The 128,675-nt window shown below is 40.9% G+C and overlaps 1 protein-coding gene across 1 annotated transcript; it reads right to left on the reverse strand.

Moving 5' to 3' along the window:
• Positions 1–19,566: 19,566 nt before the first annotated feature.
• Positions 19,567–73,983, reverse strand: LOC121193105 (vertebrate ancient opsin-like). The gene is made up of 4 exons (XM_041055239.1): positions 73,611–73,983; positions 65,349–65,677; positions 34,643–34,876; positions 19,567–21,615 (listed from the first exon to the last, which is right to left on the reverse strand). Exons 1-4 carry the CDS (start codon positions 73,981–73,983, stop codon positions 21,334–21,336), a joined length of 1,218 nt encoding a protein of 405 aa, XP_040911173.1. The 3' UTR covers positions 19,567–21,333.
• Positions 73,984–128,675: the final 54,692 nt, after the last annotated feature.

Here is a 128,675-nt window from a genome sequence, read left to right on the forward strand (position 1 = left end):
TGTGGAGGATTCCCCAGGCGAGGCAGCGCTTCCTTATCAGGGCACATGATACTTTTCCCATTCCCTGGAACCTGCACAGAGGAGACCTGTTAACACTGCGACTCCCAGAACCCGAGCATGCAGTGCATCCTTTCTAGCTGCAAGACAGCTTTGATGCATGACCTGTGTGGATGGTGCCATGATTGGGTTTTGCGTAAGCTAGCAGAAATCGTGGAGGTATTCACGCTGGAAGCAGCCTCGGCCAGCCGGGCTACATCAGGCAAGGTTTGAGGCTCACAGCAACAGCACGAGGGTGTGGTCTCTCCTGCCTCTCCTGTGTATTGAGTTGTAGGTCACCCGTGGAAGCACTCAGAGCCCAACACACAGTCGCTGTAGTGACCGTAGTGATCGTACTATAAAGTAGGTCATATTATGTGATCTTATCACAAACCTGTACTTGCTGTACCCAAGTTACACACAGTCAGATTTATCCTGATAGATTCTGTCAAATGCAGTAATAATTGCCAGTTTGAGAATTTTGTGAAGTTTGATTGTCGTCCATCGTGCTGCGGTTTATGCTGTAAAATACAGGACACACGGAGAATAGATGATAGGGTTAGACACTGAACAAGCTGTCTTTCTCTGACAGAAATCTCACTAACTGTAGGGAATTGGTTTGATTCCCTCAGCAGACAAGACAAAATTACAGCTCTATCTTCACTCACAACAGCTGATGACTCTTTTTTTTCCCCTCCCTCTGTAAATGAGCCTGACTTGAGTGCCTGCAATCACAGCACTGAATACTTGGCAGGTCAGTCTGAACTCAAGACTTCAACAGTCACTGTAGCCTGTAGTGAAAAGGACAGAATTTATCATGGAACATTAAAAAAAAAAAAAGTTGACGAATGAGTTTAGGTGTCATTTTTTTTTACATTTTACATTTTTTAAAACATTTTTTAGGGGCAGAAATGATTCCCGACTTCATCATCAAGCTACTCATTTTGTATTTTTATAAAAAAAAAATCTGTCTCAGAGGGTGGGTGCTTCTCTGCTTGGGAATGTGCCACTTTCACTTCGAGAGTCTATTCAGGAGGCCAAATTGTTATCTAATGGTCTGACACCTGTTTACGGCCGTCTGACACAAACGTCTGAGGACTAAAGTGAACAGACAGATGACTGCGTAACTCTGAGAAAGCACTCTAGCAAACAAGCGAACACACTCAAACACACATTCACACCGTGGCCAAGTGCCCGGCTTAGATGCACTAAAGGTTTACGTTTCTTGAGCGTTTCTTTCTGAAAAGCTAGTGGGAAAAAAAATGTATTTGGACTAAAATAATAGATATTTACAGGAAGCTGTAAAACTGTAACATTACCATAAATGAGATAATTTTTTGATTTGTTAGTTATTTGAAAGATCTTAAAACAACAGGGCAGATCAAAAAGTTAGTTTCAGCATCTGTATTAGGAGGGTTTCTTAGTTTTTTATGTTTTATAATATTTAATGTTGGGTTTTTAACTGTTGCTTGGACAAAGACAACTATTTCAAGACATAGCTTTGGTATCAGAAACTTTGTGATGTGGACTTTTCACAGTTTTCCGATTGTTTATCACCTAAAACATGAAATGGCTTCATCTGAAACATATAAAAACATGAATTAATAAATGGAAATAACTGCTAGATGCAGCTGTACTTGCAGCTGTACACAAATGGAAATTCACATGCGCGTGCACATACACACTTGTTTCTCAGTTTAAACAAATTTAATTTATTTGTAATTAATCTGCCATCCTGTGACATTTTGATCTTTTCACACTTAAATCAAAATGGCACATTCATCAAGAAAATATTAAAAATAACTTTCCACAGCTGTTCATCAGCATATCTCAATTTCAGGGGTAAACAGACCATATAATTAACCATTTGTTTTCTTAATTAACTCACATCGACCCCAGAGAAGACCTCGGAATAATGGCACATCGCATGCCTCCATCATCAGTTGTCAGGTTGGAGAGGACATGTCCGTGTGTAATTGATACAATACGGGATCATTACGAAATCTGTGACCCCGTGTTCTCAGCTCCCGTCTTCTGCTGTGTGGCATTTTGTGCTTGAAGGAAACCTTCTTTCCCTCATACGCGGTTCGATCAAGTGTAACGTACCATGTAAAGTGACAACAGAAGACATGTGAACATGTATGGTTTCTTGACACACTTGCTTACCAAATGAAGGACTAAAGAAGAAAATCAGCAGGCAGACATGATGTACCTTTAAACTGGCTCAATCCAAACAATGTGGTGAGGCAAAATGAAGCTTTTGGTGGAAGAACTGGCACATCTCATCTGCACAGCATTGACTTGAATAGACCATATTCCGTTTCCATTTTTGTATATGGTTCATTTATTGATAAATTATGCTTAAAGGAGCATTTATCAATTTAGCACTTGAAGCTCCATTGAGTACTTTAGTATTATTCAGCTTTGTGAAAGCAATATCTTCTGTGGCTATAGAGGAACTTTCCAAAATGTAACAGATTTACTCGTCAAACAAAGAAATCAATCTGTTTGAAGACTTAACAGAGACCAAAACACGACATGGAGGCTGATGAGGGTGAGGCAGGATTTTACGATGATTTCATCTTTTGTTACAACGATTGCAAGGTAAACAGGGAAAAATTCTCCATTCATGTTACAAAATAATCAATAATAAGTTGAGCTGAGTTTAGCTTTTCTGCTGAATTACCATGCGCCGTTTTGAAGTGTCAGCCCTTTCCAGTTGCAGCCCTGAAGTGCACCAAGTTTGTCAGTGGACAAACTATGTATCAGCGACACTGTGCCGTGATTGTCTTCAGCATGTCAGCATTGAATTTCTGTATGGGTATTTCTTTATACTATAATACTGTAATGCTGATACATTACTTCTGTGATAAGCTAAAATCTTTAGTATCTGCCTGGTGAGGTTTTACGTTGCATCTTTCTGAGAAGCTGAAACATAATCCTGGCTTTCTCTGTTAATAGAAACTGTATTTAAAGTGCTGCCGGTAATATTTGTTGATCTGATACACAGTGGTTGTAGTTTGTGGCAGTGCAGCACTAAAACATATCATCACAACTGTCATCATCAGCAGTACCATGACCATCACAACTGCACCTGGGTCAAGCATGTTCTTGGGTCTATTCAAGAGTAATGATCTCTGAATGATGAAGGAGCTCTGGCTCGGGGGTCTCCCAAAAGCCCTGACTTAATCCATCAAAGAGCTGGCACTTGTGTATGCTGGAGATCTGTGCATCTTCGCTACACATGACGGTCAAAAGGGAGATGAAACAGAGAGGGAGACACCAGGGAAGACGAGTCAGATTGAAGTCAGACTGAGTATCTGGATCAGTTTGGTCGTAAAGTTTTCCATGTGCAATTTGAACATAGCATATGTTTTTTTTTTTTCTTTTTGGATATGACAGGGACTCTGCTAGGGATTACAGTTGCTCAAAGTAAAAAAAAAAAAAAAAATTCCAGCATATTTTTATGTAAATTTGAATACTATAAGTGTCCATTTTTACCACCTGATATTTGATAGTGGCTTGTGAAATTTGTTTAAGAGAGAATGTGGTAAATACAAACTCAGCAGAGCTCAGGAAATCGTCCTTGTAACTTACAAGACAGGAAAAAAATGATGCCAGACATCAAAAACATTAATTACACCAACCAAGGAAACTGTTCTCCATTTAAGTGGATACAGTACAGTACTTGTACAGTAAAATCAGAGATGGTGCATGGTGCTGTCCTCACTCACTGACTGGAGTGGACTGTGATAGGTGGTATGACTGTCCTGGATCGATGCCAGGACAGATAGTCACAAGTGTAATGAAATTACTGGATTGCTCATCTGCAGTGTGAAACAAAGACAAAGACATGAGCAGATTTAGAGTTGAGGTACTTGCTCATTCATTTATACTTGTTATACTTGTTTTTTTCCCATTTTTGCTGTAGCCTGATTGGATCACAGGCACTACAGAGATGAATCTCTGATTCATCTGCTGACAAAATCTAATAGTTGATAGTTGGTAATACTGGACGGTGCCTTACCTGTGAATTTCATCAACAGTAACATCAATAGAAGTTACAAAACTGTAATACCAGTTGCCATTTGGGAGCAGAGAAACTCCACATAGTGGGCCTGGAGTGGACAGGGTGTTGTCACTGACGGTAATGTGAAGACAGGCAATGACAGAGTGGGCGTGGGAGGGAACAAAGAAAATGGAGAGAAGTGGGGGCTGAGGTACGACTGATGAAGACAGAGGAAGGTGTATAAAAGAAGAAGAGCAAGGGGGAAAAAAAAGAGAAAGGAGGCTGATGTAGACCGAATCAGGGTCTCTGCCTTTCCAATTTAGTCTAGCTGTCATCCTGGCTGGTGATTAATGAAGTATGGAATGCCATCTGTTTTCCCTGGGAATTTCTCTTCTCTGGCCTCAGAGACCTCTTTGATACTCCCGCTGAGTCTGTGTTTCTCCCACTCCCAGTGTGCCTAACCAGGGAGCTACAATAATTTGGGATAGCCTACTTTAACCACTGATTCCAGAGTACACCTGTGGTGGTTAATGAGAAATTGGAGGCAGTTGGCAGATGGAGAGGAAAAAAAGCGGATGGATGCAGGACAGGAGCGGAGAAGGTGTCGAGGAAAAGAGGGACAGTTGATAAAGTGTTATCACACAGGGTTGAGGGCCACGGGGCACAAGGGAGAAGCTGGGAAGATTGCTATCTGTTGTAAACATAACTGCCATAGCCATCCACAGGGATCACTGGAGCAATGACCTGTGATGAACAATATGAAAACAGTCTTTTTTTTTTTCCTCTGTAAAGACAATTTGGAGAATATATCTTGTGGTTTGGAGAGCAAAAGGATTTTATTTCTTCTTCTTAGAGAAGATAACTACAAAAACAAACAATATTCATGGCTGCAGACAGAATCAGAAAGGACACAACACTTCATCCACCTCCTGAACTTTTACTGTAAAATGTGACGTGTCCATTCTGACCTGCTGCATTAGCACTAGAGATCTTCATGGGTTCAAAGGGTTTGCCACAGAGCCTATGAGTACAGGCACCATATCTACGCAGTAGTGAATTTGTGCCTCCTCAGATATGTAAGTGAATGTCAGGGCAATGGACCTACCACACAGACATAACAAGAGCCGTGATTAGTCAGCATGTGCTGCTCGTGTCCTCTCCTACAAGTGTCTGACGATAGGGATTGTCCACGGTGAAGACAACATTGAGAAAGTTTTTTAAAAAGGGCTCTGCTATCTTTTTCTTTTCACTGACACACAACTAGCAAAGCCACTTCCACTGCCCTCTGCTCAACACGATTACATCTATCAGTGAGTGAAAGAACATAACTACAGTGTTTTCACAGAAAAGCTTCCAGTTCAGTAATGAGACAAGACAAAACTTACCTCTTTCACTAGAATCACAAAGTGGACAAAAGACTGTGAACACAGTTACTGTGGGGCAATAAAATTAAAACGTAAAGTCTCCTGTTCAGGTAAAAGAAGCCAATCTAGTGCTGCGGAGTTGCTATCAGCGGGTGACATCAGAAACTGAACTGTAGCTCAAAACCTGTGTCCACCTGTGTAGGTACCTACAGCAGGACTCCCTCAGAACCTTGTGTCAATTATTGCTGCTGAATATTATCTCTGTTTGGCAAATTACATGAATTAGAATTGCGTCCTGGGCAGCATTTCCCACCAGAAGGTAATTGCTTGTGTAGAATACTTTCCTGTATTCATCAATACAGTGTTATTCATTGTATTGGACAGTGGGCCCATTTATTTGGTGGTGGTGGGTGGGTGGGAGGGTTCTAATGCCCACCCTGCCTCCCACGCCTTACTACCTTGTTAGTGGTTCCATCAGAGCTCCAACAAAATGAACAGTATGAGGAGCAACCATGCAGAGCCAGTCCCACATAAATGATTTGGAATGGTATAGTTTTTTCAGCCTTGACGCTTCTTTCACCTCATGTAGAGCCACCATGCATTGATCTGCACAGACAATAGATGTGTGTGTGTTTGTGTGTGTTGGCAATAAGCATGAAAAGCATTAGCCTTGTCAGTAGTCAAGGTTGCCATCAGTATCTTTTCATCCAAACAAAATACATTCCATGAACCAAATGTCCTTCTCATGTCCTTTTTTTTTTTCCCATCTCATGTCATTAAATGATGTTGGAGAGAAGCTCTCCTTGATTTTGATAGGTCCTCACTTACTGCAGCGACAGCGTTTAGATATATTCAAACTCCCACAGCACAGGGGTGCAGAGGAAAATTTGCGAAACCTGTCTCCTATAAATGGAACACAGGTTGATGCAGTTACCATGCAATCTGGACCATCTATGAGAGCAAGGATTGTATTAACGAGCTCAGTTCATGCCCTCACCTGAAACACATTATATGCTTGGTATTGTGTGAAAGGCCTCATTTCTTTTAAGTGTCCCACTGTAGATATTCTAACATTCCTGAAGGATTTAATTGCTTGACCAGCGCAAGGCTTATTCAGCCCTGGAGGTAAATTATTTCTGCTTTTTCATTTTACCTCATAGGCTATCATGTCATCACAGTTGGGGGCTGATAATGTGGCATTACCTCTACCAGTCTATTCCATCACGTTCAATCTTGGGACATGTTACCATTGCTGGAGGCACTGTGTGATGTTCTGCTACAGCCACCACAATGGAGATAGAACTACTGCTCAATTGCTTGCTCTCATATCAGATGAGCGTGTCAGCCGAACTAAACTTTCAGTCCATCCCTCCTGTATATACTTAGGTAAAGCCTTTACTGCTATTTTATTGCCCCCTGAGGTTTCCCGGGATGATAGCTGTTTGGCCTTTCAGCTCTCCGCCTTTCATCCTCCTTCCCTTCGTTTTTCACAGAGCAGCAATGGGCTTAAAACTCCAGCGAGTCCAGCGAGGACATTGCACATTTATAAGGAGAGAAGAGACAGAAACCCCCACTGTCAAAGCGACCTGCTGTTTGTGTGCTTTGCAAACCCAGCGAGCGGTTTAAACAGCATCCTTCTTACTTGTTTGTAGGAGCATTGCATGGCCTGTGGCAGTGAGGGCAGGGACCACCATCTGGTGTACAGACTCATTCCTCTGGAGGTGTGGCCGCGCAACAGGCAAGGTATGGCAATTAAGAAAAGGCAGGGCAACCTTTTATTTATATAACACATTTCATGCACAAGGGAAAACTAGGCAGCCTCTAGTTTGATGGCAGTAAACTAGCACAAGAAACAGATCAGATAAGTTATAGTGATATACTTTACACTGGGGCTCCTGACGCAGATGTAATGAATATTGAATGAATATATGTATATACGAAATGAATATTCCACCAACAGTGTCCAACTTTTGCTCGGGGATTTAGTCTAGGAATCTGGTTTTGTTTAGAAAACTCTAATAAAAAAAAAGAAAGAAAAACAATCTTGTAACACTGCTTGAATGTTTGCAGAAGTTCAGTCCTGGTTATTTGGTGACTCCTGCGATTAAACAGCAAGCGACCATTGTTTTGTAGATGTAGTTTTGATGAGCTGCAATGACAAACACATCGAAAGGAACCAGTCGAACCAGTAACAACTTTTTTTCACACTTCTGACTGGCCAACATGGCTTCATGGTTTGGCGTGCTTTGGAAACCGCTTGATAGCATATTTTCATGTGGACGCAGATTTTTTCAAAACTGTGCTTGTGTGCATGGTATTTAGGCCAAACTTTTTCATAAAACTCCTACAGTAGCTGAGTGTAGATGCATGAAAGACAATAGATGGTTTACCTTATAACCTTGAGCTGTATCACTGTGAAAGAAAAACTGCCAGCACTGAATATTAAAGCTCCTGAGAGGGGGGCTCCCAAAGGAGCTAGCCAATCCTTTCTGCTTAATAGGCGTGTAAAATTAATTCAAGGCAGTTGTGTCAGAGAATTAGCTGTGTAATGCTGTTTAACGTGTGGCTTATACTCACAGGCAGCTACGATGTCCTGTCCCGTAACTTTGTGTGTTTCACCTCAGCTTACGAGATGCTCAAGTTTCTTCACCAGCAGCTAGTTAACTTCTGCTCTGTGTTTGGTGTTGTCCAAGCTTGTTTGCTAAAACAGTTAAATGGAGGAGTTGGTGATGGCGGTGAGTTTATTTGTGGATCTGAAAAACGGAAACAGATAAAAATGGATAAGCTCCAGAGTTGGTCTTGATTCTCAATGGGTTTGGCTTTATTAGTAACCCTTTCACATTAACTAGGGTGCATCCTAGTTCCCTTATTTGACTGTTCCCCACTCCTTGGTCAACCCAGAAATCCCCCCGGTCCTCCATCTTGAAGGCTGTCCCAAAAGCTCTTTTGCTGTGAGGAGCAAGAAATGAGAGGCAAAGAGGTCTGAGGACCCGTTAGTGATTGGATACTGCAGCTAATAGGACAGATTTCAAACTGCATCACAAACTCACTGCTATTTTATACTTCAGTGGACAGACAAATAATAGATTCAGTTGATTCAAAGGTATTACTCTATCTGTAGGATTGATGAATAAAATAACCATGAAAAACGTATTCATTTTTCACTGCATGATCTGTTATTTCACCTGTCTTTAAAAATCCGTATCATGGGTAATATATTCTGAGGGAGCAGGACAGTTAGGGACTTGTACTTGTCTGTTGTCATTTCCAGAAACTGCAGTTTAATGTGAGATATATTTGTGTAATTTGCACTTTCCCTACAACATTTGGGCTAATAGTTAATTTCTAGAAATTATAAGACATTCTCATCACACCATCTAACCCTTTCCTTTCATCTCTCCTCGCGTCTTGAGTGGGAGGAACTAAGATGTTAGGAAAAGACTCAAGTGAGGGAAACGTGGAACAATTATGAGACTTGTGAAGGACACATGGATCATTTCACTCAGTATTAATATCAAGCATAGATTGTCTGAAAGCAGTTATTACAGTGAATGCTGTGAATGGCAGATGATGGTGCGGTTGGGTTTAAGAGAAAATGAAAAGCCATTTTCTCCTGCCATTTTCATGCAAACATAACAATCTGGAACCTTTTCTGTCTTTCTACCAGCTCATTAAAGATTTCAAGGACTTTCCCATCAACCTACCTGTCTGGTGTATTTAGAGTAATGTGATATATGGCTTGAATCTGACCCTTTGCCTTTTATAGAAGAAAAATTTAATTTATATTGACCTTTTTCCTGTTCCTGTTCGGTGCTTGAAAGTAAATGTATGAAATGTGGGACGGACTCCAAAGCTTGATACTTTTGCAATCACAGTTCTAAATGGTTCTCATGAACAATCTCTAGTAATATGGTAGAGGAAAATTAATTATATAAAGTTTTACGTGTTGTCAGATAGCCCAACTGTAAAGTTTGAAATTGAATTTCATGAACCTTGAAATTGTTTGGGCTCCGATTGTTGAAGTTTGTCGATGTTTGGGTGTATGCGTGTGGCCTCAGAAGAAATTTAAATAGAAATGATGAGTGCATTGACTATAGGCTTGTATCTCAACTGTCATCTCAAACCATCAAGACTAATACAGAACATTGCCTTTTTCAACACACAAACCACAGGCCATGCACTCACAACCACATAGTCATGTTTAGTGTTCAAAGATATAATATTTTAAGCCACCAAGGATCATTAAGCAATCCCTTTAGCAACAGTATGCAGTGAAATGCAAATTTGAATTTGAGCACGAGTAACAGGCATTTAGAAAGATCAGTTCAAAGAACTGCTAAGGTACTGTGAGGTTTCCCTCTCAGGTCAGGTTCATTAAATCTTGAGAGGAACTTGTGTGGAAATAAACCCCAAAATGTTTTCTTAGTGGGTGAATTATCTTTCGTGCTTTTCTGTTTTCACTGTCTTCACTCTCAGTTCAGTGCCTTAGCCTGTTCCTCTTACAGAGAGCTCTAACACATAATTGTAGTACCTGGACTATGGAAGATGTCCCCATTTAACCCGTCCATTCACATCCGCCCACCTGCTCACCTGCTTGCCATTTATTCATCCACCATGCACTCATCGACTCCGTCAGGGGAAGGTGGATAGTTTGGAGGGAGGAAGTCATATTTCCACTGAGTTTAATTGGAGTTTAATTTCCCTCCTTAGTGCTGGATTTACTCGTGGATTTCTATAATACCAGATGGGACAATTAACATGGCCGGGCGTAATAACCTTCCATTTTTGTCACTTTCCCTCAGTTAATCCCCATCAGCCGCTGTCTGAGTAATTAAATTCTATAACCGCGCTCGGCCTAACCGAGCTGTGCTTGTGGATGATTACAGAGACAGTGCAACCTCAACATAAATCACTGTGACACTTGCACAAAAGAAGCTGACTCATTTATTTTTCCGTTTACATTTTAAATGGATTTTGTTTTCAACATTCCCTTTGACTTCAAATGTTAGACCTATTCTTGTACCAGACAAGCTCAGTGCGTTGTTAAAAATAGCACTAAATTTGAATGCTATTCTAATGTGAATTGTTGTGCTAGTGTTCGTTCTTTGATACGTGTTTAATTGAATCGACAGAAACGGTCTTTATTAGTTTTGATGGAGGGCATTTGCATTTTATCATCTATAAATGGAAAGATTACCACAGATGATATGAAGATTGATTCGGAGAGCTTCCTGTCACACAGACCACAGACTGGGATCTATTTGCAGACAGTCCTTGACTTCACAGGGAAGATGACCTGATACTGTCCACTTGGCCTCGTTACCGAATCCCATGGCTCCAATTAAAGCCATATGATTGGGCTTAAGTGTGCCGCGAGCTTATCAGACTAACTACAGCACACGGTGGCACTTCAGTGACAGATGATTTGTCAGAAGTCAGGTGTGGGCTAAAAGGTACAGAATGAACTCTGTCATTTCAATAGTGTGCACTTCTGCAGTAAATGGGTCTTTGCAGTCAGTTAATGTGATCAAAGCAGAAACAGTAATGGTTCTATGTTTATCATTAATAATGACGCTAAAGGTTAAAGCTTAGAAACAAAAGAGGATTTTCTTGGTTCTTTTGACAAAGTCCTGCAGTATCTTTACTTCAGTGAATGTTCAAGAAGTCGCACATCGGCTATTTCCTGCTAATCTGCAATCTAATTTTGTTTTCACTTCAGTTAATTGTTTGTCTGCACTGGTTTTATGCTGCAGCTGTGAGCCAAGGCTTTTCCTGCATGTTAAAGAACAAAGCAACAGTTGGTTATAATCCTTTGGATGATTTCAGTCATGCTGAAAGACTTGTTTGTTCCAAATCTTGACTGATGGAAACTCAGAGTTTATGAGTGAAGCTGGTTCCTTCAGGTCAAGCTCACACATTTCCCTGTACCTTCCCAGCATCTCCCAGAACCAGCCTATTGGCAACCACTGAAGATGCTCTCTCCAGTCTGCAGTCATTGAATTTGCTTGTGGTGGTCTGTGGCACGACATATTCTTTTCCGTAGCTTCAATTTACAGATGTCCCCTAAACACTCCACATGCAGGCTATTGGTATATGCATGGGAAATACAGCGTTATAACTCACCCTATCATCATCTTTCTCTGTGAAGTGAAGCCATGCTTTGGACTGTTTCTTCCTCTCAGCCATGACTCACTCTTATTGCAAGTTTCTAGCAGCGAAGACACGAATGTGACATTACTTTTTTTGACATTACTGTTTTGCAATGTGCAACGATAAGAAAAACATTCTGGCATCGATAAAAGAAATTAATAAGCCCAGATGCATAGAATTTTGCTGATTCAAGCAATTTGGAATTGGTTCTCAGTTCCCAACCCTACTCTGGTCACCAGCCGATTTTATTACAATTTTAAGGATTAAAATTTTAAGCAGGATTAAAAATTTAAATGCCATTTTGCAGTTTGAAACAAGGAAAGTCGTTGCAGTAAAAATCACTATTAAATGTCCTGAACTGTTCTGTGTCGTTACACCAAAGGATAGCAAGGGGAAGAGAGGCTTAATATCTAATGTGGTGACTTCAGCTTTTTCTTGGTCGAGTGCCCACTTGCTCCTGTTCAGCAGACAGATTGTATTTCAAAGTTCAGCTCATTACTTTCTGTGGACATAAGAGCGTACGCAGTGTACCCAAAAACTAGAATTTAATTTGGGCAAAGAGTGCATCTGTGGCATGTCACAAACTTTAGGCCTGGAGCGTCGCCCCGTTTGTTATGGTCTGATAAAACGGGTGTCTCTTTTCATAAACACACCACACGGAGAATTCAATAAATATAAAATGATGATGGTTGCTCATGGCCTCCAGACAGGTGCCTTGAGACACAGAGAGGCACCAAAAAGCTTTAATGTTAATGTGTCTGAATGAAGCTTTTGGCAGCAAGGGAAAGTTCATGTGACAGTTTGAAAAGGCATCTGTGGCAAGGGAATAGGTTCTTATCAATGGTAGCAGTAACCAAGACTGGCTCCGGCAACGCCCACAAGCTACAGAAAGACATGAGAGAAAAATTATCCCTTCAGTGTGCAAGAGATGTGGTGGAAAACTCTCACAAAGATAAATGACCCAGCAACAGACTTTGGCATTGCAATAACAGCATGTTAGAAGTCAGGGGAATAATGGAAAGAGGGAAACCAGATGTGCTTGTGTGGCTAGCAGAATAAGGTATTAACCATGGATAACCATCAATGTATCATCAGAGGAATCCTTGTTGTTGCCTTTTGGTGACACCTTTAATGTGTTGCAGTTTTTGCAGAGGTGTTTCTCAGTGCACACTGCAGTAACAGTAATGCCAGGATTTAACCATCATTCACCTGCAGTAACTTCAGCTCCCAAACCAGCGCAGCCTCTTCCATCAAATCCAGCAGTGCAGCTCCTGCCAGCATTTCCTGCAGCAGCTGATCTCTTGGTGGGCTGCAGCTGTGGGCTGCCTTGGCAGAGAAATTCCCACTCAGTTAATATTTTATTATATAATGAATCTCATTTGGCCCAAACTGTCACCTGAGTTTCAAAGTTGGATAGAGTAATTAACCTTGACAATGCCAGGTCAGAAAGTGTCACCAGGCAGAGTGTACGGGTAGATCAAAAATAATGTCTTTATTCCACAAAGTAACAAATGATAATCACCCGATAGGGGAAAAAGGCAAAGAAACAAAGTATCAAAAAGAACACAAAATCACTCTTACGAGGAAACTCAAAATCACTCGGCTGAGGAGCAAACAACTAACTCAAATCAGAGGCAAGGCAATAATAAGAATGATCAAAGTACAAAAGAACACTAACAACCTGACATGGAGATGGATGACACGACATAAGCGCTGGTTCATTTGACATCAGACAAGACGAACTGGCACGGAACAGGGAGAGACGCAGACAAGGACAGTGATTTCAAAATAAAACAGGAAACCACGACCACGACAACGTAGACATGAGACAAAGTCATAACTTAACATAATTTCACAAGGTATAACAGAGTGGAGCATCCATCTTTTAAATGGAATGTCATATCACAACACGATCACATAAATAATCATTTTAAACATTTTTATTGTTAATATTTTTAATTACAAGCAAAAATGGGACGGGAGGCTTTTTTGTCATTACTGTAAAGGTTAGATTTGTATATGTAGTCTTTGGAGTCTGGAGACTGTATCTCCATCAGTTTCATTAATAGTATTTGTAACTGAAGGGAGGAAAATACAGTGTCTAATCTAAAAATCTTGAATTGCTTTAAAAAAAAAAAGGAAATATGAGGTTATTGATAGAATGAGTGCTAGAAACTTCCTTTGATTAGTCCTACATGAAAAATCAGTTGGTCAAAACCCTGTCACTAAAAGAACAGGCTTCTGAATGGCAGAGAAGTCAGGTACCACAAGGAAAAGATGAGCAGACTTAAAATGGACTGGGCCTCGGGCCAGTGACAGAAATTAATAGAGAACCTTTTAGAAAGAACTGTGGAGGTTCAGAGTGGCACTTTGCTGGAGAGGAACTTTAAAATAGGAGGTGTGAGATGATTATTTATAGAAAGTATATGATTTTTTTTTTTTTTTGGTTTGTTTTGGCCATCTCCTTGCAACCTCACTCTGTGACTTGTTGATCACTCGACCTGTGCAGTGTCCAAAAGGAGCAGGGCTTGGGCAGATCCTTGCAGAATATAAAGTTGGTATCCCAAGGACAATACACTCTGTAGCATAACCAAGTGGAAGGCAGCAGCCACTGAGAATATATTTCAATATATCCATTTTTAGGATGAGATTTTTTTTTTTTTTATTGATGCACATAAAGTTGAACAATTCAAGTGAACATTTACGGGGCTAAGTGAGGATACAGACATCCAATGACGATGATAGCAGTGTATTTGCTTTGTAGTGCTTACTGTACTATTAGAAGACCTTATAGGAAAGCAAGTAAGTGAGGAAGAACTGAGTACCAATGCAGGAAAAAAAGGCTATGACATGGAAGTCAGCAAAAAAGTGCATCTTCATAATAAATTACCATAGGAGCAGTTGTTGCACATGATGCAAACTTTTGTTAAATTTAGAAATTGATTGCTCTTTTTTGTGGACTATATCTTGTATACTTGTTATTTACCTGTAGACTAAAAGTTAAAGATCATTTTGGGGAGCAAGTAGTAGAATAGAATACAGTAATCAATCAATCAATCTTTCAATCAAGACTTTATTTGTATAGAAATTGTATAACACAAATACATACTTTACACCCCCACCCACCATGTGTACACACACGTATACACACACGTGCACACACCCCAAATCCATCAATAATGACAGTATAAAAGAAAAATAAGGGACTCAATAAAGACAGGAACTGAGGAAAGGCTGCAGTTAACAAGTATTTTCAATATATTTTCTTTACGGAGTCACTTCTTGATAATTCATTTTATTATTTAATTAATTTAGTCTGTGAAATGTCATGAAAATACTGAAAATGTCAATCACAGTATCCCAAAAACCAAGGTGGCATTTTAAAATTTTGTCTGACCAGCAGCCTGAAGCACAAAATGTGTAATTTACAATGATATAAAGAAAAGTAAATTTAGAGGCGTTTTAAACAACTAATTGATTCTCAGAATTGTATGTTTGCTATGAAATCTCCAGAGGATCAGCCCTCATGGTTTTGGTGTCACCCTGATCTTTTTCTGTGGACCAGTGTAAGTTTCAGAATTTATATTGCCATGAAATTTACCAAGGACATTTATGATTTATAGAAAATGAACCCTTTCCATTTGGAAAATTACGATGTAATCAAAATCATCTGTTGGCAAATGGTAATTTAAATATACTAAAAAAAATTTAATGCTGTTAGCAAGAGGTCTGGGTCTGTCCTGCTGGCCACATAAAGAGGTGAAAGGTATAAATTGAAAAGCCTGTGAGAAAATGATGATGGGCAGTTTCAGGTGGCAGTGGACTGTATTAATCAATTAACTGTGGAATCCCCTGTGCTGTCTGGACTCATTTACACTGTGTTTTATCATCAGAGTGCTGGCTGGCCCCACTGGTCACAGGGCAGCCTGCCAGATATTACAATTGCTTTAGTCTGGCCTGTTTGGCAGGACTCAAAGACAAACACTACACCACCTGAGCTGCAGAACCCATGACAGTTCGTATCAGTGCGACAGATTTCTGTAGTAATTCACTGCTTAGGGAAAGGGAAGCAAAAGATTTGTCCAATTTGTTGGGTGTGTATATTGTTATGACCCTTGGCCATGTTTGGTGTTTTGATATGGCAGATGTCTCTCTTCCCTCAGTGTGTGTGTGTTTGTGTGTGCGTGTGTGTGTGTTGCTGATGAAACAGGTGGGGTTCTGTGACTGGTTCCTTTCAAAGTGATGGCTGCCTCTGTATTGTCATGAGTTTTCTGTTAGTAGAGTAACCACAGACCACCCTCTTGGACAGTTAGTAAAGTTTTGTGTGCATATTTTATCTGACAGCGTGGTTTAACTCAAAGTGCTGTTAGTACATTGTTATTTGTAAATATGAAGCGCCTTGTGGCAGTTTGGTTGGAGTGAGATGCTGTTTTTATTTGTTATTTTACACCTCTTGTCTTGTTTTTGATTTAGGAGCTCAGGTTACAGATGTCGTTTTTTTTACATTCTGTTTTTTTTTTGCTGGGGAAGTTCAGGGCTAATTAGTGAACTTGTTGTTTAGAGAATTGCTCTGCCCTGAAGGTAATAAACTGCTACTCTGAACTTCAACTCATACTGAGAGGCTGGCCTTTTCTTAGGAGTGGGAAGAGTGAGGAGTCAGACAGCATGTTATGTCTAGGTTTCCTGTAGACGAGGCATAGAACAATATGGACATAACGCCAGTAGCAAAATGGCTAGAATGGTAAGAAAAACGTTACCGTGTGCTTCCTTACAGTCTTTCTATCATCTTTCTCCAGGTCGGAATCCTCTCGTCTCTTTTAAGGTGTGAACACGCTTTAAGATCTATGAACAGATTGATTATAATTTTTATTACCTACAGATTATACAGATTATAGCATACAGTATGACATAACCTGCAGATTATAAATTACAGTACGGTAACAAACTTTCAAGAGGGTGGAAAAAATAGAGCAGGTCACCAAGGAGAGCTGGCAGACAGTATCATGTAGTGTGAAGGGTAAGGCATATTTTCATGTAGCATACCTCAAATATTACATTTTGCTGCCTTTTTGATGTTTTATAGTCCACTGTAACTTAGTTGCTGCCCGTGTACAGTTGTTTTGATGGCCAAAGTTAAATCCTGGATTGCTTCATTTTCAGGTAAACTTTAGGCTTCTCCATAATAAGCTAATGTCACTGCAAATCATGAGGACAAGAGCGAACAACATCATGTTCTAGTTGTTCCTAGTCAGGGTGCAGTGCTGTTAGCAATACAAGCACAAACTCTGTTGTGAGAGAAAAACAGAATAAAGACAGAATAATGCCAGTGCTGCAGGTGGCACGGGACAGACAGGAAATGAAGGATTAACCTGTTTCAAGTCTACAGATTAATGCATGTTGGGAGGTCTAACATGTTTCTGAAGTGCCTGTCAGATGGAGACTTTACAGAAAGTGTAAAGCTATAGTTAAAATGATTATGTGCCTAAACAGGTAAACCACATATTTCTGAAAGTATATCAGTGTAGTTTCCACTACATTATAAAAGGTTAAATCTTTTGTTTAGCCAAAGCTCAACTTTTCATCCCACTCCATGTGTTTTCACTCTGCTGACTGAATAAAGAAGCACTTGACATTTTCTAAAGACACACACACACACAGAGGTGTTGAAAGTTGAGAGGGAAATCAATGTTGACGCAGGCCCTTAGTGGGCAACTGTTTATCGAGACAGCTGACTGGCTCTTACTTTTGACAAAAGCTGAAAGGGTTGCTCACAAAAGGTCATTTGGATTCTGCTCATCCCAGCTCCAATCCGCTCTTGAGGCTAACTGGTTAATCAGACATTATGCCGGGAGCCTCTGGTAAATGGAGTCCATCATCACAATGCCGTCTTACGGCCGTGTTGATTATTGGGATGTCTCTTATCTCTGCTCACCAGGGGGCTTTATAGTTAACAGAGGAGAAGTACCAAGCATTACAAAAAAACAATTAGCAGAACATCCCTAAAGGTGCAGTGAAGTCTGAAAAAAAAAGATTTCAGATCTGCACTGAGGACAGATTTGTTAAACCAAATTTGTCCCACTACTAATTTAAGTTCAGTCTCCAGTGGACAGGGTCATGGACTAGCTTGTGCAGTTCTTGTAAATCTTTTTTTTTTTGTGTTATTCACTAACACAAAGGTTACTTAAGGGCAACTTCTGTAGTGTAACATTGACTGCTTGTAATATAATAGAACAGTTATATAACAGATGTAATTAAGCTGATAGTGTATCCATTAATAAATCATAACTGGGTCAATCCCATTGATTTGTAATGTCCACAACTGGCTGCCAAAACCCCAGTTCCTTTATTAGTTTAACTTCATGTCACATCTGTTATAGTAAGACTTAATTATTTCACTTTAATGACAATTATTTAATTATATATTCAAGCAAATTACTATCTTTAATGATGCTCACATAAATTAATTTAAAGACATCCATCATACATGATTGAATTATATATAATTCTGTAACTACTTCTTCTCAGTTTCCTTTCATTTACTTTATCTCCAGCTGCTCCAGAGAGTTTACTCAGTGGTTTAAAAACTGTATGTGTGCTTGGCTGCTCTCGTCTCTCTGTAACCTGCGTTATGTGAAAACTTCTCTAATCCTGGCTGCATCCAGATTAAATATGTGTTTTATAACTGAATGTACTTCAGGTAACCAAGGCTAAAAGATTTAGGAAAAGAGACTAAAGATAAAAACAAGTCTTCCTGACTTTGGAAAATTGGCACAGTTGTATTGGACAGTTTTGGCAATTAGATAGTCATAGGACTCCTGCTTTGATTCACTGTGTGAATTTAAAATGTTGGGTGGCTAAAGTCCTTGGAAGTAGTTCCAGCTCAACAGAGGATCTTCAGTAAAGTGGAAAAACAGTCTTGTGACCAGGTCGGACGTAGCCTGAAATTTAATATTCCCCTTTGAAAATCAGTGTTTATTACATTATCACCAGTAACTTCATTTGCAGTTTGCTAGGTTCACCACAGGTAACATTTATATGACGATTGTTTATCTTGCTATTGGAAATGTTCACTGTTTACAGTTTTTAAACATCCAACTGCATCCTGCATACACATTCCCAAATATTGTTTCTCTGCCTGTCAAGCTTGTCAGCTTCCTTTCTCACGTCACACATGATGCAGTTTATATTTCTGGTGGCAGATTTAGCACCCACACTTCCCTTTAAGTCAGTTTTGAAACGGTGAGCCCATCATTTCAGATAGAGAAAGACGGAAGCAGGTTGAAATGAAGCCAGCTAATTAAGCTAATGTTAGCTCTGTGAATCGGTTGAAAACATCATCTACTGCTGACTTGTAATGTTTCCAGCTGACTCGTTTTAAAACAAGAACCCCGTAAAAGGTTTTTAAATATGCACTCGACGTCTCTATGAGGCTAAAATCAGTCTTATGTCAAACTAACATAACTCTCTGTGGCTTCTTAGCTTTGATCGGACAAGCACGACAGAAGTTAGATTTATGTTTTATTGTTGATCAGTCAATTTTACTTTCCATGTTACAGGAGAAATAACTTTAAGGATGACGGCTAACTGCTGTGTTTGGCCAAAAAAAAAAAGAGAAAAAAAAGCGCTATCTCAGTATTGGGTTTGGCCAGTGTTGCTGGAGTGTTACCAAAATCTAATGAAGGACAAAGCCAAGACGGGCTAATGCTTAAACTCAGAGAAAATACTACATAGTGGATGTGTTGTTTTGTTGTAAATGCTCCTTGGTCCTGGATATAGGTTACAAATGTAGATAATAAGCTAGTCTGCTGGACATGCTCTTGTTTTTAGCTCGAATTAGAGAAACAAACACAGTTTAACACATTCATCAACTTTTGTCTTTTTAGTTTTGGAATGGTTATAAAAAAAAAGACACCACCCTACTTTTCAAACAAGCCTTCGCCAAAGAAAGCATCGCACACCAATTGAGATTAAAAAACAAACAAACACACCTTTATTTATTAACAGCACCTCTCATAAAATATTAAAATTTCTTGAGCTTTGGTATCGACCTGTGTACATTAATCTATACAAGATCTTGACAGCACAACGAAAACAGCTTGTGTGCTAAAAATGAATTACAAAAACACTGCACACGCTGTGATCGTATGCAGTAGCGAAACGTACCACACCACTTACAGCTTAGACATTCATTGACAACACAGCACCGATGCACTGCTTTCAGAAACTCCAGTTATCTTCGTGTTGCAAGAGGGAAAAAAGTGTCAGATCATTTATCTAAAAATTGAACAAGATGCAGACAAGCACATTGCAAACAATATATACAGAACAAACTTATTTCAGATTTTGTTGCCGTAGATAAAATCCTGTGTTATGGGAAACTGTAAAAGAATTTTCTTTTGGTTGGTGGTGCTTTTGCATTTTCTGAGATGATGCCAAATATTCAAAGACTGTTAAACACGTTAGACTTTGACACATTGACTTGTGAAAGCAAGTAGTTTGAATATTATGACTAGAGGCTGACACCTGTCCATGTGTAATGCTGACTTTGTGCCCATGAGCAAGGAACTGAACTGCTGATATTTTCAAGGTTTGAAGATCACTCCGTCACTATTAAAAGGCCTGTGACCTTTTCAAAAAATACATGGGACACCCTGAACTTTGGGTTTGACCAAATCCAGCACAGCAAAAAAAAAAAAAACAAAGCACTTAACAGCTGTATATACATGTGGAAATGTGTACTTGAAAATCATGTAGAAGTCAGCCCAGAGGGGCACCCATTTTCAGGGCTTTTGCCTATACTGTACCTGTGTCAGTGCTATCCACTGAACACTACCAGATTTTCTCCGACTTCATTTGCATAATTTTTAACTGCAACAGTGCACATGCACAGTTTTTATTGAAGGAACTACACAGTAACTCTTCAACATGCATCTATTTCTTAAACAGGACCTACAGACCTTTAAGTAGTTACTATCCCTGAAATATATGTGAACGCCGCTAGCATGCTAGCAGTGCTACATGTACAACAAACCACTTATTAAACCACTTAATTAAAAACCACTTACGCATTTCAAAGAGATTAATTAAATGAAATTTCCTGGCAGGGAATAAAAGTGAAAACAACTGATAATTTATAATCCTTACCAGTATCTTCTCTGCCTCTTCTCTTCCTCTCCATTTTTTTTAATGTTCTGGAATGCTCTGTGAAACACTTCAGAATGCATGGGATAATAAACAGCTTCTGTTCTTCAACCTCGCTTTGCAACCACAGTCAGAAACCAATCAATACATCTTATTCTTCCTCCAGAACTGCGAACACATTTCAGTTATGACATTTCATTAGAGTGAATACCTTACTAAATATTAGATATTGCGCAACATAAATGATCTCTACCATTCCTCTTCTATTACCATAACAGTCTGACAGTGCTTTCTCCAAACATCGGGACAAGAACATCCTTCAGATGCTCATTAATTGCAAGACAGATGTATACTTTTTTTTTTGTTTCTCTGCAGAGAAACACAGACTCCCAGCTTCTGCAGGTTTTACCGCCTCTGATTTCTGCTCATGTTGTCCAGAGGCAGTTTAAGATTTCCCTTTGTTACCGGTCCATCGTCTGTACTCGCCGGGACAGAGCTGATGCAACAGCCGTGTTAAATCCACCTGGACTGGCATGCTGCTGCTCTCTGAGCCTCTGTAACACCACCTCTCTTATTATTAATGACTTCCTGGCCAGGGAGGTTGGCTGTAACCATGGAAAAAGTCAGCAATCATCAGCCATCAAAGTGGGCCACTAGTGATACTACGACAGGTTTGATGTCTGACGAAGGGGCTTTAGTGACATCGATGGTGGGTTCATAGGAGGGGCCCAGTTGGGGCATTGTGGCGGCTGGTTGACCCAGGGACGCTACCATAAATAGGAAGTCGTTGGTACGGCGTAGACCAGTGACGGCTCCACCTCTCATGGCTTTGGTGGCAACCTTGGAGGAGCTCTTTAAGCTGGAGCCTCGTCGAGGAGTCTCACACCGCAGCAGGGCTTGGAAACATCTGTAAAACTGGGGCAAGCGTACAGCACACACACATGATCAGAAATGTACTGTACAGAATTAGACAGGAGACCACAAAAGATGAAACTGTAAAGACACACCAAAGACTGTAATATATTGCTAGGCCTTGGATAAATATAATACACTGAAATATTACCCCCATAACAAATATCACCAGATTTGGCCCAAACATTTATGTGATTCATGTTGCTGCGTCTACCAAATTTACCAGACCCCTGCTTCCCACGGTACAGTACCACTCTGTCATTGACGTTACTGTGTCGCCTGGCTTTTCATGACGAGCAATAAACCAAAGGACACAATTTATTTGAAAAGTTTCTAAATTATATTATTATTATATATATATTTAACTAATTACATTCTCAGTCACAAGTGTGAACCATTACTGAATTTTCTATTGGACAGGTGGTTTTGCTAATGTGTGCTTATAAAGTGTGGCAATTTAAGGATGAGAGAGAAAGAGACAGAGAACGGCCGACAGCCAATCCCATTTTTTCTTTTCATCCAGTCTGTTATTTTCTCTTGGGTAAACTAACCACCCAAGATTTCCATTATGTGCTTAATAATTTACAAAGTGCAATTTTGTGTTAAAGGGTTCTTTTGTGAAGGTAGCGCTAAATTTAAGAGTTTAGAGTAAAAGCTGTTTCCTTAAATAATATAGGAGTAAAATATATACCAGCTGTTGAAAATTGGAGACACAGAAAATTGGCTAATTTCGTATGTTGCTTCATGTGATTATTTTAAACGTCGCCTGTTGAGGTTTCTGTGTGTATTGTGCAGGGCAGCAATTCACAAGACACTAACAATGCACTAACTAGACTTGTCAGTCGAAAAAAGGAAGTGGACTGCATTCCAGAGTCGAAGCTGCTAAGTGGCAGATGAGGGACTCGCTGAACAAACACCACTACTACCAAATGCTGCCGAAATGACTTACTGTCGGCATATGAGCTGCTCCACTGGAGCAGTTTGCGGGTTAAGGACCTTGCTCAAGTTGTTTTTTTTTTGTTTTTTTCCTCCTACACCACTCACAGTTATCTTGGTGGTCCTTCAACCTTTACACCAGCACTACCCTGGCATTGGGCTTTATGCACATGAAGTCACTGATGCCTCTGACCTGGCTGCTTCCTGTTCAGTTGTCCATGTAGATGAACCCTGGCAAAGCCTTGCAATGACAGGCTGAATATTTAAAGTGAGGCATCCTCCACCAGTGAAATGGGAGCTCTCATGCTGCCTCTTCATAATCACTACCCAGGGGTTAGCGGGGAAGTGGCAGCAGCCATCAGTGTCTCCGTGGGTCTTCATGTTGTTATGAAGCATTTGTGGCGAGACATAATAATCCTTTGGAGATGAGACAGTGAGGACCTGCTAGGTCCCCCATGTCTGTATCACCCAAGTGGCTGTAAAGTGTGACGAGAAGAGTCTCACTCTGCCACAAAGCATTTGCATTGTATCAGTCTAATGACATTGAAAACATAGATAGAGGACTTGCTGTTTTTCATCTGCCAGTCAGCTGCTGGTGAGATATGATGGGATGATTTGGGACTGAGAGATGACTGTAGATCAACAAACAGAGGTAATGCTCCAATGTTTACAGCAACGGGAAAACAGCAATTTTACCCCTATGAAAGTGATCACCCTGATCACACCCTCCTTGTAACAGGAGTGCAAATAATAGGCCCCGCCACTGGACAAATGATGGCTGCACTTCCACATCGTATCTAAAACCTGGACTGATGACCTGACAAGACATCGACTGTTCCCTGATGGTCTTCCTGTCCGGTCATCAATGGGCATGGTTGCACAAAGGAATTGGCCAGAATATTCCTCCACACTCTCTCTGTCTTGCAATTTAATAAAAGGTGTGGTTAAAATTTTTGCATGTATCTAAATTATGTGCTAGTGCACCAAAAAAAAAAAAGTTAGGTGCACCAGTGTAACCAATGTAACCAATGTACAAAGCTAGTGTGGAGCCCTGCTAATACAGTTGTCAGTGATTTTAAGCATGACCAGATGGCCAGAGACATTACCAGTAACACACTTCCTCAAACTGACAACACTGATTTCATACAAACTGTCACAGGTCTCCACCTCCACTTTTGCTGTGCTCTAAGCAGGACCAAGAAACAGAACACAACAAAATATTTTTTGCAAAGAAAGGACATGCTGTCCCCGAGGTACAGAGGAGAGGCACTGAAGTCTATAGACCATCTGGAGTCAGGGGGTAATGAATAGTGAATGGACACCTGAATACATTTTTCAATATGAGAACCAGATCTGGAAATCTCAGGATTATGATTTCATGCGGATCTTCCTGTTTTGCACCAACCTCTGCACAACGCAGAGCCACAGCTGCTGATGGACAGATAGGAAGATTCTGAATAATTGAGGACCCCAGCAGCAGGTTGAAAGCATAACAATGCATTCAGGGTATTTGGCTATACTTTAAATTCTAGGCATTTCCAACCACAGCGAAGACATGTTCACAATACAGAGGCAGACAGTAGACCACAATTCAGACCATTTTTGAGTCGTCGTCCTGTTAGGCTCCTGTTAGTGTGGACTCTGAAGATGCCACTCTTGGGTAAACGTAGTATACTTAGTATACTTTCAGAGTTTCATGTATACTTATAGTCTACTACATTTTCTCATGAGGTGCAAAATATGATGAGACTCTGTCACAGCAACTGGTTAGAGTGGAGAAAGTCACAAAAGTCAAATGCAAACCTAAAAAGAAATCCAACTATACAACAATATTATAGATTGGCAGATACTGAGCAAGACAGAGAAAGGGACCAAAAAGGGCTGATATAAACATAGACTGACTAAAAGCCATGTACTAAATGAAATTTATACAAGTAACAGAAAGATGCAAAAAGCATGAGACTTTTTTTCAACAAATCCTATGAAAAGACAGAAACCAACAGTGAAATAATCCCAGCGCTCCTGCCCCACATGGAACGCTCCCTCAAAGTCCAGTTCTTTAAGCACGTCAAGCACCATCTGCATATATGAGAAGAGGAAGAAGGAGCAGGGAGCCAAATCTGGCCAGCAGGGCAGGTGGGGATTGACGATCGTGTTGGTGCAGCTAAAAAAATACTGGCACGTCGTCATGATAGAGCACTCGGTTCCCATTGCGCCACAGTTCAGCTGATCTGTGCACCTGGGAATGGTAACAAAAACACGTATAACAGAGGTCCTACTGCTGTATGACGTAATGGAAAATACTTCAGAGAGTTACGAATACGAGAGTTACGAGAAACGCCTCGGCACATAACTATAAATTCTCCTCACGATGTATCCATAAGCAACATATTCGTCCCCCCTCTCAGTCTGTCTGTCTGTAACCTGTAGGTCATCTGAGAGTGAAGGCTAGTGAGGAGATGTAAAGAAACGAGGCAGTCATCACCTCTCTGTGGCGCTGATGCACACTCCCAGCTCCCTTCAGCTGTCCAAACAACACACGGAAGACGGATAGAAAGATGGAAGGGAGGGAGATGAAGACAACAGACAAGTGGTAGAGGATGAAGTTAGTTAAGACACAGGCATCAAGGCTAAGGTCAAGGGAAAGGTGACGGCAATGACAGATAAATAGATAAAGGGTGACAGGGGGATGGAAGGAGTGAGATGCACTGACAGTGTTTTGGAGAGAGAAGGCTGGAGATGACTCAGGCAGGGTCATCTCATACTGGTCACATCAGGTTTGGGTGATGCTTTCTATGATCTGGGCTGATGCTGTACGGGTAGAGGATGACAACAAGAGGGTCAAATGTCAGGCATCATCTCAGACAATAAGGCCTTCATTTATTTATTTGATTTCTTAAAGCAGCAGAGCCCTGCTTGGATCCAGTACTTTTTTGGTTTCTACGTGACTGTACAGAAAGAGACGTTCATTAGCAGTTCACTCACGTTGGCTTTGTAAGAGGAGACATCAGTTTTGTTTGTTGTATAGAAGTCCAACATAATCCAAGAAATATAGGGTAGGCAATTTTTCATATTCAATATCCAGACTACAGAGCTTGATGCAAAATAAATAGATTGTACTCCTTTGACTGACTTCTTTGTGACACTAATAATCAAAACTTTAGTGTTCTCGCCACAGTCTGAGAACAGTTCAATTTCAGACAGTCAATCATTTCAGTACATTACACTTAATGCAGTTTAAAGGATCTAAATGAAGTGAGCCAATGGCAGGAAGCATTAAGCTTCTTTTATAGGCATCAGCAGATAACCCCCTACTTCATTTGACAATTGTGGGACTTAATTTGATCCAGTAAACTCCCCAGGGTTGAAATGTCCTGCAGACCATAGAATATAATAATAATAATAATAATAAAAAAAAAGTAATAGATTTAAGAGCTCCAGTCGGAAAAATAATGACTGTCACACAGGAACATGTGAACAGAATGACAATCATCTGATACCCTCTCGGGATTTCCTGGCACATTCTCAGTTCGGCAAAAGGCCGGACTGTGTTTATACAGTTTTGTGTGTAGCAATCATTTCCTCGCACTGCAGTCAGTGGCTGCAACTTCCACGTCCCACGGTTTAGATTTCCAGAACCATCTCTTGCTTCCTAACAGATCAGTTGTTTGCCTTGGACAATTTTATGTTCTACAGCAAACACTTGAGGAGTAGGATGATTCTGTTTCCCATCTCAGTTTTTGCAGTTTTTGCACCATGATTACATGCAGCCATAGTAGTCAGGTAAATATCATCTACATCTGTGAACTTAGTAAGTCTTCATTGCATAAAGTCTAGAAGACTGTCACTGTCATTCCCACCTGCCAAGGACTCACAGCAGCGTTGACCTATCTGTTTTATTACACTTGAAAAGTACAACTTTTCAAGCAAAATTGGCTCTCAGACCTGCATTTAAAACATCTGTGCTTAATTAAGTTCCACTATTAGCTTGAAATATTGTTCAGTTTCTCAGGTAATAAAATAGAAATTTTAAAGGACACATCCAGAAAGGTCACATGATGCTTTGGAGGCAGAAATGAACCACTTTGAATCACTTTGCATAATAATGCTGCTTCGCCTTGTTAACGCAGTCATCCATGCTGTCTTCATCAGCAGTGACAGGTTTCAGAAGTTAAGGATGAGTTAGCTTTGGTTTAAGAGGTTTAAACAGATGAAGCCGGACTGATTCAAACACTACAGTGACATGAAAAACGCTGTATAGCTCAGCCAGTTGAAGTCCACTTATTCTTTTAGGTTCACTAAAAATGTATGCACCTCTTCTGAGAGTCACTACAAATAGGACATGAAAGTAGTATAACAATACTGAGAATGGTGCATACACCATATTACGTGTAATGCCAAAGGGGTAAATTAAAGCATGGTGCTATTTAAATTTTCCAATTAATGACCATATAAGAACAATATAAGGCAGTGTAACTGTGAGGCAAGTCAGCCTAAAGGCTCCTAAAATCATGTCACAAATGCACTTCCCATTTAGGTCAAGCTGTGATTGAAGTTCTGGAAACTAGTTTATAAACTGCAGTGAAATATGCCCAGACTGTTGTGTTGATGTGAAAAGAGACATGATTATGATTACCGTAAAGTGAAAACTGTTGATCACCCTGAGGAAAATCTCAGCGAGGAGTCTGAGTTGTTGAAAATACCTCCATCATTATCTGTAAGATTACTAGCAAATATGATTATCTCATTTTGAAACACTCACACCTTTTATACTTCATGTTTACTCTCAAATGTCGTCAGAATATTAAGAAATAATGGCACAACACTACAAAACAAAATTTGCAGTTGCTTTTCATAACAACCTGCCGTCCTCTGTTGTTTCCTGCTAATGAAACATTTAAAATGTCAACACAGTGAAGAAACTGACAGACGTCTTTAACGATTAAGACTTTGAGTATGAATCAATAGTCGACCCTACCTGGAGACAGGTTAGGTCCCAAGGCCCCAGCTTTGCTTTGGGGGCCTTGTAAATGAGAAACCGCAGTGAAGGAATCTTGGAATGAACCTGAGTGAAGTGAGTATGACAGACAGAGTAAAAATGCACATAAAAGGTCGACTTGAACCAGCCCGGTTCTTTCAGCTGTGATGAAGGAGATCACTCAGGAAATCACAGGGCATGTCAAACTGTCAGTCATTAGGAATCAGTTCACAGTGGTAAAATGGGGAGATGTTGAATTGATACACATATAGTTTTTCTGTTTATGACTCTGTTCCTCTTCACAGTAAGTAATTATGGAGTCTTTTGGAATGATGCTTCTGCAATTTATTAACAGACAGTTCGGTGTTGGTTGGCTCATGTTGCCTTGAAACGTCTCGTAGCTGCTGACTGGTGCTTGATGTAATCTGACACACATTTGCAGCAGTGTTTGTAATTATGATTAAGTTATGTTAAAGGAATAGTTCGATATTATGCTTATTCACTTTCTTGCCAAGAGTTAGCTGAAAAGATAGATACCACTTTCATATCTGTCCTCTAAATATAAAGCTGCTGCCATTTGGCTTTTTTTTTTTTTTTTTACAGATTTAATAAACTATAAATGATAAATATAATGTGTCAATCAGTGAGCTTTAGAGGTGCTGGTAGTTTGTTAACTTTGGACATAGCCAGGTTGGCTGTTTTCCAGTCTCTGCACTAAACTAGCCATCCTGACTATAGCCTCATACTGAGAGTGGTGGTAATGTTCTCATCTCTCAGCAAGAAAACAAATAAGAGGTTTTCTCAAAATGTTGAAATACTCTTGTAATATTTAAGTCCTCTTCCTTATATTAGTTTTTGTAGTCCTTGTATACACAACATTACTGAAGGCTCTGACAAACTCTGCTCCATTAACTTCAAGATTCTGGGCTGTTTATTTACCAACCCCTGAGGTGTGTGCAAATAAGAAGCAGTGAACCTTATTGTTACCTGAGAAGTTGCAGATGGACTCACAGTTTATGAAGCAGCAGTAATGGTTGATCTGTCCCCCGGGAGCCCTTTAAATTTCCACTTTAGCATCAGTTCTTGCAGCAAAGCTCTGGTGTACTGACGGCAGATATACAGCACAAACCACCATGTATTCGTATGAGAAGAGAAGACAATTCAGGATAGACTTACCCATAATTCCTGAGTGTTTCCTGCGCAGGTTCCTGACATCCACCCCCGGGCCCTCTCGGCTGTGACCACAGCAGATCGTTGATGGGACAAACGCACACCAGCTGCTACTTGTATCTGTACAGCATTTTTAGTCTTCAACTCGCCTCAACTCACAGTTTCCATAGTAACGGGCTGGGAGGAATTGAAGACTGAAAATGACATACAGGACATTTGGTGTCCCTCTCTCCCACTTTTGCTCTCTCTCACATTGTCATGAGGTCCATGATGTGTGGGCTAAAATGTCCCTGTAAGGTCAGTGAGCTGTGGTGGTGGTGGCGTGAGTAGGAAGGGAGTGTGAGATGGAACAGACTGCAGAGGAATGGAGGCTCTTGCACCTCCAGATGACATGGAAACACCTGGAACAGGATGTCATTTTGTGTTGATTTCCAACTTCACAACAAAATAACTCAGCAGTAACTCTGGTGTGAGCAAAGTTAAACTTCAAAGCCAGGTATTACACTTGAATGGCCTTGGAAACTGATAAGGTTTACTCTCTAGTATACAGTACTGTATATAATTCTCTGTATAGAGAATGAAATCCTTCTGACTGAGTCTGAAGGGAATATTTTCTGAAACCTTACACAGCATTTTCTGCTTCACTTAATGGACCAGAGCGAGATGATAAAGATTACATTTAGGGAAAAAAACATTTTATCGGTCGGCTCCAGTGGGAGTGGAGGACAATCTTTGTTATCTTTTGTTATTTTTTTTCTCACCATGATGAACTGGGTTTCAGAAAGGAACAAAACATCTTAAATCTTAAGTGTAAATGTATTGCTTTGTGCAAGGAGTTTTTTTTTTTTTTACTTGAGAGAAGAACTTGATAAGTAAGTTTAAAAAAAAAAAAAACAAACAACAAAGTCAAGTAGAATTTTTAAGAGTTAACTTTTGGACCACTGCACATCAAAAAAGTAAATCCTAAATCAAGGTAATAGGCAGTAGATGTCTTAAAGAAGAGAGTATTAAGTCTGTGAAAGTCGTGTTATCATCTGTCAACCAAGGACAAAAATCATCCTCAGTACTCTGCCTGGGATTTATGTTAATAATTATTTTGTAATAGGTCTAAAGTTCTTCAAATCCTTCTTCAAATTTAGGAAGCTCGTATTTTTAATCTAACAACTTCAGTCGTCTTGAAGAGTTACTTGTGGCAGTTGTGGGTTCGATAGCTAATGTTTGAGTGAATGCAGTGACAAGCTTATGTAGTGTTTTATAAGTTGGAAATCTTGCCACAAAAAAAAAAACAAAACAAAACAAACTTTCACAAAGATACAAAAAAGTTTAATTCTGGCTATTTTCAACCGGGGCCCCTTTTTTTTTTCCTCCACTACTTTTTCCACTGTGTCAATGGCTTCTGTTCAGACTTCACTTTCTTCACTGTAGAGCTTCATGCACACTACCTGTCACTCACCAGCAGTGCTGCTTTCCAAAAACACACCAAGAAAACCAGGACAGTCTCCAGCAGTCACATCCAAAATCCATTTTCTGATTAAGCTTTGCTTAAAACCTGTTTATGTTGCAGCATGAGGTAGCTGACGAGCACTGTAGACTGTTTAAGTATGCTGATGCTACGTTCACATTATATCGGCTGTTCTGTAAATACAGTCTGTCAGCGCGGAAAAAATGTTCGCATCAACTTCCTTGTGAGAATTACAAGTAGGATCTGCCGACGTTTTTGCAGCTGCTCTTATCACACATCTGTAAATATGCCTGTGTGCTACATAGTAGCTTTGTATTCACCGTTGTGGACAAGTTGTAACATGAATAATTGCTGTAGTGAATTTATATTTGCTTTCATATTCATTAATGATTGTGGATATGGGTGTTCTAGTAATGAAGATGAGTGTAAACAACAGGGTCAGATTAACTTGCAAGCCCCAGGGCTAAAATGAGCTGTGGGCAAAAAACAGGACCTCAAAATGATGTAATAATACAGTGAACTTAAACCTTCAACTTAAAGTGTCAACTTAAAGCCCTTATTGCTGCGGTTTATATTTGTCTTAAACAAAATTATACTCAAATTATAAATCAGATTATTAGAAAACTAATGACAAACAGTAAACTTGGAGCCCTCACAGGCCAGTGTTTCCCAACCTTTTTGGCTTGTGACCCCTTTAAACACAGCACACACACATCTATTCATAACCATAATGACAGGTTACAGGCTCAGTGTGGACTTGAGTTGACAATAGCTGAGCCAAATAGTGAGTTTTTTTTTCTCCTCACATATTTTAGAAGGCCAAAGAGGTAAAAATATCCAGTAAGAAGAAACAAGAAAAGATTTTATGTAATAGATTTTTTCTTTTTTTTTTAACCAACCAGTGTCTCCTCAGTTCTATCTCAACCCAAGGTTTACCACAGGTAATGGTTCTGAGTTCTTGGGCAGCTGCTTTGCCTGGTTGGTAACCCAGCCATGGTCAATAATCATGATAAAGAACTGAATGAGCAATTAAAGCCAGAATGTTATGATAACTAATCAGTCGCACTGTCTGTGTTATTTAGAATAATATCTCTGAGTCAGGTTCAGGACTCAGCTGTAGCTAATGGATCTAAAGCTCTAAAGTGAATCAAGTGATTTCAACACAAAAGTAACTTGAATTATCCATTAAAAATACCTGCCTTCTTAGCATATCCTTCTGGGGCAGCACTGCATCAGTACTCCTACTGGTTAAGCAACATGCCTCATTAAATGTGATTTAAATTCACCAAAGACCTTTGCTGGAAATAGCCTGATCTAATTTTCAGGAAGGAGAATCTCGGCTCCATTTCAAACATTGTTCTGGACTCTAAGTTCCGTCTTGGCTGAACCTGAAATTGCTAAATAAAGAGGCTCCGATTGAATGATTCAACAAAAGCGCGCTTGTTTTCATCAGCCTGTGGATTGAATTAAATAACACAAACAGGCCAGAGTTGCATGATAAATGTGACACTGCTTTTAAGGTCTGCTGTGATTAATTATTTGGATACAAAGGCTTTGTGTCCTCTAGTCCTCAGTCAATAATTTAGTATGTGTGTACAACTATAATCAGAAGTGGCTCTCCATATGTTGGCCACTAGAGGCATAACATGAAACTGATGTTGGAGATCACTTCCCAACCCTGGCTGCCTTTTTGCTTTCATCCTGTCTCCTGTCTCTCTGGGCCTCTCGCCACAAAAGCATGAGCAGGTCCAGCGCTGTCTACTTCAGCTGCCGTCGGCTCAACAAAGTTTGTCTGTCTTTTCCTTTCAGTCCGTGACAGATGTGCGGCCGTGTGTTTGCAGTATTTCTTTCAGTATTTCTTCTTGACAAATTTAAAGACCCTGAGAACTTATTTTCTCAATCAAAATAACAGGATCCTCTATGAACACATCATATCCTGCCTCAGTGAGAGCTGTTATGATTGTTTCACATTGTAGATGTGAGGTGGGCGGGACTCTGCTAGAACAAGGTGCCAGTTGGTGGGATGTTTGGTCACTGTCAATCAAATGTGATCAAACCGCACCAACACAGTCCTGTTGTTTGTTTTTAACTTTGATTGTTGCCTTAAGTCATGAAAATTTTAAGGAATAGTTTGACATTTTGAGAAATGTGCCTATTCGCTTTCAGAGTTAGACGTAACGAGTTAGTTACAGCCTTTAAATGTAAAGCTACAGGCAGCAGCTGGTTTCCTTAGCTTAGCACAAAGGGGAAACAGCTGTTCTCGCTCTCCGAAGAGAACAAAATCCGCCTACCAGCAACTTTAGAGCTCATTCATTTACATATATTCTGTAGTTTGTTTAATTGGTACAACCGCGGGCCTGAAAACATACCTGTGGTGGTAGAGGGGCCGGCACAACCCTTTAACACAACGTTTTGATGTACTGGATATTTCTGTTAATTTCACTTAATATGTTTTACAGATCCAACCCTCCCCTCCCAAACCCTCCTCTCCTTCTACCCACACAGGAAGAGTAAGACTACAAGTAAAAAAAATTAAGAATAAAAAACTCTTTAGTGTGTACAAAAAATGCAGTGTTTGTCACAGCACTTAATCTTTCTGGGTTTTTCAGGAAACGCCTGTATCAATATCTTTTGACCTGAAAACCTGGCTTTAAATGAACTACAGCAGAAATTAGATTCAAAATATATGTAGTGCTTAAACACAGATAAAATTCCTTGATGGTTCATGGTGGAAAAACCTCTCTCGCTGGAGACGGGGATGTCCAGCCCTGCAGCAGCTAGAAGGCAGAGGTCAAGTTAGGTGTGCTGAATACACTGTTGAATCTTTGCTCTGCAGAGCATGTACGATTGTCCAATGCAAAACTCCAAATAATGCACGCAGGGAAGAATTAGGACAATACCCGCTAATTATAAAGATTCAAAAGAGAGCATTTAAATTTTATAATCGCCTAAAATAAAGTGACCTTGATACCTACAGAGAGACCCTAGAGAGAGGCTCCCTCAGCCAGCTGGTTCTGGGACTGCTTGTGTCTGGGCTCACAGACACAAGCAGCATGAGGTGGAAACTGAGCTGCACTTTTTAGCTACCTGCCAACTGCACCAAGAACTCAGAGACAAACACTACCCACAGATTACAACCACCCAAAAACACTTTGAAAATGTGGTTAATAATAATAAAAAAAAAAACCCGTCCATATCTGCTGTGTGAAATACAGATTTGTATTGTCCACTAATTAGAGTCTAGTGTTTCTCTCAGGTGGATTAAAAAAATAAGAATAAAGAACTCTAAAATCACCAAATATGCTGTGGTGACGGTTAATATACCTGGGTGGCCCTGCCAAAATAAAGTCTGTGTGTGAGAAAAGCTGAAAACTGAATACAAATGACAATAAGGGGGTAGTAACTTCCTGGTTTCTTCACATGACGTTACATGTATGCTAAACTAACCTGCTGCCAACTGTACTCTTAAATTCAACAAACATATGAATGATATTAATCTTCTCATCTAACTCTGCCAAGCAGTGAATGAGTGTGTTTTCTAAAAACTGTCAAACTGTTATTTTAATGTTTAGAGAAATACTTAAAGTGATTAATGACTGACTTGAAGCCAGGTTTTCAAATGTGAATGTTATTCAAGCGTCATATGTTCGGAGAACATTTCAGCAGTTACTGAAAGTGCTGGTAATTTATCAGTAAGTCATGGGGTCACCGTGCCAGTTTTAATTCATCTCCTCACAGCAACTTAAAATTAAATAGAGCAGAAGAGCAAATAAAACATAACAATAGTCTTACTTACAACAACTACCAACATAATTAAAGATAACTCCCAAAGCTATTCATCATATTGTCTAAAGTGAGCATGGGCCAAGGTTAATTGGGACCTACTGTGAGTTTAATTATCAACACTTCAGAGAACGGGTGCCTTTGTGACGTTGCAGATACCCCTCCTGGTTTGACAAGAAGTCAGTAAGGACCAGCAAGTTGTTAGACTCGCATGAGAGGCCTGGTGTACTCGATTATAAAAATATTGTCGTAGAGGAAGATCAAGGCAGTGACTCTTCTCTCTACTTACTGGACTGTTGAAGTCATTAGACGGATGATTCTTGTCCAGAAGTACAGTGTATGTAACATATATTTTCAGTGTGAAATTGCACTACACAGCTCGAATATATAACAAACAGCTACATTGAAATGTGAAAAAAACACCTCCTTATTCATCATCCGCACACAAGTACATAATTTAAATTATTCAGTGTCAAGAAGGCAGTGGAAAACCATCTGATAGGAATATAAAACAATGACTCATTTCCATTATATCAAACCACCTTGAACACAGTCAAGATGACTGGCCTCGGTAGGTGAGATGACCTCCGCCCACCGCTTCCTGACAGCGAAAGACAAAAGGCACTGACCCCAGCTACAGCCGTCCCTCGCTCCCCTCCCTTCCTTCCCCGTCCCTCTCTCTCTATCGCTCTCTCTCTCACCTGTTTATTCATGAAGACATAGATGACTGGGTTGATGACCGTGCTCGTCTTGGCCAGGACTGAAGGGATGATGCTCGCCTCAGGAGTGACGAAGCCCGGCGGTCCGAAGGTGGCCAGCAGGGCCATGATGCCGTACGGCAGCCAGCACAAGAGGTAGCAGATCACCATAATCACCACCATGAATAACACGCGCTGCTCGCGTTTCCTGCTCATCGACGCGTTGATGCCGCTTACCTGGACACAGCGAGGGGAGAAGAGAGGGAGGAAGAGACATAAGACTTAAGTGGGCCAGTAATCTCCTGTGATGACACAGTGTGCTCAGGTTTTTGACATTTGCTGTCACGATGCGTCTGAACTTTCCCCTATAGGAGAGAGCTGTTAGGAGGAGAGGAGTCCAGGAAATAAAACACAGGACTGACACAATAGAGCGCAGGTCACATGGGGTGAAGTGAGAGAGGGAAAGGCATTGGAAGCGATGGCGAGAGCAGGAAGCAGACAGAAAGGGAGGCAGGGAAACTCATCTCAACATCTACAGAAGGAGTCTAATCAGAGACGGAGGAGGACGAAAATGACAGAGAGCTCTTTGTTGCCATTCATCATTGGATTTCCTGGAAGTCTTGAGCACAAACATAAACCTTAAGTGGTGCAAACAGACAAACACACACGGTTATTTTCTGCCATAGACACAGACGCACACACACAAAAATCATCGCTAGATGCAGTAATATGCTCATGAGAGTGGTTGTGGACATTGGACATGGACAGCAAAAGGCTGAACACATGCAGCCACCTTCACATGGACACTCTCTGACAAACACCTTCACTCTCCACAGACTTGAGCTGTCTCCATTTGTTTCCCCTATCTGATGGCCACATGCCGGCTGCTGTCACTCAATTTCATCGCCACGGAGACACACACTGACAGGGAGCAGGTTTCAAGAGGGGCTCGAGCAGTGGCAGGTTTTTGTTTTATTGGTGTTTTTTTTTTTTTTGGAAAGGGGGTCGGGGTAGGGGGTGAGGTGAGAAGGTGGCACTACACTGTGCACATTCTGTAGTTGCACACAAGTAAAACAGTCAAACAACATCAAAATCACAGCCACAGTGATCAGTCATCATTACTCTCTTGACAGCTAATTATACAGATATAATAATATAATATTTATATAAAAGTTTTCATTTTACCGCATACACAGTGCATGTTTATTCATGCTATAAGGATTTTGACTGACACATTCCTGTCCATTGCTGTGCTGTTACTCACATTACTCGTGGCATGTTCATGAATATATACATTAATATAGTACTCGGCTTTCACCAGACAGAGTGTTTGTGTTACTGCTACAAAATAACAAATAAATGCTTTTCCATTGTTGCAGACTAATCAAGTCACAGCAGTGATTGACAGCCTCTTTACATTCAGCTCATTTACCCCTCAAGTGGCTTCCACATCTCTGCAAATAGGAATTTAGGGTGTGTTCTTGCAAAACATGTTTAGACCATCTTATACAAACTCTGAAGTGTTTGCTGTCTGAGTTTAGTTTTTCTCGGGCAAACTGTGCCATGTGGTTTGTCAGGAGCAGCTGGCTTAGTAATTTTTGAAGCAATGGGTGCTTGATTTACAGAGGTAGACCAAGTTTCCAGTCGTCATTTCTAGCCGATCACTGTCAGTTTTACCGTCTTTACTTTGGCTGACTTTTTAATGTTGTCTTAAATAACTGTTTGTTTGGTTTTTTTTATTACAATGTGTGTCACTAGTTTCTTAGTCTTCGTATTACAAACGTGATAATAGAAAACGTGAGATCAGACTGTTACCTCGTGCTAACGTAACCCAGTTTGACTGCTTAGCTTTCTCGGACAAGCAGAAAACAGGGGTATGACGGTTATGAGGTTTAGGCTTATTGGCAGCATTTTCAAACAGTATATCACTTAAGGTTACAAGAGAAAAGGCAGTTAGTATGAGCACTAACCAATGTCTCTGACACACATAATAACATTTCAGGTAAGGTGTTTGGGCGAGGTTGCTGGAGTGTAAATTTCCCCAAATCCAATTAAGAGACGCACAGACCAGCTAATGTTAGTGAAACCGATGTAGCAGCGTCTGGGACCAGCTCTCACACAGTGAGGAAATATTACACAGTAGATGTGCTGGTCATGAATGAAGTTTTATGCATGTGGCCCCAGGTCTGCTCCCACAGCACATGGTTTGAGAATGATTGGTCGAGTCTACTTGGATTATTTAATCCGAGAGTATTTTCAACTACGGTGACTGGTTGGTGCTTAGCTAATGTTACTATTACATTATATAGTACAATGCACAGTGAAGCATAAGCAAATTTTTGTTTCCTTTGACTCGTGTAGTAAAGTTGGAACTTCTCTTTTTCTTGGTGCTTTTTCTGGCACTTGGCTGGGCTGTGGAGCCTGAAGGAACATGTCCACTGCTGTTCTTCTAAAGTTCTGATGTGTGAACTGTTTGAAGCGTGAGCAGTTCTCACTCTGTGGAACACTTGGATCAACTCCTGATTGGTCAATCAAGTCATTCAGAGTTGGACGTTTTGTGGGGAAAAAAGTGAATTAGTTTCAAATCGTTATTCTGAATGAACTCATTACTCCGCTGTTTAACTAGATAGCCGAGTAATAAGTTGCACATAATTACACCTGTTCCGGACAAGTGGACAAGCCTTAATGTTACCGAGGGTCTTTCACTCAGAGGTGCATTTATAAACTTGCTGTTATTTTACCAGAAGGCCACCATAGGTTCTCCCACACACTTGGAACGAAAGGGGTGAGGGGTGAGGGTATTCATTTAGTTGCAGCCCACATCCTCACTGATAGATGCCACTAAACCTGATACACTGGTCCTTTAAGTCAAAAGTTTTTACAGTTCACACTTCTTTAATTGAAAACGTCATCTGTCATTTGGCTTTGAAAAGTTTCCCTTTTACTTCTACTTTGTCTCTGTTTCCGCCCTGTAGACTTTCTCACTCTGTCAGCTCTGCAGAATAGGTGGCTAATAGCTTCAATCTTGGCTTTGATTAAATAAATGAAGTGGCAGGGATGGCAGACAAATTGAGGAAATGGAGAGTAAGTCCTGAATGATTGCAATCAAAGGCTTGGTGATTGGTGAAAAGATCTAGCTTACTAATTGACTGCCCTTACTGAGAAACTGTTTCATAAGCTAAACAGCAATCCCCCAAAGCTGCGCGCTTAATATTAATATGGTTCGTCTGTGTGACGGCACAAAGCAGAATTTGTCAAGAACTGTCTGATGTGAAATTTTTGTCAAGAGAGAATAGCTTCACAGCCTTCACTGACTTAATTAGATGCCCACTGGCTAATTTTCCTCTGCGACGACAGAAGGAGCGCTGTCTCCACTTGAGTCCCTGGCAGGCTGTCAGTTATTCAGACAGATCATCTGGCCAGTGTGCTGCCATGTTAAAATTAGTTTTGAACTAAACTAAAAGGAACTGCCTGGAAATACAATAAAGTTCCCGGGTGTCAGTACATGAAACGTCTTGATGCTTTCATCATGTCTTTGTGTGTGTGCTGCGACTGTTTATCTGTATATCTGCGGTTTGCTCGTCCTTTCCCTTTCACACAGAAAAGCATTTACGTGCATGTGAGACGGTCCACACCAGTGTAATGGACTCCGCCTCGGTTGTTAGTCATAGCAAAAATGTCACATCCAGTGTACTTTCACCATGTTCGCGTCAAATGTTTTAAAACTTAATTACAAGCAGCCAAGTGGGAAAACTGTTCACGTCAGCTCTCGATTTATAAATTCCAAGTCAGTGATATGGGGAATTTCTGACACTGATGATACCTCCCCCAAAAGGACTACAGACATGTCTACAAATACAATTAATCTGGGTAATTTTATGGGAGCTGTATACTGTTTGTTTTGTATCTGGCAAAAAACTGTAACTCTTCCTAATTAGTATGCAAAAGATTGCGGTGTGTTTATCGCACGGTACATTCGTATTTCTGGTTGATTCTCACTCAGCTCTGTCAGCGCTGAAGCTCAGTCACACTTTGCTGTCCTTCTGTGTCTGTCTGGGCTGCGTACTTTGTTGTCCGCTGTCACTTGTTGCTGTCTTGCAGTTGCCAGTCTGCTTCCCTTTTATTGTGGCTTTTTCTTTTGTTGTTCCTGGGTGATTTATGTATTTGATGTTCTCTGTGAGTGTGTGTTTTTTTTTTACCCTATCTGTGCTTCGGCTTTGCATTTTTCAAATAGTATCTAATAATATTGTCTTATTTTGTCCATATTTCTATTATCATTAATATTCCTCATTTCTTTGCTTTGTAATATATAGTCTTTGTGATAGGCTATAATTGTTTTTTTTACTACTTAATTAGAATTAGTCTGCATGCCTCTAGATGATCTCAATAACTTTATAATTTGAATCTCATAATCTGTTTTTAGGGCCGGTAACCACCTTGGAATAATGTGTGAACGCTCCCATGTTCCTTTCTGCCAGCACTGCATGAATGCTTCAAAAGCCTCAGTGTAAGCACAGATTTTTTGCTCAAGTTGGAACATTTTCAAGTCACGCTGTTGCGTTTTTTTTGCCTCGACAGGCATTTTTCACAGCAGACATTTTGACTTGTCACTGTAGGAAAAGCACAGGTGTTACTAATAACATTAGCAGTGGCTCTACTCTATTCAAGTGTCCCAGTAAGCCTTGACATGAGGTGACAGGACGCAGCAAGCACAACATCAGGACCCTGAAACTGAAGCAGCTAAATGGAATTCAGCCATCACTGCTTTTATTAATTAAACCTTTTGCTTTATTGACAGTCAAAGTTCTGCTGTGACAAATGCGTCTGTGAGCCATTTGCATTAAAGATTTGGTGAATATCCAAACACACCAGCCCATTCTTTCTAATGAAAGCTGCTCTCTCAGGGTGTAATGTTTCCATCACTTCCTACTTGTGTTTTCTGCTGGTCCATGTGACTGATGTGAAAATAAAACCTTCTGCGGTTCAAATTCTGATGATTTTTAAAGAGGCTTTTAAACGTGTACTGCAGCAGTTTTTACAGCTGTTGTGCTGATGCCGAGTGCTTCATGTGACCTGCACTTTAGTTTCCTTCTGATGTTTTTAGGGTGTTCTTATTAAAAGGCGCAGGCATAGGGCAGACAGCAGTAAAAAAAAAAAAAAAAAAATTGTTTAGAGAGGATGTTGACAGTCTATGGAGGACAGCCCGTCAGGAAAACAGCTGCATGCTGAACTGCAAGGCCTGCTGCCAGCAATGAAGTGTGACATGTAGTACACTTGGAAATCAGAAACTAAAAAACTGCTGAATGCAGCTGGTTCTTGTCTTGGTTAAATAAAAATAACAAAAAAACACTGCAAAAAAACAATGTGAACTTCTTACCCCTCATGTGTTTTGTACACTGCAGCATCGATAATGTTGTGTGAGTGCGCCTGTCTGAACAGGCGCACTCACTGATTGTGTGTTTTTACTTCTTTCTGCCCGTCTCAGTGTATGTGAGTATACTCTTCCACACTGAAGTTGGAGAGTAAGGACCTGTGTTCACTATGTGTCAGCCATGTTGTCGCTCTGTGGGAAAAGACAGTCACTGTGTGGTTTTGTGCTGTCACACTGACATCTGCTGTAGAAAGTTCCTGTCTGTAGCCATCTATTCTAATCACAGCGTGTCGCACGCAAGAGGATGAATAATGGTGTGTGATGCGAGTGAGACAGATAAACTGGATTGTACGCTGCGTCAATTGAGATAGTTGACTCTTTCACTTTAATGTAGTCATTTAGCTGCTCATATTTAGTGCTGAGAGGAGGATCTTCTTTGTGGAGAGTTCAGAAAATAAGTTATTTTGCGATGCCTAATGGAGAAAAAAGGTCACTCCATACTAGAGAGCCAAATATTACGACCAGGTTGTCTCATGAAGGCAAACGCAGCATGTAGTGGCAGATTTAGAGCACTGGATGGGCTGCATGGTGCAGCTCCACTTACTAGACTAGACTTCCTCCGTTCAAGGAGGAAACGGTTGAAGGACAAGAACTGAGGGGATCATGGGTGAGTTTCAGTTTCAGCTGCCTGGCTGCAGTTGTAGTGGTCAAGGCAGTGGATTAAAGTTAGAGCACAGGACCAGGAAGAGTCCTGGGTGAGGAAAGATCAGATTGTGATGGATTTTTGGGAGAAAGAACCCAAAAATCCCCCACCCCCCCATGCTAGGGTTCAATTGTGGGCTTTGTATGACAGTTCTTTGACTAGAATAAAGTCAGGTCTCCTGCAGGTTTCAGGCAGCAGTTGTTACAGTCCTGTCAGTGATGATGGAAAGGTCTGGTGAAGGGGAGGAAGTGCTGCAGAACCCTAACATCCATCCCATCCATTTTTTAGTAGTGTTAGTTTTCAAGGAGAGTAGTTCACAACCCATTGTTCGCATATTCCGTTGTCCATATATATATATATATAGTTGAAAAAGAGAAATTAAATGGTTTGAATGCTTTGCAGCCAGAAATTAAACCATGACTCTTGCTTCAGTCAGCTGTCTCTGAATGGCACACATTTATCTTCATTTTAAAAGTATTTTCATTTTCCGGGTTCAAGCAGACGAGCCCTCCGAAGAGAAATTTACTGAAGTGAACATTTATATTGGTTCTAATTTGCCAGACAAGCTAAATCAATGGCAGAAAACTAGCAAGAAAGAACATGTTGACTCAGTTGGATTTCTTGCCTACTGTTCTTTCCACTGCCCTGCAGAGTCAGCCATAAAACTTTGTTTATGAGGACTGGGTGTGAGGACAGGCTGTGTCTCCAGGAGAGCTACGTTTATTGGAAAACATGGTCTCTGCAGCTGGTCATCATTGTCTTGTCTAGATATAAGAAGCAGTTTATGATAACAGTTACAAAAGCTTACTTTTCAGTCTCCACCATTGTACTTTGTGCGTCCTTTTCGTTAAGCTTCAACTGCTTTCACTTTTTTTTACACTTTGAACTGACACTTCAACTCTATTCAGTGCTTACACATACACTAAAGCTTTAATGTCTTTCAGCACTTTTTTTTTTTTAAACTGCCATTGCGACGACAACTTTGACTACTTCAGCTGTTTCAGATGTTCCGAGTGCAAAATTTCAGCATCAAGCACACACATTTTCTTACTACATCAAACGTCAATGCAAAGTTAAATTTAAAAGTTTAGGAACACAATCCGCCACCCGGTTAGCTCAGTTGGTAGAGCATGAGACTTAATCTTTCGGGGTCGTGGGTTTGAGCCCCGCTCTAGACGGCACCACCTCCCATGGGCTCACCACCTGTGGGAGGTGCCGTAGGACTTTGGTGCATTGTGGACTGGGTGGGAGTTGCCCCCATGTTTGGCTGGAACATGCCTGTTTCTTTCTGATGCTGTGCATTAGCCTATTGAAAGTGTTATACACTAATCTGCAAGTGCTGATGACTTTTTTTTTTTTTTTGGCCATTCCTATATCACACCAAACTAACCTCCAAATCTGCATTTCTGTCATGATATGCTGTTATGGTTCAAAAATGAATTTTTCAGGTTTGAGCAGCAGATAATCCTTATTCGGAGGTGTGCAGCGAAAAAGGAAAACAGCAGCAGTTTATTTCAAAGCATGCGTGAAAAAAACTCAAATTACAGGCTTGGATGTAATAAGCAGTGTGGAACTTCAGACCCTGTATGCATTTGTGTGTTCCTGTGCTCATCATCTCTGAAGCCTTACGACAGACTGGCAGGATCAGCTGCTTTTTATATCAGTGTAATCAAATAGTCTCATCAGCTTAATATTGGAAACTAGAGCTGCAAGCAGCTCTTTGAGGTTAAATAGGCTCTGAACCAGCATATTTGTCCCGTGAAATAGCCTGAAGTCTGCCCGGATGGGATTTTAGATTGCTGTTGTATTATACTATTATAATTACATCATTGTTTTTTGATGATCATCTGTCCTGCAAACATGAAAAACATGATAACCTATGGATATATTGGCTCATAGGACGTCTTTTCTTAGCTAAAGTTAAGTGTTGTGGTGGATTTGGAGCAGGATCAGGGCAGAACATAAATCTATGTGTTTGATACCAGGCCAGCAGGCATGTGCGAGGTCCCCGGTGTGCAGGATAAGTCACCTCCAGCATGTTCCAAACACACATAAAATGGGTCTGCAGGTGATGGTGGAGACAGGTTGACAGCCATGTTGAGGCAGTGGTCAGACCAGGCTGTAATAAATCAACACACAGCTCTGACGGCATGTCCAATTTCAGAAACTGCTCCGACAGGAAGTGTAGAGTCATCACATACAAAACTTCACACAGTCTCCCCTGCTTTCTTTATTTCTTCTTTGTTATCAGCCCACCACCCTTCCAGTTTCATCCCCCACAGTCTCATCTGTCCAGGTCCAGGTGTTCCTTGTCTCTCCTGTTTCCTCTTGTAAAGAAAAGGTCTTTTTTCTCTCTCTCTCTCTCTTTCTCACCTTATCAAAAGAATTTTCTGGCTGCCTCCGCCTCTGTCTTTCCTGTCTCCAGTAGCCACTGTTCAAATGTGGCTGTTTTCACTCACTAATATCTATAATTGTATCATGAAAAGCAGATTGAAGCAAAACAAGAACAACACTGAACACAAAAGCGCTTTCAAGTCTAGTTACACACAGATAACAGAAAAACAAACTTGTTCATAATAACTGTCAGTGACCCAGAATTACATCACGGTCACACCAGATGCCTCCAGATCCTTTGCCCCCGCACCCTCCACCCCCTACACACACAACCTTATTAGCTCACTCTAAGTGTTCTTAATGAATCCACATAATCAGTTAATTTGGAGTCTTCGGGGCAGCTAACTGGATTACACTGATGGAGTGGGAAACTGCCAGACTGGCTGCTGACTATCACCTCAACCCTAGGAGGCTGGGGGCATCCAGGATACCTCCCGTGCCTTCCCCCAAGCTGATGCCAGCTCCCCCCACTCCCATCCACCCCCACCCTCCCACAGCAACAGCAGTCACTGGCTATTAGACTGTGAGATTGGTGGTGGCAACGATGCGACAGAAAGCAGGCGCTACGAGCTAGACACGGGGGTGAGAACAGACAGAGGAAGATGGAGGGGGAGAGTGCAGAGAGTGAGATATAGCGGAGAGAGGTTGTTTGAGCGGTGAAAGCATATGGGTAGAAGGAGTAGGATCGCTGCAGCAGAAACAAGAGAGGCGAAGGTGGGAGAGTGAATTTCCCAGAGGGGGAGAAACCGAGGCATACAGGGAAGAAATGCATGATTTCTTTTGGAGACTCCTGTGAGTCCAATTATTCACAGCAAATCAGCAGAGAGCCTAAAGTTCTGTTGTGATTAATTTGATAAGTTTCCCCTCTCCTGTTTTTGGCTTTGTTTCCTCATGTTGGACAGTTGCTCAGGGAGTTTGGCCAGCGTTCACCTGGCTAGAGAGGACAGTGTGGCAGCTGCAGCCATGTTTGCCTTGCCAGTTAAACAAACGTGCTGAACCTTAAGAGAGAAGGTTGTCTCACTTTTCTGAGCGGGCCGCCACAAATAGCTGTCTTCGGCTGTCGTCTTCAAACGTGCACACCCTCAGAAAACCCTTTGGAAAACGGAGACCTAAGCCAAATCATTTGAAGCAATTAGTGTTTGCCATGCCGGGAGATTTTTATTTTTTATTTTTTATTTTTTTTCATGCGAGATGCACTGTCAACACTCTTGAAAGTCCTGGGAGAGGTAAGCTGGAGCAGCTTTGCAACTCTACACCACCTCAACCAGGAAAGAAAGATTAGAAGTTATTTTCTGAGTGGCTTTGCTGTAAATTCTGACTGCATATCTCCTTCTGTCTTTCACAGAAACACTTTCCCATTTTCAAGTCTGTAAGTCAGCTGCATCTGACTTTGAAATGCTGAGACTTATCTTGTCACTGTTGAATGTGACTAAAACGATGTGGAGAGGAGCAAAATAAGAGATATATGGTAGTTGAGGGCAACTCTCTCTCTCTCCCTCACGTAAAGTTCAGTTAATGAGGGGGAAACTTCTGAACTGCTAATGCCACGGCTCTTGACTCTCGCAACTCGACCTCATAAAAACTGTGATTCTGTTTCTTTATCTGATCATTTACTAAACTCGAGCACATCGCGTGTTGCTTTCAAAACACCCCTAGCTGAAAGCCGGGACTTTACTAGACCAACAGCATGGGACTGTAAAATGTAATAAAAGTGGCTGATTTAGTTTCAGGCATTGTCGTAACTGCTGAAAATTAAAAAAAAAAAGAAAAGTTACAACCTTGTTGTTCATGTGGAAAATCCCTCTTTCTTTTTTTTTTTTTTTTCTCCCCTCACGCCTGGTGGGACTTTGACAGCTGAAACTGAGCCACGAAATCAAAGCTAAGTCGAATCCGAGCACCATGAAAAGAACTCCTCAGGAAGCTTCATCCTCACCAATCTGATCGCACGTTTCGCCCTTCCATCAACGCAGACAAACAGTTTCACAGTTCACACTCACACAAACACATACAGCCCAGAAGGGGAAAAGACATAGGCGCAGCACTTTTGACTGGTTTGTTTTGCCTCAGCATTCCAGCTCCTGAGTCGGCCGGGGTGTTCTGCCAGCGCAGTTGTTGGCTGCTAAACATGATTGATCGCAGGATTTGTGTCTGCCGCAGTAGTCCTGTACACCACCAGCCTCCTGTGGCCTGCCAAACACTACGCCAGCCTGTCCCCCATCAAAGGGCCTCTCTCAGCAAGAATCCTCAACGCTCCGTTGAGTCGCTTTACAAACATTCACTGTCCCCCTCCTCCTCAACCTCCTCCTTCACCTCGCTTTTCCATATTCCCACGTTCCTCCCTTCCACCTGCTCTACCTCCCCCCCCCCCCCCCTTTCACTGTCACATCGAGGTGTCTGCAAGGTCGCGCAAGAAAAGGACCATGATTGTAACTTTTATTGAATGAGGGAGAGTCAAGTAAATGTGTCGAGTGCTGGGGACTGAGCATCACCGGCTGCTTTCTGCAGACAAACAACTTGTAAAGGAGGGAATCAGGAATCAAATTGAGGGTGAGGCACCGTCGGGCTTCGGGGGTGGATGTAGTGAATGGAAGGTTGGTGCGAGCACATGTGTGTGTGTGTGTGTGTGTGTGTGTGTGTATGCTGGTGACGGAGTGCTGGGACATTCATTTTCATTTGGAATAACAAGACTCAGAGGACCTAAGGGAGAGGGGAGAACCGCGCAAGTGATGTGGAATTGAGTTGTTGAATTGTCGAGCTTAAGAGCTTTTTTTAACCGTTAGATTGCTTTGGGTCTGGAGATCCTGCCTCTTGTCCTGCCTCCTGTGAGCTCTAAAGGGACTCAATGATGTTGTCTCCAGTGTCACGAGTCTTTATGGAGTTCAGCAAATACCAAGAACGAGATGAATCGTGTCTGCCAGCTGAGAGCAAGGTGTCAAAGAGGAGTTCATAGCAGTGCTTATGCATGCCTGCTTTCGGCAAACGCGACTGACATCTTTGGCGTCAAGAATGCCTCACATCTGCATCATGAAATATTCTGTGTGAACCCCTGCCTCTGTTAAAGTGAAGAAAGGAACTCAACTAAATTGAATATAAGGTGGAAATCTACAGGGAAATTGTCAATTCACTGAACCAAATTGAGCCCTCCAAGGCTTATGTTTGTGAGACAGGCTTTGTTTGAAAGAGCGACCGTTTTATTCCAACTCATTTGATGGGTTTGTCCCGAGTCGATAGCCGGCTGGCTCAGTCAAACCCGGTGGAACAAGTAGTGAAACAGAAGTGAACTCTGACAAAGACATTTAAAATCATACATTTGGTCATTGACACACTCATTTGCAAAGAGGTCCACTGCATAACTTAATAAACTAGAGAAACTGCTCAATAGTTAGTGCTGAGCCCCCCTGTAGGCAACTTGAATGTGGTCATCTGTGATACACCAGTGACGTGGAATGAGTAAATGAGAAAACTGGCATGAGTGAGGAATAAATGAGGTGGGATGTCTGTAAAGTCCAGGTTTTTCTGACCCCGCAGACACGTCTCGCTATAATTTGCTCCATCTGTATTCACACACAAACGGCACACAATGCAGACACGTTTGGCAGCACCTTGCAAACAGAGGAGACTTAATGACCTCCGTGAGTTTCTGAGATGGAGCTTTCGAGGAGTCCAGTTTATTGGTCATGCCCCTCAGCACCCAATTAACACTGTGTTTCCAGTGTCATGACAGCAGAGTGGCAGAAGGGCTTTTGTACCATTAGGATTTTACTCGAATATGCAAAATATACACTTTGAGTGTAGTTATAAAACACAGCAGGATGTAAAGGGGGCAATTTAGCATTGCACTGTTTTAGCATTGCAACCCAAATAAGTCACAATAGAAGCAGCAGATGGGGGGGGGGGGGGGGGGTATCCTGACATTTAATCCTGTATCTATGGGTCAAGTTCCAAAAACACTGGGAACCTACATATCCCATAATGCAATGCAAACCTAAACAAAAGGGTCTTATTTTCTCAAATTTTAGAAGGCTTCTGTCAGAGCCACAGAAGACATTATACACTCACCAAGCACTTTATTAGGAACACCGTACTAATACAGTGTAGGGCCTCGCTTTGCTCTCAGAACAGCTTCAGTTCTTCGTGGCATTGATTCCACATCATTTCTGCAGGTTTGTCAGTCTCCTGCAGAAATGGTGACTGGGGAGGCCACTGAAGTTCACTGAACTCATTGTCACATTCATGATACGACAGTTTGAGATGACTTTTGCTTTGAGACATGTAACATTATGCTGCAAGTAGCCATTAGAATTAGGTAAACCATTAGGCCATTAGCTAAACTGTGGCCATTAAGGGTTGAACATGGTCAGCTGCAACACTCAGAGAGGATGTGGCTTTCAAACAATGATCGATTGGTATTAAAGCCCAAAGTGAGTCAAGAAACACACACACCAATCTGGAGTGTTGACACAAGGCAGGTTGGGTCCATGGATTCATTCAGTTGATGCCAAATTCGGCAGAAATCCAGATTCATCAGACCAGGCTACATTTTTCCAGTCCTCAACTGTCCAGTTTTGGTGAGCCTGTGTCTACTACAGCTTCTGATTTCTGTTCTTGGCAGACAGGACTGGACCCCGTTGTGGTCTTCTGCTGTTTTAACCTCAAGGTTGGATGGGTTGTTCATTCATTTTATAGGCTTTTCCTCTCTCCACAGCTGTAAAGAGGTTATCTGAGTGACTGTAACCTTTCTTTCAGCTCCAACCAGTCTGACCTCAGAGATCACATTTCTCCACATTCAGATGTTTGATGTGAACATTAACTCAGCGTTACCCCGTACCCCACATTTGGGGTGTCACAGTTGGGGCGAGTCCCTTAGGCGGGGTACGGAGGTGTGGAGGCCCCCTCCAGGTCAGAACATGTAGCAGCGGAACTAAACGTTGTATTCGTTGCCATGGTGATTTCTCACTTGACTAGGCATGTGAGAACTCATTCTGCAAACTTTGGAGAATGGAGAAGTATCTCACTGGGGCGAAAAGGAAAACGTGTGACGTTTCCAAAACAAACAATACAAGGTCGGCCAATGTGAACGATGATTCACCACCAAAATCCAAGACGAGAAAATGTGACGACGCGTTTCTCAGTCTTGGATTCAAGGTGAATGCGGTAGGAGACAAAGAAAGACCTCTCTGTGTGTTGCAGCAGACAGTATGAAGCCTAATAAATTGAAGATGTTTATAGTTCTGAGAATATGTGCAATGGAAAACGGGCTCATTGCAGCCACTGGTACTGTTAAAATATTCATCTGTTACCAAAAAAACTGTTTGTTGTTCTAAAAAAATTTAATTTATTGTTATAGTTATAACAAGATAATTACATTTCTTATTTTTATTTGGAAAAGTATTGTCTCAGGGAGCAATCTTGAGTTTATTTGTATTGTTCAAGCAAAAATTGAATTGTTGTATGTTGTATTGTTGTATTGTTGTATTGAATTGTTCAAGCAAAAAAGGGGGGCCCGGCAGAAAAAGTTTGAGAACCACTGCATTAACTGAAGCTCTTGACCTATTTCTGTATGATTTTATGAATTTGACTAATGCCACATGATTAGCAGATTGGATAATTGCATGTTCCTAAGAAAGTGCTTGGTGAGTGTGTAAATGAATGGTACTCTTCATGACGAGTGAATTGAACTTCCTGTGTAAAACTGACAGAGTGGCCCTCTAACCAGTCTGCTCAGTAAAACTCACACTGACATCCATGTTGCTCCCTCACACATGCTCACACACGTGTATACAAGCGTGTACACACGGTCACAGAGTAAGACGGTTTGTTCTGTTCTTGTGTTTCATCGGTTAGCAGCAGGGGGTTAACAGCTCATCGCTCAGTGTGTCCTCGAACTGCCTAAAACACCAGCACACACACATATGCACACACACACAAACTCTCACGCACACCTTACCAGGAGGATTCTCCTCCATGTGGCTTTAAACAGATTCAGTATGAATATTATTGATTGTCCCAGTATGGCTCCAGTTTAATACATCAGGGGGACATTACATTCCACCAGCAAATTAATTATCTACATGAATATTTAATTTGGTATTGTGTAAGAAAAAGCAATTAGACAAGGTGCAACACCACAGATGGGAAGATTTACATTTTCTCCAACCTCAGGGTCACAAAAGATTGTCAGTGTTGGTATTTTCCGATGGTGTATTTTAATTTCATGGTCTCTTTACTGCAAACACAGTCCTGCGTATGCCATTATTGTAGTGTCTGCTCTTGTTTCATGTGGTACAACTTGCAAAGAGTGAAAAAAAAATGTGTATGTTAGTTAGACAATCTCATCACAGCCAGGTGTTACTGAACATCAGAGGGATTTGTTCACAAAATGTCTTATCTTACTTCCTAAATGGCTTTAAATGTTTGAAACCAAGTGTCTCCTCTTAAGATCTATTCACAAAGCTCCTAAAGGGCAACTATCACCTGTTCAACTCCAAAGAACTCCAAAGCTAAGAGAAGGGCAGGGTTAGACCGTGTTGGTATGAATATTATTTATGTTTCATAAATGAAAGAACTGTCAGTGGTTGGTGGGAAGGTGACCCGGCTGTGACAGTGAGTGTGAAATAAAATGTCCATCAGTACCCAGGTGTGCATTATCGTTGTACTTCGGCTGAAAGCTGATGAGGCAGGTGCCTCCTGCAGCCTGTAGTGACTTAGGAGTCCTCTAAACACCCTTTAACTAGTTTTCAGAGCTAGTTTAATGCTAAAATACTTTGTGGAACTAAGTGTCTTCAAATCAAGACTTTAGGAGTTTTGTTCCAAACTCATGCAGGAGTTTAGCTGGCGAGTAACAACCAACAAACCCTGATCACAGAAACCTACTCATGATATAAAGCTGCAGGGAATCTCTAATGTAAGCAGGTGCTTAACCATGCAGAGCCCAAGAATTACATTGGATTCTGAATATGATGTCTCTTTCTTCTCTGTAGAGCAGGATTTTCATACTGTCTAAAACATAACCCGCTGTGGTCATAACAACGCACAGTCCCCCTGAATAGAGCTCTATATTTCTTTAATATTCACAAAATATGGAATATAAACTGACTGAGCACAGATTACATTCTGGTTATGAGACAGTTTGAGAGAAAGTGTGATGAAAAAGGGAAGCTGGACTGTGAGGAGCCAACAGAAATCAAACGAGAGCCCTGATGGTGCAGGACACTGTGCTGCAATCCCACCCCGAGGCTGAAAGCAACTTTTTTTTTTTTTTAAGAGCTTCTCTTCAACTACATGTGGGATCTTTGTCCTACCCCAGCATTCAGTGAAACTCTGATAACCAGGAGGATGTGGTGATCTCACACGGCAGACTTGGAGAAAGATTAAGAGAATCTAAGAGCAATAGACTTGTCACAGATTGCAGGCTAAAATTTCACACAGAGGAAAAGAAACTGTTTACAGGAAACTGCAAAAGAAGAAGGCAAATTACAGAGCTTCTGATTTCAAAAAAGAAATGTAATTTGTTAGAAATGGGAACGTCCAGCAGAAGTCAACATTTGCGTGAGCATACAGGAACACACGAAAATAGGTCAGGAAGAACCCAATCAAAGTGATAATATATCTATGGCCACTGCTCCATTTCCAATGCAGAATTCTCAAGAGGTATGTTAGATTTATATCCCCAGGAGAATGACAGGCGGGGCCAGCAACACACTGTCATAACAGCAGGCAGCCATCCTCCATAAACCTGTGGCCTGTAAAATATGGCAAAGAAGCACCGCTGTAATTTCAAGGAATGCATCACCGTTCATCACCGCCTTGCTGAATGAATGTGCATAAGTGTATGTGTCACAGCCAACAATGAAATGCTGCTACATCCTACAGACAGATGGCTGCAGAGGCTGGCAGTGCCAAGCGAGAGGCTGCCTCACATTCAAATTCTCCAATTAGGCCATGGCTTACTGGGTCAGGACAGGCGGAGAGCCCAGGATGTGAGCAAAGAGTGAAACAACGGCCACCACACAGACACAGCAGCCCTCCTTTTCCCCCTACAAATAACCACAAAAGAAAAGAGATGGGTAGATAGAGGCTTTTCATTTCAGCAGCTGTTGGCAATTTTGTCAGGTGGTAATTTTGAATCTTGAGTTGTCCAATTGAAACTGTTGGTTGTTGTCTGCCAGCGTCCACACCATTGAGATTCAGGCTCATTAAAGAGACACAACACTCCACCTTGAAGAGACAAAAAGTTGACTGTGTGTTTTCAGGAAAATGGCATATCATGTTTTGATTTATCAGATATCATTGTATCATTTTTCAGCGTATCTCTGATAAGGAAGCCTTTAGCTGTCCTTGAAAGTCCACATTTTGTGACAGGATACCCTGTAATGCATAGGCATGGCTGTCCCATCTCAAAGGTCCTTCCAAACACAGCGGTCACCTGCCCACACAACCAGTGAATCCCAACACCAGACAAGAACGCTGATATTGAATTATACTCCGGATTTTGTTCAATGACATCTTTTTTTTTTTTTTTAAACATTCCTTACCATTCATGTTTTTAATTTTATTTCTTTTTACAATATCTGCACATGGCGATTATGGTATCGTGCTTGTGGAAAACAAATCATGGCTAAGTTCAGGCAACTAAAACTCTTGGGAAACATGGTTATGCTGAACATTAAGCTTCTGTGTGCACTGACACTGTAGTACTGTAGAGCACAGTTTTTTGTGGAAACTAAAATTCTTTCAAGCTCTATTTAGATGTTTGATTCAGACAAATTTTGCATTGATTTTGTGACAACCCGCTGTGTTGCATCAAAAAACAAAAGAACTGCAATTAGCTCTGCGTGACACAACAGGAGAGGGAGTATTTTTGCCCTGTGGTTTCCTATTTTGTGGTGACTTTGATGCCTGCACTTTGATTTCCTCTTTGGGAAAGCCAACATGAAAGCTTATAAGTGAAAAACTGGGGTTGATATTTTCAGATCCTTCTGTCCCAGTTTGCTTTTGGAGCCAAGTGAGATGGGAATTACTGGATGCGCATTTACTGTATATGGCATTTTGATGACAGCCATCAAAACTTTATGTCTCCTAACTGAGTCTATGGTTCGAGTGTCAATAATTAATGTAGGAATAATGAATAATTTAATCATTGTTGCCCATGTGGTGGATGTGGTTCGAGTTACTGGGTCGGTAATTCACACAGGAAAGTCTTTGTTTCAGTTTAAATTATATGGACATTTGAGATTTGTGGGTCAGCAAAGTGATTTTCTCTCTGTGAAAACTTTAATCATGTGGGGAAGTTACTGATCAAGCTTACAGTATATCCCGGTTCATATAAGGTTATTCATTGTGTGGGGCTGTGACTCACATTTTGTCTGTATACTTAACATAGATTGTGAGCTAAATTATATATACCATCTTAAATACTGCCTATACAATATTCACAATATCACCTGTATGACTGATAATCTTGCAGACTGTAGGTTTCATTAGGGGGCCATTTAAAATTAATGAGGGATGTTCACATTGGAGTTGAGATAAAGAAAGCTTATGGTGTATTATTTCTATACTTTAACATCACCCACCTCAAATAACCCTCTGGTTCAACGTCTATCTAGCTCGTCTATTATATATTATTCTGGCAGCCATAAAAAACATTAGCTCTTTCAAATGTATTATAATCAGCTTTAATAACTGCAGTAAAATAAATGGCTCTAAGGCTGCCATCAGATGAGCACATCTCAGTAATGAATTAAACTAATGGGCTTTCATAGAATCCATGCTTTTAAAAGCTTGCACACACAAAAGCAAGTTTATTTAGACAAGTTCGCAGCACAGAAGCGTGCACTTTTTAAAGCCATGAGAGCCTGAACATCGGTCAGTGTATGGCCATTAAATAGAAATACATTACTGTCATATTCATCAGTGAAAATAGCAACGCAGCTGAGCAAGAATAGGTCTAATACTGTATATGCAATCAATGCTATTATATAGTTCATGGACAGTTTGCTTTTTGACGAGTTTCATTTATAGGAGCTGCAGTTGTCACTCACTTGGTTGTGACTGTAATATAAGAAAAAATATGAGCTTATCTTCATGGCCTGAAGGTGGAACTTAGTTTGACATTTTGGGAAAATACACTTAGTTCTGTCTCTTGCTGTGAGTCAGATTAGAAGATCAATAGCATTTTCAGGTGTGTGCTGAATATGAAGCTACATCCAGGAGATGCTTAGCTTTGCTTAGAACAGACACTTTAAACAGGGGGAAACAGCTAGCATGCCTCTGACTCTGAAGGCAGTGAAATTTACGCACCTTACAGACACGACTGACAACTATCTTCTCAAGTACTGTGACTCTCCGCTACAAAATGCAACTGTAGTTTCCAAAATGCCGAACTATTCCTTTAACAAACGTGAACAGTCAGCAGTGTGTGTGTGTGTGTGTGTGTGTGTTTCTTTTTTTCTTTCAATCCTGTACAAGGTCATGCTTGTAGATGATGTACACAGTGTATTAGGAGGAGAGTGTAATTAAGAACGTGCTCTCTTGAACTGACTCCTTTGTGGAATGGTCAGGTTTAGAGACGTGTGCTCCTCAGTGAAACACCTGGATTTACTATTGATCACTCACATGCACTGGACATATACTTTTATGGAACATATATTTAACATAGCTGGTGATTCAATACATCAAGTTAATGACGTAATTTCTGAGTTCAGACCTGATTGATGGTTCACTCTTTCCTAAGTTCAACACTATTGCTCCGATGTCCATTTTGCTTTGTACTGTACATAAATCTATAAACAAACATCTTAAACACTGATTTATTACCTTCCATACTAAATAGTAAGGAGGGCTCAAGGTGCTAAATGACACCAAATATGATGCTACAAGCCCGTTCCATTTGCTGAACATGCTGAATAATAAAGGTCAGGGAGAGAGAGAGAGAGCTTCTGGTTTTGGATATGACACAAAACAAAGTCCCTCCAGCGAAAAAAGGGGTGACCCGGGTTTCCTGAACTTAAAAGAGGACAAACACTCTGGTGGCTCTGGGGTTTAGTCAGAGTGGCCTGAACTCAGTGTAAGAGCTACAGTAATTGGGAAGTTGTTGAGGTCTGACTCTGGAGCAGTTGTTGTTGTTTCTGAGGACATTGTAACTGACCCTTTAGTCCATGTGAGGGCTGCAGACTCTCTCTGTGACACTGAACATCAGCCAACATCTTCTGATGCACAGAGGCGCCTCAGTTTTACTGCCACACAAACAGTGACTCACTACACTGGTTTAAACACACAGCTGGACTGTCGCCTCGCTGACTCTGCTTCTAACAGGATAATTAAGATGCATTTAATGATGACATTATCAGTTTTACTGCTAAAGCCAGACAACACCTCCTTCCCACCAGCTTTTCTCACTTTTCTTAATGGATTTTGGAGGTCGGCTGCACTTGTGATCATAATTTGGAGAAAGTGTTCCTCAGTGAGTTCATCAATTAAAGTATCAGCAGGGTCTAGTTGATGGCGTCTCACAGCTTGGTTGTAAGTGAGAGCTGCATGTTTTCTCCATATGCCCACAGATTGGTAATAAGGGGTTGGCAGATGTCACTGAACCCAAAGGTGAAGTAAAAGGTGAAGGGTGCTGCTTTGTACCTGCAGTTATTAGCATGGCAGCATTAAAGCTGCTTGAACCCTTCATTAAAGCTAAATAGTAGTGTTGGAAGCGTAAAAGTATACTGAAGTGCTTTGTATTTTAGGCTTTAGTATTTATTTTCTGCTTCTTATTTTAAGAATGCAATTTCTAGCTTTGCAGTTGGACTAACAGTGAGGTGCAGACCAGTGTGAGCTTCAATGCAAGTCATTGAAATATTAAACTGAAAAAAAAAAAAAACTAATTAACTAAGGAATTAAACTAACTAAGGAAAGTGGAACTGATGAAGGCAAGCTAGCCGAAAACACAGTAGTAACTAACATCGTAGTAACGCGAAACGTCAACACAGTTTACCATCAGCTCTAGTCTACTGACTGTTTGCAAACCATTGCTAAGTTAATTTGGATCCCATTGGAATGAGTTGAAATTTATGCAAGGTTTCACAGTTTTACATCCTGGTGTGTCTGAGCCTTAAGTCTTCTTAGAAAGCCATATTTAGGTTTTAATTTTTATCCTTGCTTCAGGTAAGTTGCATATATTAACTGAAACATTTTTTCCAAAAAGTATAAGGTGGAAAATGCTACTTTAGTTATACTTTATTTCTACAGTAACTCTTAATAGATTTTGTCAGACTCTGGGACATGGGTATTAAGTCTAATCACCAGAATTGGTTCTTTCACCGGCCGCTCCATCATGCCCCTGTTTTCCATCCATCCATGAAAACCATCCATAAAACTGCTCTGTCTCACTGGTAATTGTTAACAGGACAAATTGCTTCAAGAGATATTTAAGACCTAATGACAGCAGGTTACAGAGCCACTGAGCAGAGAGGATAGTCTGACACCTGTGGGTATAAATGGCCTGTTTTATTCCAAAATAAAACATTCCCCAAGGAGTCATCTCTTTTTTTTGGTTTGTTTTCTTTGTTTCAAAGCCTACAAAGTTTAATTATAATAGACTTCCCTCTTATAAAGAAGCTAAGCCGAATCACTGTTTGTATCAGGTGGGAAAATATGACCAAAATGAGCATTTTATTGATTTATTTGAAAAACAAAGACATCCTACCTCATTTTGTTTAGCTTGTTATGTATGCACAAGCAACTACTTGCTATCAGATGTCAACATCTGTCTCATTGCTATGCAAAAACAGCACATATCGGGCTGCTTTCTGGAGAGGTGATGAGGGGTGGAGATGGGATGGAAGTGATAATGGCAACCGCGGCAACCAAAGTGAAGAAGATGGATGATAATGGCACAGTGAAAGGGAAAGAATATGCGCCGAGGACACACGGAGAGCTGGGAGATGGAGAAAGAAGGCTTTGAAAAGAGTGAAAGAGCAAGTGAGAAAGTAGGGATTGAAGCAGCCACTGCAGAAAATGAAATGAGCCGTCGTACCAGGTGTGTGAGTGTGCACAGATTCAGAAAAGTAAGCCAATGACAGGGACAATCAGAGTGTGAATGAAGAACACACTCATTAGATAAGCATGGCAGTCCAAAGTCATGTCAAAAGAAGGAAACGGAGCTGGAGGTGGATGCTCAGAGGGCAAAGGAGCACAGAACTGAAAAAGACAAGTTAAAAAAAATAAATCAAGGACCCACCAAGACAATGCGCAAGAACGGGACACTTATAGCCCACACGCAAAGACAACAAAAACCTCATCCTGGAGCCAATCTGACGGAGAACTAATTTGTGTTTTAAGTGTGCAGCCGACTCTGTGGCACAGCCGTGCCCTCCAGCATCTCGCCACTCCCCCACTGCTCGTATCAGCAGAAGTGCTGGCAATTTTTACTCTGAGGGTTGCCAAGGAGTGTTTTCACAGCTGTGTCTCCTCACCGCTGCATCTCTGTGTCTGTCATTTTTGTGTGTAATGTGTGTGTGTGGTAAGTTTTTTTGTCACTCTTCTTTTTTGTAGTAAGGAACATTAGGGTCCTGAAATAAGTACAGTTTTTATCAGCAGCACACTTGGACGTGATTTGTAGTATGTGACCACAAACATAGAGTTGGTGTTTTACTAGACTTATATAGCACAGGTACTATATAACAGTATAGGTACTGGAGCTTTTATAAGCCTACCACAGGCCTTTGTGCCTATAAATTCCAACACATTTTTGTCCATTTATCTTCATTTTTCATTTTTCATCCATGGATCATTTTCTCAGTTAATCGATTGTTTAGTCTCTGAAATGTCAAACAACAGTGAAGACATTTCAGCTACCCAGAGCACAAGGTGATGTCTTGAGATGTCTTGTTGTGTCCAACAATCAGTCTGAAAACCAATGACGTTCAGTTTAAAACTGATGTAAAACAAAGAAAAAAAAATCCTGTGAATGTTTCACATTTTTCCTAAAAAATATGAAAGTATGCGAACAATGCCGCTTGCATCACAGCCACTTATCCGCCAAAACGTATTGTTAAAAGCAAGTATAGGTACACTTAAAGAATTAATAGTGTTTGATTGGCTGCAGTGGAGTTACCTCTTCTCCTGTGATATAGGTAAAGAAACTTTTTACAGCACCTTTGTGGATGCTAGCAAAGAAGGTGGAGGTACAAGTGTTATTTCTTAATCTAAACTTAATTTAGCATTGAAATTCCCCTCCAGTGCTCTCCCTTCTTACTTTTGTGAAATATGATAGCAGGTCACAAAATTACCAAATGGGCAAAGGCGGGGGGGGGGGGGGGGGGGGGGGAAGATCTGCTTGTGGCCGATGAAATTACCACATGACCAGTTTCAAGGTCACTACATGTGATGTGGGCCAGCACAAAATTAGGACCCCGGCAGTCACAGTCTGTCACTCTCCCCCTCACTGACACCCCCCTCTTTTTATCCTTTTCATCTCTCGGCCTCCTTCACTTCCTCTTGTTATCTTCATCTCCCTCCCCCTCTCCAACTCTACCTCTGCCACATAGCTTACAGGGTGTTGGAGGAATATTGCTGCACTTGAGAGTATCGCTGTATATCCACAGGGACATACTGTATGAGTCACATAATGAATTCAGACCAAGGGTAAAGATGTTGAGACAAGAGAGGGAGCCGCTGGTTATCTAACTAAAGACTCCTTCATCTGTCTGAATGTGTGTGTGTGTGTGTGCGTGCGTATTTTATCCTCTTTTTTTTTGTGTCTCGTGGATCCATGTCACTCTGTCGAAGCATTAATCCGTGAAACGCTGCTTTCTTTTGTTATTTTGATGACGTCTTTGTTGCTAATAGAAACTGAATGAAGGCTCTACTGGGCGTTGGGTCTTTGAACCGGAAAATTCTGATAGCTATGATGAACTGGGTTGGGTTGAATTAAGATTCGTCAGAACCAAAGCTCATCACTTGAAAACACTTAGTTGTGCTGAAACACTGTCCTCCGCCAACAACAACAGCAGCAATGAATTATGTGAAATTAGATAAGTTGAGTAATCACTCTGCAAAACTACATATTATATGTTTTTTTCTTTTTTGCAATATTTACATAAAGGGTCCTTTTCCAGGGTTTTCCACTAGTGCATCTAGCTGGGTGAAAATAGTAAGCGGTGGGTTGGGATGGGGGCGTGCTGCTCAACGATGTGAGCTAAAGCTGTCTATCATCACATACATTTGAGGCTGTTTTTTTTTTTTTGTTTGTTTGGTTTTTTTTTGGTAAGTATTAATGGTAACAGACAAGTCAGTGCGGTTTTATTTTTGAGTTTGGACTCCTTCAGCGTTTGATCATTCAGGAGGTTTTTCTGGGAGTTGAATTGTCTGCAGAGACTGTTGGCTCAGCTTGTTTCTCTGATAACTTAAGATTCAGACGTCTGACGACTAAAATCCTTCATCTGGTTAAAGGTTATAGTTATAAGGTCATATGGTTATAAAAAAAAAGACAGTGGCGTAACTTGAAACAGTAAGAAAGTATTTGGCATGAAATCTTCTAATGTCCTGCCATCTGCTTATGGGAAAACTATTTTCGCAGTGCACAGCTCACAATGTTCCTCTGCTGTGGGAAATAAAAAAACAAAAACTGCTGTTTTCCTGGTGTCCCATCTCTGACATTTAGTTATTTTGGTGTCTTGTAATGCATCGGAGTCAGAGGAGAGGAACATTCATTGGTATGCTGCATTTTTGGTGTAAACGAATGACAGTCATTTGTATGATCTGCCGCCCGTCTGCTCTGACCAGCTCAACAACCCCACAGTGCACAGTACATCTGTTTGATGCTGTTTGTGTCACTTTAAATGTTGATGTTGCACCTGAATAGGCCTCTCTAAAACCACCGCAGCTTTGGAGGAGACTTTTAATCAGTGTTAGAATCACAAAATTCTGCCCTTCCCCTGGTGAAAACCAAAATGGCAGAGTGACCTGGTCCTGGTGCGGAAAGCTCCAGTTTTAAAGGGAAAGTAAAACAGGGACATGTCATTTCTTCCTCCCAGTCCAAACCCAGGTCATTCCCAACTGCACCACGACATGCTGTCCCACACACCAGAAGACCACATAAACTGACACCACTCCCTGCAGGAACAGGAAACAACACAGCTGTTGTTTAATTAATTCATTGCTAATTAATGAGACACCGTGTAGCACCAGCAACCTCCACGGTCCATAGTGTGTTGTGTTCATGACTGTTTAGGATGAAAAAACGATTCAATCAGTCACTGTTAGTGAGACCACTTTTCCTGTTACACTTACATGTTGCTCCCAACAGTGTCTATACCTGACACCAGGAATATATCCAGACTGGGAAACTGGGATGGATTAGGGTTTATATGTTTTGGTTTATTCTTGTTTCTGGGTGACTTGCACAGTGTCAGTATATTCCTGAGGTGTGTGATGTTTCGGGGCTAAGGAGCCCAGCAGTCCCTGTAGGAGGGGGAAAACAAACCTACCATATTCAGGGCAAAAGATATTGCTGCATGTACACAGAAATAGATCACATGAGCTTGTTTTGATTGATGTGCAGGAATCATATAATTTGCTGGTTCTGGTTAATTTATACTCATTTACATTATTTTGTGTGTACTAAACGTACTGACAAGTAAAATTAAAAAAAAAAGAGGGGGTGGACACTTTTGTAAATTGTGCTTAATTTAGTTTCTGTTGTAATCTACTAAAAGACACGAGACACCGATGTATTAAACTTATACATCAACAAATAATTTGTTGAACTGGACTGGAGATGTCCAATGTCTCACTGCCACCATGTCTCAGATGTTGTTTGGGTACAGTCACACTGGCTCTACGTACTGTTTGAGAGTTTGAGTTAATATGTTGGCATGTTGCATTGAGGGACTTGGACACAGTTTATCTGTATGTGAACCAAACAGCATGACATGATTTGTTATATTTGCCACTAGAATATGATCATTGTAAATATCTGGACCTTTATTTCTATGCTGTCAATACGTCTGATCACTCAGTATCACGTCAACCTCCCAACATGGTTTTGACAGAGACTGGCAAAATAGCAGATTTCCTTTGCTTCTAAACACAAGGTCAAATCCAATAACATTAATCATAAGTAGACCTTTAAAGCATCCACCTGTTTTAAGATGTTCTCTTCTGAAGTGCCTGTGAAGGGACAAACTCGTCTCTCTCAGAGCGTCTGTCCTCTGCACTCATAGAGACCTCAATTTCCCGTCACAGAGAAGGAGCAATAAAAAAAGATGACAACGCCGACAGACGCTTACGAGCAAGCACGCACGAGCAGGCAGAGACCAGCTCTGTCTGTCTGCCTGTCAGTGAGTCTTCTCTTTTACCGTGTATCTGTCCATTTTTCTGAAAATCCAACATCCCAGCAAGCATTTGATGGTCAGGGTGAAGCATAATTTAAGCAAACAAGGAGCTCGTTTTCACATCATGGTGAGTCATGGTCATCATTTGAACTGTAACACGTAGGCCGATGGTTTCACAGAGAGCAACAAAATACTCAATTTCCTACCCAACTTCTGCACACCAACTTGGACCAAACCCAGACCAGATTCAGCCGTCCCCCTTGCGGACCACTCAGCCTATCGTCACATTATTAGATAGGGGAGTTCTACCCTTTTAACTTTTGGTAGACAAGTTGCTGACCTGCTTTTATCTGTCCCCAGCTGGTCTTCACCAGCGTGACCTGTCTTTACTACTGAACAATGGCCTTTACTTTTATATAGCGCTTGTCAGAGGGAGAAGAACAACCCTGAGCAGCACAGCAACACCATTAAAATAACAAAAGATAAAGAATGCACATGTAATCCCACACAAAGAAGGACCAGAGGGTAAGAAAAGAAGCTGAAGCTGACATATAATAGATGAGAGAAAGAGAAGAAGGGGAAGGCTGACAAAGACAAAGCGAGAAAGAACTAAACACTATTACTTTCCTTCTCCTCCTCCTTCATCTGTACAACGAACTGTGTTTGTTTTCTGATGAGGGACGACAGCAAATAGATAAAGTGAGAAAAGGAACAAAAGAAGGACAGAGTGCGAGAAACTGATGCAAAACCATAACGAGAGAGGGAGAATACCTTACACCAGAACTCATGAAAGAAAAGAGGACCCCATTGTAGTTATTAGACTGAACGTTACTCATCTTTGCTCTCAGCTGTGTCAGTGTCACACACCAGGCTGCTGAGCAGTTTATCAGGGAAGACGGAGCACGAGCATGCTCATGCAAACCCACATACACAGACATAAGCCATTGTTTGTATGAGAGGACATGATGCTCACAGAGTCTGAGTGAGTTGTAATCCTGGAAAAATTGCTGTGGGACTTGTTCTTGCAAACTGTGCGACTGTGTGTGTGTGTGTGTGTACGCGAGGATGTGTAGCTTCCCCGGAGAGAGTGAACACTGCCTTCCACACTGTCTCTCCTCATATTCTTTCAGCCAGTGAGTGCGGGACAGTGTGTGAAAAACCAAACCGGTTACCTCATGCCACAGTTCACAGCCGTGGGGCTCATACGAATGACTGAAAGTCAGCTGAGGACTAACACCACTCCTTCCTCAGAGCTGGCCTTGAGAGTTTTTTGTTTTTTTTATGAAGCTTCTTTCACTTACTTTCAGCAGGGAGAAGTTTTACTCCATAGGGAGACAAGAGCACCCCTTTTTTTTTAGGTGTACAGGCAAATGCTGTAGGAGTTATCTAGGTTACCTACATAATAAATATCTTAAGTCTTATGATATTTAGTGTAGCCTAAATAAATATATATACAGTTGAAAATAATAGATAATTTAGCTCCATCCAATCACATTGTTTTACAGAGTGGATAATAATGCTGCATCTTGCATGCTTAGCAAAATATTGCACATGCAGCCATGATATTGCAACATGAGCCAATTTCCTTTGAACACATGGGCTCTATCCTCTCGTGCATGGTCCAGCTCGCCTTTCAGCTACACCTACTTTTGGGTGGGTGGTAGGGGGATTTGCTCTCTTTTGCGTTCAGGGTATGATAAAGCATTTATTATGTTTTTAAAAAGCTCATTGCCAGAAATGAATATCTCATCTCCCGTGTTTGTACATGTTTCTGATTGGACGCCATCTGCTAACAGGTTAGGACAGCTCTGGTGATCTCCTAAATATTAGCAGAGATAGGAATCATTTAATCATTTCCTAAGTTGAAGAGTAACTGAACGCCAGGCTGCTACCCCTGAAAGCTTCAAGCCTCTTATATCTCTGACCACGTCCAGCCTCAGTGACAGCAGGGACGGCACAGGGTCCTGGAGTACACCTGTCTATCACTGCAGCAAGGTGAGAAGTTAGGTCTTCAAAAACAACACTTTCAGGGGCTGTTAAGTTACTCTTTTTAAAACTTGACAAAATGGCTTTTACTCCTAGCCCTGAAAGGACCACGCTTGCATCACTCTTAACATTTTTTGACCAGTTTCAGATTTCCTGCTCTGAGATGCTTCGTAAATACAGGCTCTGGCTCAACTCATTCTTAATTTGAAGCCAGTACATTTTACACATCAGTCCACTCATATAATAAATGTGTAAACCAAATGGCGTGTGGGGTGTGTCCCATCAAAATGCAGCTCCACTGCCCAGGACCCAGGGACTGACTTTATGGATTTATAGTAACAGCACTGATGGTAATTTTAGTGTGATACAGGCACAGTTTATGGTTCATAACCGTAATTAGCTCTGCTATAAAACAGCTGTTTGATTAGAAGGCTGTAAAAAACCATATAATTTAGTACAAAATCAGCTGCATAAGAAGTGTTCTTAAAACAGCTGCAGGTTTAGATTCACTGGTGCACAGCTTTGGAAGAAAGTTGTTTGTACCGGGAAATGTTGCTTGAACTGCCAGACAACAGCAGAATAACAGAGTGAACAAAGGGCTATACATTTTTTTAAAGGATAAATTTAGTTACTCAACAACAAAAGAGTTTTCATGGACTTTGTTTGATTTTTCCGAGAAATTCAATCATCGATACAGTGTTATTACAGAACAGTATGCGCGCTACCAAGTTAGCTGCACAGGATCTAAGTGTTCCATTTTATTGCAAATACTTGAGATTTTCTGGGTATACAACTGTTTCTACGTGTCTTGTCCTTAAACTTTTCAATTTCTTACATCTGCTTGAATCAAATGAAAAACTGTGGACACACTGTCTGTACTGCACAAGCAAACATCGTCTGTGAGGCAATCTGAAATACCTTTTCAAATAAAGACAACAAAATTGTCTCCTGTGTTGTTTAAATCAGAGTCACTACGGGAGCTTTGACTTGTTTTTTTATTTTGGTTATTTAATTTACAGTCGTATCCAGCTACTAGAGGCTTTGATAGAGTAGTTTTACTTCTGTTTTTAAGTTGAGATGTGCTGGACCACATTAGTGTTATGTTAAAACGGGACTTTTTGGGGAGATGGAAGTCATTAAACCTGCATTAACTGTTTGTGGTCAGTTGGGGGCAGTGGAAACATGTTGTAAATACAGCACTGATATATGACAATCTTTTAAGGTCAAGTGGTGAATTTGTTAGTAAACAGTTGTCTGCTTACGCAGATATTTAAGAGTGTTCACATATATTTGTAGTTTCTGGCCACGTGATGAAATTAAGTCCAGTATTCAGCTAGGCCAGCTCTGTTTTGGTCTCCACCAACCCCTGAGAGAAATACGTGTCTCTTTTGCTGCTAAATGCTCCACTATGCTCAGAAGCTAGTCGCTGTCAGTATGTGTCTGATGTTTGGTGCTAAGCAGGTTGTGTGTTGTGGGTTTTTAGAGCTTTTTTTTTTTTTTTTGTACCGAAAACAGCGGCCTGCAGCTGCTGGGAACAGGGTTGATGAGAGCTGTGAGAGTGGAGCACCACAGAACACCAAAACAGTGAGCTGAAAGACACTAAAACATTCCATAACACAGCAGGATCTGTAGAGGTGGGTGATTGCTCTCTGTGGGTTCATCAGTATGAGTAGCACCTTTCATATACACAGTCATTTGATTAATATAATATAAAAATATGAATCAGAGCAGTCTAATAATTCATAACACCTATATTCTTGCCCTATGCTTCTTACTGCTTACCTTGTCCAGTGTTTCTGCTGGTAATATACCTCTGTGGCGGCTCGCCACACCAAAATCTTTGCCACCGTAGCAACAAAAAAAAACAAACAAACAAAAAACAATGATTTAATCCAGAAGTGTCCAAACTGTCCCACAAAGGGCCGTGTGGCTGCAGGTTTTTGTTCCAACCAATCAAGAGCACAGAGTTTGACCAATCAGCTGTCTGAAGACTGAGATCAGTTGATTAAATGAGTCTAGGTCATAAGTCTGGTGTGCTGCTGCTTGGTTGGAACAAAAACCTGCAGCCACATGGCCCTTTGTGGAACAGTTTGGACACCACTGATCTAATCTAAAGCCTCTCACCCAGAATGTCCCATTCTGACCCTGCCCCTGTGCATGCATTATGGAATTCAGTTGGTTAGCTGCTCTAATAAGCTTTATTAAATTGTCTTATAAAGTTCTGATTAAATAAGCTTTCTTGTGTATTTTCAAAGGAGAAGAAATACAGATGAGTGGGTAAACAGCAGGCATTTAGTTGGTGGGGGGGACCGCGATGCATCTCTGTCCTTTCGCTTTTACGTCCAGGCGGGGTTAGCCCAACTCTTATCACAGCTCTCCTCTCTTTCAGTAATGACTACACTGCAACCTGAGCTTATCTACACACTTGATGGCTGACAAAAGTAGCGTGACTACACTGTTTTGTGGCTGCAGTAAAGTGCTGGTACTTCTGTCACACACCGGTAGAGACTCACCTACTATAACAAATCTGCTAAGTTTCATTGAGTCACATTTACACAGTTAGGTTGTTGTTACGTTGCTGGATGAAGCACCAGAGACAGGTGAAATGTTGAGGACTTAATTTAGCAACTGATAAAAAAAATATACTTATAACTGTTAGTGAAGATGAGCAGCCTGCTGTATTTCATCAGGTAGTGTCTGGGGACTTTATTTACCTCAACTGCAGACAGTAAAGGGCCTTTATTTCTCATTCCCTCTGTTTAACGTGTTGCTATGACACTACTCCATTATAAACCAGTATAATTGGTCATATTTTAGTAAGAAGCCTTGTTTTTATATGCTGTTGTCTGCCTTGTTAAAGTTACTGTATTATGCATTAACACAAGATCAGCACTTCCTGTAACCGGACAACAAAGCGAAGTGACCCACCTGTCTGATGGCGCACAGCAGCTTCCCATAACAGAACACGATCACCAGGAACGGCACGATGAGGCAGAAGACAAACAGGCAGATGATGTAAGAGATGTTATTCGTTGTCTTGGCCGTCCAGTCGACAGAGCAGGTGGTCCCGGGACCTTCAGGGCCGTAGTGGCTCCAACCCAAGAGCGGTGGCAAGGTCCAGATGAGGGAGTAGACCCAGGACAGGGCGATGCCCATGGAGATTTTACGGTAGTTGGAGGGGTCTGCCTCAGTGGGAGCCATCATGGTGCTGTAGCGCTCATAGGAGAGGACAGCCAGGGAGATGAGGGACACGATGCCTACGGCAGGAAAGACGGGACACACACACACACACATCCATAGGTAACCACTACAAACCCAGCATGTAGAGACAGTATTAACAGTTTATAGGAGTGATATATAGTACATGAGCCAGATATAACACTGTAAAAAAATCAAGTGCAGGTATGTTCTCCGTTTTTATACTGTGACCACTGTACATCACATTTAATGAAGCCATCAAATAGAGACAAAATGCGCTCTCTGTCTAAATGTTTATCTACTCTGGTGAGGAAAACATGCACAGTCACTGTGATATAAAGCTTCACAGCTCTCTCTGAAATCAAAAGTGGGGCTAAAATGAGCTTCATGGTTTACGGCTTCAAAGATAGGACGAGTTACGATTGGAAAAAAAAAAAAATGTGCCCCTGTGAAATGTGCAGCATAATAAAACTATAGCAAACGTGGTGGTGGAATATCTAATATATCAGTTCAGATGCCAGGGCCTGCAGCAGATGCACGCTGCTGTAAATCATAAACAGCAGCACTACCTGTAGTGCCTCTGCTTGACAGAAAGCAATGCAGTGAAATACAACACAAAGGATTTGGAGAGGCTTTCTCAGCTTCCTGTAAATGCTCAATGAACACACACTCGCCCTATCTCAATATCTCAGTGTTTTCCTTTCTCAGTATTTCAGAGGTGGGGGAGCAGGAGCCTGGAGCTCACACTTCACACTGACCCCTCAGCCTTTTTATCCTGTTTGCTATTTGTTTTGAAGCCATTATGATCCACAAGGCCGTGCTTCATGGCCATTGATTTTCAGTGGCAGTGAAGTGGACCTAAACTGGATGCTCCTTTAGGAAGGCGGTCCAGGCCTTTCTTTAAGGTGCCAAAAGTGCTACTCGGCACAATGAATAAATGAAGGTAAAAATGAGGAAGGGAGGGGGAAAGTTAGAAAAGTGAGGCAGTAGAACAAGACTGAAACAGATTTTATCTCTGAGAATGTTTTTGAATCTTTTTATTTTTGAATGTTTTGCACTGTGCACTGACCACACTGCATGAACCAGTGCCTGAGAGTCTTTCTGATTCTGATTCTGATTTCTGATACGCAGATATTGCAGTCATGTTTCTCTTTCTGCACAGACTGCTTCGTTCCAGGCTTTTATTAGCTCTGTTACTGCAATATTACAAGTCAACACACTTTTGCAACAACCCACTTGTGTTTCCGTTTGATGTGGGTCGACTGACTCATAGCAACCAACCACAAACATATTTTCTATGTATTTGGTCAAAGGATGCTTTTATCTCAACTCATCGCTGTTCTCTCTCATCTGGCTTGACATTTTTCCTCTTCTATTCTCCGTCCCCACTCTGAAGTTTAACATGAAACAGAAGAAGAACTGTCTTCTCTCAACAGGTGGACTGTCATCTTTAAGCTAAAACCTTTGTGATTGTGTGTGTAGCTGTGTCATCAGTAAACAATGGAGTAGTGTCATAGCAACAAACTACAAGCTGCTAGAACAAAAGACTTTACTCCAGCATGTTTTAGAGCAGAGGCTGAAAGTTGGACTACAACTCTTTGAAGTTGTGACTATTTCTGATTGGTTGATGAATAATAGTGATGTAAAGTACTGTTTTTTGATTGGCTTGGTGGTCTACCAGTACAACAAACATAGTTCCAGTCAGTGCACATGTACATTACACTACAGGAATCCAGTATGAGTACACTGAATGTTACTTGCTGACAGTTAAGCTAACTTTCACCAGCAAAACGAACCTAATCAAGTGACAACAAACAAACTTTTCTGAAGAAATTTACAAGAAATAGTTTTATGAATTATGACTCTTATCTGTTAACAAAGATTCATATGACTGCAGGACGGGGGGAGAAATATATCAAGAAAGCACTTGACTGTTTCCCATTTAGCATTTCCCTCTGACAGCTAATGCTGTGTTATCTGAACCATGACTGCAAAATCTAAAATCTCTATACCTCACTGGGATCACTTTAATGTGAAGCAGCGTGAGGCCCCGGGGAGTTAGAAGCCTGGCTCTGCTGTGTGAATGCAACCGGTGACAAAAACATTGAATTTGGAAATTACATCGACAAAGAAACTGTATTTAAAGTGGATCTGTCACATCTGACCAATACCTGAAGTGATTAATAAGGTCAATATTGCCACCAATACTGATCCAGTGTATTGGATTAGTGGATCCACAATAGTATGAGCAAGAAAATACTGATAACTAAAATAACAGTCAAAGCAGGCAAAGAACTGAAAGAGACAGATTGATCAATAGATAGATAGATAGATCGATAGATAGATATGAGGGCTTCCATCCCAACCCAGTTCAGCAGGCTGTGGTGTAGAACATCTTTGAGATGGCGGAATGATAATATCTATAACTGTCTACATTGTCCACATCCAGCTTTGAATGAGGAGCTAAATTGAATCTCACTGCCTCAAATTTGCTAAAGCTAATTAGCAGCTCTCCACCATGACTCATGCACAGAGGAATCAAAATTTAATACCGGCAGCTATCATGTTGCTGAAACAACTGACAGCAGTCCTCCGGCCTCGGGCTCGTCAAAACCGTTGTAGCTGATTATGACTTATCTCTTTTAAAAACCAGATTTCGCTACCTGATCCCATCACATGCCCACTGCTCTCTCCCTGGTAGCACAGTATGAGACTGACGAGCAAATCTTTATTCGAGCTGATGTAATGTCATCGTGAAAGACACCCGCACAACTTTGGATATAACTTCACAGCAACTGAAATCAAACATCCCCCTCCTCCATCCATCTTCTAGTCTACAGGCAGGATCAAAGGCAAGCGGCTGAATCTAATATTCCAAAATGAAACATCTTATAATCTGATAATGTCTGAAATCTAGAAAAAGGGAGAATCTTTGTTCTGCTGCCTCTGTGATGCTGCTCCCTCACTGCCTCTGTCTTATTTGTCTGTTAGAGTGTATCTGGCTCGGGATCACCCGTCTGATACTGTATATCCAGGAAAAGACAGTTTGAATGAAAAACACAGGATCGAATAAAGCTGTGTTTGTTCTATAAATCCCATCCCCGTGTCTTTTTCCTCAGTCATCACAGGTGCACAGATAGTACTGTGATGCCACTAAGTCCCAAAAATAAAAGGAGTCTTTCATTAGGTAGCAGACATCTGACGGCTTTGGCAAACAAGTCTAACTGTACCGAGGTGATTATTCACACTAATGCACGACTCAAACGAGACACGTGTCATCCACAAAACATATTTCTACCCCTGCTTTAAGAGACCTTTAATCCACTATTTATTACACCGGCTCATTAGCCAGCTCAGTCTCTGACCTTTATGGCGGAGCAGCATTGTTCTGCTTTCTTTCTCCCTGCTGAGACTTCGTCTTACCATCGTAACAAATTAAAATCACTCAGGCCAGGTGCTGCCTGTGCCTGCGTGATGCACATGTAAATGCATTTCCTCTCTTCTGTACATAGTCAACCATATCTGTGTTCGTTTGTGCGAGTGAGCGTGCATGCTTGCGGGGGAGTGGGGGGCAATCTAACTTCAGTATGCAGCAAGTGGGCCCAGTAGTGCAAGGTTAATCCAGTGACTGTGTGCAGAGATCACTTGAGGCAGAAGGAGGCAGCCAACTGTATGCAGGGACACGCAGACCTGGTGTCAGATAAAGACAGTAAAATAAATAAATAAATAAATAAAAAGATTCTGTCCGGTTCCTCCACAGTGTAATGGAAGACAATAAAAGTTCAGCGAGAGAAGAGAGGGAGGAAAATGCAAAGAGGTGGGCAGGAGAGGTGAAGCAGCTAAATGGGTGCCAGGAGGCTGATGGCAAAAGACAAAGTACAGGGTGTGAGTGTGTAGACCTGAGCACACACACACACTCGCGCGCATGTCTCCACAGATTGTCTTCAGTTTGTGCTCTTGGCATAAAGTCAAAGAGGTGGCTCTTCAGTTGTTCAGTCATTCAAAAATCTGAAGACGTTAGAGGCTAAAAGCAGGAGGCTGCAAGCAAAGAGCAGAAATCAATGTGGAGAGGGAGCAGGAATACGACATCCTAACACCTGACTAACAGCATCTTTTGTCACTGACAGTGATGCCCTCTAATTTGAAGGAACATCGATCATTCCAAAAAAAGCTTTATAGAGATTTGGTGAAGACAGACACAATCCCTTTGTCAAAAGCTGAACCTGGCATTATTCATCTAAACAATCAATTTCACTTTTCCTTTCTCTGACCCTCCTTCACTCTTTCTTTCTCTCTGTTTTTATGAGCCCATTGAGGAATTACTCATCCATAACCAATGGGCGCTCTAATGATGTCTGCAAGCCATTTCTCTCTCTCTCTCTCTCTGAAACACACACACGCACTCTCAGTGTCTGTCTTTCTGCGATGTTTTTGCTTGTAGAATCTAAAGTCCTGTCAGAGAGATTTTAATAAATTGCCTCCTTGTGGATATCAGTGTTACACATCTTCAGATGGCACTTAATCTGGGCATAAAACTCGAGTTATCGAGACAGTGGATACAATCAGAGAACATCTAGATACAGAGCAACATCAGAGGGTCACTTTATTCTCCACAATATGGCTGAAATGAAGTAATCCTGTTTTTAAAATTGCCTACTTATCCCAGAGGAAGTGAAAGTAATGCCGAAGAGTTTTCAATTTAAAAGTTTGGCAGATTACAGAGACTGTCAAGAAAAGGAAAATTCAACTTAGTTAAGTCGGACGCACTGTGCGAAAAATGTGAGAACTAGTTCAAGGAAAGCAACAGGGCGGCCTGGTGACAAAAGCCAGGGAGGGAAAAGCCTGCTGGACTCGTCTGCTGCATGAGTCTTAATCACTGAGCGTAACGTGTAAATCTTTAGTTCCTTCCTCTGCTGCATGGATAGATTTAACAGCCGGGGGCTCGATCGGTCAGGGGGCCCCCAGGGCTTCATCCGCAAATGTCACTGGAAGAGATACAATAACAATCACAAAGAGACACGAAGTGACTACAAAGAGGTGCAAAGCAGCGAAACTAGTACCAAGAGTCGCAGCAGAGACTCAAAGCGACCTTAAAGAAATGCAGAACGACTGCAAAGAATCGATACAGAACTACGAGACATAAATTACTACACAGAGACACAAACCAGTGAGAAAATGACAGAGACACCCAAAACAACTAGAAAGAGACAGAAAACAACTACAACAAGAGCCAACACAACTGACTGCAAAGATCTGTTTAATGTCAGTTGGACTCTCAGTCAGGTGGTTAAGCAGGTGACTCTCCACACAAGGACAAATACCTGAAATCTTTAGTTACAACAGGTATCAGAAGCCCTGATGATTGGCTGGAGAGTTGCTAGGATTATAGGTGATAACCAGTGGCCGATCCAGATTAAACAAGGGTTTAAACATCAGGAGACTGGACATGCTGAAGTGAGAGAATGTGGGAACCTTTTGTGCAAGATTTATGAACCTGTTTATACAAACTTCATCAGAGGGGGAAAAAAAAAAAAAAAAAAAAGAAGTTACTGCCGCTGACTACAGATGTCCAGCTTGTAATGTGCAGTCAATTTTCTGCTGTAAAGGGAGCTGGAGGACTCAGTTTGTGAAACAGCTCTAAATATTTCATCAAATGTTATTATTTAATTTTTTTTTCCAAATCCTATGAAAAGCCATTCACAAAGTTGGCATATTTCCACTCCAGTGGCTAATGAACTTTCAGAATGCATTTTTAGAAGACGTTCAGTGACTATGATTAACTGATATGAGCTGTATTACTGCAAACAAAGCAGCCAAGTAATGAAAACCTGATACATTCTTAAAATGTGACTAAAGGAGTGACAGTTGTCTGTTATAGTATAGGAATGAAACCATGTTCATTGCGGTGAATTTGATATGAGATGCATGTAGGTTGAAGTTTCTGGCATCTGCTTTTAGCCACGTTCCTTCAGGGATGGATTTAGTAAGATGAAGAGCAACTCTGAGGGCTTATGAATCTGACTGCTAACACAAACCACATCTCTTGTCCTGTCCTGTTTTTTCTTCCAAAATTTTGCAACAATTAAGTTTAAGAGCTCGGTGCGAAATCATACACTGTTAAATTTCCTTTTAACAGATGCACTTTGATTGGACAGCGAGAGAGGAGCTGTAAAATATCCAGCACTGCAAATGTTATGACATTGTGTTACTGTCAAAGAACTGAGAAATGAGTGTTTTCAGAACCCAGTATTTCAGACTGCCTGGTCTTCAAAGGTTGTTTGGATGGCTTGGAAAGCTTTTAAAGCAATTAGTGAGACTGATAGCAAGAAAAGCCTGTTCATTAAAGAGTCTTAAATCAGGCCAAAGGGCTGCTGATGACGGAAGCGTTTTTATGTTTAATGAGTCTTCTCTTAAAATTACTATCAAACAAATATCATCCAAATCACTGAAGTTCAGACTGATACAATGCTCCCGAGAAATTAATATTATTCTTTTCTGATAGTTTAATACAAAACTCCTTATTTGCAACTTTTAAACAGCACCTCTGGCCCATCCAGAAATGAACACTAAGCTGTTTTTTTTTTTTTTCTTGCCTTTCCCGCTCAGCATCCCGGCCTGGCCCGGTTCCAGTTGAGTGAGTGAGTGCCTTATTCTCACTTGCATCATTGTACCCCATTTGCATCGATATCAGCACTCCTGAGCAAAGGTAGACCTGCGTCTCCTTTCTCATTACTAATTTCCCCAGGGTGATTTTTATTCCGCAACAAATGCTGCTGATGCATCTGCCATAAGCCTGCTCATGGAGCCGAGACCGTGTCCCCCGCAGCCCGCAGACCTGCACGGGCATCTAAATGAACAATGATGAGGCTACCCTTGCCTTAGGCACAGCCACTCAACTATACGGTAACAAGCTTTTAGCACCCACTTAACAGTAGGCTGCACACCGCTTTATATACGATACTTGCAGCTATCAACCGAATCACCGGCTCCACAGCGGCCGGTGTGACACGTTTTCAGAGTTCGTGATGATATTTGAAGAAATTACTAAGCGTCTGCGAGGCGAACGCAAAGCAAACCATATGCTTCTCTAAAAACCCAGAGCGGTCCGCTGCCACGAAAAGTGCATGCACATGCAGCTTTAGGAAGTGATTCATCAGTGTGTCATGCAGCTCCAGCCGGAGATTATGACTAGTAACCAGCACCATGAAGAGATACACTAAACTGGTTTTTAAAACTCATCAACTGGAAGAAAAAAAAAAAAAGAAAAAAAAAAACCCCTGCGCATGTTCCTCCTTCTCCAGGATCGTGATAGAGGATGTGCACCCTGGTCTATGATCCGCAACATCACAGCACCGCTCCTGACTCGCGAATTTGAATTGTCTTGTACCTTTTCGCCTGCAATAAGAGCAAATAAGATGATGTGCACTTTAACCGAGACCTTAGCGCTCTCTGTTAAGGCTGCAGGCTGCAGGGGGATCACACCCAAAATGTAGAGAAAAAAAAGAAAGAAAGAGAGAAAGAAAAGACATTGTTCAAGTCTGTGGAGACATACAGACCAGATCAACTGGCCGAGCGGTGTACGGTTTTATGTTTATCCAATTTGGCGCATAAGCAGTTATCGTTTTCTCCTCATTCAATTCATGCGGGCTACGGCGGATTTTCAGGCTTTTCTATCAAAGTTTGATATGACCACAAAGACGCACCGTGCACGTCTCAACGCACCCTATAAAAAAATAAAATAAAACATTGCTCTCGTGTTTCAGAATTCCCTGTTTCGACCACAGAAATGAAGCTTAACTTCGTCTAATCTCAGAAGCGCAGTGCTCTGGGAAGGATCCAGACATGCAGCGCACCGTCACTCACACCCACATCAGAAATAGAGAAAAAACAAAAAAAAAAAACAAACATACAGTAGCATACAGACGTGCAACAAACACACAATCAAAGCGTCCAAATGAACACTGTCTCACACATTTTCGCATTCCTACTCACCAAAGAGGGAGTTGGCGAAGCCGTACCACACGCATCCCCCGTCTCCTATGAGCCACCGTCCTTGCGTGCTGGCCGCGAAGCTGAACGGAGTCCCCAGTACGCACACCAGCAGGTCGCTGATGGAAATGTTAATCAGGAGCAGGTTGATGGGCGAGCGCAGCATCTTGTAGCGGCAGAAGAGCACCAGCACCAGCAGGTTGTTCAAAAGTCCGAAAGTGCCGATGAAGCCCAGGCACACAGCCACGACCAGGTTCCCTGTCGGGGTAAGGGTGTTCCGGTATGAGCCGCCCCCCAGGTGCCCTTCCCCGGCTCCGGCACACAGAGCGCTGTTGACCCCCGCGCAGCCGCTCAGGCTCACATTGGACACGATCATCGCAGTCCGGTGTCACGGCGGTGGCACACTGGGCGGCCACGGTGCACTGAACAGCAGCTAATATGTCGTTGGCATTTGTTTTTTTTTTGTTTTTTTTTTTTTTGGTTTGTGTGTGTATGTGTGTGTGTGTGTGTGTGTGTGTGTGGAGCTGGGGTTAAATAAGAAAGAAAGAAAAAGAAAAAAAGACAAGCTGCCGCTTCAAGCCTGCAACAACACTTGTTGCTTTAAAAGAAATAAGCTGCCAAATAGAAAAATTAGAGCCAAAAAGAAATGTGGGATAATAAAATAGTTTGTTTGTTGTGGATGGCAAAACTTTGTGTCTCAGTTCAGAGGGGGGAGGGGGTGTTTGAAAATTAAAAAATAAATAAAAATAAAAAGTTTGGTTAAGCTTTGCTCCACCATGTGGCAGCCTGTAATGCACACTGTCAGTCTTTGCAGATTCGCTCCTGTCTCCATACAGACACCTTCCCTCTCTGTCCGGATTTAAATCACCGTTGCCCGCTCTCCTGCATCTGACGTCTGTGCAGGGGGAGGGGAGGGAGGGGTGAGTGGGGTGAGTGGGGCGGGGGGGAGAAAAGCGCATGGAAATCCAGCTCTAGACCAATCAGACCATCATCATGTGGCTCCTCAAACGCAGTACTGCGCTAAAGCCAGCCCGATGTGCTCAGGCTGGCTCGAGTAAACACGGAGGGGGGGAAAAAAGTCCACCTTAGAGTTTCAGGAGCTGGTCCCTGTCTTTCTCCAGGGGTCTGGTCCTGAAAACAGGTTTAACTAACTCTGAGTCTAAACCTGAACTCTGAGGAACAGCTGATCTGAGTTGGTTCAGTCTGCTCCTGTGTGTGTGTGTGTGTGTGTGTGTGTGTGTTTACACTCAGTTAAGCGCGTGCGCCACGATAGTAACCAAGCCGTCGTCAGTGGGATCCGATACTACGATTCACTATGGCAACCGGCGCGGAAAAAAAAGTGGTCCAACTTCACCACACAGGACCCAGAAGTTGAATACGTGCTCATGAAGAGTGTGAGCAACGCAATAAGGGAGAATTACTGCCCGAGTCAGTAGTCTATTCATTTAACATTCAGCCACAATTTATTCTTATATTAAAGGTGAAAAAGTGGATGAATGTCACTGAATAAGATTTTATTTTCATGTAGGTGCAGTCCCGTGGGCACAAAGAGAACTTGGAAGCAGCTGAAAAGGAAATATAAAAGCATAGTTCATAAATGTCCTCTCATCCAATATCCTGCTTAGTGGATTAAGATTTGAGTTCTGTTCAGCTAACAATAAGAAGGCAGAGGCCGCCGCCACCGCCACCGCCACCGCCTCTGACAGAGGCAAAAGAGCCCTGAGCCATAACACTGGGAAACCGGTGACTGAAGGCAACCCTGTGGGCAGTTCATCTGAGCCAATCAGGACACATCCTACATAAGATGGAAGTGTGTGTGTGTGTATTCTCTGTACAGTATATACTTTTTAGGCTTTTTCATTTCTTCTAGCAATCACTAGTGGTGTTATCTTCCTTGTTGAGCCTCTTGTCAGAGTGGCAGAGAGGCTTACACAGGTATGCATCTTAATATTGTGAATAATAGCTGTAGATAGTTCTCTCCACATTTCATTCCTTTTACATTCTTGTGTGGAAGTTTTGAGTTTGAAATGTAATGCAGAAGTGATGAGAACAAATAATGAATCGTAACAGAGCACGACTCATTACCAGGAGGAGGGTCCATCAACCTTCCACAGTTCAGATTAACATAAAGTGAGACGTTCAGTTAATGCCAGGTTAATTCTGCAGGTGGAACTGTGGAATTTATCCTAATGTTTTTCCAAGTTACCAGTAAAAAGGAGTTGTACAGAATAAATCTCATCACGAAAATGGCAAAAAAAAAGAAAGGCTGATCTTGAAGCTGATTTACTGGAACATCCGTTAGAGGTGGATGCACGGTCACAGGTGAATTACATTTGATTGTTGGAACAATATAAAAATGCTAATTGTTTTAATTACAATTCTAGGAAATAGAGAAGACCAAATGAAATGTGAATGATTTGTCTGTATTTGTCTGCTGCCCTTGCTTGACTATAGTGATTATGCAGCAAATGCCCAGTGCTTTCATTGGCTGGACACTGTGGCTGTAAAGCTCTCACTCACCAGTTCACCCGGTCTGCCAGAGTTCAGTGGCCTGTTTTCGGCCTGGCTCAGACTCACTCATCAGTACATATTTATTTATAAATCCAGTATAAATGAATGATCCAACACTAGAATTGGTACAAAGTGTCTGTGTGGACTGGCAAAGTAGGTTGGAAAGGTATTATTATCTTTGTTATTTATTCATTCATTCATTTATTTATTTAAGAGTAGAAGAATCCTTGATCATCCAGCTATGTTTTTAGACACAGGAAATTTGACCTCTGCATTTATTAGTTAACACACACACTAGGACCAGTGAGCATTCAACACACAAATACACTAGGACCAGTGAGCACACACACCCCAAGCAGGGGGCAGCCATGCTGCAGCACCCAGGAAGCAGTTCAGGGGTTAGGTGCCTTGCCCAAAGAAACTTCAGCAGTGTTCATTCACTCCGCCCACACGTTTATGTCCCAGGCCCAACCATACTGTTGGATGATGTATGTATTGTGGTGTGTTGTATTGCAGAAGTGAGACACAAATATTGCTTAGTACACATCTTCATTGAGTATCTATCTATCTATCTATCTATCTATCTATCTATCTATCTATCTATCTATCTATCTACCTACCTATCTACCTATCTATTAATCTAATCTATTTATTAGTGATATAGATATAGACAGATACAGACATCACCTCTGTTGGTTGCTTCATTTCAACATACATGTCCGTCCATCCTGCATTTCTGTGAGTCTGCTGGCTCTTTGTGGATGAAACTTGGGGTGGTGATGATGGATTGTGACACTGGGGTCAGGCATTGTGAATATAAATCTAATTGGGACAGATTTATACACACAGAGCCAACAGGGTCCCGAGCTTCACGCTCGATATCTCGGACACTGATGATGAACCTCTGGGGAATAATGCGTTTTCACATTGCCGTCCAGTAACCACACAATGAAACTGTGCCACAGCGCCGCCGCCACCGGGCCAACGAGTCCCCCCAAGACTCAAGCAGCAATATCTTACATCAATATATACAAATAAATAAATAAATAAACTCACCTATGGTGACTTGATACAGTCTTGGGGGGACATCATGGTCGCTCTAGTTTAACTCATAAACATCTGCCATTATTTCACCAAATTATTGAAAAGTGTTTAGGTTCTCTGCATTGATAAAATTACATACATATCTTATATATATCAGATATATATCAGATATAACTGATATATATTGACACTTCACTTTTCTCGGCCACTGTTTTGTTTATGTTAATGGTGATATTTTTATTTTATTTTATTTTATTGGTGGCTTCCCTGTTGGGTTAAAGTGAGAGCATTTCGTAGATTTGTTTGTCTGCTTTTGATCTGGGAAAGGGAGCGTCTAACTCACCTACAAGCTGCTCTCAGACATCTGTCTTCACATAGACTGAAGTACTTTCCCAATGCGCTCGCTTAGCCCCAGAGTTAGCTTAGGCCAAGTTCCAGGGCTACTCGTGAAAAGTCAGTACTAACTGTGCTCCAGAATTGCTTAAGACAGAACTTTAAAGGACAGAGGACAGAGCTTTGCAAGTGAATTCAAGTGTACTGCTACATCAGGCTCAGCCACAGGTGTTTGGAGCATCCCAGTGTACCACAGCTGCTCTGGAGCTGTGTGCTGATCAGTGGCATGAAGTGGCCATTGAGGCAGTGACCGGCAAGAAAACTCATTTGTTTTATGGATTCTGCCATTATGGCCATTCTGCCAGTATCTGGCTGCATGTGGTCATTCATACAGGAGTCGCACGTAGCAGCCTGGTCCTGCCCAGCTAGCTACCCAGCGTGTCCACAAACCATTCTGTTAACTATCAACTTATCATGAGTCACAGATCACATCCATCTGGTACAGCTGATCAGTTTAAATGATCAATACATACAGTTACACATTTATCTTGTAGGAATCCAGGAAAGCTAGCTAGTGGGTAGTGAATGCCTAGTGCTGCCGCAGAGCCGACAGTGACAGAGAAATGTCTGATCAGTGAGAAAGAAGCAGAGGGAACTGTAAACAAAAAACATTTTATCAAAAAGTTAAACCAATAGTACACGCGAATACATAAATAATTTGTGTGCAAGTTATACGTTTTACTTATGAGATTTTTTATTTGGCTTTACTGAGTTTTCTATACCTCTATGCACGGTGCTGTCCGTGGTGCTGAACACAGTCTCTGAGGAGCGGGTCACGTGCAGCAGCAGCTCGACCGTTTATTCTGGTCTGTTGTACAAAGCTGTGAGCATTACTTTCCTCCTTTCAAGTCATAAATACAAACTCAGGATCATTTACTGTACAAATTGCCAACAAGGTATGATAAATTAAAAATGCACTAGGTGGGTTAATGATGCTCACAGGTCAAAGTGGAAATTAAGGTAACTGAGTAATAGCCTTCATAACTATCTTAGTTCATTATTTGACTTGTCAAGAATGTTCTGCTGTATTTCTAAGTTAGGCACAAGGAAATGAGCTGGTGATTCACTGTCTGGATTTAGCCACACACACAAGAGGCTGAATCTCTCCCATGTTAAAAATGTGATGTCCTGGCAGCTCAAATTGGTGTCGCTTTGGGTGAGAAGACGGCGAAGAGGTCACATCGGGGGCACTGTGTAACACTTAGTTTAGCAGAAGTAAACTCAGCGTGACACCGTGCTGTCACTGATATCCCGGTGTTTGGACATTTGGCTTGTAAGCTGACACCCCCCCCCCCCCCACCACCACCACCACCACAGGCGAAATTAATTTAATTTTTAGATCTTCCATTGTCCAGTGGCTTTTTTCTTTTCTGTTTCAGTTTGTTCTATCTGTGAAATTTAATCATCATGTTATTGTTTTTTTTTCCCCCATCTGTCAGCTCTACAAACAAATACTCCACGGATGGCAGGTTCAGACTGGAATAATGAGGAGCAGCGAAATACTAAAACATGATGTGTGTCAGGCATCTGCCCTCATGGTGTCTGTATATTCCACCACACAGTGAAAGCCTTGTTTGTAGAAACCACACCCTGTTCTACTGAACCTTGGCTTCCTTCTGAGTCAGACAAGTATAATATGGACCACTGTAGAGCCAAACCTCTCATCTGTTACAGACTTTACATGGCTAATAGCTAAATTTTGGGGGAAGCAACAGCATGTTCAGATTAAGAATACTTCTGTTATCTTCAGTTTTTAAAGTTGCAGTAAGCGTAAGCTGAATGTCTGAATACAGAGGTGCTCTAATGACTTCCTAAGAGAACGGTTTGCATCTGGCAGCAGGCTGTCTATGAGTATGCTGCTGCCATACAAGACAGCACAGACACCCACAATATGATCTACCAAGAAAAAAAAACAAACAGTAGAGAACAGGTTTGAAATGTAAGCAGTTAGCTGGTAATTAAAAGCAAATCCTTGTGGTGAAATGCTGGCATTTAGTGTTAAGGCGGTTGTTCTTAATTACGCATGGCCGGGTAAAAATGTGCCCTCTGCAGCACTTGACTTTGCAGGCCTGTGGAAAGTTACAGAATCAGATGGGGAAACTTCCCCTTCATGGTCGGTTCTAATCCTTTCCCACCAAATAGCCCCCTTGTCACACAGGAGCACGGTAATTACCTGTGAAAACTGTACAGCGACATTTACTCTGACAACATCTTTTCCACATACCGTCCTAATTGGGTTGAATTAAGACACTTGGGTTCTACTGTGAATACCATCCCCATTTAATCATCTCAGTGGGACTGGGCAGTTGGTATTTAGTTGGAGTTTTAGGTCAACTTGGTGGCTGCCCTCTGGGGAGAGGTCCAGGAAAATGAAGTGCAAATGGGGTTAGAAGGTCAACACAGAAAATCTGTGTTATGTGTAAATCAGAGGAAAGGTGCAATGAGAATGCTGTTTTACGGCTATTATCTCGTGTATTTGATATGCTATGGACTTGGTAAAGGATTAATGGAGTAATAACATCCAGTAATAACCAGCGTGATTATTACGTGAAGGGGGTTTGTTCGCCTCCAAGGCTGAATGTTCACACACCAGTTGCCAGTCAAATAAATTTGGCTTATTCTAACCAGAATGAAAGTGTCACATGTCCAAATGCCATGTGCACACACAAGTACTGATAAAATAAACTAACTTACTGCTGGTCAGTCAATTTTGTCAGTGAAGTTTGTTATGTTTCTGCATTTATTACCCTGTTTTTTGTGATTATGTAGTCTCCTGTTCTTTCCTGCAGCCAAATCTGCAATTACAGATAAAGATTTGAACCTAAAATTAAGTTAGCGCACAGCCATGGATCCAGCAGCCGATTAAACTTAATTAACCCCTCCCAAAAGACCAAGGGCAATGTGGCTCATTGTTTCTCTGTTGGGGATATCACACATCATGTCACAGCAAGTGTCACGGCAGAACTATGAGGAACATTTTTATCCTTTTGTGCCCTTTCAGACTTTATCTACATTAAAACAAGACCAAGAGTCTACAGCCATGCTAGCTGCTCTGTGAGGCTTGTAGCTAAATACTGATGTCAGTGTGCTCTCAGTGACAACACTACCATGATGATGTTAAGCAGGTATAATTTGTCATAAATCAAAAATGGACAGGCTGAGAGAGCTAGATGAAAAGTCAGGGGATTACAATTCAGTCTGAGGGGAACATCATTTTCTATACCAAATTTCATAGCACTGCATCCAGGAATTTAAATAATTCATGAAAAATTATTTGAAAAAATACACATAGAAAGGCAGGAGCAAGACAAAGGTTGAAAAGAGACAAATCAAAGACAGGTTTTCAAATGGATAGAAAAAATAGTGTAGGTGAGGTTACAATAAAAATTCATAAATAAAATAAAATTTTAAGCTTATAGTGTTTGTAAGGACAATTAGCTCACTAATCATAAATGTCAACCAAAGATGGTGATCGCCTTATCATCTAGGAAACATCCGTATCTGTTTAAGACATGGCACTGGATAAGTGAAAACTTCCTCCTTGTGGTGCCAGAGGAAAAGTCAGGGGATAATCTTAAATCAGTAGGACTCTTCCTCTGGCGACTGTTGTGTGTCTGTACTAAATTTCATTGGAAGCCATCCAACAGTTGTTGGGATATTTCAGTCTAGAACAAAGTGGTGGACTTATCCATTGCTGCAGCTTATAGCTTATTTCAAAGATTTGTTGTGTCAGGACAGAAGATAAAGTTTTATCTTTTCATGCCCTTTATCAGACTTCAGCATCTAAAAAGTTGCTCACAGTATTTACTGTGCAAGTGGCTATACCCCTATACCTCCACCGAGAGAATTTACAGGACATCTTTCTGATTGCCATACACAACAAAAGGACACCATTCTACGATATGTTCAAAGAGTTTGTCCCCAAGCAGTCTCAACAGGGAAATGGATATATTTATCTCCTATCCAATCCCAATCCAAAATATAAATCAACAGTGCCCATATCAAGTAGAACTCCACAGAATATCCATTAACAAAATGCTGTTAACATTAGTTAGTCCTGAATGTCAGTATTCAGCAACTGCACATGAACTTCAGACCAGCAGGGGGTCAGTGCTTTACTGCACAGTACGTTTGGAATAATAACCAGCTTTTCTAGAGACTGAATATACAGCACAGTCCTTTTCAGTTACTAACTGTAAAGCATGTAGTCATCTGCATATAACATTCCTAAGTGAACAGGAGTGGAATGTGGCTGTTACTTAAGTAACAATAAAACCTGTAACTGATTTTAATGCTGGTCATAGGTAACTTGAGTTCATGGCTGGATTGACAGGATTAAGTATTTAGAGATATTGAGGTTACTTAAGGTAATGTTTGTTTTCTTGTTTTTGATGGTTATAAAGTGTTGTGGAAATGGACTCTTCAGTTTGGTTTCATATCTTTGTACGTTCATATAAATCTTTGTCTTTTCTCTTCCTCTCACTGCTTCACTATCAGGCCTGCAATCAGTATATTTGATTTGTTTATTCTGCCTCACAGAAAGATTATGGAGGCCTTGGTGCTTTGTTTTTGTTGTCCAAGGGTTCACAATTTAAGATAAAAGCATCACCAGTTATCACTAAATATATACATATGTTTATATATATTTTTTTACCTTTATATATAAACCTGTAGCTGCTTATAATGTTGTGACTGATCAGTGTAGAGTAGATCTTTGATCTTTTCATGCCCAACCACTGCCATATTGTCAGAGACAGAAAACACGCTGAGCAGAGCAGAGTCAAAGAGAGGAAATGGGCAGAGAACAAAACAAGTACCTGGGAGAGCAGGCACAGGGAGAGGAACAAAAGGTCGACAAACATGAGGGGGTTTACTGCTGTGTCAAAGAGTGTGCTACAGCGGGTACACAAATATTTTTGTTACACAGTATTTTTCTCCAGTGAGAGTGTGTTGTAAACCCCCATCACACTGCCTCTCACATTACCTTTCCTCCACTCTCGCCCTCTTACTCCCTATATCCTCCCTCTATCCTCCCCCTCGTTCATCTCTCTCCTCCTCCATCACCGTTGCCCTCCCCTTTGACATTGACCTTGGGAGAGTGGCCACTGCTGCTCTGCAACTTAATATGCCTGTGGCTTTAAGGAAAGCTCAGATGAGGTACGGTGCCATGGATCATATAGATTTATTGCCCACAGGTCTCATACGTGGGTCCACTACAGCCCTTAGTTTATCTGGACACGCGTGTCACTCGAGCCCCATGCTTTAAAGGCTTGACACACAGCCTATCATGACATGATACAGGTGAGGGGAATATATCCTGGATGATGGGTGGGGAAGGATGGCAAGGAAAAGCTGTCTGAGAACACATGGTGAGAGGCTGGTGAGAGACAATTCATGATGCAGCACAGCATCTTGTGACAGAGTGACAGAGTGAAACATGTCAAATCAGGCGCGTGTCCCTGCATGTATGTCCCCAGTTCCAGGTTCAGAACATTCAACTGTTCTGATATAGACAAAGGAAAATATGCATTTAAAGCAACACTGAGGAGTTTTTTTGACCAATAGCTTCACAGTAGAGCAATGCTTTAGTAGTGGTGTGTGAAAGTACATTCTTGTCATTGGAAAAAGTAGATTGACAAAGAAAACCTCCATCTGCTAAGGATGGAGAGAAATGCCATCAGATGTCAACAATGCAGGTAAACATTGCAAACAGTGACTTTGTTATATGAAGCAGGTAATGCATTAAACATGCTGGTAAGCCTTTAACATCATTGTGCAATAACTCAATTATTAGTGTGCAATATTTGTGTACTATAGTCACTCAACTCAACAATCTCCATCTCATATTTATTTATGTATGTATGTATATTTTATTTTTTACAGCAGCTATTTTCTATTTTCTTAGTTTAGTCTCTTAGTTATTCTACTGTTGGAATAGTGTTTATTTAATCTTGTTCTGGACATATTGGTCTCTTACTTATATCTTACTTTAACTTACTGTACTGTACCCCTGCTGTTGCTAAATGCAATTTCCCCACTGAGGGGCTAATAAAGGATTCTCTTATCTTATCTCTTATCTTATCTTAAACCTGTAATAACCGATGGTTTTTGGCCACTTTAAGTTGATGTGACAAATTTGTTAGCAAACAGTTGCTCATTTCCATTTTATCTCTCACACATACAGAGCAACACGATCATTAATTTGGAGTTTTGTTTGTGTCCATTTCATGAGCATAAGGCCAATATTCACCCTCCTTTTAGCTCTGTTTTTGGTCTGCACCATCCCCTGACAGAAACCTCTGGCTCCCCCTAGAGCTGAGAATTGCAGAGTCTGCTGATAATTTGTGTGTGGTTTTCTCACCTTCATCCCTTTAATATTATGTATGTAGTAATCATTTGATCCTTTGTTATTAAAAAAAAATATTGATCAGTGCAGCTCTAAGGATACACACAATTGTTTCTTTACAAGGAAACTTGCAACGTTACTTTACCTTGGATCTCTGCAGGTCAATTGATATTTCTTCAATAGCAATTAATACCCTCTCCTTCATTACAACCTCACGTGGCTCAAGATGACAAGGAAGCCAAGGACATATAGAACCGCCACTTAATTCTTCATAGATTCATAGATTTTTCAATAGAGTTGCTCAGCCCACACCACAGGGCGTAAGTAGAGGCACAAGGGAGCATGGGACAAATAAGTATGGGAAAATAGAAGTGACAGAGAATGTTGACCCTTTCCTCCTGCCGTTAAAATGCTTCTCACTCCCTGTTGTGAAAGCTGTCCAGGCATCGTCACACCTGCTAGAGGCGCAAAACCCCTGAGGTGCAGCCTACAGGCCGATATTCAGACAGTGCAAACAAGTGGCTTTGACTGTGTATACTCTGAGTGAAAACAACCCAAATTTTATATCAACATTTCCTGCAAAACCCATTATCCGTTGTAGAAATATGTGGGAGGTATAGTGGTATCTCTTTCTGGATGTTAAAGTGAACATGGTTGAAATGTGAACTGCTCCGACTGCTTGGCTCCACAGTCTTATGACTTATTTTTGTCTGTTTGAAGATGATGCAATCCAAAAAGATTGTGACAACGCAGGAAACTGCTGCACTACGTTGCTGTTGTCCAAAACCTGTAAAACCACATTCCGATCAGTGATCTCACAGTATCTGTGTCCGCCAACTGTGCGAGGGCAAAACTCATGCTGTGGTGCCACTGATTGAGGTGGGGCCAACAACAGGCTTTAAAGTGTCAGCCTAAAGAGATTGCTGCCACATTACCTTTCATAGAGTTCAGTGTTTTCGACCCTTTGACCGGCTGCTCGGTTTTGTTTTTTATTGTTTTTCTTAAAGTGAATGTTTTATATGTACAGGTGGTTTATTATCATCAATGCCCAGATCACATAAGACTGACTGGAGTCTTGATTAAATTAGCTGGATGTCTTTTTGTTTTTCTGGTCTTAATAGGTCTCAATGGGTGGAAGTAAAGTGTCACATCAGCATGTTTCCTCCCCACAAAGTTTGTCCTTTCTCCAATTTAGTATACAGATGACTGCAGCAGTCAGCATGAGAGCAGGCTTCAGGAATAGTGGAGCAGCATCAGGGGAAAAATGGATCAGATTCTCTCCAGTTATTAATACCATGCTATATTTGTTGATGACACTCTATACAATCACATCAGTTACAGACGCATCAAGGATTGGACTGTTGCAGATGGCTCTACAGTTAAATTTGCAGAAAAGACTCTGCTCTTTAAGGAGCCTGCAAAGAATTTACACAGGAAAAACGATCCTGTCAGGATCAATAATCAGCTGTGACGTGACAGAATCGGAGACGACCGTAAACACACTGAAACATTAGATCTATGCAAGTCAATAATAAGAAAGCTTCAAACACGTAATGCAGAGTTTGGGGTGATAAAAGGACCTGTGTCAGTCTGAAAGGCTGAAAGAGTAATTGCAGGCCCCCGATAGCCGAATGGTTAAAGCGCACAACACGTATGGTTTGATTTCGGCCAGGGACTTCTGTTACATAACGTTCAGCTTTCACTCCTCAAATTAAAAAGGGAAGGTCCATGAATTGACCCTTTGCGGAGTCAGTCTTTGTTTCAGTAGATTTAAAACCACTGCTGGAAACATGGACTGTCCTAACATTAAGGTAGGAGGAAAACAGTAAAGGACAGGACCTGTTACACAAACTGAATATTGAATATAAGTGGGCTTAATTTCATTTCCCAACAAGCTCTTTCACTTTTTTTCAGCTTGACTGAAAGGAAAGGGGCGAGCAGCATGCGAATTAATATAAAAACACAAGACACTGACAGTTATTCTCACCATTGTTTCTACAGATGAAAGGACACAAACACAAAGGTCGGCGCTTTACAGATAAACATACACCTGTAATTCAGTTTAGCAGGTTAATTAGCCAGATCATTAAAGGTACACTGATGAGGAGCCATATTATCAGCTGTAAAGAGCATCCATCCAGTGCTGGAACAAAAGTGTTGGTTTGAACATTGTTTGTGAAGCGACACATTATTGATCGTTCTTTTATGTTTGTCTCTCTTCACAAAGAGGTTGGGGGCTGGAGCGTCTGGAAAAAAGGAACCTTAAAGTGGTTTGGAGTCATTGTCTTGCTAAAAGACATTTGCTATATTTATCACTGCTCTGTTATGTCTTAGCAGGTGGAGGTATCACAGGGACATGCTCAGGAGACCACACCTTTCCTTATATTATAGAACATAAGTCCAGTGGAAGCTCAGGTGTCTTTAAGGACATTCTTAAAGGAAATAATTGATCATTATTATTTAAGCTACTTAAGAAATTCAGATTCAGTCCACTTTCATGCATTATGTGGAAGAGTGTCTTGAGCTTTTCATCACACACTTTGCTTTTCATCAGTCAAAGCAAGTTTGAAGATATAAAAGAAAAAGTGCACAGTTTATTTTTCTTTCACCTCCAGAAATCTGTGCTTTTAGGTGTCTTAATTATAGCCTTGTCACCTTTTACCCCAGGAACCAGCATATTATGTTTTCTGTTAGTCCACTAATCATTAAAACCTTTTTAGAGATCACCCTTATGGCGTGTCTCATAAATCTTTGTCATCTGAACCCTTTTCAGGTCAGCATCATCCCAATGAAGAAAAGGCTATTCATTGTACAGTCTGAGAGGAACTGGGGGCTGAAAGCCCTGAGCACTGAGAAGTGCCTCTTTGGGTGGTAATTGCAGGGAAACCTCTTTTCATGCTACATCAAAAAACATATATATTTTTCAAGAGCTGCCATCACATTACAATACGGCGCCGTGTCCAAACCAAACACTTCTTTATCTGTGTAACTGCTAGTTAGATGTTGGCAAAATTTGGGGCTTCAGCGGGGGTCACATTTTGTTCCAAAGACATATTTAGACTGCTGCAGCAGCACCTTTTTATTACAGCACTTTTTGGCATCAGGAGTTTTCACAGAAACACTGGCAAACCGTGGTAGATGCAACATCTATCTATAGTACACTGTAGATATTCCAGTCCAAGTCAGAATCATCCTATAACACGAAGAGCCCTTAATGGTGTGCTGTGGGATAATTGCAGTGCAATTTATAGCCAGAGAATAACGACAAAAACTTTAAGTGTTACACAACACCATGAGAACACTACAGAAAAAGTGAGTGAAAAACATCCTCTTTTCTTCTCACCCTAATTATAACCTGCTGTTTTCTGGACAGTAGTTGAGCAGAAGTTTCGGATGGTCTTGTCTTTGTCTGAAGTGTGAACAAAAGAACAGCTTTGTGGTGTTTTATAGGCACTAAGATGTGATACGGCATTACCAGCAATTTATTTTGTAATCATTTAAATGCTGTTTGAATAACTATCCAACAACTATAGTTTTGCTAAAAAGGACTGAAAGTTTAAGAAGCTTCTTAAAAAAGTGTTTAGTGTAGAGACAAAGGTCGAGATCATAAGTCAAGACAATGATTCACCTGTTGCTTGAGGTGTCAGTGTCAATACTATGGCCTTGCATTAAAGTGAGACTGTGTAACTTTAGTAACTATAAGTGACAATAGGGTAATGGCTAAACTATTGTATTTTAGCATAATGCGAAATGAGGTCCAAAGTAGGGCTGCCCCTTAGATGATAATGATTCCAATTATAATTTGAGAAGGCCGTGAGTCAAATTTAGGATCTGTCCTGTCTCATGATTTTGTGCTGCCTGTCTTTCCTGTGCTGAAGGTTTCTCTCCTGCATCTTGCTGCACTCTGCCTGGACATCTTCACCTTTTTCTGCACTCCCTCCTGGCTGAAGAACTGTTAGGATTATTCCTTTGAACTGACAGTAAACATATCAAATGTGCCGTAAAGAGGAAAGATATCAAAAAAAAAAAAACATTTTATAATAATCTTCAAAATATTTACCATTAACTGACAATGAAATACTCCAAAGACAATGCAGAATCCTCTAGATTCCTGCCTCAGTATGTCTCAGACCTTTCAAACTGACTGCTGATCTTGAGCAGAGAATCCTGCACTTTGATTTGCAGAAAGGAGAAGATATTAATATGATAACTAAAAGGCAGAACAGAATTTAAACAACTGGGTATTATTTTACATAACTAACCATGAATATGTAAATGTAATATCCATAGTAATGACCTCAGTCTTCTCTGTGAAAGCTGTCCTCACAAAATGAGTTATAAAGTTGCTCTATAAGACACCCCAATTCCTCATCGTCACGCATGTTGACCAACATGATTAGAAGGACAACTTATTCCAATCTGAGATGATAAATCACAGTGTAATTTGCTCGTTTACTTGTTATGTACTTGTTAAGACACTTGTCTGTAACTACTTAGTCATCTGTCAAGGATCCAAGGAAAAAAATGCTGCTCTCTATTCTGCTGTGCAAGGGCTGGTCGTCAACTGTCTCTTTGGGGATGTAAAAAAAAAACATATTGTTGGCAGTGATAGCATCAATAATTCTACACTGGAGGTCCAGAGTCTTTCTCTGCAGCAACCAACCAACCTTTCTATAGACTGTGATTTGACTGTGATAAGACTGTGATTTGACTGTGATAAGACTGTGATTTGGCTGTGATAAGACTGTGATTTGGCTGTGATAAGACTGTGATTTGGTGATAAGCAGGTTGTGGTCTGTGTGTGAAGCCATACCATAGCCAGGTCAGAGTCATGATCCTCTCATCCAATCAGGTTTCAGTAAAGTCTAGAATAAATGCTTTGTTGTATCCCCGAAGGAAGCACGTGTTTGACCGAAGCTCATCTGTCTTTTTCCTGAAAGATTAAAGAGAATCAGGAGGGATTCCTCAGTCTCACTCTTATTCCAACTCTTTTCTTCTGCCTTAATTTAATCAGACGTGAATCCAGTGCCATTCTTCCTCCACCTATGAGCTCTTAAACTGTTAATTAACTCAGCGGGAAGGAATTTGATGATTGATCTGCCCATTGCAGTAGCAACAGTCTGTATTGGGTTCTTTGGCCACACTGGGGTAGTAAAACAAAGCATGCAGGAACTAGAACAAAAGCCACTAATTTTCATAGATTTCTTGTTGCCTACAATTCTTTCAAAATCTGAAACAACACCTCCATCAAAGCTTTGTTTTAATTGTTCATTTCATGCATTGTCATCATAAAATGTTGAATGTGCATATCATTATCCAACAGTGTGTCATTTTGAGTTCATGGGAAGCAGGCTCATGCTGTCTCAATATCATTCAGACTCGTACTAACTTTATTTGAAAGAATCATATTGTTTGAAACTGACTGGCATTTTAATCTAGAATCTAAGAGCTGCAGCTCCCGTCAGCAACACACAACTCATACTTTTATGTGAAAGTGCCCCAATATGAAATAAAGCAGCACTTTGAGTATTATTGAGATTATTAAAATATGAGATGTTTAACAGGATGTTATGGACGAGGTTAAAAATATAAATGTGGCCTTTAAATATTCCCTGCTGAGTGTTAGCTGTTGAAGGAAGGTGTGTGGCGTGTGAATTGCAGATGTGAGCTATAGAAAATGACCGTGGTGATCACCTGACCCATTATAACGATATCCTCTAGAAAGTGTAACACAGTGTTCCAGTCTGAAAAAGCTGATAACTGAATGTAGGACACACAAAAAAAAAAAAAAAAAAACGCTGCTGTGCCAATTTCTCACTCGCCTCACTGAAGACTAATGATGGAAGAACTTGATTTATTACATCTGTCATCATCTTATAGGTTATTACATTATCAGTCCATCTGATTTAACTTCATTCATTGCGATGACACAGGTGTATGAAGTGACAATTCCTGTTAATGTAATCCAACAATTCAGGTGTCATCACATTTTGATAGTTACAGATGGATGGCAAGTTAAAGGAAAAACCAGTGAGTGTCTTAGTTGAGTGTCGGGCCAACACGTACCAGCAGAACAGCTTCAGTGCACCTTGGCAACAAGTCTCTGGACTCTACCTGAGGGATGAACACCATTCTTCCAAAAGCTATTCCCTCATCTGGTGTTTTGATGGTGGTGATGGAAAGCACTGTCTAACACATCCTTCCAAAATCTCCCACAGGTGTTCAATTGAGTTACGATCTGGTGCCTGTGAAGGTCATAGCATGTGACTGAAATCATTTTCATACTCATCAAACCTGTCAGTGACCCCTCCTGTCCCATGGATGGAGGTGTTGTCCTGGAACAGACCACTCCCATCATGTTGGAAATGTTTCATCACAGGTTAAAGGTGATCACTAGAATAACTTAGAATAGCCCATGGATCCCCTCACTGTGGGGGTCAGGCATTCAGGCCACACCTGAACTCGCCCACTGGTGGAGAATATGGTGAAGGATGACTCATCTGACCATAGCACTGTGTTCCTCACCTCTCACCTCAAGTTCTGACCACGTGTACTGACAGGGAGGTGGTGGTTAGGAAAGTAGATGGCAGTGGACAAATAATACAAAAGAACAAACAACGGAGTACTCGCCTGGCCTCTCTGATAGTGTAAAAATACCTTGCAAATAAAAATTAATCAATAAATCAATCTATTAATAAATAAAAATATGATGTTGTGCCACATGCTGGCTCCTGCCCCCAGTGTCCTAAGTTTATAAACTGGACGAGTGAGCATTTAATGAAAAGCAGTCAGCGGTGACATAAACATTACAGTTTGCTTTTTCACAATAAAGCAGAGTAAGCTCATTAATTACAGAAGCGATTTAAAGACATAAAGATCGGAGAGGTGATTTATCATCTTACTGAGTGCTGGAACACTCTACGATAATATTGCTTTGTCATTTGCTTTTATTGCTTCAGGACAAAAGGTCTTGGTGATACTGGTTGCTCCCTGGTGGCTTTGTCCATTGTTGAGTGGTGAAAAATATCAGATAAAGGAATGCAATTAAAGCAGGTGGAGGAGGAAGACAGGCTACAGTGTGCGAGATTTCACACATCCAGCAATATATAAAGTTAACAGGCAGCTGACACAGAAAAGTTAAAACCAGTGTAATATGACCACAGGACGGGCTTTTTGTCTCCATCAATAACCTGGCAGCAGGATGGTCTTTATTCCTGTGCTAAGTCAGCAGCAGGACTGCATGAAACAATCATACTTTCAATTTAAATGAAGTGTTACTTTTGTGCAAGCAGTGAATCGATCGATCTCAATGTCTCATCATGGATGTGTGTGTGTGTGTGTGTGTGTGTGTGTGTGTGTGTGTGTGTGTGTGTGTGTGTGTGTGTGTGTGTGTGTGTGTGTGGGATGTCTGTCAGGAGCACATGTTACAGTTACACCCTCACAGGAGCCGTGTCCCTCCTGAAGCATCATCTTTTCATTTGACAGTCATTACTCTCTGTCACTGGCAATATGAGAAGCAGAGCGAGTGGAAAAAATAAACATGCATCGAAGCCTCTCTCTCTCTCTCTCTCTCTCTCTCTCTCTCTCTCTCTCTCTCTCTCTCTCTCTCTCTCTCAGTTTGTGCCCGCAAACACAACAGATCAGCTGCAGTTTTCAAAGTGACAAGCTGAGGAAGCAGAAATCTGCATGTATCAGTGTGATGCAATTATTCATCATTTTACCTGAGGGAGCTCCTTTGCCATTTAATAAACACAACAGTTATTGGGGAGTGGGAAATTACAGACATGGCTGCTCTGTTATTTGGCAGTGAAGGAATGAAGCGATTTATCCTGAGAGGTGTGAATCCAACTGGGTGTTGAGATTAACCGTCAGGTGATAAGATAACAGAGTAGTATGCACAGCTTTGTTGGTAAAGACCAGAAACAAAGTCTGTCAAAGCGGCTGTTTTAATGAACCAAAGCGCAGTGAGCAGCTCTGTGCACAGTGTGCCCTTCATGAAAAGTCCCTGAAACCAGGAGACAAATTTACTATTTAAAATGTGAACATGAATGTCTTCTTTTCTCAAAAGCACCTTCATACAAAATTCATCCTCTTGACATTGATTTGGCAGGATTAATTTGCTCTCTCTCAGATGGTTTTAGTTTTCTGGCTTGGTGCCACATAAGTCGCTTTGTTACTGTTTTGAGAACAGCTCTTTAATTTTTGAACTTTTTGTCCTTATCAATTAATTTGAAAGTAGACTAACAGGAAGTGTGAAAAGGAAGAAGTGAGGCTGACATGTGACAAAGGTCAACAGCCAGACTGGAAGCAGGATGTCACAGCTACATGTTCTGTCGCCGCCGTGCCGCTTGGGTACCGAACTGACTGATTCCCCAAAGGATTCAACGATTGGCCAATCATAGCTTAGCAACTGTAACTATGCACTGCAAGCCCGTTAAGCTTTTGGGTTTCTCAACATGTTGAAGTGACAAGGCTCTTATAAGAGCAATACTTGGCATGAAGGGCTGCAAATGTCAGAATCTCCAGAGATTTATCTTACAGCAGTAACCAAACCTGACGTTATTTATGACATTACTTATTTCGGTTGCTGAATTCAGTTTGTGGCTTTACATTAGCATGATTTGATTTTGATTTTTTTTTTTTTTAAAAAAAGCTCTGTACACAATAGTGTGTTCTTTCTATAGCATTTACCCACTGAGTAGAAGCTGGTCCTGGGTGTTATCATATCAAAGTGTAGGGTAACATTAGTGGTTCCATACTGCTCTTTAGTGGATATGTGGAGCTCTCCACTCTAGCAACCTGAGCCACAGTCATTATGTCGAGATCGTGTTACGTTCTCCAAACACGTTACACCTCATTCTCAAAACCTTTTGTCTTGTGATGTTAAAAAGTTTGAAAAGACAAACAAAGCACATCATAAATCATGAATCTAACCTCTGTCTTGCTTGTCCAAGGCTAAGAAGCCAATCAGGATAAAATCTTGAAATAAAGAAGACCATAGGCTGAATGAAGGCTGATGGAGGTCTGTGTACCAAAACATTGTTAATATATTTTTCCAACTGCAACAGTCTTGAAATGCCTAAAACTAAAAGTTTAACACATTACTGTGCAATCATTCAGTCTTTGACTACAGGTACACACATCCCCTACCAGACACTCACAACAAACGCCGATAGTACAAAAAGTTATATGTGTGGTGTCCCTGAGAGCTCAGCACGCTGCAACTTTAGAAAACAACTACAGAAAATTCAGATGGACAACACACACGCAAATTAAGAAAGAGTTTTTGTCCCAGTTTTTTGCCAAGTGAAGATGACGTCCGAAGATGTTTTCTTTGTTTGCTTCTGTTTTGTCCATTTATGTGTGTTTTCTTAAGTTGCGGTGCATTAAGATCCCAGGACCACTGGGTGAGCACAACACATTTTTACATCTGGGAGCTGCTTAGTAAACCACTGTTTTCAACCGCTGGTCGGCAAGCATATAAACTGGCGATGCTGGTGGTCAAGACCCTCTGTGACCACCACCTCACTTTCCGTGACCAGACTTTCCGAGTCAGTCGGGGAATTTTCCTACAGTCTACATTGTCTGCACTGCATTTTAAATAGCTTTCGGAGATAGGAACAAATGAATATAAAATAGAATAGAGACCAATCCATCTTCCACCCCTTGCCACATCAATAATTAAAGAGGCAGATCATGACACATTTATTGACTGAAATACCTCCAGTATAATTTCTGCACCAGTACAGTATGTGCGTTCGTTGCCAGCGGTACAGAAACCTTAACACCAAAAGCTGCTTCAACTTGATTATCGATCACCATGTCTGTTTTGATGGAAAACAAAAGTTGTTTAATGACAAACATTTTTTCTTATTTGGTAGTTGTACACAGACTGTGAGAGCTTCCCGCTTTAGACGTCATTTGTTCTTCTTTGACTTCCTCTTCTCAATTCTCCTGTCCCATTTTGTCCTTCTCCTGTTCCTTTTTTCTGCTACGCTTCCTCCTCTTTTCCCATCTGGGTCTCAGCATTCAATTATCGCCATCTCTCCCTTCTTCTCCTGCTCCCCCTCTTCTTTTGTTATCCCTTTGCCTTTCCTCCTTTTGCTTTTCAGTTTCCACATTCCTCTGGTACTTCATCTCTCTGTACAGAGGCTGTACGCCTCTTTCCACACATCAGCCTCCTGTTCCTTCTCCCTTTACTCCTGATTCTCATCTATCTCCTTCCCTCCTCCTTGTTCATCTTGCCTTTTCCTTGGACCCAGTCAGCTCTGCGGAGTAATTTAGCAGCTCGTGAGTCCTGAGCCAAATCTGTCACTATAGACATACCAGCAGCAACACGAGTGATTTCCCACCGGGACCGCAGACACTTCTAATCACATCCTCAGGGACACAAGGAGACAGAGGGACAGGGTGAAGAATAACAGACAGGTGGTGAAAAAGAGGAAGAAGAAGCCCATTAGGTAAACAGGCGGGGACAGAACCCCTAATAGAGTTAGATATCATTCCTGTGAATTAAGTAGGTGCCGTAGTCGGTCAAGCAGGAGGTACGATAACCTCACAGGTGGGACTTCCATAGTGTTGACGTTTGATTGGTTGAACGGGGGTTTTCAGGTTTTATTCACTGCTAATTTTAGCATCATCACACGCACACAATATATGTAACAGCTGCATGTGGGGGTCATATTTAACAAATGTGATCAAACTTGGTTTAAAACTAGGACAATCTCACAATCTGGGAGAATACCACATCACACCACAGTATGCAGGGAGGACCACTACTTATACTGCATTCAGTATATACCTGAACTGAAGGCAGAGGAGGAAGCCTCAGTGTCACTCTGGCAAATTCACACTAATTAGTAGATTCTCTAGCTTGTGGGTTGTCGAGCAGAAAACCGGACAGGCTCCATCAGCCTGTACGATGGCACACAAGCACGAGAAGTTAAATGTGCGTTCTCATATGTATTCACATTAACATAAATATAAGCTGGAAAATGTGCGCGTTTACATGCACGTGTGTGTGTGTGTGTGTGCCCCTCATGTGTCGACTTCCTTTGATTGAAGGGAAAGGCGACCTCCCCTGTCAACTTGCATGCGGCGTTTAGAAAAAGACTTATGTCCACATTACTCCCCCACAGATTCCTCCCTGATTAAGAGATGGTGGATGGCAAGATGGACAGAGAGGTGACAGAACGGACCCCGCGTTCATTATGTATCTGGATATAGCGCTGACAGCTCTGATGACTGATGGGGAGAGACTGCAGAGATGTGAGGAGCCGGGTAAACTTTGTGACCGCAAGGGCCTTTTTCACACCGACTGTATAAATATTGTGCTCGTTCAGAAGACGGGAAGAATTTTCAAGCTGTCAGACGTTCCTTTGTGTTGCCCTAAAAAGCAATTAGAGGCACACAGTCCCTCTTTAAGCAAAACAAAGTGTCAAAAACTACCAATTCACAAGTATGGTCCAACTACAGAACATAGCAATTCAGCTAACGATGTTCGCTGAAGAATATTAAAAGCTATAAATGCCTGGTGTGGCTGTGTCACAGGAGAAGGTTTCCCCAGCTTGTGCTTATGCTCCTCTGCATGAATGTGTGTGAATGGGTGAATGTGGCATGTAGTAAAGCTGGAAAAGTGCTATATACTGTAACTACCCTCCATTATAAAAATGGACCATATCAGTGGTTTTGCATGTTTTAGCCCATTAACTACAAATTGCATACACTCTGCATCACTGCTCACCATTTTCCAAAGCATACCATAAATTTTTAAGTTGACATTTTACCTTCCGGGCAGCCACTGGCTTATTACTGGTCAGTATGGTATGAAAATCAGCTTCCACGTATGTAAGAAGGGACCTTCACACTTTCTGTCTTTTTCTGCCAGTGTTGCATTATCATCGCATGGGACTCCAGTGACACTGTTGTACGGTATATGCTGCACATATTGTACATGCTTTTTTTTACTTATACTTACTTTGCTTCTCCTCTGCTCACTTTACCACATCAGGTGTTGCACTGTTCTGCTTACCTGAAATCTCCAGCTACGGCCGGTTGAAGATGGCGCCAAGGAGGAAATACTTGTGCTCCGGACGTCGCGTCTGCTCCAGTGGGGCGTGCTGTGACTCTGGCATTTTTTTGGAGGTGGCTCAACTCCAAGATAGATCCCCTGTTGTTACTCCTCTGAGCACTGCTGCAGCTCACGAAGGTAAGAAAACGCTGTTTGTGCAAAACATGCACATGATGTTGTGGCCCTGTTTAATCAGTGCGCTGAGCTGCTGTATGAGTCTGCCAATGCTGCTGTCTGTTTAATGGCTGTCCTGCAGATGTGTGTATACAGTGGGCCGTTGGTACATACTGTGGATCAAGCTGTTGTTGTAGCTGAGCTAATTTTCTTGTTGGTGGTAGTTTAGCACACGTGTTATGATGCTGCTGATTTATGTGCTACTAGTAGATAAGTAGTAATTGTTTCTGCTGCTTTTGGTGTTTCCTGCCAGCTTGGTGCAAAATCAGATAGAAGGATATATTGTTTATTTGCTTTGGGGGAGTAGAGATGAGTGTCTTCTCTTGCACACAGTCCATTCATATACCTGTAGATATTTACCTGTAGTTTTGGCTTCATGGGGAACCCAACTTCTGACACACACACAACCACAATTTCTTCACATAACTTATATTCACCCTATCTTGCAGTATTTTTCTAGTATTTTTCTTATCAGTTGTAATTAAATTGCTGAGCCTGTTTGTACACTGCTGCTTATTTCGTATACCTAACGTACTGATGGTCATCTATCATGTGGCTGGTAAAGTGTAGATTTATTTATCTCGGTTTGTTAGACAGCAAATGACCCTTATTGTCTGAGATACGTAGCAGGGGAAGGGTCACACAGTGGACGGTGCCCTTCCCACAAAGACACTATATGATATGTGTGTAACAGAGTTATATTTTCATAGACACATTACACCCATATGTGATTGCTGAACATGTCATTCTTAAAGCAGGGGTTTTAATTTCATTCGTTTTTTTTATCCCTAAACTGGAATTAACCCAGCTGAGAACGTGAAAAACAGTCCTTGACAGTCCAAAAGTACATAAAGTTTCTGTAGGTGGGGGCTATTATCATTTCTCCCCAGTCTCTGCTGTGCTGAGAGTTTTTTTTTTTAACCTTTGCGTGGAGTGAGAGAGTGAGCGAGAGCCTATGTGCCAAATATCAACTTAGTACAAACTCTACGTTCACATTAATTATACTGTTCCATGTGAGTTGGCTGACTGAGATGTGATTATGAAGAGATCCTTATACATCACGTCTGCTTTTGCCAAATAAAGCCACAAATTCAGCAAGGACAAATGCAGACCACAGTTCATGCCAAACTAGAAACAAGAGTTTGCACCGTGGCACCGAGTCTGCATCAACACACACCCAGGTCAGGGTCAGGTCATTAATTCTGGGCCTTAAATTATCAAACAGGTGCAAACAGACTTGAAATTCAGACAACGAAACTGGCAATCCACAAGTTTAGCTGCAACAAGATGAAAGGAAAGGTTGATTGTTTAATTTATAAGCAGTCAACTGATTAGTCACTGCTACTTTTGGCAGTCTTCCCTCACCCTTCAGAAAACAGAGACTTTCTCTTCTGTTAAAGTCGGCGCTCTTCAAGGATCTGTCAGTTTGAAACAAATTTTGAATTACCAAATGTAAGACCATTATACTAAGCACCTCTGCAGGTCCTGAAGGTTGCCATAGTGACTGCCTCGTTCACCTCCTCAGGCGTGCTGCTGGTGGGTGATTACTGCAGATGAGATTTGTGTCCATTATATAAAAATAAAAAGGACCTGACTCCAGATGAGAAAATTATATCCTTTTGCTACAATAAAATTTGTGCGGCTGAAAACAACATCTTCCTCAACTCCGACAGAAACGCTGACAACAATAACCTTGGACAACTGCTCTCTATGCCTTTTAACTGAAGTTTCTAAAAGTATAGAGGAGCTTAGAGTACTTCTAAAAATATTCAAATTAAGTCACATTATATTATTCTGCCAGCATCTGATTAATGCAGTGCAACATGAAGTAAGGTTACAGTAATGACTTCCATATTTTTTTCAGTGGGTGCAGTGTGTGGCTTTGCAATGGTGTGTCAGTTTGTGTGTGTGTGTGTGTGTGTGGCTTTGCCTGAGCAATTGTGTGTTTATGTCAGCCAGGTGGGACCAAGTTCAGCATTTGCAATGAGTAGGAAGAGTGTGAAGAATGTGGGTTCTAGAGGAAATAGTTGAGAATCTCCTGAAGGCCAGAGGTCAGAGGTGAGACTGGTAACCAGTACAAGGGGGGCCTCATTACAGTGATGCGGTGGGGCCCAGTGGAGGCAGTGGGGGAGAATAAACATGACACAGACCTTATATTTAGAGCACTTTAATCACTCCTACCTGAACATGCTCACCCTTCACACTCTAGTTAAACTGTAACAGATGCTAAAACTACATTAAGCTGTTTCCCTGATGCATTAGCATCTCTTCTTATGCTTATTGTTAACATGGAGAGCGGGGGAGATACAGAAAAACATCAGATCTACATACAACATGTTAAATTGTCAGCTTTAACTGTATTTTTAATTCCCTGCTTCCAGTCTTCATGCTAAGCTAGGCTAAGCATGGCTTTACACTGCACTTAACATAAACAAATTACATTGGCATTGATCTTCTTGTCTGTCAGAAAGAAAGTCAATGAGTGTGTTAAAACACTGAATTATTCCCTTAAGGTAGGTCCAGACAGTCCAGGATCATGGCCTACTAGCACAACTATGATCCCTTATTTGAATACTAACCCTGGGACTGTACCTAGCCTTAAAGCTTAATTAACAGGTTTTTTGACCACTTTGGGAGCAATAAGAACAAACTGAAAACACAAAATGGATGTATCTGGTCCTTTTAAATTGATATGGAAAACTTGTTCGCAGTTTCCTATTTTGCCATCCAGTAAAAATGGAGTACCACTACCACTGTTTGTGTTTTTGACCACCTAATGTCCAGTATTCACTTTTCTCACACTGTTGTTTGCTCTCGTTCTGTCCTCACCAAACTGAGAAAAAAATATGTGGCTTCAGTCTATATAAACATGCTGTATCTAAATGCATTGTGAGTTGTTTTTTTATTAAACCAGACCACAGTCTCTCCTTGACATTAACCAAGTGCTATGAGAGTCTAAAAGTCACCATAAAAAAACTTTGTCAGATCCCATTATTATTTCCTGTTTTATTTTGCAATTACTTCTCTTATGAGTCTGCTGTGGTTTTACTTCCTGTCTTTGTGTTTCAGTCATTTGTCTTCCACCAGTTTCTCATTTGCCAATTTGTCCTCAATTATAGCCCCCTCTTTCCCGCTTTCCATGTGCTTCATATCGTGGTTCCCCGTGTTTTGCCAGTTTTACCTTTTTTGGATTCCTGCCCGTGCATCTTTTGGATTTGTTTGCTTGTTTGGAAAGCCTCCACTGGCTTTTGACCCTTGCCTGCCTCACCACTCCATACGCCTTTGTTCCTCTTTGTTTATAATAAATCATTGAACTGCATAAGCTCTGCCTTGGCATCTGCATTTGGGTCTTGTCCGCTGTGTTTTGCTCACCCTGCCTGCACCAGCTTTGACATGAATAATGTTATATTGCTAGTCACTCCAAGTGGATATTGTACTGCAAGATTGGTTATGTTTCTTGTGACTGTTTTACAGAAAAGTTCAGTATCAACATATTTGTAACTTGCCAGATATGTAAATTAAAAACATATCCTCATTATGATAACAGAAAATGTAATCCAGTCACAATTAGGTTTCCTAGAAAAATGTCTGTGCAAGTTCTCATTCATCCAGGTCATCGTATCCCAAAGGTTGATTGAAGGCAACTGTTGTGTTCTAGTGGATAGGGGGGGGGGGGGGTTAAAAAGGAGGTATTGGTCCGTGTGTGTCGGCTTACGGTAGATTTCAACATTGAGCTCAGTCCAGAAAAGGAAGTTGGTTGTCCTTTGTGTCCTCTCGAGTTAATGTGTTTAGTGAAAGCTTCCACTTTTTGGGATGTGAGCTTGACCCAGGTGTCATCCACATATCTGAACCAATGGGTTGGAGTGGAACCCTCGAAGGAGTTCAGAGCTCCACTTCCTCCATGTATAGGTTGGCCACGATAGGTGATACAGGGGATTTCCTAGAAAATGTATTTGCTGTTGCTGTTTTAGTTTAGTTGAATTAGCATCAACTCTTACACTTACCTGCCTGCATTGCTGACAATTACAGACTGAAGAGACATGGAGACCTCTTTTAAAAGACAAAGGATGGGTCTACATCTCAGAAATGAAAGGTGAAATTTGATTAACAATGAATCACCACACAAGCTGTGGGGGAAAAAAAAATCCACGGTTGAAAAATATTCTTGACTTGAACATTAGTGATACTGTTATTCATGTTGACACTGCATTGAAATAAAGTGAGGTTACTTAGAGTCAAGGACATGTGACCTCATTAAACAGACCATTCGACACCAATGAATCTCTGGCTGTAACGGTTAATGAGGTTCGTAGTAGGTAGGGATGGGCATTTCAAGCAAAAAATACAATTTGATTTTCACTAGAAACACACACACACACACAGACCCAGTCACGTGTTTCACAACACTGGCAAAATTAGCAGGGCTGCAGTAGTTGTCCTAGAAGTATGTTTAGTTTTACTGGTGTGCTACTTCTTCCTTTGTGGTTTAATGGCAGTTGGCAAAGATCTTTCAGGTGTTACTATCAAAACCTTCTGGCAATAGTAACACTACCAGGTGCCTGTGAAAACAGAGGAAAATATATATTTTTTAAGACAAGACGATGGTTGATGAAACTATTTTATTTAAATAAATAAATAATTTAAATACTATGTGAAAATGCTGAAATCCCATCCCTAGCTCATTGTCTTCTACCTGCAGGCTGTTGAAGCTGTTTGAACAGCAGTTTCCTGCCCTGCCTATGGACCTGACCTGACCTGCTAAAAGCAGATGGGCTTTACTCAGCTGGCAACGCTGTTTTGTCTTGGAATATAGATTACTTGTCAAAGGATGACATGGCAGCACAACTGCAGGGCATATCAGGAAGCAGTTATTAGAAAGGCCTCTATTTTTGCTTTCTCCACACAGAGTGTGGGAAATCAAATGGAAATTCACATAATTTAACTGATTTTATGAAGCAGTAACACGTCAGGGAGGTAACTGCTGTACACATTTGTTCTTTCTGCTGAATTGATTTTCTGTATCTTAATATTTATGACCTTAATGAAACTATTTCAACTTTAAGTGTGAGTGCTTGCACTGTAAGGTGCATTGTTATCAACATCAGTAGAAAGCTCGTGTGTGTGCAGGAACGGGAAATACGTCTCTGATACGACTCTAAGAATGCAATCAGTGACCAGTAAGGCTGATCTGTTACATGAGGGTACCAACAGGAATGAATGGGTGAAACTAAACACCAAATGAGGCATACAGTACGTCATACAAATCAATCTAATGCCATTTAGAATCTGTTGTATCATTGTATAATAATGTTCTTTTAACTGTTAGTAATTGGACTGACATTTCTTTTTATAAATTAGTCCTTATCTTTAATTGTTAGTCAATGTTTCGAGACCAAGAAATTTGAGTGGTTGCACCTCACATCCTAAATATTCACTCATGTTTTCAGTCATGCTACAGCATCACTCCGGTTCAGTTAAAATTTTTTCTTTCACTATGAAATAGCACCTGAGAGCAAATTAAGCGAGCATCATGTCTGGATTTATTTCTGTCAGACTCATGTTGTTTTGTGGTAACTGCCTGTGAATGCGTGGATTGATTTGAAACATCTGTTTTTGAGAGAAAAACAATAAGCAGCCACTGACACTAAGAGAGGAGAATATTTCACAGTTTTCCATCCCTGTAATGAAAGTACCAATGTAGTTATTGATTTCTTCTGAAAAGAAATGTTTTTATTTTTAAGTTGCGTTTCATTCACATGCCATTGCGTGTGCTTGTCTACTGAACTAATTTTCCACCATGTTTGGTTGTAGCATCTGATTTTATGGCCAATGTTACATACTGATAGTGATGTGCGATACCCCAGATTTTTATTTTTTTATCCAGTGTTTGATACCAAGTACTGCTGTGGAGGGTTTCGCGAATACCAATATTTTTAAATTAATAAAAACGTAGACTGTACTTTCTCAGAGGACAGATGAATTCCATGTAATAACAGTAATATTTCTGCAGTCCGCAGCAGCTAATGGGCGACTGCAGCAGTTCCTCTCACAGCCTGGGTACAGCCTACCTGCATACTGTTTCCCTTTCTGAGTGACATCCATCGTCATGAAATTAGTTCCAGTCTCACCTCCTCTTTCCCCTTCTCTTGCAGATCCGTTTCCTCTTTCTCCTCATTAACTGTGATATTGAACAAATTTGTGACATTACCAGTGTGACCGTGTTCCTGAAAATATCACGCTTGGCAACATTTTCATTGACAGGCTAGAAAATAAATGAGCAAGTGATGCTATAATTTCACCCAGACATTGTCAGGGCTGAGGGCTGGGAACTGTGGCCATGGTGATTCAAGGAGCGGAAGGAAATGTGAAAAAGTGGGCATCATGGGAAGGAATAACACCCACTATGACGGTTAATCTCTTCTTCTTTGGTAGCTGATGCTGTTGTATGGTAGCAATTTAGCCGAAAAAGGACAATTTGCAATTTTTTGTGGAAACACAGTGGGAGAAGGTTTTGTATTTATGTAAGTCCAATTAAGATAAAAAAAGAAGCAAGTATTATATTGCTGCATTTCCTGTTACTGAGTGCTCAAGCAAGCAACCATATTTCAAGCACAGCTGTAGATTCAAGAGCCTGATTTTTTTTTTCGATTGCCTGTGGCTGCTCGAGAGCTCAGGTACCCACAGGCAACTGTGAGCACCCAGGAGGAAACCATAATGTGGGGTGACCCTATCAGAAGAACAGATGTCAAACTCTGAGTTGAAACTTTGAGCTAAACCTGTATCCTGTATTTAAATTTCTTGGTATCATCCGACAGTGACGGCACTCAGTGATCAGTAGTGAAAAGTAATACTGTACAATTAAAGTGAAGTGCTACACTGAAGTACAGTTTTGTGGTACTTGTACTTCTTCACTGCAATTTAGAGTGAAGTATTGTGCTTTTTATTCTACTGCATTTATCTGACAGCTATATTTCACAATAAAAGCAAAGATTAGAGAAACATGCCAAAATAGAGCACACAATTTTTTTCTTTTTCTCGTGACCCCTGAAATTGATTGTGTGACCCTTGGGAAGGGACCCAGCCCCTATATTGGGAACCACTGGACTCAAATCCCATACTGTATATAAAATCATTTAAACTAGTTCCACCTTGACCAGCCACAACAGTAAGAGGCTACTCACCCATGAAAGCATCAGTATTAATAGGTAACATAACTTTTTTTTAGATTGTAAATATGCTATTTTTTGCACATTTTTTGTACTTGAATTGCATGCACACTTCTTGTTTTTCTGCACGTTATCCTTTTTTCCCCTGTTTTTCTTGTGAGCTGCCTAACAACTAAACTTCACTGCTGTGCGATCAATAAAGTCTTATCTTCTCTTTATCTTTTGGTGCAGTGATCAGATGGTGAACAGTGTGACTCCAGACTAAATCACTTCCTTTTAGAGAGAATATTTATCTGTGTTGTGTTTTTAAAATAATATACTTGAACGCAACATCAGCAGCAGCTCTGCAGTCACATACAGGTGAATCACATCAGTATATTCGAATCAGTTCATTTGACCCTCATTCACAAATGGCTTTTCTGCAACAGTACAAATGGTTGCGTGTTTTTTTCGAGCTGTGAAATGACACTTCAACTGTACTCCCTCGGAGGGGATTAGGCCGGACATGTCAAGTAACTGCTGGGGTCTGAATGTAATGGGGACAATGTAGATGACATTTTCTAAAGTCGGCATGGAAGCACATGGACATTCATCAAACTCCCTTGTTTTTAACACATCATGGAAATTCACCTGGAGAGAATGGGTGTAGGAGCGATGGATGAAAAAAATGACCGGGGGGGGGGCGGGGGAGTTTAGTCTAGGAGTTGCTGTTGTGACATAATGGTGTAACAGGCTGTTTTGCAGATTTATCGATGCGGTGTGCTGACAGGAAGGATAAAGGTAGTTCACATCTATCATCATTACTTACAAAATGTGTATGTATATACAAAATATCAGCATTTGCAAACTGTTTGGGCAAAGAGGTGAGGTGTGATCTATGAACCCATGTGATCTATGATCATGGTCATTCTCTGTATTTTCCCCATCTCCTCTCTTTGGTTTGTTTTGAAAATCAGTAACAAATTCATTCATGTGTGACTTTCCACCTCGCGTTTGTCCATGTCACGTTTGGTGTTATTGATTGGGCTTTAGTTAGGATGATGGAGGGGTCTGTGTACGATGCATTCTGCAGCCATCCTTCAGCTGGTCAGCGCACATTAGCTGTGACTTGTTTTTAGCACGCCTGTCAAAACAAGAGCCAAAAATGACTCAGCTAATGGCGAAGTTGCACGCAAGCCGGACAAAAGGAATCAATAGCACCGCTCCAAAGCAGGGAGGCAAAAAAGGTGCGAGAGTGGTGAGGTGCATGGATCGGACAGGTTGAATAGCATAATCAACCCGGAGTTAGGACTTCAAAGAGGATTTTTAAAAGATGCGCAGACACCCGAGTGATGATGCTGAGCCTGAAAAACAGGGGGCAACTGCACTTTATTTTCCTGTCTTCTGTTTGACCTCACCTTTCAGCGCCCTCAGTGCGAGAGGAGACATTCCTCATGATCAAAACACATTTCATTTGTTTCACTTCTGACTGAAAAATATGGCCAGCGCTTCTATGTGAAAAACGTATATAGCACTCAGCTTTTACAGTATATCTCAGCGCGTGCGTGTGTGTGTGGGTGTGTGTGGGTCGATAGTCGATTGAAAACAGCTATAGGGACTTGTACTGTATACAGTGTGGAAACATGGTTCAAGCCTCATTGCACTCTGTCTGGCTCTCCTCCACGATCTAGGAGTGAATGTTTGGTCCACTAGGCCATAACGTGCTCTCAGATATGATTGCAGCAAAAAGGCCATTTCACCAGTAACCAAAGAAACTGCAGACAGAGGGGGAGAGGAGGAGGTGGAGGAGAAGGAGGGGTGGAAAAACAAAGGATGAGAAAAGTGTAACCTGGAGAGAGATAGACTTTATGGATTACCTTTCCTTACATCTAACAAGACCACCTACACACAGGGAGTAACTCGCACACATACACAGGCACATTCTTGTCTTACATCAGTTGTGAGGACACTCGTTGACATAATGCATTCCCTAACCCCTTACCCCGACCTTAACCATCACAACTAAATGCCAAATGCCAACGCTTACCCTAACCCTAACCTAAACCTGATTCTAACCTGAACCATAAAACCAAGTCTTAACCATCAAGCAGCCATTTAAAGTTGTGAGGACCGGCTAAAATGTTCTCACAACAATGGTTTCAAACAAAAATGCGTCCACACAACCATAGAAAACAATGTGTACACACACACACACACACACACACACACACACAGACAATTCCTCCCAGAATACCATTCATCCCAATCATAAACACAAGGGGAGGGGGAGGCAGGATAATATCCCTCAGGATAATGCCCTCAGCCCATTACGCCGCTCCCCTCACCACACAACAGGCTGAAGCAGCAGAGAAAATGAAATCGGTGATTATGGAAGCTGACACGTGTGTCCTTCAGTGCTTGGACTGGATATATCTAACGTATCATCCCAGGGGGTTTGTGTGTGTGTGTGTGTGTGTGTGAGAGAGAGAGAGAGAGAGAGAGAGAAAGAGAGAGAGAGAGTAATGGAGGGAGAAAGCAAGAAAATGGTTTGGTTTGTACATTGTTTGGTCTCACTACCTGAGACATTATTTTTCTTACCATACAGGCAAAAGAGTTACTGTGTGTATGTGATGTGTATACAACAGTTGGTTTGCTATGTTAAAAGTCAGGTTTTGTTTTTTGTTTTTTCAATGTTTTGCATGTGCTCAGTAGCAATGACAAGTTTTGCATGTGCTCAGTAGCAATGACAAGATTGCCATGGCAAGCCGGGCATGCTGGGATACTCAGGGACAACATGGTTCAGTTCAGTTAAACTCAAGGTCCAACCCACAGCAGACTGAGCTCCGATTGGCCAAACTTCTGGCAACAACAGCTGGCCCTTCAGAGCTCTGTTTGCTGCTCTATATTGAACTTCATTTAATTTTTAGATGGGCTTCAAATTAAAGAGATCACCCTTCTTCTATATTAAAGTAAATACAACATGGAAAAATACCATTTTAAAATTCAATTATTAATTTATCATTTAAAGACAAAAAAAGAAATTAACTGGCCAAATTCATTACCTTTTCTCTATTATTATTATTATTATTATTATTATTATTATTATTATTATTATTATTAAATAATAATAATAATAAAGCATTAATACTTTTTTAATACTAATAATTAAACAGTGTGAACATCTGTAATTATTTTGGTGACACACTCTAGACTTCATAACTAGGGTATTTTGGACTGGAGATGTTTTTGGTAGAAAGAATCCTGAAGAGAGAAGATGAATAGTCACCTAATATCTTGGTATATTAATGAGAATGTGAATTTGCTATAGCAAAGGTGCTTAAGTTATTATAAAAATAAATATATAACTCCTCAGCAGAAAATTGAAATTGGTATGCTTAACAATGTTTGCCCTATCCCATTCTGGGACAAAACTTAAAAAGATGGCAAAATCCCAAAGTCAAAGAAGAGGAATAAAGAGAAATTCAGCTTCGCTTAGTCCACACACACACACACACACACACACACACACACACACACAGACCCACTCACACGTTTCACAACACTGGCAAAGTTAGCAGGGCTGCAGTAGTTGTGGTAGAAGTATGTTTAGTTTTACTGGTGTGCTACTTCTTCCTTTATGGTTTAATGGCAGTTGGCAAAGATCTCTTCTTCTTCCATCTCTAGCTGTCTTCCCTCATATTTTCTCCTCTTTTAATCTAAAAATTAACCTTAAGGTTATATAGAAATGTGTTTTTTTTAATTCAAATCCTGGCTTTTATTTATTTAACCAGGTTAAAGTCCCATTTGGGTTTGCATGAAAATAATGATTAGGATGGCTGTCACACAAAAGGCTATACACAATACCCAGTTAATGAACATAAAGAGGTACAGTTTTCCAAAATTATTTAAAGTAAGAACTATGAATTTAAAAGCAATCATGGTGACTGAGTGTACCATTTTCAAGATCCTTCAGAAGTGACTTTAAGTCACCACCAGTAATGAGCTTTGACAATTTCAAGTTCTTCTGTAAATTGCTCCAGGAGGAGGGGGCAGCATATTTAAATGTTTTTTTTTTCCCCAACCCGATCCGCTCCGGTACCAACATTTGTAGAACACCATGAGAACATAGGTCATATTGGTTTTGCTTTCACATGTACTGTGTGTAGGAACAGGCCTAAGGAGAGATTTATATATAAAAAGTCAACTTACATGAACATCAGTGCACATACAGTGATGTCCACTCGCCAGTATTGTACAGTGTACAGTGGTGCTCTGTGTCCAACTCCTTAGATACTGGGAAGGTAAATAGTGTAACACCAACACCAACTTGAAACAGGCCTGAACAACATCTGACTGCAGCAAGTCAAGGTTTGTACTACTGATGGAGATGGCAATAGAAAACAGTATCATCAGCATAAAAAATGTACGGTACAATGCACTTGATAAGTTATAGAATCATTTAGATATATGGAAATATTAATGGTCCGAGTATAGAGCCCTGCGGCACAACCTGTAATACTGGGAGAAAGGGATGTAATTTGATTTGTAGCCTGTTTATTCTGTTAGACAAACAGGCTGGATAATGACAACCACCTCATGCTCGGGAAAGCATGAAAATCACAACGCTTTTCCTGCCATCCACCATAGAAAAGAAAAACAAGCATTTGTACAATAATTTAGCTATCTGGCTTAAAAGCTTTGAGAATGTTTTGCAACACTTTTTTAGTCAAGCCTGAGGTCTTAAGACAGTTCTTATTGTGATTCTTACAAAATCAACAAAATATGTCCTCACCAAGCAAGGTCAGCCTGCTCTAACCAAATGCACCATTTATTAAGGAAGACCATTTGCAGTGACAAACGCATCACTTCAATGGCCAGCATCAGGGGACATGAAGGAAAGGTTGATGGGGGAATATGGGGAAAAACAGGGAAGGACAGCTGGAGGGATAATCATCTTTTCCACCTATATATATTCTTTAGAGAAAAGTGAGGGAAAAATACTTGGAGGCGTTTGGGAAGCTGAGGAGAGATGGTATACCTTGAAAAATCATATAGATTGCTAAAATATTAATACTTGACATTCCTCAGCCAGATTCACGGTGGTATTATTGTGTGTGAAGAGGTGACACACTCTAGAGATTGGGTGATGATGACATTCAGCGTGAAAACACACTTCCTGTGCACATTCGCTGTCGCTTTGAATGAGAGGCAGGCTGAGAGGATGGCTGCAGTCTGCTCCACATTTTTCCACACATTTTCATGTAAATTAAAAGCTGCCTACCACCGTCTCTGAAAGGCAGTAATGTAAATAGAGTTCCTCAGGTGCATGACTGTGTGTGTGTGGGTGTGTGTGTGTGTGTGTGTGTGTGTGTGTGATTAGGTTAGACATGGACAGAGAGCGACTGACTCGAGGAAACACTGTTAAGCAAATTAACATGCTGATGATTCATAGATGGTACTGACTGATTTGACTGATAGAGTTTCAAATTAAAAGCTTGCATCAGAGTTATGAGCGTGCCGCTCTCTTGTCTTTGGCGTTTCAGCCAATCAAGCTTTATCTGAAAAGAGTGCTCCCTTGTCATTATTTCCAATTTATTGTTGTGTTTTTCTTTCTTACTTTGGGTGTGTGGGAAGTGTGAGCTACCTTACTGGACACCAGGATTAAACCGCACTCTTCTATTCTTCCATCTGCAAAATGAGGGCCTCTTGGGAGCCTCCTGTCGCTGTTTCACTTTGTTACTCATCCTGATTAGAATATACTTAAAAATCTTGGCCACCCCTTAAGTAATTCCTCCAGGTATCTGCAGTCTTGTGAAATCAACAGGTGCATATTTAAGCAATCACTGCAGTGTTTGCGAGACCTTGCAGTTTTTTCAAATCCTCCATTTTTCTAAAAAAGATCAGACTAGAAGAATTTCTGCCAGTTTCACCACTATCTGCAGTTTTCCACAAAAAAAGATAATCCAATTCAGAAGCACTTTAATGAAGTTCAATAAAATTTCCACTAACAAAATACCTTGTAAATATGATAATAAGAACTTTCTTTCTTTGTCTTCCCAGGCAGCACTCACCCCCAGGCTATGTGCTGGATGAACTCTTTCACTTGAACAGGTTGCTAATGAGAGCTTAAGAAATGTTTACCGCAGCCTACCACATATTATTATTAGTATTAGTATATTAATGACATTTAAGCTGCAGAAACCACAAAAGAACCAATATCTCATGGAGGCCCTGATTATTTAGTGAAGCAAATTTCTATTTGTCAAGGAAGTCTTACTGAGATCGAGATTTCTTTTGCAAGAGAGTAAATTACATATGTACAAGTTCACAACTAGACAAGTCAGTTCCACAGTGAGTCATCACACACTATATTGATTGGGAGCTTATTTTTCAGTAGCTGCACAGCTCAGAGTGTAGTAGACCATACCATAGCCAATTATCAACTAATACAACATCTTATGGTTATTTTTATTTTGAAGCACTAAGCTCCAACAAGCAGCTGAAGCTGATGTGTGTGTGTGTAAGTGTGTGTGACACAGATAGATAAATAGGTAGATAGATATAGTGTATAGCTATGTATATCGATATAGATTGATTGATTTATTGGAATTAGGATTATGATATGAGCAAATGTTATGAGCAAAGTTACAGCTTGTCAGTGATAATAAATAGGTGTGCTTTTTGACCTAGTTTCTACTGGATTTGGGAAACCAATGTCCTGTAACAAAAATACTTGTGAGAGTATGACACGGGGACACAGACAAAGAGGAGAGTACAGACAGATGATCTTCAAAGTACTTTTCTGTTTTTGGGTCACAGTCAGCTTATTCCAAACAATACACCCACAGTCTTCATGATTCTGGTCTCTTGAGTCTCCTCTTGTGCAGAAATACAGCAGAGTCAGAGGCCTGGCAGAGATGCAGGCCTGCTACTCTCAGACCAGTCTCACTTCATCTCCAGATCCAGCCTGGTGTCACCAAATGGCTTACAAACAACATGCCAGTTTCCTGAAGTCATTTTGCTGGTCATTATTTCTTTTTGTTGCTTTTCATTTTTTGTCATTTCATTTTTCTTGTCATTTTTTGTCATTTCATGCATGAAATTTCTTTACTGAGACGACTTTTGCTTTGTGACATGGAGCATTATCCTGCTGGAAGTAGCCATTCGAAGATAGTAAACTGAGGCCATGAAGGAATGAACATGGTCAGCTACAATACTCAGACTGATATTCAGACCATGACTGATTTGCATTAAGGGCCAAAAGTGAGGAAATATTCCCCACACCATTACACCACCGCCACCACCAGTCTGGACTGTTGGCAAAACGCAGGTTCTGAGATCATATTAATTAAATGTCCTGACCTGTATCTGCATGATTTTATACGTTGCACTGCTGTCACATGATTGGTTGATTGGAATTAGCAGGTGTACAGGTGTTCCTAATAAAATGCTCAGTGAGGAAATATGGTCACTTAGTTGAATGTGGCGATTGCCCTTGCTTGAATGATGTGTCTCTTAAAATATTATCGCCTTGTGAAACCAAATAAACTCATTACAAGGAAGACATGGAATAACTGGAATATTATTTAGAGACTTTTATTCAATATTTTTTTGGTTGGGCCAGACAATGGATTCATCAGGCTGTCAGTGCATAAACAGTGTGTCTGGTAATTTAGGATGATAAAACATTTTATTTCCATTTCAAATTCTGTCCAGTGCATCTTAAAATTTGATTAGTTTTGCAGTTTTACAAATAGTTTCTTTCTTGTTTGTTTTCTGGTTCATATTTTTTTAACTCAGAGTAAAACATGCCAGGTATTCACATGCTTATGGAACGTGCTTTAGGGAGATAGCCTAACTTTGTACCACAAAAAGGTTTGTGGTATATACAGTATCACCAACATGATAATTGTTATGCATCGTTCCTGTGACTCTATCATGAGGCTAATGCTAAACATTAACCAAACCAAAGGCTGTGTTATGAAATCGATGCTTGTTTTGCATGAGGCAGATTGGAAAGCCAGTGCAATATTAGGCTCCTAGAGCAAAATTGATCATTAAACTTGAGAGTAAGTCAATATGGATGTTTGAAAAAATTCTGATAAATGATATTAACAGAAGCATGACCCTACAGTACCAGGATGCCTTCACGAGGCAGCATAAGCCAGTGAATCATCAAAGTGTGTGTGTGTGTGTTGCATGTTGCTGCCCATCCGTCTACAGTATATTGATATCCACTGATATTGATCACCTCCCAGCAATCCACCAATACCAGCCATCCGGGCAAGAAAAATCAAATGTTTCAGTTAAAGGGATCAGTTGCAGCTGGCCACGAGGGGATTTGATACATGATGCATGTGTGCTGCAGGGAATGAGAAGTCAGATAATGTACGTTAAATGTATGTTTGTGCTGATAGCAGCCTCCGGGGAGACCAACTGATTTAGTCGCCCTCTGACACCCCCCCCCCCCCCCCCCCCCCCCCCGCCCACCCCCCACCTTCATTCTGACATGGTGACCATGTGCATGCTGGGACTCAACAGCACTTTGCATTTTCACACTATATACCAACACTGGTAATACTACAAAGTCTGCGCTGATCTTCGTATTGTCCTCAGCTTTAAAAAATAATGTACTGTACTGGAGCTCTTTCACCACCAGTTTGACTTTTTTTTTTCCTTTTTTTTGTGTTGTTCCAATGCAAATAAATAAACATGTGAATACCAAAACATTTGCAATTGCAGCAATTTTCTCGGAGAAGTGTTGCATTTTCTTGCAGAATTGCAAGGGTGCCGATATTTTTGGCCATGACTGTAACTGTCCATCAACACCACACTCAGAAATCAGCTGCTCTTATCAGCATGTTGACATCTTTGAGTTTAGCTTTGTCAGTTTTCTACTGTGAACACGTTACAAACTCAAATCCTGGTTATGTTTGGAAGAAGTTTAAACTGAGCATTCACAAAGCTCCGCCTCCCTGCAAGCTTTTCATTATTGCTCTGAACATATGCAGTTTACTGTACAAATTTTTGTTATTGTTGTTGTTTTAAAGGCAGACAAAGCAGGTTTCCAATTTCTAGTGGGTAAATGCAGGTTTTACTTCCTGGAACTATCACTGGTGGATTTCAACTATAGCTTACTAGCTAATTAAACTAATCTTTTTAAGTTTCCAGTTGACTCATTTTAAAATGAGAACTCTGTTAAAGGAGTCCTTAATGTACATTTGATGGCTATGCACGTGAAATTGTGCCAAAAGACTGAAGCTAAAGCCAACAGGTCCAATCATCAGTTTGGACTCTCTAAATGTTTACCATAGCCCCAAGCGCACCACTTCAACAGGGAGAAATCTAAAGCTTGACAAACTTACTGTGCTGAGTTATGATTTCTAAGCTGTGATTGAAAATTGTGCCCATGGATGTAGCCTCCAGTCAAAGAGAAACATTCACAAATGTTCACAAAAGGGCAAAGACCATTCATGTTGTGTATAAACATTAGCTTTAACTGGCCATAAAACCAATATAAACCAACTATAAAACTTTAAATGGGAGCGAAAGGGGAAAAGGCCTGTCCAGTAAATTAAATGCAGAGGTGAGTGGAGCTCATTACTCACTGTCACAGAGCGAGTGACAGGTACATCAGCCCTGAAAGTGCACACGGAGAGCTATTTATAAATAACAGTGACAAGTTGATGTCCCATTTCATGTACCCACACCACCGCCCCCACCTCTACACCCTCCCACTCTGATCATGCTTCTTTTCTCTGAACAGCTGGCACAGATGCAGCAAAAGATCCCATGTGCAAACACTCCGACACAATAACCCCTCTCTTTATAGCTCCCTTCAGAAAATACACACATATGTGCTGAAACCCAACATGGCATCCATGTCCACCTGTCACAGACTGCCAGGTAGTCGCCCCTGTGAGCAACTCCCATTCAAGGGTTCTTTTAATTGGTTGCAGCTCTCCCCAGGGTGGGAGCTGTGTCTAATAACAGACACAGTAATGGTTCACCATGGGAGCTGTGCATTAAACACACAGTTCAGCTGAGCCACCAAGGAACACTTCAGCACATACAGTACCTGAGTTCCTGTCCCTTGTGGATACCCATTGTGTAGGCGCCATCCCAATAATCAGACCACATTAACAGTCTAGGGTCACAATAACGAATGTACAGTTTGTTTGGGGGGGGGGGGGGGGGGGGGTTTATCATTCTTTGAGCTTGTGTCAGAGATGCTCAGAGGAAATGAAGCCAAGGATTGATGAGGCAATCTTATATTGGCCTCCAGGGATCAAAGTTAGCTTTTGTAGAGCTTACATTAATGGTTTTGATAATGAGATGTACTTTAGCTGTTTATTTTCACCGTGTTCTGTTCTCTGTTATGTAATCTCAGAAAAGTCAATAAAAAAAGTCAATAAGTAAGAGAAAATGTCCCTGACAGCACCGTGACCTTTGGTTGGTGGGCTCGACTCTGGTAAGGGCTGTGAATAGAGAACAGGATTCTGCTCGTCCAATTATCTGGTCATGGAATCTTTGTTTCTAATGAGACGTTTTGATATTTGTATGTATTAAACCAGACTTTTGTGTAGGCACATATCATTTATAATAATTACCACTTTCATATAATTTTAATATAGTTTACTGTATGTGTATGTTAGATACTGACACTCATACAACAGTGACTTTTCTTTGTTTTGAGTACTGCACCCTTTGTGATGGCATCCCCTGCTGTACATTTCTGACAACCTGTGCATGAAAAGTAAATATGTGCAAAATATATTTGAAATATTAGCTAAAACTAAGTCTATAAACTTGCTGTAGGAAAATGTACAAAGAGGAGAGAGAGTAGTCTTTTCCTGCTTGTGAAATAATATGAAAGTAAAATACATAATAAATAGTTGAAAAGAAAAAAAAAAAAATTGGACACCCTGCTAAGTCAGTACTTAGTAACGCCCCTCTTTGCCAACTGTTAAGCATGGGGGTAGAAATATTTTTCTTTGTGTGGCAGCCAGTGGGACAGCAGACATTACACGGATCAAGGAAAGATTAGATTCCTGTTTATATCAGCAAATCCTGGATGCAAATGTGCTGCATTCAGTCACGAAAGTGAAAGTGAAAAGAGGCTGGCTTCTACAACAGGACAGTGATCCAAAGCAGACCACAAATATACACCATAAACTACTTCAGGAAACACAAGGTGAAGCTTTTGGAACGGCCTTCACATTTGAACATCAGTGAAAACCTGTGGGCAGGTCTGAGGGAGACTAGTCACAGTTCTGCACAGTTATTCTACATAAAGCATTTACAGTATAACACTGTATGAAAATGGCTGTGATCAAAATAAGATAACATACACTAAATCACAGGCTTGTTTGCATGAATTGTACATTTTACAATATGTGATTTTTTTGTAGTTTCCTTTTTTTAAAGGATGTCAAAGTGCAAATTTGGTGCAATTACACAGAAGTCTTTTCAGTGGGGAGAAAGGGGCTGACTCTAATGATAAAAAGTAATCTGAGCAACAATAAGTTGTTTTTCATCCTTTTCCTTTTACAACTCAGATTTGTTTGCCAAGAGACAGTCTTTTTATGATTCATCTTTCCTGCTGGCAAGCCGGAGACAGAGACAATTTCTTAGAAAGACCTGAGTCAGTGTCTGATTTCTGTGAGTGGAGGTTTACTACGCTACACTATCAGTTTCTTTGCCGCAGTCAAGCCCACAAGCCAAGTTTGTTTCTGATTCGGTCTTAAGTCAAGGCCATCATGATTGTTTAGCAGGGCAACAGTGAGCCACAGTTTTAATATTATTTATGACAAGAATTTATCAGTTCAAAAGTCTTTGCGAACGCACCAGCAGGTCTTGTGTGTATACAACCTGAAGTGCAGATGCCACACACCACACACACACACAAACAAGGTGCATGTGTTCTCCTCATTCTTTTATTCCATTAAATGAGAGCATGGCCCTGAATATGCCGTACTTGGCAGAATCCACCCCAAGCCTCCCTCTTATTTTCTCTCTTCTCATGTATCATCTGAGACAAACAAGTAAATAAATAATAACGGCCGCTCTTCAGAACTAGGTTTAATTATCCACCGGCAGCTTTATTTGGGGGGGGGGGGGGGGGGGGGGGGGGGTTCCGAGGGGTGACAACCTCTGTGCCTTGAACCTTGCTACACACACGCACGTAGACAACCACATCTAGCAAACACAAAGCCATTCATCATACTGTCAGTGGGAAGCCTGTGGGGAGGACTTCTGGGTAAAAATCTCTCGAATTAGAATTCTTTTTTGCATATTTACTCGGCTCTCGCTTGTCTGTGAGGTCTGGCACTGTTGGGTTAAGTGTGTGCGTATTAGAGATGAAGAGGCCCTTCATGCTGTGGGAGGTATCATAACATGATTAGGATACAGTCTTAACAACGTGGTGTGTGTGTGAATTCACTGCTTCCACGATAAACTCCAAGTTCTGTAGTCACCAGCAGAAGGCTTGATGCAACAAATCGTTTATTGTACCTATTTATTTATTTATTTTTAAAGAAGAAGCCAAGGAAGGGTGCTCCAGGTGTCAGTGCTTTATTCTTCTTCCTAAAGCTGTTGTAGAAGCAATGTTCCCATTAACAAACTATGAACATTAGTGTAAAGTCACTTGGAGAGTAAATGCAATGGAACAATTAAAGTTGCAAAAAGAGAAATTTTATGAAAGCAATGACGCAGCCTTGAGAATAAAAATACAGAGCTTATTTTCCTCAGAGGAAAACAGTCCCTACAACAACTGTTTAACTGCAGGAGTTTTATCATGTTTATTACCCCACTCCCTGTTTGTAGCCCATAAGCCAAGACACTGTAGTCTCAAAAGGAAATGTGTCCATACTGTACACTAATAAAAAGATAATCAGGCACAAATTAGGTGTTTTAAAAGGAAGGCTAACAAATGTCATTTGTGAGGGTGTCCATAAAGAGTTTCACTGTCCTGTGATGGTCTGAATGCTTTCAGAAGAGGGTAAGAATCAGTAGTGTCTGTGATATACTGGAGTTTGTATGGAGCTTCCTGTGTATTTGAACTATTTGAAGTGCTACAGTTGTGAAATCGTATTTCCCATGTGTGCTTGCAACTCATGTAGTCAGTTTCTGAAGCACAGTGGAGTGGAGGTGTCTTCCAGTCCTTGAGAATATGTTTCATTCCAAGTGCCATACCCATCAATAGAGCGGTTTGAATTTGTTAGGCGAGAATTAAAGAGTCCTCTGAGCATTCAAAGAGGGCCAAGTCCCTGTCAGGGAGAGAGAGTCCTGTGGTAAACCCCAGAAAAAAAGAAAAAACGTCTGACCACAATCGATAGATTAGTGGACAGTTTCAAAATAAATGCAACAATGTGCCATCATTTGATTTACATTTATCACAGACTGCAGACACAGAGTAAGTAGATTGTACTTGAAGCTTAATTGACCAAAAGACGTGAACTAGTTGTCTGTCTGCTTAAGTCCACTTCTGCACTTAAGCCCTTTTACACACCTTGTAGCAAATGTGTTGTCCAGTCTCTTTTTTTTTTTGACAGCAAAACTGTGGATTACTGACTTAGTTTCAGATGCAGAATTTGTGAAAAGGGAGTAAGGAGAAAAAAAAGTAACTGAAAAAAGAAACTGAAGCTGCCATTTAGCTCAAAGCACCACTTATGACTTATGGCTGTAAACTCTTTTCATCTTGTTGTCACAATAACAAATAACTACCAGCTGCTATAGGCCGATTGCACAGGACAGGTCTTCTAGAAACCTGAGGCAGTTCTTACACTGTAACATCATGTGCTGCACTTTGTGAAAACTTTTTAACACCTGAGCAGAGAAGTTAAAATAGTTAGCTGAAAGTAATGGAAAAATGATGAAGCCGTCTAAATTCTGTTCTGCCCCTCTGAATAGCAGCAGTAGCCTCCAAACGATATTATAACTTTTGGTTATTGGTTAAGATGAAAGAATATTTTAAAAAATCCATATTGGTCAAACTCTGTCTTCTCTTGGAAAATGGATTCACAAGCAGAACATTTTGTCCTCACCCCACCCCACCGCCTTCATCCGTGTCTCCCCCCTTCACAGCAAGGACAAGTGCACTGGAGCAGGAGACACTGCATTTAGTGATCCCACCGCTCGCTTCAGCTCAGCAGCACGAGCAGTGGGTTTATAATCTGCTCCACAACTCTTCATACTTTCGCATTCACATACATACACACATACTTGCATTGCACATACACACAAAAGGAAACAGCACCCATGATGCTGGTATGCTGTATACTTACAGAAGATCTATTATTTAATTTTTTTATTTCTGTTTTTATGAAACAACAGATTCACACAGAAAACTGCACCATGAGATCAACTTGGAAAATGAAACTTGTTTTTCCACACTGCTAACACACAGAATTAGTGCATCAGGGAGTATTACACTCACACATATAGAACCATGTTTTGCTCAAGGGTACTACTGCAGGTGTGCTGTGCACTGGTGTGTGTGTAGGTGTGTTATCAGCCTCTTTCTGTTTGTGTTTGACAGAAGCAGCAATGTTTTTACTTCTTGGTTAGCCAGTGCAGCCTCTGTCTTTAGTGCTGAGAGAGTTCTGTCTCTGACAGTCTGTCCTTATGTGCAAACTCATTACTGACCAGCTTTTTTCAAAGGTGACTGTGTGCTTTGACCCCTCCCCTTCCCCTTTGATGGGAAAGGTGAGCTGTCTGCACTGAATGTTGAACTACGTAATGGGAAATGAGTAAGCTATCTCTTTCAAATTGTTGATCTTTCATGGGTGAAATGGAAGTCTTTCATGTTGGAGGACGCAAAAGGCCAAAGAGGGAGAAGAAACCTGTCAGACAAAAATTTCAATTGCGTTTATTTAATTATTTTCTATCCCAGTTACAGGTTTTTTTTTTTTCCTTTTTTTTTCAAACTTGAAAGTCAGTGAGCGGCAAAAATGACATTTGCATTTGAAGCGATATCAGTAAAAAGATTAACATTCAAAGGTGAAAAAGTTGGATTGGGTGATTACACATCAACTATGCACGTAAGTATTTCTTATTAGCATGCAAATACATGCACATGGACACACAGCCAGGCGTTGTAAAGACACAGTCCTGCATCAGTGCTGAGGTGTCATTTTCTCTCTTCCTGCTCTCCCAGAAAGGGTCTATATGATGTCCTAGAGCCACCGCTAATAAGAGCAAAAAAAATAAATCTGTAGGTTGCTCCACCTTTTCAGAAACTGTGCACTAAAAGGGCAGCACCACAATTTTCATGACAAAATTATTTCATTCCAGTGGAATCACACAACCTATGAGTTTGAAAGTAAATCTGCTCTTTTTTTTGTCAAAGTTCCACTTTGGTGAACTTTGTTTTTTTTTGTCTAACCCTCTCTGCTGAAGTATAAACGGCCTCACAAACGCTGTTAATTTTGTTAATGAAAACTGTGACAAAAAATATTCGTTGATGACCTATACAACAAACACTAAAACCGAAACCAAAAAACAAGTAATCCATGAAAACAAGAACTATGACAAAACTTATTATATTTTTTGTCAAAGAATAAAAACTAAATGATGTGAAAGGCGGACGAATGGACATCTTAATGCAATGGGCGTTTTTTACTGATTAGTGTACTCCACTGACCAAAATATCTGTTGTTCAGAAGATGATTTAGCCACTTGACCTGTTACACTACTATGAATATTAAACACCATGCAAAGTTATGCATCTGTCAGTATGGACTAAATTCATCTATAATCCACTGTGAATCACTGTGCCCCTTTGTGTTGTGACCAGGTCTTAACAGTGGTGAAAGACAGTGTTAGCCATGAGACATTTGTTGTCTTCTTATTATAGACTGAATAACACAGGCCTTCAAATCTTGGAAATGAGCTTGGACTCATGTCTCAGTCTCCTTCGAATCCGTTTTCAGACTCCACCTTTAATTGCCTGATTCACTCATGGGAATGAGAGACAGCAGGACCTTCTGTTCCCTTTAATTCAGTCATTCCTCTTAGGAAACCTTCAAAATAGCCTTATTAATCTGCAGTTTGCTGAGAATTAAACCTTTTTAATCAGTGAGTCTTTATTACATCAGTCCTTTGAGTTTCTGCTGCAGACGACATCTCAGCTGTTGTGATCTGGTATCTGCTCTTCTCCTTTATCTGTCTTTTTTTTTCACACAAGTCATGCTATTCATGATGTTTAAAATCCTAGCTGAGATTGAGTTGAAGCACATGACAGATTTCAGATAAGCGCGTGGATGTTCCAAGTGATATTGTATAGTATCCCTCTGACTGCAGCGGGATCACTGACACCAGGGCCTTACAGAAACATAAAATAGAAATGAATATGGTTGGATCTGGAAGATTTGGAAAGACGAGATTACAAGAAACTTGGACTTTATGAAGAGGAGAGGAGAGGAGAGGAGAGGTGAGGAGAGGAGAGGAGAGGAGAGGAGAGGAGAGGTGAGGTGAGGAGAGGAGAGGTATTCCCTAAAGAGCTGGGAGCAGGATACTGCCAGGCCCCATTAGTTCACAGCCTGGCCTATTAATCTACTCTGTAGCTGCAGCTGCACGTACAGTAAGTCTAGATAACATACACATGGACGCACACACAGCTCCCATCTAAAGGGGAAGATAAAGGTATTAAATGTTGTATATATTTTTCAAATGCATTTTTATGACATATAAGGTAAAACCTGTGCGTACAGTTTATGTATAACATCAGTAAGAGTGTCTTTTACAGCTGGGGTGGACTCCTTGATATTTTAGACACAAATCATTTTGAATATTTTGAATTGTCTTAGAGACCAACCAAACACAAACATGTATCTGTACTAGCATGCTTACACAGACACAGACATGGAAAAAAAAAAATTACTGTCTCCTTGAAAATATGTTTATATAACTGTTAATTTGAAGACAACTTAGTGCTGTCTGGATTTTTTTCTAAATGCTTTTTTTACACTCCAGGAAATGTAGCATCATTTAAGAGCCAACTTAAAGGTGCTTAAAAAACCCAAATTGGGTTTGCATTCAGTGTTTCTGACCATAATGCATTATGTTTGTCTTTGAGCTCTAACAAAGTTGTTGAATACATTTGCAAAGCCAATTAAAAAAGCAAATCTGAAACTTGCTTTGTTTACACGCACATTAATTTGCTAGGAGTCAAAGAAAACAAGGACTCAGTCATACAAACGTTGCTCCATAGCACTGCTGGGTAATGATGTAACCTCTTACCTTGCTGCAGTGATGTAGGAGTGTACTCCAGAACGTACCAGTACACTGTGACATCACTGCTGGGTGTGGTTATAACACACTTTAAACCTCTAATCAGAGAGGGCAGTAAAACACTGCTTTCCAGCCTGGTATAAAGTTACTCTGGACACTGGAATACCTCTGTGAGTTGTTGGGTAAAATTAGAGAAACATTGTGTATTGTCAATACATCCTATATCATATCTCTGGTCAGTGTTGGCTTTTTCAGCATTTGATGTTCAGTTAAGTATGTGTCACTATATATTTTGCATATATGTTCATCATTAACTTTTCCTTGTATTTATTAAAAAAAACAAAAAAACAACATAATCCAGGCAGCAATGTGTTTGAACACACGTTTTTAGAAGCAAAGAGCTGTCAATAGTGGGGTTCAGAGAGAAACAAATAACAAAAATGGTAAGATATTTGCATATTTTATTAATTTTAAAATAGCTTTTGCCTCCATTTTGCATATTACAGACTATTACGGGGCAAACTGTGTGGTCTGATTTATTCAGTGCATTTAAAGGATAGGTGTGGCGCTAAAATAACTGGAGACAAACAAACTGAATTCTTCACCCAGGGAGAGGTGGTCATCAAGGTAGCACTTTAAGTCTGACATCATAATGTGTGTGTGTGTGTGTGTGTGTTTCTGTGTGTGTGTGTGCTGTTTTATTCTTTTCTCTTATTGTGTCCTCAGCTAAACTGTATTTTTTATATTTTGATTCTTTGGAACATTTTTGTTTTCTTTGAATACTTTCTTTCTTTGAATACTTTGAATTTGAGCAGTCTGAATTTGATTAAAGCAGGGAGGAACACCATTTTTGTCTCAGAAAAAGCAGATCCACATTGACAAAAGTCTTTCTGACATGTCTAACCCTCTGTATCAATTTAAAGTTGTCCGAGTGAGTTGTCTGAATAAAAATAAAAAAAACTCAAGGGTTTCTAGGTGAAAAGTTACAGAGGAAGTACATTCAGATCCCCAAAACCTCGCAGAGAACTCAAACTCTGTACCTCTTCCTATAGATACAGTACATAGTGTATAGTATAGTATACTGTGTGTTTGTGCTGATACATTTCTTCAGCACTTCCAACGTCCTCATGGCATGACAATGCTCCCATCTAGTTTACATCTCTGCTCTCATCACTCTGGTGCATTCCTCCTCTTGCCCTCTCCTCCTTCAGTCCTGTCAGCTCCATTCAGTGTTTTACCCAGCAGCCCCGGGCATCCCTGATGGCTGTTCACAGCACTAATGGGGCACTGAGAGAGAGAGAGAGGGACAGGGGGAGAGAAAGAGAGAGGGATACGCAGGGGAAGAGACAGATGATTGAGGTTTGAGTATTGTGGTTAAAAATGGAGGCTGATCAATAACAGAGCCCCATGGGCAAGGCAGCTTCCTGGGTGCACAGCAGGTGAAATCTGTTGGGGTCTAGCTTTTCCTACAAGTGTGTCAAGTATCCGATTGACCCGGTCGTCCAGACAGTGTTCATCAGGAGTGAATTTAAACTTTTATTAATTCCACACATTGATTCCAAGATTTTATCTTAGTTTTATTGTGAAAATTTACATCCTAATGTAAAGTTCACTTATTTGTAACAGTCTTCCCAAAAGGAGTCAAATAGCCGTTTGGCTGCCTTAGTGATTAATGGGCACCACTGCATTTACAGTGTGTATGTGTGTATGTTTGTGAGAAGGAGAGTTGTTACTGGTTATAAAAAAAAAATGAAAATGAAAAAGCAGCCATAAATACAGAAAACAATCAAACTTGGAGTCCACACCTACACTGTTTATGTGCATGTGAGAAATGTAATGTGACTTTTACAGAGGGATTTCAAATTAAAAGCGATGACATCGCTGCAGACAGCCAATATTTGTGGCCGACTGTACGTGTGCTGCAGGCAACCAAAGTGAAATACCACTGCAACAATGTGATGTAAACTGTGATAAAGCGCGCTGTAGATAAACAAACATAAAACTGCTGCATCAGTCCCCGAGGTCTGTTTTTCACTCTTAGCCATTGTGGAAGTTCCCGGGAGTGTAACTGTTTGAGAAAGTTAAATTATGTTTTCTTTTCAGATGAGAAAAGGATGCTGTGGAAACTAGTAATTCCAGATATGAGTTTTACAGTGTGTGACATTCTATCTGTTCTGCTCTGTTTAACTGAGTTGGATAGGGAGTTGGTTGATTGGTTCCTGGGATTTTATTTGTTGTTAGTAAAAATCAGCTGTTCAATCTACCGTATCTGACAAAGCAATATTCTTAACAACTACCATATGCCTCATTCTGTACAGTCGCCAATATTCAGCAGAAATTATGCTCAAGTTAACAAACACTCACACACAACAGCAAGTCGAAAATGTTCACTGTAAAACCCTGGACCACCATGGACTCAGCCAGTGTCATTAGGTCACCTACAGACAAACTCTGTACACCAGCAAATTTAGTTCCTTATTATTTCATTTTATTTATTTATTTATTTATTTATTGTTTCCATTTCTGTGTTCATACAAGATAATTATTAGCCACTGTAAATCTTTGTCATTGAAGTGACAGCGAATATCTTTTATTAGTGAACAGAACTGCCTCTCCTCCTAGAAGCAAAATCGGGATCATTACAACCAGTCACACAAAGCACACACCACTGTGGCATTATCAGCCGCTACTGTTTGCAAGCACAAAACTGGAGGCCCTCATCCATCCACCCATCGATCCATCTATTTTTGGCTGCTCATTCAGGTCAGAGTCTCAGTGGCAGCAACCAAAGACAGGTAGCCCACACGTCCTTCTCCCAAGCTACATCCATTAGCTTCTAGGGGGATCTCGAGGTGTTCCTAGAACATCCCTTGGTCTTCTCCCATGTGGAAGTACTGAGAACACCTCCACAGAAAGGCATCCAGGAGACATGTGGACATGACAGTCCACTAAAGAATCCACGTCTGCCATCATAGCACATATCTGCCAGTTGACCTCACTCTTCGTCTTACCTTTACTCATGAACAAGAACAAAAAAATGTATGAGCCTCCTTCACCTGGGGCAGTAGCTTGTTCCAAACCCAAAGGCAGCAGTCCACCATTTTCCAGCAGGGCACCATGGCTTCAGACTCAGCTGAAAACCATCCCAGTGAACAATGGATGGAACGGTTGGAAGAAGTCAGCTGAAACACATTATTTGCAAAAAGAAAAAAGCAGAGATGCAGTCCTGAGGCCTCCATATTGGGACCTCTCCACACCTCAGCTGTGCCTCCAGGTTCTGTCCAAATGAATCACAAACAGAATCGGTCTGTGGCGGAGCTCAATGCCAACTGAGAATTTGCTTGAGCCTGCCAAAAATACACAACTCTCTCTCTCTCTCTCTCTCTCTCTCTCTCTCTCTCTCTCTCTCTCTCTCTCTCTCTCTCTGGTTGTACAAGAACCAATTGGCTTATAATAATAGCCCCGGTACTCCTGCATTACCCCCCATGAGATATCCAGGGAGAAATGGTTATAGGCCTTCTGGATGAAGTGGATGAAAAAAAACTCTTATAAGGGAAACTGAGCAGAGCGATAACCTTGACAGCTGGAGCATACCCCCCGGGCTGTTCTTTTAACAGTGGACGCTGTTAAAAGAACTGTTTAACGCAGATGCTGTCCCCAACCTCTATATGACATTGTGGTGTACACGGTATTTGCATTACCGTCTGACTGATGCGAGAACTTCGTATGCCTGTTTGTGTGTGTAGGATAGAGTGGACAGTGTGCACAAACCAATGCATGTGCCTGCTTTTATGTTAGAGGACCTAGATCGAAGCCATATTTTCATGGCCATGGATGGTGAAGAAAGTTTCTGTGGATGTTTAAAAAAAGAAAATTATAAAATAATTTTTGGATTCCCTCACACCTGCTGTGAATTCAAGCTGATCACAAACTGCTGTATGACTGTGCAGACTCTCTGTTCCTTAGATGTTCATGAGAGCTAAAATCTGCTTTGTCCGCTGCTTTTAGAGAAACTTTGATAATCTTAGTGCCTAAACATCAGAAAACTGGGCCCAGGTCTGCCGAGGTCCCCAGGCTGCACAGTTCCATGTTGTTCTGTTCTTGACAGAAATAAATGGACGGATGGCAGAGCAGATACAGGCCGGTAAAGATTAACCACAGCGGTGAGGTGTTTTATTAGCTTTGATCTCACTTTGGGAGTTTTTATTCCCTTTGATACAACGTCCAAAAGAGTAATTGTGGGTTATTGAGAATTAGCATATTGCATTAAAGAAGAGGAAGGTGCAGTTTAATGAGGACAATATTGGCCATTACTTGGTAATAGAGATAAAGTTTGAAGGGGGGAAAAAAAACCCTCATTCTGTTTCAGCAGCTTTATTACAAGGTCCAGCAGGATCAGCTTGATGGATCAGTGGAACGTAGGTGTACATGTGTATATATGTGTGTGTGCGTCCGTGTGTAAAATGTGCTTTGTGAAGCACAATAAGAAATGAAGACATCTATAACATGGCTTTTGTATTGGAACACATGCAGTCATGTGCAGTACAGATGAGGGTCACCTCAAACTGATCAGATTAACCAGGCAGAAACACAAACCTTCAAACATGAGCAAAGACGTCAGAACAGAAAACAACAGCTTTTATTGTATTTGCATATGGAGAAACAGTCTGAATTTTTTTCTGTAATTAAAGTTCTGTTATATTCTGTTTAGTAACCTGCCATTATGTTAAACAATAAACAAATCAAAGTACAAGTAATCTTGAGATGCTGAAAAAGGCTGTAAAGAAGAAAAATCAGTTTAATAATAAATAATTTTTAGCCACCAATTTCAGATTTCATTTAAACCTTGTGAACATGGTAACTAATACGGTGTGAGAGGGAAAAGGTGGTCAGAAGAATTTCAAGAACAAAGTCCAGGTGAAGACTCAGCGTGACTTCCAGTGTTTCAGAAACATTAAAAGCTACAATTCAATCTTTTTCACCACCTTCTCCTCCAAATCTTGTCATGATTCAAATATAAACACAATTTTTCTTTTTAGAGCAGGCAGGAACTCACATAAACAGCTCCATGGCTCAAAACAAAAGAGAACGTAACATTTAGATAGTCAACACTTACCTTGTTGGTACTAAATCTACTTTAGCTAAACCTGATACTTTGTCTCTGTCCATTGACAATGCTATAGTTTCTCCCTCCCCTCAGGTTAAAGACCATCTGTGCTGTATTATTCGTCCTTCGCTTACACCTAACAGCACTGCTGCTATTGTAACACTATCCTCCATAGTCTTCCTCTCCAGTCTCTACACAAGCTTCAACTTCAGGTCCAGACTGAATCTGCTCGTATCTCCTTCCTTAGAACGTATCACTTCTGTTCTCCAGCAGTTTCACTGGCTCCCTGTTAAATATTGTATTGGCTTTAAGATTCTGCTTCTCACCTTTAAGGCCCTTCATAACCAAGCACCTTTGTATCTCTCTGAACGCGTTCACATCTACCCAACCTCCTGTACTCTTAGATCCTCTTCTGCTATCGACCTCACCACACCATCTGCCCACTTAACTACCATGGTGGTCTGGAGCCTTCAGTCGTTCTGCCCCTCACCTCTGGAATTTACTCCCACATGACTTTTACCATACTGACTCTCTCTCCTCCTTCAAATCCTGTCTCAAACTGGTCTGATCTTCTCTGTTGGTTATGGTCTGATTTTGTATCTATGCTGTTGTTTATTGTATTAATTCATTGCTGCTTTGTTTGATTCTGTAATGTTGGTGTATTGTTGCTTGTTTTTTAACAGTCGTGTAAGGTGTCCTTCAGTGCTTTGACAGACAAACAAATGCATCATCGTCATGATCATTATTATTATTATTACTTGTCCATAACTGCATTTTAGAATACCACAGTCTGTTTTTCAGGTTATAGTGGAAATGCACACACACCCAGGCAGAGACACACACACCTCGACAGTACTGTTTTAATTTGTTGCACGTCAGAGCTGCTCTGTTGTTCCCTCTTATCCTGATGTTTTATCTATTTTGTGCTCCCAGGTCTATCTGCTGCGAGACAAGTGTTTGTGATGAGTGTCTTCGAACACTCCCTGCATTTGACTTTGTCAGATTAATGTCTCTAAATCCACTGACACCTATTAACGGCAGATGTTTTGCACAGAGCTGGCTTATCTGAAACTGATGAGGGCACATTTTGTTTTTTGTTTCTTTTGTTACAACATATTGTCATTTGTGTGGAGAGGGTGGTGGGACAGTTAGGTGGATGGGCTTATAGGATCAGAACAGCCTCAGTCTATCTCTCTCTTTCCTTCATGCTGATGATGGCGTAAGTGACAGCTGATTGAAATCAAAAGAGAGCACAAAAAGTTATTTTTGGAGTAGGGGGAAGATGAACAGAACCAGACTGTGACTGAGGAGATTAGGATGTCTTTGATTTCCTGAAGGAGAGTAGAATTTTAAACCTTTTTATATTGCTGGTAAAAGGGTCTCAGTGACAGTAAACTAGGTCTTCCTCTACAGCTCCACTTTAACAACTGAGAGCGGTGATACGTTATTGAGGAAATCATCAAGACGCATAAACACATCCATAAATTTGTTGTTGGTGCAGGGTAATAACCATTCATTTGAACAGTGTGGAGGGTGGTGTCTTTGGAAAGGCAAAAGCATATGAGATAATCTATAAAGAACAAATTAAACAATGTGTTTGTATGGTTTAATTTAAGCTGCTAAGATTAGCTTACCCATATTATTACCTGCCTTACTTGTGAGCTCTCTGTCCTGTTCTGTTTTTGGTTTTGGGGAGTTCATACTTCAGCATCTCAAACCAAACTTTTTTACTGGTAATATTAAAATGTTTACCAAGTTATTCAGTGACAATGACAGTTGTAGCTAACTCTGTTCTGCATCACATTAAAAATACTGCTGTTTATTTCCATGTATTTTCAACTTTTAACATGCTAATTCTTTTTTTTTTTAAGCAGTTCAGTCAGAAGCATTAGAAAGTCTGCTTCAGACAGAGTTTTCAGACTCTTCGCCATTTGTGTTAGCTGGCTACATCTGGTAAAATCTGCCAGCACCATTCATTTCTAGTTGTTGATTTTATCAGCTGAAATGAATGTCACTATCAGAGTGTTATATCTGCCACCAAGGATTGCACACTTTAGTTACTATAGGCCTTTTAATTCTTATAAATTGGCTTAACAACAATAGTTCACGGTCGGTAGGATAGGTGTCAGACAGCGTTCAGCTAGCTCAAGGACCCTACGCATGTAGTAGTAGAGACAGGTTAGCCAGAGCCTCTAGTGAAGGAGGTCATAGTCATAATAGGCAGCCAATGTCTCTGTGTCTCATGGTCACTTAGTTACACAAGGTCTCTCTTAGTGGGGTAGTCAGTACCAATGAAGGGGTGGTTGCCTGGCGCAGACAAAACCCCACAGTGAGGAAGACGTTCCGAAAAATGCTTGTTTCAGAAAGACCAGAAGTGAGTCAGCGTCCTCTGGGGAACTGAGGTTCCATTGTGCCTTTGATAGTCTCAGAAGCCCAGGTGCCATTTGGTAGAGTTTATGTTCAGGTAAGGTACTTTCAGAGTTTTTATCTTAATGGTCTCAAAATTGCTGCCACAGATGTAGTGCTGAAACAGAAAAGGTAATGGCGACTGTTTGATTCTGCAGCAGTGTTTATTGATATTTATGTATGCATGTTTAATGTGATTGTTGAAAATAGGAGTAATAGTCAGTTCACAGCAGAGATTAGAGGTGAATTTGCGAATAATTCAGTGCAAAAGATGCAAAAAGTGAAAACTCAAATAAAAAAACATCAATCTGCCACAGACAAAATCACAGTAAATCACAGTATAGTGTTTTTTCTACATAAATGCCTGCAGAAATAGCAAGTAGTTAGAGAAGTGTATTTGTGTGTATCTGTATGTATATGTTATCTTTCGCTCATGTCTGAGTGAATGAAATGGTAACTGGTCAGAGGGGTGTCCTTTAGAGATGGGTGTCCTTTTTTTTGTGACCCTATAAAGTAAATCCAGTCTGGGATTTGAGATACATGAGAGAATGTGTGGTATGAATGGGGGAGTTGAGTTACTCTAGAAATATGCACAAACTATTTCGCTGCATATCACATGCCTTTTCTGGAAACTGCATTG

Source organism: Toxotes jaculatrix, chromosome 14 (genome assembly GCF_017976425.1).
Source record: "Toxotes jaculatrix isolate fToxJac2 chromosome 14, fToxJac2.pri, whole genome shotgun sequence".
In the NCBI taxonomy this organism is placed as follows: domain Eukaryota; kingdom Metazoa; phylum Chordata; class Actinopteri; family Toxotidae; genus Toxotes; species Toxotes jaculatrix.

What these genes read in the sequence shown, in the direction of transcription:
- LOC121193105 (XM_041055239.1), bottom strand. Translation starts at nt 73,983, where the DNA reads ATGATCGTGTCCAATGTGAGCCTGAGCGGCTGCGCGGGGGTCAACAGC. An exon ending in CTTCGCCAACTCCCTCTTTG is followed by an intron (nt 65,678 to 73,610) that starts GTGAGTAGGAAT and finishes TTCCTGCCGTAG; the next exon opens with GCATCGTGTCCCTCATCTCC. An exon ending in TGCTGTGCGCCATCAGACAG is followed by an intron (nt 34,877 to 65,348) that starts GTGGGTCACTTC and finishes CGCTGTGTCCAG; the next exon opens with GTAAGCGGCATCAACGCGTC.